Source organism: Sminthopsis crassicaudata, chromosome 6, assembly GCF_048593235.1.
Source record: "Sminthopsis crassicaudata isolate SCR6 chromosome 6, ASM4859323v1, whole genome shotgun sequence".
Taxonomy (NCBI): Eukaryota; Metazoa; Chordata; class Mammalia; order Dasyuromorphia; family Dasyuridae; genus Sminthopsis; species Sminthopsis crassicaudata.
In genome coordinates, this window is record NC_133622.1 from 185,630,846 (window position 1) to 185,775,024 (window position 144,179).

The following is a 144,179-nucleotide window of genomic DNA, read 5'->3' on the forward strand; positions in this document are numbered from 1 at the left end:
CTTTAAGATTAGTGAGTTTGCATGTTTCTTGCTTGAACCATTACAGGATCCTATAGCTGCCAAGATCCATTTCAAGGGGTTCCACCGAAGAAGCTTTACCATAATTCCCCTCAACAAAGCAAGACCTTTTGGGACTTTCTATGCAAACTGATAGGAGAATGAAGGCAAGAATCAAAGAAGCTGGCTAGATGAGGCTGTTGAAAGGGTAAATTACCTTGCCTCAAGTATTTTGTTCCAGATTTCTCCTTTTTACATGCAAGAGTGACTGAACCCTTTTCACCCCATCCCAACTTTGACCAAAATATAGTCCAAGGGGAAATTCTATCTATATTGTACCTTTATGTGTTCTCCCCCATTAGAATATAAACACCGACTTTGGAACTCAAGGAGTCTGATTTCAGATGCTGAGTCTATTGTCTTTCCAGATTCTGAGGTTCTCATCTCCTAAATGAAGAGTTTAGATGAGATTTCACTTAAGATCCCTTCTTAATCCAATATGTGGTTAGAGGATTCTTAGTGGGTTAGTGGAAGTGAGGAGAGGAAGCATACACAACCTAAAAATTGTCAAAAAAAAAAAAAAGATTTCATACTACAATGAGGAATGTAGCTCTGTTGTCTCAGCCCTAGGCATGAAACAGTTATAATCATTTAATGAAGCATTAAGATAGAGCAACTTGGAAGAAGAAGACCCACATTCAGGCTCCTTCTCAGTTTCTCACTAGCCTGTTGGCTATTTCTAAGCCTCGTTTCCTCATTTATGAAACAAAGATAATAATTCCTAACTTGGCAGCCATGCGGGGTTATTGTTTGGATCAAATGAGCTGATAGTTTTGGTGTGTGTGCATCTGTGTGTTGACTGATATGTGAAACCAACCAAATTAAAAGACCCTGAATTTTTCTCTCCTCTTATTGTTTTTTCCTAGCTTTCTTCAAGTCCCAGCTAAAATCCTATCTTTTATGAGAAGCCTTTTCTGATCCCAGCTTAATGCTAGTAACTTATCTTTGTTGATTAGTCCAATTTATCCATTATATTTTATTTGTATATAGTTTAGCCTACGAGCTCCTTGAAAGAAGGGCCTTTTTTGCCTTTGCATGTCAATATCAAATACAGTGCCTGTCACATAGTAGGTGCTTAATAAATTAATAAATTCATTCTTAATAAAAAGTGGTTTGACCTGAATACAAATCAGTGATTGATTCATTCAATAAGCATTAACTGAGAAGATATAATGAAGGTTGAGAGATATGTAGTCTACTCTTTTTGGCTACCCTTTTTAATTGGAACTCAAAGACTGTGTCCCAGTTCTCAAAAAAAGTTCTCTGTCTATACTACTACCAAAATTATTATTCATGTCTTCTCAAAAGTTTATTTATCTTTGCACACCTAAAATTAACTCAAAGCAAATGTTTTTGTTGAGATAACATTATAGGAACAATTATCAACAAAATATTGCATCCTCACTAACAGGATTGGGAAAACTCTCTCACAGCTACACAAATCATGGGTGGGAAGAATGGGCACAGAGAGAATACACTGGACAAAAATGCACACAGAGAAAGCATATAGTGCAGGCATCTTATATCTCTAGCGTCAGGTCTCCAATGTTTTGTCTTCTCTCCTATTACTCTCATGTTCTCTCCAAGAAGATGGAGAATCTTTGCTAGGCAAGTCTCTGCTGGACTCTCTGGGCTTATTCCTCTTTGCAACTCAAGCTCACATACCTCTCTTCTTCACTCACTTATTGAGCTGTTTCTCAACTTGATTGTTGAACCTGCACCAGGCTCAGTATAAAATTATCTCTTCCACATTTCTGAACATTAGGGGTGTAGTGCCCTCTCACAACCTAGAAAATCCAAGTAAATTATTTTGGTTCTCCCTTCATATCAGAGAGGAAGTTGATTTAATGATTTCATTTTCTTGGGTCATAGACCTTAAAGCCACCCCGGCTTTCTCCTATGTTGGACAATGAACATTTCAATAGTTTCAGTTTCTGCTCCATCTGACTTTTGGCAAGAGGAGGAAAGCACAAAATCGTTCCCATCTGGATGCTTTCTATTCTCTTCACTTTGCAGATGAAGAAATGGAAGCCCAAAGAGATAAAGTGATTTGTCCGTGGTATAAACGCAATAAATTATATGTAAGATTTGAAGTCAGACGCTCTGGTTCCAAAGTTCTTGCCACTGCACTATGATAATTATGGCTAGCATTTATAGAGCACTTTAAGGTTTACAAAGTATTACTTCATTTGATCAGAACATCCATTCTAAGAGGTAGGTGTTATCATCTCCATTTTACAGATGAAGAAACTGAAGCAAATAGGTTAAGTGACAGCCAGAATCACATAGCTAGTGTTTGTGTCAATGTTTTAGTTCAAATATTTCTGACTCTAGGTATAGTGTTCTATAGACTGTGTTAACTGTGGTAAGAGGAAGTATGACCAGAAAAGAGGATTTAAGAAATGGCAGATTATTTTCAGAGACAACTAAGGGTACAGTAAGTAGAGTTCCAGGCCAGGAATTAGAAAGACTTAAGTTCAAACCCAGCCTCAGACATTTACTAGCTCTGTGACCCTGGGCATATCACTAATCTTATTTGCTTTTGTTTCCTCAAAAAACTTTAATATGATCCAGAGAAGAAAATGGCAAATCCCTCTTATATCTCTGCTAAGAAAACTCCAAATGCAGTCATGGAGAGTCAGACATGACTGAAAAATTACTAAACAACAACAAGATTATTTTCATCTAATGGCAAATAGAGTGATACAGGGAAGACTTTATGAAGGAGGGGATTTCTCTCTCTTTTTTATTTCAACATTAATCATTTTGTGAAAGAGAAATCAGAACAAAAGGGAAAAGCTACAAAAAATAAAAAGCAAGCAAACAAACAAAAAAAGGTGAAAATACCATGTTTTTATCCTCATTCAGTCTCTGTAGTTCTCTCTTTGGATGCAGATGACATTTTCCATCCCAAGTCTATTGGAATTGTCTTGGATCCCTGTATTGCTGAGAAAAGCTAAGTCTGTCACAGTTGATCATCATATAATCTTGCTGCTACTGTGTACGGTATTTTGGTTCTGCTCACTTCACTCGGCATCAATTCCTGTAAGTCTTCCCAGGCTTTTCTGAAATCAGCCTGCTTATCATTTCTTATAGAAGATAATATTTTGTTACATTTATCTACCATAACTTATTCAGCCATTCTCCAATTGATGAGCATCCATTCAATTTCCATTTCCTTGGCACTCCAAAAAGGACTGCTATGGAGTTTTTAAACATATAGATCCTTTTCCCTTTTTTATAATCTCTTTCGAATACAGACCCAGTAATGATACTGTTGGATCAGAAGGGATAGATATAGTGAGGGACTTTTTAAGCTGGGAATTGAAAAAAAGGGGAAGACTTCAATATTCAAGACTAGAGAGAAAGTAAAGGATTTCCATTCCAGGCAACTCAGGGAATGTGGTTAGCAATAAGAAGATAGATTTAGTTTTTCATTCTTTTAAAGACTCTGAAAGGGTCAGGAAGAGTAGTAAGATTCTGTGGAGAGAAAATAAAGACAACTTAGATATTGGCTCCAAAAATTAATTTCCATCTTACCTGTTACACCAAATGAGTTAATAACATCTGCTCTGCTTGGAAATCTTCCATCTTCCTATCAACAGAAGAGAATTAGAGCTCTGGACAATGTCATACCAATTGGGATGAAGAAGACTTGGCTTCTTACCCTTGGGCTGCCACCATGTGATTTGAGGGCATCACTTCTTTTTTTCTGGGACTTTATTTTGTCCTCTGTTGGATGAAAGGATCAGATAAGATAATTTCTCACATCTTCTCGAGCTCTAGCCCTCCTATTCAATGCTCCAAATTACCTCCTAGTTCCAACATTGTATGTTAGAAGTTCTTTGTTCCTTTCAATGTCTCTCATTGAGTGAATGACATTGAGTGAATGACAAGATCTATGTCACTTCAAATGCCAGGGGATTGGGTCCCCATTTTGTTTCCAGTGAGGAACTTGGGATAGTTGTAAAAGAAAAGATTTTCCCTGCTCCTAATAAAACACACAAAGTGTCCACTGTGATAAGAAGGGAGCTTGGAATTCTTTGGATACAGGTTTCACCAGGTTATGGGGTGGATGTAGGGATTATACAAGTGATTCAAACTTGAAAAAATAAAGAAACTTCACTTACAGATGGAATCCTGGGGAAACAAAATAGAAATAATAAATAGAAAGCAGTATAGAAAAATTATTTAGAGATGAAATTCATTTCAGGGGCTGTGGAGTCTCTTCCCTACCTTATTTGGCAGATGATGAAATGAAAGGTTAATTGCACAAAAAGAGTAAGTGATTTCCAGAGACTTACCCAGCTATTAAGGGCCTGAGGCAGAATTTGAAAGCAGGTCTTCTTGACTTCGGGTTTGAGCTCTCTCTAATATGGCATGGGATCACTCTGGTAAATAAACTTATCACCTTGGGAGTCCTCAGACATTTCTAAGGGGTTATTATACAGAGACAGGCAAGAGTAGTCTAGGTGATGCAGCATTTGCAAAGCCAAGAATCCTAATAGAATTCTAATGACGTTGGAATCTAGCTGAGACTGTATCATGTAGTCTGTCCTGAAAAAAAGGATCTTCATACTGACCAATGGCAAGGAATAATTGGTGATTTCCTTCTACCATCTCTCCACATCTTGATGGATGATTGACCTCTCCTCTTATGAGGAGATTTCTATCCCATCCCTTCAATTATAGAGGTTACCAGGGTCACTTCCGTTTGTATTTGGGGTAAAGGATGATTTTCCATTACTTGATTTAGTTTATTTTGTGTATCTTGTTTTTATGTTTTAATTAAGTGCTTTTACTATTGGATTTATGACTTTTAGGGCAAGTAGGTGGTCGAATGGATAGAGTGTTGAGCCTGGAATCAGAAAGACTTGAATTCAAACTTGACTTTAGACAATTACTAACTGTGTGAGCCTGAGCAAGTCCCTTAACTTTATTTGCCTCTCCTCAGAAAAGTGTAAAATGAGCTGGAGAAGGAAACGTAAACCACTCCAGAATCATTGCCAAGAAAATCCCAAATAACTTCACAAAGAGTTAGAGCCAACTGAAATGCCTAAATAACTATGACTTAACATGGTCTGGTAATAGAAATTCTTGTACTAAATGCAGATTCAAGTAATGATTTGTCTAACTGATTATCCAAAATAGCAGAATCAAACCTGAAAAAAAGTAATTAACTAGAACTAACTAGAAATGTCAGAGACTTTATGGATCTACTTGTTATACTATCAAACCCTTCCTTCTACCTCCACTCCCCACATGTTAACAATGACCATTTGGAGATGTATTTTCCAGGCTTTAAACTTGTGGTTTGTTCTATGTCTGTGTTCTTATTAGAAAAACAATCCCATATTAGATCTGCAATAAAGATACCGGCCCCACTTCCTTGGAGAGCAACCTCCTGAAATTTAAGTCCGTTGTGCTCAATGCCTGCCAAATTTGATTATAGTCACTATGGTTTAGGTAATGAGGTATCCAATTCTTAGATGTGGACTTTACCTTCATTTATTATGAGCAATATTGACTTTACCATTAAGGAGGGAGCCAGCTTCATTTTTAAACTCTACTTAAAGTATGGCAAAAAGTGTGTGTGCATGCGAGTGCGTGCATTTTTGGCAAGTTGTTCCATATATTATGACTATTAACTTAAGATAGATAGGACACAATAAAATGACTGTGGTTACATGTTCACTATTTGAGAATATGACTCTATTGAATGACTACTTTGGTTCTAAAGGACTTTTTCATTGCCAATCAATCAATAAATAACAAATATAAATAATAAATAAATAAACATTAGTCAATAAGCATTTATTAAACACCTACTCTTTGTCAGGCCCTGAGCTAAATGCTGGGGATACAGAAAATAGGCAAAAGATAATCTCTGCTCTTGAGGAGTTCAAAGATTAATTAAAAAGACAGCATGAAAACAGCTTCATCCAAATAAGCTCTATGCAGAATAAATTAGAGATAATTCACAGAGGGAAGGTGTTAGTATTAAAGGGAATTAGGCAGGATTTCTTGTAGAAGGTGAGACTTTTAGCTGGGACTTGAAGGAAGCCAGGGAAGCCAGGAGGGGGGAGAAAGAATTATAGGTATGGAGGGCAGCCAATGGAAATGCATGGAGTCTGGAAGATGAAGCACAGCTAGGAGAAAGACCAAGGATTTTGCTTTACATGGGCAGAGAGGACTGGGGATCAAGTGATCAGCTTTAATACTTATCACCTGTGTGCCTTTGGGCACTTCTGTAAGCCTCAGTCTTTTCATCTGTAAAATGGAGAGGATATGCAACATGGTACAGATTATAGAGAACCTGCCTCTGCTAAATACAAGCTGTGGGATCTTGACAAATTTCTTTCCCTTTGAGTGCCCCAGAGGAGAAAGTATTGTTCTTTATTGGTTGAAATGTCCATCACCCATCGAAGAAATCATATATTTGGTTCTCTTAGCCCGTCAAAAAAATGTTTCATACCTACTTTTTGGACATGTAGGTGGTACAAAAGATGGAGTACCAGACTTGGAGTCAGAAAGACTCATCTTCCTGGGTTCAAATCCATCTAAGACACTTATTATCTGTGTGATTCTGGGAAAGTCAATTAACCCTGTTTGCCGCAGTTTCCTCATCTGTAAAATGAGCTGGAGAAGAAAATGGCAAACTACTCTAGTATCTTTTCCAAGAAAACTCCAAATGGGGTCACAAAGAGACACAAAATGACTGAACAACAAATACTTAATTGGTGTTTTCATACATCTTTTTTTGTTTGGAACTCACAACAATCTTGTAAGATAAATAGTGCAAGCATTATCATTATCCCCTTTTGCAGAGAAGGAACATAAAGCTCAGCAAGATCCTTCAGACTTGTCCAAAGTCACGTGAGCTTCAGAGCTGAAAACAAAGTCCTTGTTCCAAAATTGTTACCCTTGGCAACCAAGAAGCTTAGAGCTGAAGGAGTCTTCTAAGATCCTCCATTCTAATGGTTTTCAACCACTTTGTTCTCTGGACCCTTTTATACAAAAAGAGCTTTAGTCTGTCAGACATATATATATATATATATATATATATATATATATATATATATATATATATATATATATACATATATATATATATATACATACACACATACATACATATATATATAATACAATATTATATATATGCATATAGATATTTATCATATTAGAAATTACATTTTTTGTGCTATTATGAAAATAGCTTTGACCTTCCAGACCCTCTGAAAGTAGAAGGGAAATGATTACCTGACTTGTGGTTGCACAATGAATTAGAGGATAAACTTAATCCTAATACAACGGTCTTCTGACTCCTTATCCCAGAGTTTTTTATTTCACACTTTGAAATAGATAAATAAAATGAGGGCCAAGGGAGACCTTAGAGGCCTTTAGGTCTAGCTCCCTCATTTTACAAAGAAACTGAGGCACAAAGAGGTTAAATGATTTTCTTAGCATCACACAACAAATAAGTGTCTGAGATGGGATTTTAAGTCAGTTTTATTCTGATAAAAAGTCAGACATCCTCTGCTCTATAATATATTGCTCTGTGACAACCTAAAAGAGCTTGCTTTTCTTTCCTTGTCTTCCCGGTTCTCTCTTTATCAGAAAAGGTCCCCAAATGTTGAAATGAAAGCATATCATTCATCATTGTTGCCAGGATAAAGTAGCAGTGAGGATAATAATTTTCAACTCTCTGATTCTTTAAGGCTCATAGAATGTTGCTTTTCTCTCAACAACCTTATGAAGTAAGCTGGGCAAACATTATCCCCATTTTACAGCTGAGGAAACTAAACCTCTGGGGGCTCCAAAATAGGCTGTTACTCTTGAAACAAAAAATAAATTTATTTTCAAGTGATTTTCTTGGGGACAGTGCAGGATCCTGACCACTTTTAGGGTCCAGGATATCTCAGCAATTTGGAACTACCTATGGACTTGATTTAGGCATTAGAATATAGACTTAGAATTTAGGCATTAGAATTGGACTAATGAACTACCCACTGAATCTAAATCTTCCTCTGTATGATACCCTCCCTGTTACCATTGTTACTAGTTTTGGCTCAGTGGGGCCAAGGAAACTCTTCCACATGGCAACCATTTAAATTTGTAAACAGCCCTACCCCCCATATAATAAATAGCCTTTTACTCTCATCCAATCCTCCCATTTTGCAGATAAGAAAATGGAGGCCCCAAAAAGATGAAATGACTTATGTAAAGTTGTACATAGATTTAGGCAGGAAATAGTAGAGCTGGGCTTCAAGCCTGGATCATCCAACCCCACATGCAATATTCTTTTCACTTGCTACAACAGGCTAATTTCCTTTTCTTACACTTTATTCCTAATTAGAGACTAAACATTAATTAGATTGAAAGTGGCAGAGCTAACAGTATCCCCTATGCCAGGTGTCAGGTGAATAACTGTAGTCTGGTTGGCTCTATTCAATTGACAATGTGGTACTTTTCACTCCTTTCTCTCCTATGACCCAGAGATGGATATGTCAGATCTGCAGAGGAAAAAGAAACTGGAAAATGACATAACAGTGAACTAGACCGTTGAGCTAGACCATTCAATGCATAACTCCACTCCTTAAAAGCAAGGATTGATTCTTTTGTCTGATTTTTCAGATGATGACTCCCATTTAGTTCAGTTCAGCAAAGTTATAAGCTTCTGCTACATGCAAGCCATGATGCTAAATCATGGGGATTATGAACTAGACCAGAACTGGCCTCTAATCTGTAAGTGGCCAGAGTTACACAAAACAGGCTGGAGACAGAAGAGTCAGGGCACAAAGAAAAATTTAATTAATTTTAGAGTGAGGAAAACAATAGTTGCAAATGGAAGTCCCCCCTTTCTGGAAAGGAGAGCATATCTCTCTGGGGAAAGGCAGAAATTATATACATAAAAAAATCAATCCATAAAAAGTGGGCTGGACCATGACATAGTCATTCTTAAGTCTTGACTAGCATTTCCCATGACAGGCTCATGTATGGACGATATAAGTAGTCCTGGTCCCGTGGGAACACTCTCCAAGTTGAGAGTCTCACAGCGGAGCACAGAATTAGCAAGAAAAGGAGTGCAGTACCTGGTTCAGTTCACTTGACAGTAGCAAGGAATAGGGATTGTGAGCTTGTCAAGAGAGGTAATGGATGGCTTTCAGCTGTAGCATGTTGGCTCTCAGGTCTCTGGAAAGTAGGGGGCATAAATCCCTTAGTGAACTACTAGTGGTGGTCAAAGCAACACATTTTGCTTGGAGGGTAAGAGCATCCAGAGCTTAAAGGATTGTTTTATTAAGTTCAGGGCATAGTATGCTTTCTGGGCCTTAGTTCTGGGAAGCAATGTTTTTCTAAAATATTTTCACATGAACAAAAGCAAAGAGAAAACAGTGTCTGAATTTGGAAAGTCCGGGTGAAATTGTCAGCAGAGGATCTCAGAATGTCAGTGCTAGAAGAGACAATAGAACATTAAATGTTAGAGGTCGGAAGTATATAATAACAACAAAAATGATTTTTAAACCCAGCATTTATATAAGGCTTTAATGTTTTTAAAGTTATTTTAATATATGTGTATATATATGTGTGTATATATACACACACATATATGCATGCTTGTATATATTTATGTATACACACAAATATCTCATTTGAGCCTCATAACATACCGTGGAAGTAGGTAGTATTTTTATTCTTTCTTTCCCCCACCTTTTTTTCTACAGATAAGGAAACTAAAGCTGAGAGAAATTTAATGACTGGTCCAGAGTCCCACAGCTAGTAAAGTGTCTGAGGCTGAATTTGAACTCAGTGATTCCTATTTACCCACTATACTAATAGAGAACATTAGATTTAGAGGTATATAATTGGAACAATAACATGGAATGTTGCACCTGGAAGACACGTCCACCCCAAGACAACAGAAAGCAATAAATATTAGGAGTGGACTCTACAATAGTAAAGCCAGAAAGGAACTTAGAACATAAATCATAGAACATCAGAGGTAAAATGCTCAAAGATAATAGAATATATAACATCTATTCCAACCCCTTCATTTGGAGAAGAATGAAGATCATCCCAGAGAAGGGATTTGTCCAAGGTCCTACAGTGAAGAATTTGAATGAACTGAGAGTCAACCAAGATTCCTAATCTCTGTGATAGTCCTATTTCCAGCATTCTCTATTGGATCAGTTCTCAAACTATGGTTTTTATGAAGTATCAGAAAAAAATATTGGGATAAAGTGAAGAATCTCTTTAGACTATGGAAGAGCTCTAAAATTATTTCTAGTTTCATACCCTTGCGGTTTTTAAGAGGAAGCTTGAAGGGAGGAATGGTGATAGCAATTTTCATACCTTTGATGGAGTGGAGATGTCCCCTGGTAGAGGAATTAGTCTTTTTTGCTTTGTTGCAGAGGGCAGGATGAGGAATAATAGTGGTGGGAGAGCCTGGAAAATATGCAAAATAGGGACAAATTTAATGTTTAAGAGTTGTCCAGTAATGAAATTGTCTGCCTTTGAGGTTGTAAGTTTCCTCTTGCTGAAGATCTGCAAGGGGAATCTAGGATAAAGGAGACAACATTCCAGTTCAAGAATGGGTTGAGGTCCCTTGGGACCTGATGTTCCATGTTTCTGTGATTCAGTTCTATATTGAGATATATTGGAAAGGTCTTTGGATGAAAATGTAAGAGACCTGTGAGAGGCAGTAGAGTTTGATAAAATCTTATACTCCTGAGTCAGAAGATTTGGATTCAAGTTCTTATCTTGTCATCTCGTTTTATTTTTCCCAAATGTCCATTTAATTGTCAATTTAGAATGCAAAGTATCTTTATAAATCTCCAACTTAAAACCAACATATACTAGATGAACTTAAGTGTTTTTTGGAACTGAGATTATTTACATGTAACACAAAAAGCAATTTAATAAAAACCCTTAATTGGTAACATCACTATTTTGATGAATTGTGATTAGATTAACTGATCAATCCCAGCTGCTAGGATCTCTTTTTTCTTGGGTAGGGTTTAAAAAAATTCTAAAATAGAACATGGGAACTAGTCTTATCCTGAAGATTTCTTACTAAATGTCTCCTAAGAACTACATACTATATTCACAATCTGTCTTCCTTTTTTTCAATTTCATCCACTTTGGAAATGAGTCAAAATATTCACCATGCCATGTCTTTCACCAATTGGGAAAAAGTCTGACTAGCATTGAGTTATGGGCATCTTCTTATTATTTTGATGACCTTTCTCATATTGACATGATGTGACATGAGAAATATAGTTTTGTCTAGAACTTTTGTGTTTTTCTATTATCACTGGCTTCTTGGTAGGATCTCCCATTTTCTACTTTTTGTTCAAAGAGGGTATTAGTGGAATGTCTTCTCTGAAGATACCACATGGGAAAAAGCCAAAATGGAGAAGGGAAGGGAGTCATTGCTCAGCAGAGGTTTGTTGAAGTTCCCCTCTGGCTACAACTGCAATAAAATGGCCCATATAATAATGTTTACACCATCTATATCAAAGGATTTTTATGAAAAAATGATTGGGATACTTTCATGTGCTATAGAAATAGGAGCCACTATGGGATATTATCCAAACAGCCCTATTTCCTTTGGTTACTCTAGTATTGCAGCATAATCACTGATTTTATCATACTGCCTTTGCTGAGGAGATAGCAATCTTTCCTCTTGTCTAGAAAATATCCTCTGAATTGCTAATCTTTGAATTCAAGATTTAAGTAACTACTCTCTGGGCCTCAGTTTCCCTATCTGTAAAATGAAGATGCCTGCTTTAAAAGTTATGAGCATGAAATAAGATGGTTTATGTAAAGTTCTTTATAACTTTAAAATGCTAGATATATAATAATTGTTCTTATTACCTACTGCTTCAATCTTCCCTGACTTGGTTCTGATTGAACATCTATTGGTCACTAAATGAGTTGCCATTTTCTGATTTTCTGATTGCTGATATCAATGTAATATCACTATAGATAATTGATAGCTCCCAGTTCTTTAAAGTTTTAAGGTTTACAAAATTCATTCTTCATAACATCCCTCTGGAATAAACAGAAAATATTATTTTAATCTTATAAGTGTTGAAATAGAGTTTCAGAGAAGAGAATAAGTTGCCCAAGTGCATATAGTTACTAAGTAACTCAGTGCTTTACTTGGCATTTTATTTTTCTACATGCATGTCATTCTCGTCAGTTGAATGGGAGCCCCTTGAAAGAATGGGCTATTTCATTTTTTTTCTGAGACAATTAGCATTAAGTGACTTGCCCAGATTCATAGAGCTAGGAAGTGTTAAGTGTCTGAGGGTAGATTTGAACTCAGATTCTCCAGACTTCAAGGCTGGTGCTCTATCCACTGCATCACCTAACTGTCCCTTCATTTTTACTTTAAATCAATGCCTGGCGCATAGTAGGAGATTCACTGCTCCTTGTGATTGCATGGAACAAGATCTGCCGAGTATCAGTTCAGCACTCATGCTTTATAAAATGAATGGCTCCCTTGCCAACACTGCTTTTGGGTAGACACAATCTCAGACAGTAATGGCCCCAGGAATAACTGGCTTGGATGGCTTGGAAAAGACAGACAGGCTGAACATGCAATATACTTCTTCATTTTATCCTTAAAGGAAATTTTAATAATGCAGATGAGACAAAGTGCTCATGTCAAACTTCAGCCGAGTGCTTTTCAGGGAAATTGTCTATTGATCAACTCCCCACTCATAGGGATGCCCTTTTGTTCTTGGAACAACAGAATTATTGGAGTTACACTGTTTTAGGATAGTGTTTTAGAAATGTTTGGAATGACTGTCCAGCAATCAGAAAAGAAGATTCATAATGATTCTTTCTTTCAGAAGAATGAAACACATAGTATAATTTCATAAAGGAGGAGACTTCTAAGTCAGGTGACAAGGTCTAGGATAGGTGGGGAATTAGATAAAATGTTGGACTTGGATTCTCTTAACCTCTCAGCCTCAGTTTCCTTTCTGTAAAAAGTGAATAATAATGGCACCCTACCTCAGTGATAATGATGGATGATCTTGAAAAAAGATGGATGGTTTATTTTCAAGTGGTACTCCTTCAATCAAGACATACTGTCTCCAACATAGTAGTTGGTATTTGGGGAAGTATGGAGAAATGATGCCGCTCAGTAGGTACACAGGATACATGAGACTTGAATTCTTATCTACAGCTTTGTCATTGACTTGAGGAAGTGCTATGTGCCTTTGACCAATTTACAAAGATTTGGGAAAAATTAAAGCATTGTAAACTTAGGCATCATGGAGAGTATAGATATCCTAAGTTCTGTTCAGTCCCCATCTAGACTTTTGATTTCAGTGCTAGGTGCTACATTTTAGGATGGAGGGTAACAAGATAGAGCCCACCAAAGAAGGGAAACCAGAAAGATGAGGAAACTATAAAACATTCTCTATGAATATTCGTCAAAAGAGTAGAGAATGTTTAGTCAGTTGAAGAGATGATTTACAAGAAACTTGACAGCTGTCTCAAAGATTTGAAAGACTGGTATGTGGAGGAGGAGTTAGGGTTGCGCTGTCTAGCTTCGGGAGGGAGAACTAGAAATAATAGGCAAGGGGAGGAGTTAGTTCTGATGAGTTACAGAGAAAGAAAGACAGACTCAGTATAAGGAAGACTTCCCTGACAATTAGAGCTATTTAGCAATGAAATGGGATGCCTTGGGAGAGCACGAATTTCCTGTCACTAAATGTCTTCAAGTAGACCCTGGATAATGGACCAAGAATGCTGTTTTATGTAGGAGGTTTCCTAAGTCATCTCTAAGCTGCCTTTTACTTCTAAGAGTCTATGAGCCATACTCTCTATATTCAATTCACTAATTCTCTAGAATTTTTTAAACTCTGGATTCTTAGATTCTAGGATTTTTTAATTCTATAAGATACTCTGTCAGTTGTACTTGGATTCCATGACTGATTCTATGATTCTCTTCCTTTCCATTCTTAGATTTCATGATGTATGGAATTAAAATGGCACTCTTCGCTGGTTTTGAATAGTGACTAATTAAAATGATGAGAAATTGTTAAATAAAATTAGTGTTGGACAATCCCCCCATCACTTCTGCTACCTTGAATTAATTCACCTTCATCCGCTTCATCAACACTAAATTTATTTCTGATAGAATGTTGAAATGGCTATGAAAATGATCTCCCTAGAGGCTACAGATGACCAGTAGCTGATAAGATCTGAAATAGTTCTTTTTATGAACTTAACAGTTCTCCAAAAAAAAAATGGGAGTAGGATTCAATCTGAACACTTCTCCATTTTGTGGTTTTACTTCATTTTCTTGAGCACCAGTTATAATCCTCTGCACTTGTAATTCACATTCTGCCCAATGATGCCCAGAGGTGCAAAAAATAGTTTATATTCCTATGAAAATTGAAAGATTAGAAGTCACTTTTTTACAATTACCATATAAGCAAAGCAATACAAGTGTGGGAATAAGCCTGTATGTAAAGAATTGCTTGAAAGGAGGCAGAACAGGCATCTCTACCACCTACTTCCCTCTACTCTTCTCCAAGGAAGACATTTAATTTCTACCAGAAAGGGAAGCAAGAAATTGAGGTTGATCATCTGTGTGTGTGTGGGGGGAGCAATGATACCAGGCTAGAATTATATCTGCTTCCTCAAATATTATTAATTCAGGGTATATGATCAGTCCAACTTCTAATCACTTTGTCTTTTTAGGAGGGAAGGGGAACTCCATGTTGTATAACCAAGATTTGACCCTTTTCTCACTTAATACCAATTCCACAATAGACATACATAGAAAATAGAAAAACAACAAAAAAATCTAACTTAATATTTATCCAAACTGTAACAAAACAGAAATCAGAGAAAATATACATAGGAGAATATTTACTAGATAATAGAAAGTGAAAAAGCTCTCCCACTGAGAGCAAGATAATTCAACTCAACCAAGAAAGAGAGAATCCTAGATCTCACACAGAGGAGAAATTCTCCAAAGGCTCTAGTGTAAAAAGGTGGGAATGGGAACAGGATAGAATCTGTTGGTTCCTCTTATGTCTCCTCAGAGCTTTCTTCCTCCAACAACTTGAAGTGGAATTGTCTTCCTCCATATTCTTTCTTGAAGCTGGTAACTCCACCCCACCTCTCACACTCCTCATGGAAAACAGGACATTCATCTCCATCATTAAGAAGTAAGTCTCACACAAATGGATTTTTGGATAGGGACTACACAGATTTTGCTTTCCCTAATTATTTTTGTTCTGGACCTGTGATCTTATCAGTAGGAAGAACTCTTGGTAGGAATAATCTTTCCACCAATGTAGATGGTCAACTGTTCTGTAACTTTCAGTCTTAAGAGTACTGCTTAGGGCCCTGAATGGTTAATAACTTGCCTATAGATAAACAATCAGTATGTGTCATGGAGAAACTTGAATCCAGGTTTTCTACTAACTAATTGTCTCAAATAGACAGAAAAGGAAATCAGGGTGCAGAGAAAGAAAGAAATATGCCCAAAGGTCAGAGACAAAGATTCAAATCCAAGTGTTCTGATTCAAGATTTAGTATTTTTTTCTGTCATATCAGTGGTCTCCTTTCTCAAACTACAGATCCTGAGAATATTTGAAAAAAGGAACATAGGCCTTTCATTTTTTACATCCTGCAGCCAGCCCTATGCCATTGAATAACATTGAATTTCTTGTCCAAGGCCTCTACCACTTATTCCACTTGTGACCTTGAACAAAGAACTTTCCTCTATTGAACTCAGTTTCATCAGTCAAATGAGGATTAAAATGATTTCTATTGTCTTTTTGGACCCTATATACTCTGATACCAATATACTGATATACAATATACTTTCTCTAAGTCAGCTTCCTCTACTATAAAATGGGACTAAGAATCATAAGTTCAGAGATAGAGATGTGGAAGGGACCTTACAACTCAATTAATCCAAATCATTCATTTTACAGGCTGGGAAACTAAGTTCTAGCAAGATAACATGGCTTATCCAAGTACAGAGAATCAAAGCCAAAATTTAACACATGATCCTTTCCTTACAAATCTTATATTCCCCTACTCATAGAAATCTTTATGTCAGCAAAAGCATTATAAACATGAACCACTATAAAATCAATCAATCAATAAACATTTATTAAGCACTGAATATGTACTAGGCATTGTGCCAAATGCTAGAGATATGAAAAGAGGTGACAGTCCCTGACCTCAAGGACTTTACAATCTAATGAGAGAGACAACATGCAAAAATAAAAATATTAAAAACAAGCTTTATTCAGGGTAAATAGGAAATAACAGAGGGAAGCACTAGAATTAAGAGGGGTTGGGGAAAGCTTCTTGAAGAGGTGGGATTTTAGTTGGGACTTAAAGTAAGCCAGGGAGGTCAGTATTCAGAACAGAAAAGGACAAGCATTTCAAGCATGAGGAACAGCCAGAGAAAATGCCCAGAACTGAGAGATGGAGTGTCTTATTTATGGATCAGCCAAGAAGATACTGCCACTGGCTCAAAGTATACATTTTGGGGAATAAGAATACAGGAAAGATAGAGGGGGGCTAGATTGTGAATGGTTTCGAATGCCAAACAGAATCTTGTATATAATTCTGGAGAAAATAGAAAGCCACTAGAATTTATTAAGTGAGGGGGGGGGAGGAGACATTGACAGGATCAGACATGCATCCTTGATTTTGATATGCTCATATTCTCATCTATTCTTTTTCTGTTCCTTCCCTTCCCTGATTTAGAAGGCTTTCCCTGAGTACCATTAGGAATTTCTCCTCACTTGCTCAGAATCCTTACCTTCCCTTACCATCTATGTACCTCATTAGGCCTCTTTATAATTTAAAAATGTGATTATAAGGCACAATAACAGTTGATGTAGCAGGTGGGTAAAAAGATACAAAAAGGTACCTTTATTTTTAAAATGGAAGGGAACAAAAGATTCCACATCTTCTGACAGTCTCAAGATTATTCTTAGAGACTATTTAAAAACCAAAATGCCTTTTTACACTTATATGAATAGTACCTGTAGATTTCATTTTATTGCAACAAAAGCTTAGAATGATGGGATGTGCTATCGTCCAATTTCTAGGAAAGAGAATAGTAATTAAGTGCCTAACTTAGATATTATTTCGATTACATTAGGAAAATCCATGTACCATCCCCCACTTTCCCATGAGGAAACAAATAATTTATTTTAATTCCCTAGAACCAGAGCACATAATAGTGAGAACAGTCCCTAATAGACAATAATAAATCCCAGGCTGACACCTACCTCCTTCTAGCAATGATTCCTTCAAGAGGTGAGACAAATCTTGTCCTTCTGATTTGGAAAAACTCAGGTGGTTGTTCATGTGTCGGGGATATTTTGGTAGTAATTAAGTCAAATTACATTTGACATTATATTGGCCAATTATATTTTGAACATTTATAATTAACCAATTATTTTTTGAACAAATAATCATTGGTATGATCAAGCTTTTACTGCAGAGCTACATGATTTCCACAATCTAGTGTCCCTGGTTTTATCATCTCAGACTAATCCCTCTCTATACTCCATCCTAATTGGTCTAATCCCTTCCCAATGAACTTGTTCTCCTTACACACATATCTCTTTCTTTGTTTTTGTTCTGTTTTATCAGTGAGGTACAATGGGAAGAGTCCTAAAATCATAGTTACCAGATCTGAATTTGAGTCCCTATTTTATAAATTTCAATTTTGCTATTTGTGATGAGCCCTATGATCTTGAGGAAAGTAGTTAACCACTGTGACTCTCAATTTCCTCCTTTGTAAAATGGTTGGGGTGAGGAACTGGTTGGTCTCCAAGGTCCCTTCCAGTATAAGACCTTCCCTCCCTCTTTTGATTCTTTACCTATCATTTAGGTTTCAAATTCAATGTTATCAAATTTGGGAAGCCTCCCTAAGTGGTTATGACTTTCATTCTCTCTGATACTTCAGGTGACATATTGCTGTAGTTGTCCAAGATGATTATTTTCAAAAAAATAACCAGAGTGATCTAATCAGGGATATTTCCCAAGGGTTCCAAAATTTAGAAGGTGTGGGCAGTTTTGTCCCAAACATATTTCTGTGCATCATGGTTACTCTCCCCTAGCCCTTTCTTTCTCATCAGCACCATAGAAACTTTGTGGTGTTATAGACCTACATTCTCCCTTAAAGTCATACTACATGTCACACCTCCCTTGCCCTACCACACTCCTCCCATTCTTGTCTCTCCTTTGCATAAAAATTACTGGTAGAATTATCTGTGCTTACATGGCATTTCCCTACTAAACAATAAGTTCCATGTGGGTAGATACATATCTAATCTAAAAATTTTCCTGGCAAATAGTATGAATTTGAGTTTTAAAAAAATATGTTTTTATTTATCTCATTAAATATTTTCCAATTATATGTAAAAAAAAAATTAACAGTCATTAAAAAAAATTTTAATTCTAAATTTTCTCCCTCCCTCTCACCCCTTCTCCTTTCTTGAGAAGGCAAGCAAATACAAAACTGATGAAAAAATAAAGTGGTCACACAAAACATATTTCCATATTAGCTATGTTGCAAAAGAAAATTCTCTTCTCTCTGTCTCTCTAATATGCATGTGCACACACATACATATCCCCCCATACCCACACCTACACACATACACCTCAAGAAAAATAAAGGTTAAAAAAGTATTCTGCAGTCTGCACTCAGAATTCACCGTTTTTTTTTCTTTGAAGGTAGTAATTTTCATCAAGAATCTGTTGGAATTGCTTTGGATCATTGCCCTGAATGGTGTAGCCGATGTTTTTCATAGTCGATCACAATGTTGCTGTTACTATTTACAGCATTCTCCTGGTTCTGCTCACTTCACTTTGCAACAGTCTATTTAAGTCTTACCAAATTTTTTCAGAAATCATACTACTTGCCAGCCATTTTTTATAGCACAATGCTATTCTATCACAATAACATAGTACAATTTGTTCAGACATTTCCCAATTGATAGTCAACCCTTCAGTTTCCAATTCTTTACCATCACAAAAAGAGTTGTTAAGAGTGTTTTTGTACATATGGATTTTTCCCTTTTCTTTGATATCTTGGGTTACAGACTTTGTATGCTTGGTCAAAGAGTATGCATAGTTTGATAGCTCTTTGGACATAGTTTCAAATTGTTCTCCAGAATGGTTGGACTAGTTTACAATTCCACCAACAATGCCGCAATTTTTCTTCATCCTCTCCAACATTTATAATTTTTCTTTCATTTTAACCAATCTGAAAAGTATGAGGTAATATCTCAGAGTTGTGATTTTCATTTCTCTAATTATTAGTGATTTGGATAATGTTATATGAGTATTGATAGTTTTATTTCTTCTTCTGAAACCTGCATTTTTATATCCTTTGACCACTTATCATTTGGCCTCATATTTTTGTAAGTTGGGCCAATTCCCTATATATTTGAGATGTTCATCAAAAAAAAAAAAAACCAACCAAAACAACAACAAAAAAAACTTACTGTAATTTCCCCCAGTTTCCTGTTTTCCTTCTAATATTTGCTGCATTAGTTTTGTTTGCACAAAATCTTTTTTTTTCCTTTAATTTCAGGTAACCAAAGTTATCTAGTTTAATTCCCATGATCCTCTGTAAATTTTTGCAAACCTTAAAGCCTATGTCAATATTAGCTATTATTTTATTTAATTCCCACAATATAGGAAAACTAATTGAGTGGTTGTTCATTTCTTCTGCCAGTTCTAGGAGCTTTGCCTCCTAGGCTGAAGATGGGCAAGGCAGCTTGACTCTTCAGGAAGAGCCTTGTATCAGTTTGTTTTCTTAAATGTTCCATCCTTGAAGTCCATGTTTGACTTGGCTGTTTTCCTGCCCCATCCTTTTACTCATTTCTGGCTTTTATTTCCATTTTCTCCCATCTGGCTTGGTTGGCTTTTCTCACTATCAGTCTTAGGGTGACTCAGTTTGGACTCTTATATCTGAATATACTCAGAACCTTAGAATAATGAATCATAGGATGATAGAATGGAAGGAAGAGATGAAAGGAACCGAGACCAATGAAAATAGAATAGATCCTTAGCATTTAGAATGGATCTTGGATATGGAAAGGGTCCTGGAACTTAGAACATAGAAAGTTAGAAATTGAGGCATCTTTGAGATCACCTAGTCCAAACTTTTCATTTTATAGATAAGAAAAGTGATACCCAGAGAGGTAATGTGGTTTGCTCAAAATTACACATAAAGCAGGAAAAAACAGCACTGACAATAGTTGGACAAAAGTTCCCAAAGGCACTTGAGGAAAGCTTCACAAAAAATCAACATTAATAACTATCATAGACTACCTCTTAAAAATAAGTTCAAATGACTAAGATGTGAAAAAATCAGAATCCCCTTAATAAAAGGCACATCTGTTTTGTAGGAGGTCTGAGGAACTTGGATGTTCACCTATGATGCGGAAACCAGGGGGGAAAGCCTAATAATAATGAGGATGCTTAAAGCTTTTTAATGTTTGAAATGCCTTTACACATATTGCCTTATTTCATCTATAAAACAATATTACAGAATAAACATTATAGATATTCTCATTTTACAGGTGAGAAAATTGAGACTGAGAACTTTTAAGAGACTTGCCCAGCATCACAGAGCTTATATCCAAGACAAGATTATGAAATCATGCTTTCCTAACTCTAAGTCCAATACTTCATTCTTTATGCTACAGAGTTGCCCTTAACAGCTTAATATTTTAGCTAATTATTCTTGCTAAGTGCTATCCTCAGTGACTTTTATTTGCTGTAGTAATATAAACTCTGTCAGCACCCTTGAGATTTTGGTACCCTGGGGAAAAGTTCCAGTTATCTCACCTTTGTAATGACCTTGACTCACAGAAACTGGAACCCAGGTATTCTGCCTCTTAGTTCAAGGTTCTTAGCCGATGCCTCTCATGGGTCTTTCTCACACAACTAATACCACTCAGATTCACTCACAAGGTAAAGTAGACAGGCTATTAACCAGAGATGATGATCTCTCCCCTGTACACCTGAGATATAGGCAATAGTTGCTATAATTTCCATGGATTTGCAAATGCTCCTAGCCCTGAGAATATACCCAGAGCTCTCCCAATCTTATTCTCATTTTTTCAAGCCCATTTGCATTTTGAGGAAATTTTAATCTCCATTATCACTGACTCATGCTACTTAAATCAACATATTGTGCTCATGAGTGAGATGGCTCTTCCTAAGCCTGCCAAACCTTTTATATCTCTAAATGAAGAGGCCGCATTTTCCTCAGGAAATAAATAAAGAAATGAACCAACAGACACTGAAAGGACCAGTTAAACCAAACAGAAAAATAGGCAAAGCACTGAAAACCAGGGATGAATCATGCTCATTCCTTCCATTCCTATGATGCTTTACAGTTGGCAAAGCACCATCCTCCTAGACAAGGATCAGTACTACCATTTTACAGATGAAGAAACTAAGGTCAGATCTACTTCATGTAATCAATTATAGATCCAAGATTTCCTCCTCATTTTTTCTGATGGGATATCAACTCCTAAGTTCCTACAGTAAATAAAGCTGTTTTTATAAGAAGATTCACCATAACATTTATTTTGAAGGCTGACATTCTATCCTTTGAGCTGGATTTTTTTTTTTTTTGGTAAGACAATTAAGGTTAAATGACTTACCTAGTGTCACACAGCTAGTAAGTGTTAAGTTTCTGAGGTCAAATTTGAACTCAGACATTCCTGCTTTCAGGGCTGGTTCTTTAAACTGAATTTTAATCCCCATTTGCTAAACTGAATGCCAGAAAGGCAGGAAACAACCTCCTTGGGAGGATAGTCTCTAGACCAAACAAGTCATTTAGGATTTCTCATTGATATTGATGAAGACAGACAGATTCCTGAGATATATTGAAACCATGTCTTTACAAACCAAGTACTGAAGAATGTGTGAACAATTTGGGGTCACATCTCCTCAAGGATTTTTGGGGTCTAGGAATTCTCTCCACCAATACTCTTATCTGCAGATTGATGTTTGTCCTTTCTTCTCAAAGAGGACCATGGCATTCGGAAGAGGATGCTATGACATGCAAGTAAATTGAGGGAGGGTTGTGCAAGGGCATCTGCTTCACTTTCGCTTCCAAAGAATTTATTGGTCAAGTAGATAAATCCCAGAAAATTGTCTGCATTCATATATATATATATATATACACATACACACACACACACATACACACACACACACACACACACACACACACACACACACACACATATATATAGTCTTCCCAAATTCATATCCAGTGTTCTGTGCATTATACTACATTGTCTTTATTACATAAATCATGTAAAACAGAGAAATAGCTCCTCTGCATCCCTTCTTTGGCCTTTGGTGGCAGGCCAAAATAAGATGCCTTTATTAATGTCTTCTTCCAATGTCCTATCACAGCCTAGAGGTGACCCTGGCCACTTAAAAGCTAAAACCTCAAGTAGGTCTTGTCAAGATGGACAAAAACAAACCAATGCTGGACTGTGTATCTGTCGTCCTGAGACTGGACCATAGAATGGCATTGTGGAAAAAACTTTGGATTTAGGGTCAAGGGTCTGAGTTCTAGTTTTGTTACTTAGCTACCTACTTAATTTAAAGCAGGTGACACAATCTCTATCCTTCAGATTAATCTTCTGCCACCATTAACATCCCGTTCAAATCTAAATTCCATGATTCTAGAAGATGTTCTCTGCCAGAAGATTGCCAGATGATGGTGATGTTTTGGGGGCTTAACAATTGATGGAGCTGTGTCCTGAGGCACTGAGGAGCTATACTTTGTATCCATGGGAAGGGAAAGTCTACTAAGGAAATCAAAGACTTTGAATCAGTAATTCAGCATTTATTATGTGTCAGTCATTGTGATAAGTGATAGAGATTCAAAAAGAGGCAAAAGATAGTCCCTGCTCTCAAGAAACAAACAATCCAGTGGAGGAAACAGCAAACAAACAAGTATATGCAAACAAGTTAAGTATAAAATAAATACAAAACAATAGAGAGAGGGAACTAGAAAGAAGCATGATGAGGCAAGGTTTCTTATAGAAGATGGGACTTAAAGAATACTCAGTAGATGATGAGGAGGGAAAGAAGTCATGGGGAAGAGACAATGAGAATGATAGAATATTTTATTTGTGAAATATCCAAGATGCCAATGACATGGGGTCAAAGAGTACAAGGTGGGAAAAAAGTATAAGAAGACTGGAAAAGTAGGAGAGGACTGGGTTCTAAAAGGCTTTAAATGCCAATCAGACAATTTTGTATTTGAACTTGAAGACAATAGAGAGTCACTAGAGGTTATGGAGTAGAGGCCTGATATGATCAGATCTGTATTTGAGGAAAATTATCTTGATGACTGAAGAGAGGATGGACTAGAGTGAGGATTCAGCAACCTAGTAAGGTAATTGCTGCAGAAGTGGTCCCACTCCCTATTTCACGGGACTGAGAAGCACAAAGGATGTTTGCCATCATTCTAATCAAAACCATTTCATTTCTCAGAAAAAGAACTTGCAACTATAGCTTAGAGAGCTTCAACTGTCTACCTCAGGATGGCATTGCTGGTAATGATAGAGGAAAGACCTGGTCTTGGGTCTTCTGCCTCCAGATTCTTTTTGTATCCGAGGGCCCCATCTTTTAATCTTCATCATTGTTAAGGGCACCACAGTCCTTCCAGTCACCAAAGCTGTTCTCATTGATTCATCACTCTCACTCTCCTCATCTAGATGGCATAAATTAGAGATGGTTATGTTTTTTCAGTCCCTTTTTGTCATCCATTCAAAGGGTATTATTATTTTTGAGCTTTTGTAGCCTTTTAGTAGTGGTGGTGGTAGTATTTGTAGTTTTATAAAGCTATAATAAATTAGTTGCATCATCTACCTTCCTAATATCTCTCCTATCTATCTCCATCTCACTATTCACACAGCATCATCCCAGTTCTGGTTTGCATCAGTTCTTTCTTGGACTTTTACAATAGCCTCCTAATTGATCTCTCTTCCTTAAACATCTTTTCTCTCTAATCCATTTCCTACACAATTGCCAAAATGACTTTTCTTAAAAATAGGTTTGTCTATATCATCTTCTTCTGTTAACTATATTAGTTTTGTATTGCTTTTAAGATCTCCCCCTCTTAAGTTGATTTTTTTTTTGAGTACAAAAGGTCATTTTTTGCCTCAGTTCTTACCTGGCCTTAATCATTGAATGGGTGTCTTCAAGACAGACTAAGACCTGGGAAATACCTTAATTCAAAAATGCCAAGGAGTTTCACTGTATCTGGAGCATCTCCAGTTGTTCTGATCTATGTCTTCCCACTGGACCCAAATGCTCCCATAAAGACAGTAAGACAGCTATGCCTTACTTAAATTCAATTCACTTGTAAGTCAAGACATCACCTTCCTGATATCCTTGGCATTCTTCTACAGCAAAGGGACTATAAGCATGAGTGGATGGATAACATAAAAATTAATAGGGCAGCTTCTTGCAAAGACCTAGGTTCAAAGCCTTTGTTAGCACTACTAGTCATGGGATCTGGGCAAGTCATTTCACCCTAAACTTCAGTTTCTTTTTAAGAAGACTCATCTTCATGAGTTCAACTCTAGCATCAATAATTTATTAACCTGGGGCAAGTCACTTAACTCTGTTTGCCTCAGTTTCCTCATCTATAATGTGATGTGGGGAAAGAAACGGCAAACCACTGCAGTATCTTTGCCAAGAAAATCCAAATGGAAAGTGACCCACATGTAAAAATTTTTTTGTAGCAGCCCTTTTTATAGTGGCAAGGAACTGGAAACTAAGTGGATGCCCATCAATTGGGGAATGGCTGAATAAGTTATAGTATGTGAAGGTTATGAAATATTTGGTTCTGTAAGAAATGATGAGCAGGATGATTTCCCAAATGGCCTGAAGAGACTTATAGGAACTGAGACTAAGTCAAGTGATTAGAACCATGAGAACATTGCACACAGCCGCAAGATTATGTGATGATCAACTGTGATGAATTTGGCTCTTTTCAACAATGAGGTGATTCAAGGCAATTCCAATAGACTTCTCTCCATAGAGAGAATTATGGAAACTGAATGTAAATCACTTAAGTGTGGTCCTCAACATCAAATCATAGTATTTCCACCTTTTTAGAGTGTTGTTTTTATTTGCTTCTTTTTTTCTTTCTTGTGTTTTTTCCCCTTTGATTTGAATTTTCCTGTGCAGCATGATGAATATGGAAATATGTTTAGAAGAATTGCATGCATTTAAACTATAGTGGATTACTTGCTGTTTTGGGGAAAGGAAAGAAGGGAGGGAGAAAAATTGGAACATAAGGTTTTACAAAAATGAATGTTGAGAACTATCTTTGTATATATTTGGGGGGGGAATAAAAAAGTATTACAATTTTTAAAAAAGGAAAAGAAAAAGCATACCAAATGGGGTCCTGGAGAGTTGAACATGCCTGAAAATAATTAAACAGCAATAAAAATGTAAAATGAAGGTATTTGGTTAGGTGATAAAATCTAAGGCCTGCCCTTCCCCTTTTTATCCTATAATTCTAAATATTGAAGGGATTGAAATATCAAAGTAAGAGGTCAAAATAACCCCATTCTCCATTTCACTTATCTAGTAGAGTTCTAGCTCTATTACAACTAGTGGTAAAATTGAATAGAACATTAAGCTAGAGTCAGAAAGGTTTGGGTTCAGATTCAGTGTCTGAAGCTTCCTAACTGCATGACTTGGGCTAGTCACTTAACCTCTGTCTCAATTTTTTCTCTTATAAAACGAGAAGCATAATAGTGCCTTCCTCTCAGAGTTGTTCCTAGAATCAAATGAGATAATATTTGAAAATCACTTATCATAGGGACTGACATATAGTAGATGCTTAATAAAAACTTATTTTCTTCTCTTTATGTGTGCTTCTCCTTGATATTTTCAAGGTTTAGAAGAGAGAGTTCAAGCTCTGGAAACTTTTTCATGTATTTGTGCTTAACAAATATGATAGAATGTCCTGACTTGGAAGTTCAGACTGTAGCCAGTTTCCTTGTTCTCCTACCTTAAGGCAATAGGATCTGATTATGGACTTTAGTAAGATATGCTGTGGCAGATAGGATTAGTTTTACCTTTAGCCTGGAGGTAAAATAAATATTGTTAAAAATGAACTATCTCCCCAGCACTCTCCATAACCTTAGTGATTTGGGTGTCTGGATTGCTTTTTTTTTTTTTTTTTTTTTTCCTTTCAAAGTATCTTTAAGAATTACCAGAATAATATTCCCCACTCCTTCCCAAAGAGATGGTAAGAAGTACATAGGGGGAAAAATATTACCCCAAAAAGGAAAATGATTCTGAATTAACATCAATGGAAAGTAAGCCCAGGAGAGATTATCTTGAGTTTTAGGGAGTACCATCAATTATTCCAAACCTGATCACTAATCATAAAGTGAACAGGTTCAAGGTATATAACTGTATCATGCTGGATTTTAGAGTTGGAGAACCTGAGTTTAAATCTCAGCTTTACCCAAGGAAGTTGACCTCAGAGGTCTATGGTGCTGACTTGTACAGTACTACATAGCTAGTAAGTATTCAAGGTCAGATTTGAACTCTTGAAGAAAAATCTTGATTCCCAGCCCAGTGTTCTATCCACTGTGCCTTCTAGCTGTCCAATCAGGTCCCTTAAATAGATTTATGGTGCTAAGATCCTATGATTTTGATTCAAATACTGGCTCTGCCACATATGACCTGAATGATTGGGTCTCATTTCTTCTCTAGAAAATTAAGAGATCAGGTTAGATGATTTTTAAGCTCCCTGCTAGCTCTAAATTCTAGATCCAAATGAAGGGTTTTTCATCCTTTTGGTATTATATTTCTTTTCCTTTGCATTCTGGAGTTTGACTTTGCAAACAATAAGTCTTCCAGAATAGGGAATAGAACAATATTAGTCCTATCTCTACCACTTATTATTGTGTGCCTTTGGGTAAATTAATTAATTCTTTTGAGCCTCAGTTTCCTCATTTGTAAAATAAAGTTCTGGACTAGGTCAATTTTAAGGTTTCTTCTTACTCTAACATTCTCTTTACTAAAGTCCCATAAAGCTCTATCACTCTATGACCCCACGGATGCTAATTCAGAATCATTTGCCTTTTGTGGGTAATGTTTTTTCCTTACCATCCGAAGGGCATATGACACTAAAAATTCAGGGGTTCTCAAATTACGGCGCGTGGGCCAGATGCGGCCCGCTGAGGACATTTATGCGGCCCATTTGGTTATGACAAATGGGCTGAGGGGAGGAGACAGAGTGTGAGTTTTTGTTTTTACTATAGTCCGGCCCTCCAACAGTCTGAGGGACAGTGAACTGGCCCCCTATTTAAAAAAGTTTGAGGACCACTGCTCTAAAGTTCTTTCCACTTTTGGCTATTTTCTTGTCTTTTTTTTTAGCTTTGATATTCTAAGTATCTAAGAATCTTTCCACTAAGGTCAAATCTAATCCTTTTTGACTTCAAATGTTCCATTCTGACTCAAAAGACTTAGAGGACATGGTCTCATATCTAGGCTATGTAATTTGGGGTCCAAACCCCTTCACATTTGTAGACCTTTGTTTCTTCTCATGTAAAAGAAAAGGATTGGACTAAATAATCACTGAGACCTCTTACAGTGGTGATATTTTTTATTCTAAGGCCACTTCCACCTCTATCTAACATTCTTTCCAGTTCTCTGGTTCTATGGTTGGTACATACAGTTCTTAATTGTCATTTTAATTTAATTTCAATTTCTTTCTGCTAAAGAAAATTCTCTGGTGGAAAAATCTTTCCAAACAACTGACCTGAATAACTCCCCATCTACTGAGTTGGCTCCCCTGCATTATTCTAAATAAAAACAATATATGGGGTGACATGTTAATTGAAAGGATTAGGGGGCTTCCACTTCACTGGTCTGACAAGCATTCCCAGACTATATCATTGATTAAAGGACATATCTTCAGGCTTCTTTGCTCAGCTCAATAGAGCATTCAATTGATAGCAAAGCCATTGACTGTTGCCCTTATACTGTAGCTCAGGCACTTAGACCAGAGCACTTGGAGCCTTTCCTCTTGGTTCCTTGAGGGAGATGACATAAGATGGAAGCATTGCAAAATTTGCCAGAAACCTTAGATCTGAAGGGCTGAATGATGTTGCTTGAGATGGAAGGTCTCATCTCCCTTCCACCCCCATTCCACATCCCCACCTCAGTTTTTTCTACTACTACAACCCATATGAAAAAAAAAAAATCCTTATGCTGTCAAGACTGGAAGAAAACTTGGAAATAGTCTAGTCCAAGGTCTTCATTTTTCAAATGGGGAAATTGAGACCCAGGAATGCTGAAGGTCAAGGAAGTATTAGATAGCAGAGGCAAGTTCAGAACCTAGCTCTTCTGACTATGAATTCAATGCCCTTTTCACTCTACTTTTTTGATAAGTGGCAGTGCTGGAACTTAAATCTAGGACTTTTAATGCCATGTCTAATACTTGTTCTATGGGATTACATTCTCAGTGAACCTGTCCAGACCTCACTAGTCCCTGGAGCTCAGAATTCTATTCTATCTCTGGTAGAGGAATGGGTTGTGGAAGGGATTTTTTTTGGGTAGTCCACTTTACTTCACCTGAGTTGCAAGTAGTGAGACAGATAGACAGAGTATAGGAGCAGAATGGAGAATGATCCTACTTTGTTTTTGTTTGAGGAGGGGTCAACTAAACAGTGATCCTGAAATGGATATTTCTGAGCTTCATAGCTATGTCATTATTGCAAGAGTTTAGGAGTTTCTAGAACCAAATATTAGTTTTTCATCAAGAGGTGATCTCAAGAATTTCTCCAAAGAGAAGACCTTAAATGAGTTGCTCTGACAGTATGAAACAATAAGCTATCTTTTCAGAAGTACCACATAGTTTCTCATGTTCTGAGTGTCAACTACTATAGAGAGCAAATTAGGAGTGATGGGTTATAGCTTCTTGTTGAAGTTCTTCATCAGTGTGTGCTTATAGCTTTTTTTGTTTGTTTTTGTTTGTTTGTTTGTTTGTTTGTTTGTTTTAAACATGTAGTCTTCGTGAGAAGACAAACAGCTGTCCCATACATAATCTGTTTTTGCACTTTTGAATATCTTTCTGGAAGGTACCTTATACATATTCCTATGTTTTACCTTAGATTGTCCCCAAAGACTTACCTCTAGGGAAGGGTCATAATAAGCTACAATAAAGTAATACCAGACACTTCCAGAACTAAATCTGTTTTATCAGGCCAGAACTGAAGTCCCTTAATGGAGTGAAGGCCCTGTTTCACTCAGCATTGTCTTTAAGCCTTATGTTTATGTTGTGTTTATTTTTTAAATATTTTATTTTCAATCTAAGACATGCTCTGGGAAGGCAGGGACTAGTTTTCATTGTGCTTTTGTATTCTCAGTTCTTCTATACTACTTTGAACATATTAGGTTGCACAAGAAAGGTTTGTTGAATTTAAATTATGCAATTCAATTCAACAGATTTTACTGGCAAATATGCCTGACAAACCCTGAACTTAATGCAGAGAGAAACACAGGAATAAATAAGGTACAGTGACTACTCTGAATAGCAAATGGTAGGGAAGACAAGACCACTTCAAGCTTGATAGTCATACCAAATGCCTCATGAAAGCTTTCAGGTGGTACAAATGCAGATTATTATTGTTCAGCCATTTTAATTATGGTCCAACTTTTCATGATGCCATTGGGATTTTTTTTTGGCAAAGACACTGGAATGGCTTGCCATTTCTTTCTCCAACTCATTTTACAAATGAGGAAACTGAGGAAGAGTTAAGTGACTTGCCCAGAGTAACACTGCTAACAAGTAAGTCCCTGAGATCAGATTTGAATTTAGGAAAATGAATTTTTCAGATTACATGTCAGAGCTCTAGTCTAACCCATATTGGAATAGAAATCCTCTTCAAATTACTCTTGACAAATAATATCATTTTTATATCTAATAATATTATCTAATATAATATTTATCTGAGAAAGTATGTGGGTGTAAGTATTTAACAATCATCTCTATATAAAAAAGTACATATGACACCTTTTTAAGTTTAATCTTCATTACTAACACTTTCACTATCACTTTCTTAAGATCAATCAACAAGAAAATAAACCAAGTCCAAATCCAAAGCATATGTAGATTTCCAGTGTATAAATGTTCATACTACAAACTGAACAATGATCTCTCCAAAGACAATACCAGCTATCTATAACATATCATTGTCCCCAAATTTTCATCTAATTTCATATTGGTATATTGATTCTACCAGCCTAAAATACACTTTTATCTTTTCATCTCATCCTCAGGAGTAGCCTAAGAAACTTTGTCAAATGCTAAAACAATTGTGAACCAGGACCACAGAATTCTATGGAATTATTTTCCTGATGCCCATTTAGAATAACAGATTGAACCCTCTAAATATGATTCATCACCCTCAGGATACTGGGGATAGCCTTGAGGGGTTGAGGTTTCTATAATACTCTGTCAATCAGGAATACTGTCTAAAATACTAGTCTGGCATGTTCATGACAAAGCTGTCCTGACTCTTTGTGATCACTCTTTTTCCTTTTCTAATTGTCCATAAGCCATTCATGTATCTATAGATAGATTGTAGAAGATTGTTGCTTTCCTCAAAATGTCAGGATACATTTGTTTCTATAGAGCTGAAAGCAGGAACGTTATCTAAAGATTTCCTTTCCTCCAGAGCTGAACATGGGGCTCTGTCCACAGCAGGTGCTTGATAATATTTGTTGAATTTTAGTTGAAAATCTATTCACTTCCACTTGATGATCATACAGCTTTAGTCATCAACAGCTCTGTTCTTTTCTAAAGAAATGTGTTACTGATTACATAGCCCATTAGTCTTTACTGCATGGTACAAAAATGAAGACCTTTGACAAGATGTCACATCAGCCTGACAAAGTGGAAAGAATGTTGGCTCTTGGCAAAGAGTAGGTGGCTCAGATTGAAATCTTAGTTCTGACACTTGCTTAACTGTGTGATTATGGGTGAATCCCTTCCCCTTTCTGGGTTCTTTAAAATAGAGATAGTAATGCCTTTCTCACATTGGCATGAAGAAAGTGCTTTGTAACTATCACTATTGTTTAGTGGGGCAAGTGGCCAATACAGATTATACCTTTGGAAGCTATAAAATGTCATGGCTGTTGCATATTCACAAGGAAACTTAGTGACGCTGCTTCTAGGAGGAAGAGGAAGGGTCATACAGCTAAGAAATGTCTGAGAATAGATTTGAACTCAAGTCTTCTTGGACCCACTATGCTTGTAGGTACCTCAGAAATATCCTTATCCATCTTGATTAAGAAGATGAGGACGTATTCTGTGACAGTTTCCTGTTGAGTTGTTCATGTTATGAAAAGTCTGGTTGTTGGGTCAGAAGTAAGCATGCATCTAAAAGGCTCAAACAAATGGAAGCACTATCTCTAGTGGTTTTCAAATGATGAGGAAAAAAAAAAAAAACTGGCAGCTACAATATCCAGTCCCTATTGAGCCACGAATACATGGAATTCCTCTTTCCTGTCTTTGTCGGGTTTAGTTCTTTTCCATTCTCAGATGATGAATATCAGAACTAGAATGAATCAGGTTACAATCATGTGAGCTTTGAAAGGATTGGAAGGACCACCAGAGGTCCCGCATTTGGAATCCATCATAGTTTGATCATAACCACGGCAAAAGAAGTCAATAAGGAAGCAACCCTGAGAAATAACTTTCTTGACCCAGCCTCAAAGTAAATTAATCTATAGCAAAGGCAGCAGGGTATACAAGCAAGAGAGATGCATGTTTATAGTCTCTGCTATACACAGAAGTCAACTTAGTTTGGCAGTCGATTCTTTAAGCTTGAGTCCACTTTCCCCACAGATCAAGTCACTCTATAGAGACAACCATATGATAGTTAAAGGGATGGGTGGGTGTAAGTGTGTGTTTGGTGGAATGGAAGGGGAATGACAGAGAAGACAAAGACTCTTGTCCTTGCTATACTTTCTCATAAATATTCCTTTGTCAAAGCTAATTGATTAATTGATATTAGAAAGATATCAGTTAGTAGACAAAAAATGAGAAATATTAATTAACTTGTGATTGATAACCCATTGGTAAAGCTTCTGATTGATACAGCATAATAGAAACCCTCAGCCCCTCAAGGTTATCCCTAATACCCTGAGGAGAAAAAATGGTGACCACACTACTCAATCTTCTATCCCAAGTGGTCATTAGGAAAATAAACTCTGAAGCCCCGATGTTACACTAGGGTTCCATTGTCTCTGGATATTGTGGATTACACAAGTTAGAGATCTGAGGAGAAGAAAATTATTAGATCTCCTTTATTTCCACATAGCATCTGGTCAAAACCACTGCAAAAGGATTACTCCTGGAATTTTCCTTAAACATTTTCAGAAACAGAGATTTCCCAGTCTCCCTTTGAAATGCTTTCTGGTGTCTCATAACTCAAAGAGGTGGGAATTTCTTACTGGTGACTCATGAAATAGTATGAACTACTAATAGCTCAAATTAATACAGTCCTTTAATTTTTTCATAGCATATTACGTACATTATCTCATGGGCTCCTCACATGGGAGGTAAGTGCTATTATTATTTTTATTATTATTATTATCATCATCCATATTTTACAGATAAAAAAGGTAATAGATTAAATGGCTTACCCATCTGGTAATTGTTTTATGGCAGAATCCAAACTCAGGTCTTCTTGTCTCTGAGTCCAACCCTATTTCCACTGTGTCACCCATTCCCGTTAGTATTTTAAATCCTTTCTTATCATCTGCACTTAGAGGCCACTAGAGACTAACTTGTGTCTCACTGTCTTCCTTTAACTAATTATGGGGAACTTGACATACAGTTTATTAGACAAAATGTTTATTTGGAGCCCCAGAATCTAGATTTATATTCTGGTACTACTAATTAATACCTAAATAACATTGGGCAACTAGGTAACACAGTGCATAGAGAGCTAGGCCAGGAGTCAAGAAGATTCTTCATCTTCCTGAGTTCAAATCTGACATCAGATACTTACTAGACGTATGACCCTGGGCCACCTAACCATGTTTGCTTCAGTTTATTCATCTGTAAAGTTAGCTGGAGAAGGAAATAGCCAATTATTCCAATATCTTTACCAAGAAAACTACAAATGGGGTCACAATGACTTGGACACAACTGAAAAATGACTGAACAACAAAAATGACATTAGAAAAGGCATTTCTCTTTTTTGGCCTAAAATGATTATGTTAGACTAGATTGGTGATATAGAATGATGGCCATCAAACCACACATAAGGATTCCTGCAGGGTACATATTTCCTTGGATAAGCCCATGTTAATATTATCTATGATTCATTATAGTTTTATTTATTTTGTTAAATATTTTCCAATTCCATTTTAATTTGGTTTGTACCACACTTAAGAATGTTGTGAGTCTCATGCAACCAGGGGAATATATGCTTGACAATGCTATCTGTGGTCCTTTCTAGCTTTTTTTTTTTTTTTTTAAGGGTAAACCTTTATTCACTGTTCATTTCTAAGTGACCTGTGAAGTAGGGAAAAGATGGCTATTTGAAAAGAACAACAGGTAAAAAGGATCGATGCTTTGATAATTTGTGGGTGAGGTAGATTTAAAAGCCAAATTGGCCACTCTCCAGCAGATAGCATGATGATATGAATCTGAACAGAACAGTAATTCTCTCATCAAACATGGAAAATGGAATTTGGGCACCAGCATTGGCTATGGATAAACCTCTGGCTAAAGGAAACATATTGATCACTCTCCCAAATAGAAAAAATAATAAATAGAATAATATTCTATTAATAATTAAAATAATTGAATTAACAAATTAATTCTAAAAATAATAGAATAATAAACATGGCACCCCTTTGTGTTACTCCCCACTTCTTACATTCCTGCTACCATATTGGATCTCCAAAGAATAACCAGGTCCTAAAGGTAGCCCTATGGGTCAACATTTGCACTTACCTTCCTCCCATTGAGTGCTTCCAGTTAACAAAGTGGGCAGGTTAACTCAAAGTGAGGGCATTTACTAGACTGATATAGTAAAAGCAATACTTATCAGTTAGATCTGGAATGTATTCTTTCCTAAAGACACCAGCATCTGTGAGAGATAGGTACAAACTTTGAGCATAATGATAATGAGGTACACGTGTTTGGAACATATATTGCTAGGATGACTCGCAGTTTTGGATATTCAAGGTTTCTAAAAGTCTTTCCTGGGAGGTCTTCCTAAAGTTTCCCTTTAGACATTTGATTTACAGTCTGCTCATCTCAGTTTCCAGCATCTTCTCTTATCTGTGGCTCAAATCTGGATTGCCAACTAGCTGTCTCTTGAGTCCATAGTCAGCTCTCTTTTCTGCTGCCAGTAATACCATTTTTCAAATTTACTTCTGTCATCAAGTAACTGATTGCTTTTCTGAATCTATCTCTGTTTGGATCTGAGTGTGGGGAATTCAGTTGCTTCAACCATTTTTTAAATTCTCTTCAAATTCTAGATGAGATGTCACTTGCTCTAAGATTAGATATCATCATTCCTTCTTCTCTTATTCCCTTTCTTGAGAGTGTCTCTTTCACAAAGCATACCTAAAGTCCCTTCCAATTCTAATATCTTATGTTCTATATTGTAGAACATATAATTTAAGCCCTGAAATTTTATATTCAGTGATCTAAGTGTTACAAAAACTCTTTTCATGAGGGTTGGCTGGGAAAGAAGATTTGATTTTTCATCTTCTTACCTGTGGTCTAATGGTGAGTGTTGTAGTATGTAGAATGAGCACCATATGGCATGAATATTGAAAAGATGCTATGACCAATTCTAAAACACCAGTCAGAATACAGTGTCCTATTCTAAGCCCTGACATTTCAGGAATACTGTTGATGGGTTTCTTTATTTTTGAATACCATCCTACTGGTCCAAGATTTTATCTAACAGTTGTTTTCTATTTATTTATTTCTGTTATTGTTGGTATTTTTAAACTTCCCATTTCTTTCCTAGAAATCTTGCTCAAAAATAATCATTTAAGTTCTGTTTGATTGATATAATCAAGTACTTTTATAGGAATGTGATACTGGAAAATTTGAAGTTTCATTTTTTCCCTCTAGCAAATTTCCACAACTTACTCCTCCACTTTTTTATTCAGCAGTTTCCATTATCTAGCCTGCTATGCCTATCCAAACCCACTTGCTTTAATTCTCCTTCCCCTATATTGGATACCAATGAGATGCCAACATTACATCCTATTCTTTTTTCATTCCCACATCTTTACTCATATTTTTCCTTGTTGTCTTCTTTCTTTTGGTATTCTTTAGTCTCAATTGCCATCCATCTAAATTCTAAGCAACCTTCAAAATAAAGTCCATATCTCCACTTCTCTGTGAAATCTTCCCTGAGAATTAGATTTCAAGAGTGCAGAGGGAAGGTACCATACTTATAATCAGAAGACCAAGGCTTTTGTCTTAGCCTTGTGGACTGTTAACATGGCATTTTGTAGCTGTGTGACCATCAATCACTTTGCCTTTCTTTAAATTAAAAATTCTCTTTCTGCAAAATGACAATTGCAAGACTTGCCCCACTTACCTCAAATGCTGTTATGAGGAAAGTACTTTGTAAACCACAAAGTGATATCAAAATATGAGATGGAATTATTACATGGAGCATTTTTGAAGCCTTTGAACTTGAATCTTAGTCTACTATCTTTTTGGTTCTGGCTCCAAAGCTTACTAAGGTATAAAGACTTCTTTTTAATTAATGAAATTATTATTAATTAATGAAATCTATTCATTGATTAAATTAAAATTAAATAAATTTTAAATTAAAATAAAATATATTAAATAAAATTTAAAAAAACTTAAAATTACTAATTTCATTATTAAGCTTTTAAATTTAGAACATAAGGTAAAAGTCAAGGACTCTTACCCTTTTTCTGATTATATATATATATATATATTAGATAGATAGATGGATGGATGGATAGATAGATAGATAGATAGATAGATAGATAGATAGATAGATGGATAGATGGATAGATGGATCTAAACTAGCACAATGGGCTAGAAGGGTGAAGAAAAAAGCTTAAGACTTCTTCATTCAATCTTTGCTCTCAAAAAAGTTTTATCTGTGCCTTTTGTTTTTACCTAATTGCTACATATAGCCTTCCCCATCTCCTTACCTTCTGTCCCAAGTGGGGCTTATTTTGTAATAAGGAAGAAAAATTATATCCATTTATTAGCCTTTGTTATTAACAATTTTTTTCCCTGATAATAAAAGAGGATCTTGGAAATGTAGTGGGCTTCATAGCACCAGATACTAACCAACTTCTATGTTATTATTGTTTTGTTTTGATTTGCTTTGGGAGGGGGACTTTGGAGTTTATAAGCACAGTATCCCACAAAAAAAAACTAAATGGAATTTATAAGTAATTTCTAACCAAAAATCAGATAATTTTTGGAACTGGAGATTTCAAATTAGTCCCAGACCTAGAAAATCAAAAAAATAGACTTAATTTTGTACCTATGAACTCTGTTTGGGTTAGTTTGGCTGCTTTTTTAGATTGGTGTGGTAGTTTATAATTTCAGTTATGGATTCAGACCCTTCAGCCTGCCTTTGGCTGTGAAAAGAAAAGTTCTTCTAGTGACTGAATCCTAATAGGTAGGAGCTGAGTTAGTAGATTATTCTAAAGAATTGAAGCCCAAACTCAGTACCAGAGAGAAACTTGGATTTTGTGACTCTATCAAGTTCCTCTAGAAGAAATAACAAAAGATCTTTCAGAGAACATAGATGCAAAACCCAGCAGAGGAAAGGAGCATGATGGCATTACCCCATAAGGGAAGAAATGTGATTTGTCCTTGTCACCCAAGTGCTTCCCTCTCCTCTCCCTCCAATAATTTTTACTTTTGATCTATGTTGTATATACTTATATCTATATGCATCCCCCTCACCTCCCAAACTCAAATATAAATTTCCAGGTTATAGAGATAATTGAATTTTGTCTTTGTATCCTCAGTGCATATAATACATGGTACTAAGTGCTTGTTGACTGCATTAGCTATAAACATATTTCTTACATTCATTTCCATCTTGCACATTCTCTGGTTAAGCACATTCTCTTTGTGTATATTTTTTCCACATTGGTAGTGTGGTGACCTATGGGAGAGCATACCCCAAGTGTTCCTGGGAAATAGTGATAGATCTTTACTTGTCATTTTATTTGCTATGGATGGGTAGAAATCAAGGCTGTGATTTTTTATGGGAGTGACAGATCTTGAACCTGAGGTAGCTTTTTAAGGACCACTAGCTGAGAGAAGTGCCGCAGATGTTACTTGGGACAAGTTACTTCATCTCTCTATAATTAATCTGGGTCCAAATATTCAAAGTGTTTCTTTTCAGAACCATAGAAGCATGCTGTTATTATCCTTTGTTGACAGAACAACCAGAAACCTTATGCTTCAAAAAAGGGCAACAAGGAAAATGGAATCCCAGTTCTAGGCACCCGTATAGGGTGCTTATTACTTCTCCCCTCTTCTGAACAGCATCATGATTGTTCTGAACCTGAGCTTCTGAAGAACCTCAGTGAAGGATAAATAATAAAACTTTTACAGCCAGATTCACAGAATTGTTGCTAAGAAAATGCTTTATAAAAAGTAAAGCACTGTAGATATGAGTGCTGTTATTATTCTAGCTATATTGATCTCTCCATGTTCTTTTCTGAAATTCTTTGTTGCTAGCATTTACCACACAATTTAGTACATAATAACATGCTTCCTTCTTGTCAGTCAATCAACAAGCAAAGTTGTTAAACCAGACACTTTGCTAAGTATTAGAGATAAAAAGAAATGGCAAAAACCAATCCCTGCCCTAAAAGAGCTTACATTCTAATAAGGGAGACAATGTATAAATAACTAAGTATTTATTTGCCAGCTGTCTACAGAGTAAAAGGAAAGGGAGATGAGGTGAGAAGCTACTAGCAGTTGTGAAGACAAGTAAATCCTCCTGCAGAAGATGGAATTTGAGGGGAGTCTTAAAGAGAGACAAAGAAAGTAAGAAATGGGAGTGAAGGGGCAGAGCATTCAGACATGAAAGTGAACCAGTAGAAAGACAGGAAGATAGAAGACAGAGTGTCATGTTTGAAGGACTACAAGTAGGCCAACAATCCTGATTCACAGAGTGCATTGAAGGGAGCAAAATGTAAAAAATAACAGAAAGGTAGGCAGAAGCTTTGACTTTTAAAGAGAACATTGTATTTGGTCCCAATTTGGTAATTGGGAACCTCCAAAGCTTATTGAACAAGGAGTGACATGGTCACAATTATGCTCTTAAAAAAATCATATTTTCAGCTTAGTGAAGGATAGATTAGAATAAGAATAAGAAAAAGAGAGGAAGATATATAAGGAAAGGAGATCATTTAGAATGTTATTGCAATTGCACAGATTAGAAATAATGAGAATTTGAATTAAGAGTGAAGATTTCACTTTTGGAAAGAAGTGGTCACATACGTGAGATGGGAAAGTAGATATAACAAAATGGACAACAGATTAGATATATAAAGTGAGTATCAATCATGAGTCAAGTATGATACTGAGGTTGTATATCTAGGTACCTAGAAGGATAACAATAATAGGGAAATTTGAAAGAAGGCTAATTTGAGAGGAACGATAACGAATTCTATTTGGGACACAATGAGATGCTTTCAGGATACTATTTGGAGATATCCAAAGAGCATTGTGACTCAAGGAAGATACTACGGCTGGATATTAGGGCTGGATATCTACATCTGTGATGTTTTTGTTCAGTTGTTTAGTCATATCTGACTCATGACCTTATATGGGATTTTTCTTATTAAAGATGCTGGAGTGGTTCACTAGTTCCTTCTTTAGTGGAAAAGAGAAATTAAAGGACTTGTTAAGACCACACAGCTAGTGAGTGTCTGAGGCCATATTTGAACTTAGGAATTCCTGACTCCGGGCCCAGGATTCTATCCACTGAACCATCTAGTGGGCTCATACATATGGATAGCTGTATCTGTGTTTATATCTATGAATAAGGCACAATTGACCTTGATATTTTATTGATATTGGCATATCTGGGAATCATTTAGATTGAGATAATAAAACTCATGCTGAGATCACTGACAAACAGAGATAGGATAGGCAAAAGTAGAAGCAGGTCCAGGACATAACCTTTTGGGGACTCTCTTCACTCTACAAATATGGTTATAATGTGTTCGAGGGCAGGCATTTTTCATATGTATACTTTCCACAATATTGTACAACAAGTCCTACTCAAAAGGAAGTGTTCAAAAACATTTTATTGAGTCCCTGGCTTTTCCTGTCCTACGAAAAATAGTCATCTGTCATTTTCAACAATAAAATCATTGAAGAGGTCTAATAAATACTGTCCAAATCTTGTTCTGTTTCCCCTCAAGTGATCCACTTTTACTAAATACTAAGTTACTGTGAGGGGGAAGAAAGTCAACAAAATAAGAAATAGTTTTTGAAGCTAGTGGCCACTGGGAGCCTTTGAGTCCATCACTGTCATTGTGCATAGCAGGTAGTGGCAGGCAAGACACTGAATATCTTGTTCCCTCAATTTTCTTGTTGGATGAAATTGGGTAATGCTGGCTTGTCAAGCATTTGGGGATTCCCTGATGGGCACTAAGTACAGGGTGTGTGGACAATAGACATTTAGTTCTGCATCCTTCAGCAGGGGATTGAAAGTAACTATTTTCAAGGAGCAGGTAAATCATAAATTTAATAAGGTTTCACTGGGACTTGGAAAGGTTTTAACATAGGTTCCAGGACTTGCTGGAGGGAGCAGAGAATGATAAAAAACCCACTGAATTTGTGATGTGAAATCTGAGATCAAGTCTTATCTATGTCATTTATTGTAAATAATTTGGCAACTCTGTGTCTCTAGTTGAGAGAGAACTAAACCTGAAGGCAAGAAGACCTAAGTTCAAATGCAGCTTCAGATATTAGCTTCCTAAACCTGAGCAAGTCACATAATGTTTCCTGCCTCAATTTCCCTATATGTAAAATTAGGGTAGTTATAGCGTTATCTCCCAGGAGTGTTGTGAAGATCAAATCAGATAATGCTTGTAAAATATTTCACAAACCTGTAAGCACTTTAATAATAATAATCTTCTCTAAACTTTAATTTCTTCATTTAGAAAATAGGAAATTGTATCTGATGATTCTTAATGAGTCTTCCAGTTTAGTAGCCCAGTGAAATAAGAGTTCCAGAATCAGAGGAGCCAGGTTCAAATTCACAAAGCAGTTTGATTTGAATGAAATGATGAGATTTTTTTCCCTTGAAAGCAAGTTTTGTATTTTGGAAAAGGCTAGGGAGGGAAAGACCAATTCAACAGGGACAAAGAAAGAGACAGAAATCAGGAGAGACATAAACACAGAAAAAGGGGGAATCAGACACAGAAACTGAGCCAGAGAGAATCCCACAAGATTGAGAAGAGAGCCTGAATTTGCTGACCCCTTCTCTCTTCCATCACTGAAATATCTAGTTTGTTGTCTGGCTTTCCATGTATCACTTGTTTCCTTGAGTCACAGTGACACGTGGTCAACTGCTCTTTGGACATCTCTAGCTGGTAGCCTGAAGGCATCTCAAATTCAATGTGTCCCAAATAGAATTCATTATCATTCCTCTCAAACTATCCTTCTTTCAAATTTCTCTGTTACTGTTATCCTCCTATATCCTTTGGACTTCTTAAGGATACAAAGGAAATATCTGAGAAATAACTGTAGTTCAGTTATCATCCCACATTCTCATCATATATGGGACAGAAGGAAATACTGGCTGGTTTTTGTTGGCCCATCTACCCTGGACTCACACTGTCTTTGTCTCCTTCTCTTTGTGTGATGAGACCCAAGTTCTAGTCAAAGCCACTACAGTGACTGGGGGGAAAGATGAAAATATCCTCCAGAGTTACCCCTACCCATCCAAGCTCTTCTTGTATATACAAGGAATTGGATAATTCATTCATTCAAAATGGAAGAAGTAAATTTTCTATTGTAGGGAAAGCAGGGATTTTGTCACTTATCAGGGAAATAGAAGGAAAGTTAACTGAGCCTTAAGGTCTTGCTTGGAGTGGGACAAAGAATTAGCATGGACTATAACTGCTCTGTTGGGAATAGAAATGAGTTAAAAAAGAATTTTTTCACTTATGCTAAATAAGTGACTTGGACTCACCCAGTGGTGGTTCGGATAAACTCAAGGAAATTCAAAAGAGATTTAACCTAAACTTAAGGTATTCTGTGGACTAGTGGGCTGGCTGTGGCTGAGATTTAATTACAAAAGCATAAAATAGCCAGCCCCTGGAGCTAAGTATGAAAGAGCTTAAAATGCCTTCCTGATGGGAGAAGAAAAGGCCATATAATTCAGTGAAAGGCAGAATTAGAAAATAGCAGAGGACCCACACTGAGAAGCTCAGCTATGGAAGATGAGCAGATAGCTAAGCAAGAGACAGTCTAATGATACAACCTAGCAGCTCAGGACACCAGACCACAGATCTTGCCAACACCAGGCCTCCTAGATGATAACAATGGCTCTATTAAGGGATTAAGAGTCAATATCAGAAGCAAAGGAGGGTTTCAAGTGGAATGCTACCCCAGGAGAGTTACTTTGGCTATTTGTGTTTATATGAATACATGTGCCTTTCTTCATTCATCCTTCCTTTCTCTTCATTTATAGGGTGAATTATAGGGCAATGATGCATTGTAAATATGTAGGCAAGACTTATTCTCTGCTTTGTAATATTATTTAATTAAATGTCTAAGTCTGTAGTAGTAAGGTAAAATTTTTCCTTAAAAAATAATAATAGCTTTTTATTTTTTCAAAATACATGCAAAGATAGTTTTCAACATTCACTCTTGAAAAATCCTGTGTTCCAAATTTTTCTCCCTCCCTTACCCCTCTCCTAGACACCAAGTAATCCATACAGGTTAAACATTCTTCTAAACATATTTCCACATTTATCATGCTTCACAAAAAAAAAATAGATCCAAAGGGGGGAAAACATGATAAAGAAAAACAAACAAACAAAAAACAAGCAAACAACAAATGTGAAAATACTATGCTTTAATCCATATTCAATCTCCATAGTTCTCTCTATAGATCTGGATGACTCCTTCTGATGAGGTTAGTGGCAGTGCAGAGAATTGTGGAAATCTCCTTTTGGTCGAAGGCCCAGGTTCTTTGTGAAAGAATTCATGAACCTGAAGAGTTTTAGGTGGCAAAATGGAAGTTTATTGTTGGATGAGAAGTCAGCTTTGCTAAGAGACTGATTTCTATAGTGGCAAAGTCCTATTAGGGAAATGGAGACTGGCACTGAGAAGAGCATATCTTCTCAGCAGGCAGGGTTCTTTCTGGCAGCTATATCAAGGGACAAGGCACAGTCCTGCTTTGGACATTCTGCAAAGAAAAGAGTAAATAGAAACCTATTATACGAGCAGATCTTGGGGAGGCTGGGGGCAGCCTGAGCTGATCAGACCCAGGATCTCCTAAATGAAATTGCTTTGAAGGCTTCCTCACCCTGAATTTGCTCTAGAAATGGTCCAGTTGGATGATGACATCACTTAACTTGTCTGGGAAGATGTGCCTCCCAGGAGGACCTGAGATTCGAATCTCCCTTCTTTACAAATCAAAGGGCACACAGTTTTAGAGTGTTAATTTTACAGATTAAAGGAAACACAATTTCACACCTCCATCACTTCTGTCACAAGTCCATTGGAATTGCCTTGAATCACCTCATTGATAAAATGAGCCAAGTTAAGGTAAAACATTTTTTAAAGCTTTTTATTTTCAAAACATATGTACAGATAATTTTTCAATATTGGCCCTTGCATAGCCTTGTGTTCCAGATTTTCCCCTTTTTTCCCTCACTCCCTCCCCTAGATGGCAAGCAAGCCAATATATGTTATACATGTTAAAATATATGGTAATTCCAATATGTGTAAACATACACAATTCTGTTATTGCACAAGAAAAATCAGATCAAAAAGGAAAGAAAATGAGTAAGAAGAGAAAATGCAAGTGAGCAACAACAAAAAGAGTGAGAATGCTATCTTCTGATCCACAGTCTGTTCCCACAGTCCTCTCTTTCTGGGTACAGATGGCTCTCTTCATCACAAGATCATTGGAATTGGCCTGAATTGTCTCATTGTTGGAAAAAGTCTCTTCTATCAGAATTGATTGTTGCCATGTACAATGATCTCCTGGTTCTGCTCACTTCACTCAGACTCAGCTCATGTAAGTCTCTCTAGGCTTCTTTGAAATCATCCTGCTTTTCATTTCTTATAGAACAATAATATTCTATAACATTCATATATATGATAAACTTTTTCCAAGAAGTAACTGCATTGTTTTTGTTTGCTCCATCTTTATATTCTCAGGGATTGTCACATTGCCTTTCACATAGTCTGAACTTAATAAATGCCTTTTCGAATTGATTTTCATTGATTTTTTTATTCCCCCCCCAGAAAGATACTGTTGAAATGTCACTCTGCCTGCTGTCCCTCCTCCACATCTTCCCAAGCAGGAGAAACCATGAGACAGAAGTAAGACACATGGAGGGATGGAAGTAAACCATTTCTCAGTATTGCTATGGACCAATCTTTCCTCCAGCACTAAAACAAATTTAACTAAGCTCTTGGCCAAACTCCCCCATACAGTCTATCTCTCCCTCCAGGTGGAGACCTCCTCATTTTGTTTCACACCAGCCTTCTCTCCCCAAATCTCTTTCCAGCCAAAGCAGCACAAATCCTTTCTTGTTTCAGGCCCACCTACTGTGGACTGTTTTGCCCAAATCCTCTCTGGCATCATCACAACACTCAGAAATGAGCTGAACTGACTCTTAAGGCCGGGAGAACAGAGTTTTTGGCTCTCTAAGTCTGATTGGATTTCTATCTCTCTCTGTTTCACCAACCACAACCTGGCTGGAGTTGAGAGGCAAGTTTGGCTCAGCTCTGATTTGTATTCCAGGCTACCACCTCAGGCTCCACATCCCCATCATCCAGTTTATCTCAGTACATCAACCTCCACAATACACTGGTGAAAATGCCTCCTCAATTTCTTTAGACTCAAGGAATCATGAGGACAATATTTTCTGCCTGTGAACTAACTCTATAGCCTTAGGCCAATGAGTTTCCTTCTCTGGTTCCCAGTTTTTGCCTTAATGGAAATAGCCAAATTTGGAATTAGAAACTTAATGTTCTGTTCTGGCTCTGCCATCATCACTAGGTGAAACTCTGTCACAAACTATGTCACCTCTCTGGCTTTCAGTTTCCTCATATATGAGACAAAGGGTTGGACTGTTCATGGTATCTTAATTTTTTGAACATATGACTATGGCTGTGCTCGTAGAGGATCAAAATGACGTCATGACATTGGGATCAAGGTACAGTGTATCTGATTAACTGTTCGGACCAGCCTAAGCTCAGAAGTCTCCACCACAATAATCCATAATCCATAAGCACAATTGAGGAGAAACTCTCTGACTAGATTAGGTCTTTTTTGCTCTATATTTTGAGGTTCCCAGGTAGGACAGAGGATAGACCTTGAGACTGGAATCAGGAGGACTCATCTCTGTGAATTCAGATATGGTCTCAGACACAAGCTGTGTGACCCTGGGCAAGTCACTTAGCCTTGTTCTCTTTCCTTCATTTCTTTATCTGAAAAAATGAGCTGGAGAAGGAAATGACAAACCACATTACTATTTTTGCCAAGAGAACCCCAAATGGAGTCACAAAGAGTTGGAGATGATTGAACAGCAATTCTCTATTTCTCAATTTATGTGTTTTGAATGGGAATGGTGAGAATCTATTATTCCCAACATAACTTTGTTCAGTTTCTATTAATGGCTAAAATTGTCAGAAATGATCTAGTGATGAGAAGTTTACTACTTTATAATATCAGTGACTCTGTAATTTAAAAAAAAAAACACATTACTTTCTTCCTCCCCTCCCCTTCTCTTCCCCTTCTCTTCCCTTCCTTTCCCTTATTTTCCCTCCCCTTCCTTTCCCTTCCCTCCCCTTTCTTTCCTTTCCATTTCCATTCTCTTTTCCTTTCCTTCCCCTTCTCTTCTATTTTCCTTTTTTGTAATTTTTGAAATGCCTTCTAAAGGCAAAAGAAAGAAAATGTTTCACCATATTCTGTCACTCTCCTCTTAGCCCCTCTCCCTAATTCATAGCATCATATTAATTTTTCATTAAATTTTTCCTGTACTCTCTAGCTTCAGGATTCATGTTCTCACCACACAAAGACTATTGCAAAAATCTCTTAATTGGTGTTCTTACCTCCAGGCTCCCTTTTCAAATCATTCTCCACATAGCCCCCCAAACCATTTTCCTAAGGCACACATATAACCATATCACTTCCCTGCCAAAAAGCCTTCAATGGTTTCCAGTTGCCTATAAAGGCTAAAACATACTCCTCAGTGGTTGCTATTTCAATCCCTCCATAACCTGGCTCCAAGTCACCTTTCTCATCTGATTTCTTATTGCTCCACTTCACACATTTTAAGTTCCAGTCAAATCAGAGATATTCTCCAAACTTGACATTTCCTTCTCTTGCCTTTCTGCATTTGCACAAGTCTCCACCAATTCTTGAAATGTACTTAGTACTCTTTGAAGGTGTGGAAGGCTCAGCTCAGGTGTTAATTCCTTTGGGCAGCCTTCCCTTTCCTTACCTATCCCACCCCCATCTAGTAGGCATCTCTACTCCATTAAATTGCCTGATTTTTATTTAATTCCCTTAGTTGATTAGTGCCTTCAGGACAGACATTATCTTGTTTTCATTTTTATTTCCCCAGAACCAAATACAGTGCCTTGCACATTTTATAAACTCAAAACATATTTTCTAACAATACTCATGATTTTTCACTGGGGAAACTGAGATGCAGAGAAAGCAAGTAAGAGATCATCTAATCTAGCCATAATCCTGGGATCCTGAGATCTTGTATGAATCCCAGGAAGCCTCTCTAAAACATCTCTGCTGATTGGTCATTGTGGGTCTTTAATATATGTTCAAATCCAGATAGTTGTCATTGCTTTCTTCTCTTCATTTTCCTTTCCTAGGTTCTCCTCCCCTTCACTCCCTTCCTTCCTTCCTTCCTTCCTTCCTTCCTTCCTTCCTTCCTTCCTTCCTTCCGTCTCCTTCCTTCCTTCCTTCCTTCCTTCCTTCCTTCCTTCCTTCCTTCCTTCCTTCCTTCCTTCCTTCCTTCCTTCTGTCTCCTTCCTTCCTTCCTTCCTTCCTTCCTTCCTTCCTTCCTTCCTTCCTTCCTTCCTTCCTTCCTTCCTTCCTTCCTTCCTTCCTTCTCCTTCCTTCCTTCCTTCTCCTTCCTTCCTTCCTTCCTTCCTTCCTTCCTTCCTTCCTTCCTTCCTTCCTTCCTTCCTTCCTTCCTTCCTTCCTTCCTTCTTCCCTCCCTACCTCTCTTCCTTTCTCCCTCTCTCCCTCTCTTCCTTCCTCCCTTTCTTTCTCTCTTTCTCTTTTTCTCTTTCTTTCTTCTTTCTTTTCTTTCTTTCTTCCTCCCCTCTTCTCTCCTCCCTCCTTCCCTCCTTTCCTCCCCTCTTTCCCTGTTCTCAGAGACTTGATCTTTTGGTAGTAGACAGTGCAGTTGTCCAATTGGCTTAGATTTGCTGCAGCTCAGAACACTCAGTCTCAATTAATCCCTTAGCTTCATCACCTCCCCCAATTAGCAGAAATTATAGACTTGTACTATCACTCTATTTTTCAAAAATAAACATCCTGATTATTTTGTTCTAAGGTCCTTCCCTGATGATATGCCATATTCCAAGGTTCCTTCTATGTTCCAAAGTCTTTCCAGCTCTGATTTGCCATGTTCCAAGGTCTTCTTCAGCTCTGACATTCTGAGTTCTCAGGTCTCTTCTATCTCTATTATTTCATATTCTAAGGACTCTCCAAGTTCCAACAATCTGTGTTTCAAGGTCCCACCAACATACAACAGTCTATATTCTATATTCTATGTTAAGTTAAAGTCTGCCTGTCTTTCTTCACTGGTAAGTCTGCAGAAAGGAGAAAAATAATGACCTTGGTTATTCAGACGAGGTTGTGCAGACTGTTTAAAGTGATTATCAGCATGATGCTACGACAGCATTTTTCAGTGCAGTGTGCCCCAAATATCTGTTTCCCTGTGCCAGTACAGTGAAGATAACTTCCCTTTGACACTAATGAGTGTGAGCTCCATCTAAAATCCCACACCCCTTTTCAATTAACAGGAACAGTTTGCATCCTCTCTGAGACTTCCACCTCTTTCACTGAGGTTTTCAAAGTATCTCTGCCCTTGCCAGCCTGGAAGGGATAAATTGTTTCCTCATCCTGCTTTAGAGAAAGGGAAGAAGAAAAAACCCTTACCATTCAATCCATTGATGTATGCAAAGTACAGGACTAAGTTTCCTTGGAAACAGTGGCTGCTCTTCTTCTGGCCTGGGAAACATATTCCCTCCTTTTTTGGCCTGAAGTCTTTCAAAGAAAACATTGTTAGTGTTTATTTTTCCCTTATTTTCCTTCTCCCCCCCCCCATCTCAGGTTATTGCTCCGTTTGCTCCCTGGACTAGCCTTTGCAGATTGCCACTTATTGGAAAGGATCTGATGGAAACACTCTGTCTGAAGCTTGGCAGCTCCATGCAGGCAGAAGTGTGTGTGTGTGTGTGTGTGTGTGTGTGTGTGTGTGTGTTAATGCTGAAATACATTGAGAAGAAGCTTTTGGCTTCCTCTTACTGATAAGGAATCCAGAACTGCCATGGTATAAAAGCAACAATAACAACAACAACAATATATATAAACATACATATATTACATACATATAGTATACTAGATTGAGCAAGTGGGACAGTGATCATGATATTATTATAATGATAACTCATAGAACTACATTTGGGAAGGACCTCAGAGACCAACTAATTCAACCACCAAGAGGGAACAACTGAGATCATAAGGACACTTGACTTTTTCACAAATACTCCCAAGGTCAAACAATCCATTTATCAAGTCCCTATTATGTGCTAGATGCTGAAGTGGGGTTAATTTTTTCTCTGACTCAATGAGTTTATAGTGGGGAGAGAGAGTGAAGCAATAATTCCATTTGTTTCAATCTTCCCTCCACATCCTCTCACTCTTTAGGAAGTAGTCTTTATAAAAAAATCATCTAGCACTGTGGTCCATCTCTAATGTTCTTATCAAACAATGTTATATATTAGAATTTTTCATGTGTGTTTTTTATATCCTTATTAGGCTGCAAGCATCACAAGGTCAGGGATGGTCTAATCTAAACTTTTAATCTTTCCTGGCTCTAAGACAGACAGGATATCATCATCATCATCATCATCATCATCATCATCATCATCATCATCATCATCATCATCATCAACAACAACAACATCATAACCATCGTGACTATATATATATATATATATATATATACATATATATATATGTATATACATATATATATATGGCTGTGTGCCAGGCACTATGCTAAGCACTTTGTAATTATCTCATTTTGTCCTCACAATTCAAACCCATTTTGTTTTTTCCCATTTAACAGATAAGAAAATGAGACTTAGGTTATAAATCCACCTGGATAGGAAGTGGCAAAAGATAAATTGATACCAAATCTTCCATCCTCAGTTCCAACAACTTTATAATGACGTGTCTGCTGGGTCCATGGGAAAGCCACTTTTGTTTTGTTTGCTCAGAAAATATCTGGCTTAATAAACATAGACTGATAAGTATAATGGATTCTTATTGTGATGAACAGATAGTCCCAAAAGAATGCAAACTCTCTGAGGACAGGGACTATTATAATTTTTTTGTTTTTTATACCTTTCTCCTCCTAGACATCATCTTCTCTCTGGATTTTCATATGCTGCTCTCCTACTGCCTGTCTCATAAAGTCTCCTTTGCTACCGTGTTTCCCCGATAAGACACTGTCTTATTATTTTTTTGGGACTAAAAAACACCAGAGGGCTTATTTTCAGGGGAGGGCTTATTTTATCCTCCATCATGCCCCTTTTATCCTCCATCATGCCCATTTTAGCCTCCATCATGCCCCTTTTAGCCTCCATCATGCCCCCTGAGTGCTTATTTTATTCTCCATCGCTTACTGAACTTACCGAGTTTTTAGATGGTCCTGTCTCAGCTCTACTCCGCGGCGCTGCTCTCAGTAGCGCCAGCAAGCAAATCACCAGGGAAGAAGAGGATGACGCGCTCACTGCTGCAGCTCTGATTGGATGCAGCTCGGAGCGCGACGTGCGTTTCACCCGGGAGGGGAGGGCGGCGCTGCTTACTGAAGGTACCGCTACGCAGCATATAGCGCAGGGGATCACCATGATGACCGTTTTCATAGTAAGTTCGATAGGGCTTATTTTCGGGGGAGGGCTTATTTTAGCGGAATATTAAAGAGTATGTGGGTGTCTTATTTTCAGGATAGGTCTTATTATCGGGGAAACACGGTAGTTCATCTTCCAAATCGCATCCTATTAGCTGTGGATTTCCCAAGTATATAATCTCAGCCCTATCTCTCTACATTCTCTCATATCGTGGTCTCATTAGTTCTCATGATTTTGATTTTTATCTCTTTGCAAATGACTTTGATTCTCCATCTTTAACCCTAGTCACTGTCTTGAGCTCCAATTGCATGGCTACATTCCATCTGTTCCTTCTATACCTTGATTTTTAACTGTTCCCATTATTAGAATACACTGTCATCTCACCTCTACCTCTTAAAATTCATTATTTACTTCAAAACTCTAGTTTTATGACACCTATTTTATATGACTCTTTCTAAACATTCTACCCCAGCTACTGGTGCTGTGCTCAAACATTTACCTTGTATTTCTTTTGTGTATACTCATTTATGTTTTGTCTACAGATTTAGGATGTGAGTCCCTTGATTGAAGGGACTATTTCACTGATGCATTTATATATCCATGGCCTGGAACATTATAAAGACTTAATAAATATTTGTTGATTGGTTAGCTGGTAGATAATGAGTTGCCCATTCAACTGCATATAATAATCTGTACAACATGAATTCTTCATCCCCTTTATTTGATTTAGTCTATATTTGATTTAGTTACTATCTTGGGAATGATATTGTCAATAATAACAAATCAGAAATTCCTTTAATTATTAATTTTAAGTTATGATAGTATTCTTGGATCCAAAGGACTTGGATCGAAAATCCAGGATTTTTAATTACTGCTTTATGAGAAAGTCATTTTCACTCCTGTGGTTTTCACTTTTCTCATCTGTAAAATGAGAGAATTATAATAGATTATCTATATGATCCTTTATGTGTCTGAAATTTTGAATTTGTGCCAAATCAGGTTCAGAGAAGGGTCTCCTGATGAGCTGGAGAAGAGGCAAATGCCAATCTCACCATCAAGGCTTCCACAATATGTTTAGTCTTTATAAAAGTCTTCCTAAAGCTTACTTGAATGTTGTGCATAAGACTGTAGCTAATTACACACAGCTGCCAGACTATTGCAACCACCTATTTCAGCACCTGAATAGCAGCTTATGAATTTGGACCATGGACAGCACCTACTTACCATTAAATGATACATTACACAGATACACACACAGACACACGCAGAAACACACATACACACACACCCTTCATTCCATGTCTGTGAACAGTGGAGTAGAAAAATTTTAAGTTCATTTTTAAGGCACCTGCTTTGACCTTCTTAGCCTTTCATAACAATCTCAATTGGACTCCCTATTTCCATTCTCTCCTTCCCTCTTCCAATCCATTGCACCATCTAGAATCATTCATTTGACTTCAATTTTTCTTTATTTCCTAATTTTGTAGAGCTCCCTTCTATCACTCTATAATCCTGCCTAACTGGACTACTTGGTGTATTCCCTGGTATTTTCCTCAGGCCTCTGTGTAGTCACATATGTTTCCCTTTTGTTTAAGCAAGCAGCAACTAGATAGCACAGTAGATAGAGCATTAGATACCCCCCTACCCTGAACTGGGTTCAGAAAGACCTGAATTTAGATATGACCTTACATACTTACTAACTGTGTGACCGGGGCACATCACTCAATCTTATCTATCTCAGTTTCTCCATCTGTAAAATGAGCTGGGAAAGAAAATGGCAAATCACTCTAGTATCTCTGGCAAGAAAACTCCAAGAAGCATCATGAAGAATCAGACACAATTTAAACAACTGAACAATAACAATGTTTAGAACAGATTTTCCTCCCATCTTTCACTGCTGAAAAAGACCTTTTTAGTTAGAATCAGCTCAGTATTCACTTTCTCTATGAAGTTTCCCTTGAACCCCCAGCTAAAGGAAGCTCGCCTCCCTTAAACCTACTTTAACATTTTATCTCTTTCTGTTTAATCTCTCTTAAGCACATTGCCACATTATACTTTATATTCAAATCAGCAGGCATTTGTTAAGTATTCACTATGTGGTAGCACTATCCTAAGCACTAGAGATACAAATAAAAGCAAAAAGAAAATAAATTCTGTTCTTGAGGAGCTTACATTCCAATGAAGGAAATACAATACCCAGAAGTAAGTTGAAAAGTGTGTGTAGGGGGTGTTAGTAATCAGCATGAGGGCATGGTGGAGGAAGAAGTTCAGATACAGAAGAGAAGGGCCCAGAAAGGAATGAAGAAGTAAACATTAGTGTCCTAGAGTCCTTTGGGTTCAGGGAGGAAACTACCAATCAGAGGTAGGGACTGAGGCATGAGAATGCTGAAGGGACATGGTGGAAGAAGAAGTCTGGAGAGTCATGAGGGAGATCTAGAGAGAAACAAAGGCCTAAGCATAGCTGCCATGAGGGCACTTTCTTAAAATAAAGGATTCATTAATTATAGGATTTTGCATATAGTCTTCAATGATCTGTTAGGATATTAAAATATTCAGTAAGTACTTTATCAGAGAAGTTTGGGGAACAGAGATGAGAGAGGAAGAGAGACAGCCAGACAAGATAGAGACAGAAAGAGAGAATATCCCTTTCCTGAAAGGGAAAAAAGATATATGGGAAAGCAGTGGCCAATTAGGAGAGCTTAGTCTGGAAAGCCACAGGGATGATAATTTGATCCATAGGGCAGTCAATTACATGCATTTTCCAGTAGCAATAGTACTATTGATTTGATTACTGTTCCAAGAACAAGAAGAGGAAAGCTGTGAAAAGGGGATGAGGAGATGAGTGAAAGTAGGATACATATACACTGGCAAACAGATACCAAGATGGCCTCAGTAGACAAATGGCTGCATGAATATGAAAGCAAAGAGTGGTTTAGGATAGCTACGCTGGACTGTTTGTGCTAGTTTTCACTCTTTACCATTGTCTGAGGGAGCTTCTTACCTTTGATCCTCTTCTCTGTGCCTTAGAATATAGTCTTTAGGTGTTGCTGTGGTCAAAAGAGCTATATCTGAAGTCCAACCCAAATGACCCACAATCCACCTAAGGTCTTGTACTCAAGACTTTTCCATTTGATAGCACCTGGCAAAGCTTGTGCTCCACAGATGGAGCTTTGAAGAATCTAGTATCAGGGACAGCTAGGTGGTGCAGTGGGTAGTGCACTACCCCTGAAATCAGGAGGACCTGAGTTCCAATCTGACCTCAGACACTTAATACTTTCTAGCTAGGGCAAGTCACTTAACCCCAATTGCCTCAGCCAAAAAAAAAAAAAAAAAAAAAGAATCCAATTCTTTTCTATCCCACTATGAAGGATAAGAGAACTTTTTCCTAAAAGAGCAATAATAATGGAACACTTTAAAGTTTATAAAATCATAAATTCAAAGCTGGAAGGGACCAGCTAATAAAACATCCCAGTTTGACAAATGAAGAAACTGAGTTCCAGAAAAATTAAATAGCTTCACCCGGTCACTTGTCCAAAGTAAATTCCAGATTGGAACTCAGGTATCCAGTCTTCAGAATCTGTATCTTGTTTACAAAGCATTGTACTACAGACCTGTGCAAGCTATTGAGTTTAGGGGCTCCCTTTTACATTGTTGAGTTCTCAGTGTTTGTGAATTTAAATTGTATCAAGAATATGCTTTCCTTTCCCTGGAATGAGACACTCTAGACTTCTAGTTAATATCTGAAAACCTGAAAAGATTGGGCTACAGAAATTCCCATGGTGACAAATTCATGCTTTCAGGGCTTGGATGTTCTTGAATTAATTTAAATAATCAGTTTAGCTTCATTATTCATTAGCATTACTTTTTATTTCATCCTTAGGTGAAATTGTTTTTCTTTCCTTTCTTCTTGAGATCATTGTGTAAAATCCAGTGTTAAAGTTTGCCTTACAAATGGGCTTTTCAAATGAAGTGATGGTGAGGGTTTCTAGTAATGGTCTCATACTCTAGTGCTCACCTTTACCATCCAAATACAGGTCCCTTAAAAATCTAACAAGATCTAATCTAAAATTAAACCATTAGAAATTTATCCCTTTAGTTTTTTATGTCTTTATGTCATCACAGACTTATAGGAATTAAGACTTTAAAGGAATCTTAAAATCCATCTCTTTTTACCCCTTCATTTTACAGAATATGAAATTAAGGTCAAAAGAGTTCAAGTGACCAAAACAATACAACCAATTATTGGCAAAGCTGGGGCATACAAATCCAGTGGTTCTGATTCTAAATTAAGGTATCTTCCCAGTACAACATGATTCATCAAGTCTCTATGGAAAGGTTGATCAAATTCTAGGTCCCTTGAAGAATAGATCTAGAGGCTTTGCTAGCAAATGTCCCGATTATATCTTCCTCAGTCTGAGGTGCTACAAAACAGGTCAGAAATTCCTTTATAAAGACCCCACTATTTACAATACTAATAAATGACATTTCTTAATGTTTGCAACATGCTCTCCTCACAAAGATTCTAGGAAGTAAGACAGGGAATATAAGTATCTCCATGGACAAGTGGTGGATCCAAGATGAAGTGACCCTCCAAGATGTTAATCAAACCCAAATCTCCTGATTGCAAGTCCCAAGAACTCTTGAATAAATATACCTTCTGCTTCTTACTCAAGCATAAAATCCTTTGAATCCCAGCTCTTTTCAGTCTGCACATCCATTATAGAGACACGATGGCTCCATGTTAAAGGCACACAGAGTTGGTCTCAGGGTAAGGAAGACCTGGGTTTGAGTCTTGACTTTCCTGCTAATTTCTTATTTAACTGTGAATGAGCCACTTTCTCCCTCTGAACAATAGTCACATCATCTGCCATAGCAGAGAAGAAAAATAGGAATGAACATTAATATAGCATCTATTGCATGCCAGGCACTATGTTAAATGTTATTTTTATATAGATTTATAAATAGATATTTTATAATCTTTATTTTATATTATTATTAATATTTTATGAATATTATCTCATTTGATCTGCACAACAACCCTTCAAGGGAGATACTATTAATATCCCTATTTTACAGATGAGGAAATTGAGGCAAACAGAGTTTAAGAGACTTGTACAAAGTTCCACAGCAGGATTCAAATAACTCAAGTATTCTTCATTCTATACCCTACAAAACCTACATAACATTTGCTGATTTCCCCAAAGTCACACAACCAGTAAATATGGGAACCTGCACTTGAGCCCAGATATTCAAACATTCCTTTCACTATATTGTAGTCTGTGCCCTCAAAGCATGACATTGTAGAAGAGGAAATCGGTGTATCATGAAAGCATGGAAAAGTAAACAATGGCACAATACTAGACAATGGGTCTTGGACTCAGTAAGACCTCATATTTCCTCTATTAAAGCACCTATATGGGCAAGTCACTTGACCTCTCAGTATCCCAGATACATCTCCAAGGCTTTAAGTTATAGAAAAAGTTTCCATTGGAACTGATTGAGGAAGTTTCCTTCTGGGAAGGGAATTGAATAAAACACACAAAATAAATAAATAAGCCTAAAAGAATACCAGAATCATCAAGTCAACACATGATTTGATGCTAAATGAGGAGGATAAAACAGACCTGTCTTCAATTGATTCAGACCAGTGCATGCATCAACAAACTTATTCAAACATACCCATCTGTTAATTCATTGCATGTGTTAACCCTGAGACTACATTGTGAATAGAGTAGGAACATGTGTTCCAAAAGGCTCAGATAGGACATGTCCTTCACTTAACGTTGTCACAAGATGTCCCCCTTCAGCTTTCATCTCTTCAACACTTCTCACTCCTATCTATGGTCACAGTCAATAAATTCGGTGTTCTACACAATCTATTTGGGACTTAATTTGGTTTTATATTTACCTAGCATTATATTGGTACATTAACAAGCATTTATTAAGTGCTTACTATGTACCAGGACTTATGATAAATGTTTGGGATAAAAATTAAAAGAGGAAACAGTTTCTAACTGCAGGAAACTTACACTCTATTGGGAAAGATGATATATAAATGAAAAAGCATAAAATTAATATTTATGTGGATAAGTTGAAGGTAACCTTAGAGGTGAAGACACATAATTAATCATTCTTTACTGCTTCAAAAGATCTTTGATTTCATCCATATTCCACCCATCACTTCTTGCCAACAAAATCATAGTCCCTCCTTACTTAGTAAGGATGGGTAAATTGACAATCCTTAAATACCCTAAAGTTTGCTAACTAATGAGTTGTTGAGTCAAAGTCCAATTTATGGCTAATAAAATAAAGGGTTTGGATCAGATCAGCAGTTCTTAAACTTTTTCCATTAACAACCTTTTTTTGCCCATAAAATTTTTATACAATCTTGAGTCTATACATACTTAAAATAGGTATATAAATAAAATGTTTACAGATAATAAATCATAATTTCACAACCCTTGCATTCAATTATATGAAGTCATGGATGACAGTTTAAGTGGCTTTGGATTAGATGACCCCTATAACCTCTTTTCAGCTATGGGATCATATGTGGGATGCATGATTAAAATTATGGCATGCTAAGACCTCTGATTTCAAATCTAATATTCTTTCCATCAGGACATGACATAGCACATTAGTACTGGGTATTCATAAGGATAGATCTGGATCTGAATCTGATTGATGTTATTACTGGATAAAAATATAAACTCTATGAGGGCAGAAACTATGTCTTAATTATCTTTATATCTCTCTCATGGCCATAATTCACTGGCAATACTGAACAAATGAATGATGAATGAATGGACTTCATCTTGAAAATTTAGCTGAGATGTCTCGATCAGAAAACTATCTTTGTCTTTTTCTTGATCTTGGTCAAGCAATAAGATTCTTTTCTGTTTATTGTTGAGTCATTTTCAATTATGCCCAACTCTTTGTGATCCCATTTAGAGTTTTCTTGCAAAAATATTGGAGTGGTTTACCATTTCCTTCTCAAAAGGAAATTAAGGTAAACTGGGTTAAGTGACTTACCTAAGGTCATACAATTAATATCTGAGATCAGATTTTAACTCATAAAGATGAGTCTTCCTGACTCCAGTTCCAGTACTCTATCCACAATCAACTTAGCTATCCCCACAAGATTCCTAGTCTTATATATAACCTTAGACAAGTCACTTTCTTTGAAAGTACTGAACTAGATGATCAGCAAAGCCCCTTTCAGCTCTGATCGGCTTCTTCTAATATTCATCCAATTAAATAAACAGACATGTATCAACAAAGACAAGAGCAACAACAATTCTTTCTGTAAAGAATTGGCTGGGGGATATGATAAAAAATGTAAGTAGTTCTATCATATCATATCCTTTGTACAGAATTGTTTGAAGAAGTTGGAGGAAATATTAATAACTACTGGAGGGGATCTGTCAGGAAAGACTCCTTATAAGTAGTGGCAACTGGGAAGAGCCTGAAGCAAGAATGTACCAAAGCATACAAGTGGGAGATGGCACTTTGAGTGTGGGAAACAGCAAGTCTGATTGTCTGGAATGGGGAAAGGGGGAGGAATAGAAAAGAAGCCTGGGAAAGTAGGCTGGAATGAGACTGTAAAGGGCTTTAAATGTCAAGGTGGGGAGTTTGTATTTTATGCTGTTAGTGCTAACATTTTATGTTTTGTTCTGAAGTTCTACTATTCGATGCTTTATATCCTAAAGGTCTCTTCTACCTCTGTTATGCTCCTGTTTCAAAGGATCATGGATATAGAGTTAAAAAGGGTTCTCAGTGGCCTACTTTTCAATCCACTTTCCTCCCCCCATTTTACATGAGGAAACTGAGATCAAGAAAATTAAGTGGTTTGTCTAAAGATTTGAACCTGTATCTTCTGATACTTTTCCACTGTACTAAGTTTTCATGCAACTCTAATTAACAGTTAACTCCAGGAACTTCCCCGAAGTCATTTTTTGTAGTCTCTTTTCCCCCAACTTGGTATGACACCAGAGGAAATTAGACTTGAATGAATGAGCATCTCCTTATGCCATCTCCAAGAGAGCTAAGATTTGGGGGAGATACTTGCAAATTGGAAATAGTGATGGAGAGCTCCCGGCCTCTGTTTTGACAACTGGATTTGAAACAAAGAAATTTTGTGTCTCCTGATGTCCGGTCGGCCCCCGCTGCCTTCAAGAATTCAATACAAGTTCCTCAGACTGATCATTAAGGCTTTCCACAGTCAGCTCCGACTTGCCTTTCTAGTCTATTTCTCACTATTCTCTTTCAAATACCTTATTCCCAGCCCTCTCAATCTGGACTATTAGTGATTGTACCAACTGATCTGCTGTCCCCTATCTTGACTCTTCTGATGGATTGCTCCTTCTGGGTCATATTTATTGAAGGCCTTCTTTTCCTTAAAAGTTTCACTCAGGTGTTGCCTTTCCCCCACATCACTCCACCCCAACATCCACCCCTATGAGTTTCAAATCACTTTGCCTTCTAAATACTTCATGCACTAGTTTTTTTGAATGTCTCCTTGTCTCCTATCATGCTTTGCTTTGCTTTGTCATCTCAGTGATTTCTGTGTCTGTCTGTATTCTCCTTATTAGATCATAAACTCTTTGAAGGCAGGGCTTGTGTCAGTTTTAAAACCCCAGCGCCTACTCAGCACAGGTCTTAAATAAATGATTATGCAATTGAATCTGCCAAATATAAATAATATATTTTCCCTACTTTCTAACCTAACATAGATTTAGAACTGGAAGGTTTCTCTGAGGTCACCTTTTCCAGCCCTCTCATTCTACAGATGAGAAAACTTGAGGCACAAGGAAATTTAAGTGACTTGCCCAAAGTTATGCAGAGTAAGCATCGGAGGTAAAAAGAATTATTCCAAGTGTTGACTGAGCAGCTGATCATTTCCATTAAAAGTTTGCAAAGTACTTTCATCACAACCATGTTAGGAAGGGTGAAGATTTATACTTCAGTTTACAGATGAAGAAACTGTGGACCAGGGAGATTATTTGGCTATGTCCCCACAAACTCTTTCACCCATTTCCTGACTCTAACAATAGCAACAACTTACTTGGCTGTAGCATTCTAAGATTTACAAATGACTTTCTTCCCAACAACTCAGTGATATATAAGTAGTACAAGATTGAATTATTATCATTTCAGAGGAGAAGAAGGAGAAGGAGAAGAAGAAGGAGGAGGAGGAGAAGGAGGAGGAGAAGAAAGAAAGGAATAAAAAAGAAAGAAAAGGAGAAGAAAAAAGAAAAAGAAGAAAGATAAAGGGAAGAAGATAAGGAAGAGAAAAAAGGAGGAAGAAAGGAAGAAGGATAAAGAGGAGAAGAAGAAAAAGGAGGAGGAAAACAAAGAGGAGGGAAATAGGAGGAGAAAGAGAAAGGGGAGGAGGAGGAAGAGGAGGAAGAGAAAGAAATGAATTTTAAAAAAGAAGAAAGAAAAGGAGAAGAAAAAGAAGAAAGAAGAAAGAGAAGGGGAAAAGATAAGGAAGAGGAGAAAAGAAGGAGGAAGAAAAGGAGAAGAAGAAAAAGGAGGAGGAAAACAAAGAAGAGGAGGGAAAATAGGAGGAGAAGAGAAGAAAGAAATAAGAAGGAAAGAAGAGAAGAAAAAAGAGAAAGAAAAGGAATAAAACAAAGTGAAAAAGAAGAAGAAAGAAAGGAAAGAAGAAGGGCAAGAAAAAAAAGGAGAAATTGAAGAAGGAAAAGGAGGAGGAGGAGCAACATTGAAGTCTAGAGAAAAATGCCCAAGAATATACTGGGAATGAGGCTCCTCATTCCAAATCTGCTAGACTACACTCTGGTCCTGGTCCTAAGAAAAGACTGAACAGGAAGTTAATTCTGCCCTTGGGGAATTAATAGAAGGAAGTGGTAAAGCTTTGATTAGCCATGATTATGCATTTTGGTCCTTGGGCTTTCCCACCTCCTTTTTCTAAGGGAGAGTACCCTTTCCTTATGTTTAGGGAGAGGCACTTTTCAATGCATAGGTTCTTCCCATGCCATTTCCTTTGAGTTTTACAGAAACCCATGAAAGAATTGTGCAAGTTTGATTATTCTTACTTCATTTCTGTGTGTTCCCAGGGAAACTTCAGAAGAGATACTTTTGCAATATAATAATTGAGTTTTACACTTTCGATAAAGAAATAAATCCTGGAATATGTTCGCTTAACATGTTTGAAGTGGAAAAAAACTCAGGGGAGATGCATTTCCAGGGGTGCCAACACTCACTTACCTTGCCAGCTTCCTGCAGGGATGGAAGAGTTTGCCTGATGCTGTGGGAAAGTATATTTTGCTTTTTCTTTATGTGCCCAGTGCTTAGCAGTGCCCAATAGATACTTACTGATTGTTTGCTATTGATTAATTGATTTAAGAAGCCTGGATTCTAGGTCCAGTTCTTTGGACCACCATCAGTCCCTCTATTTCTCTGGACTACAGTCTCTTTGTCTACAAAATGAAAACATTGGACCAATTGTCTCTAAAGTTCCTTTGAATTCTGACATTCTAGGTTCTATATTTTAAAGTCTCTCTCAGCCATAGCCATTCTATGTTCTAAGACCTCTTTCAGCTGTGATAGTCTCTTCCATTCCTAACATTATATGTTCTGAGATCTCTCCAAGAAGTTATAGTTTATGTTCTAACATTCCTTCCAGCCCAACTATATTTCGTTTGATCCTCATAACATTTTTTGAGGCAGTTTAGCAATATAACCTTATTTCACAGAAGCAAAAACTGAGGCTGAGAAAGGTTAACCAACCTCTCTCCAGCACCCCGGAGCTGGGAAGTGTCTAAAACTGTATGTAAACCACATTTTTTTCTGACTTCTTGTTTAGCTCTATATGATACTTATTCACATGTGAGTAATAGAATTCATTAAAGGCAACTGTTTACTGAAGCATGGTGGAATAGATCTCCCTAATGATCCTTTTTACTTGTGAATTAGCACATTTCATAACAGAAAGAACATTGGACTTGTAAACAGAGGCTCTGGGTTCAAGTCACAGCTTTGCCACTTAGAAATTGCTTGATCTTGGGCAAACTTCTTTTTTTCTGGGTTTCAGAATATGTAAAATGAGAAGTTTAAATTAGATGATATCTAAGTTCTTTCAACTAGGAGGCACAGTGGATAGAGAGCCAGCCCTGGAGTTAGGAAGATTCATTCATCTTTGTGACTTTAAATCTTCCCTCAGACCTTTAGTAGCTATGTAACCCTGGTGAAATCACTTAACCCTTGTTTGCTTCTATTTTCTCATCTATAAAATGATCAAGGAAATAACTACTTCCATATCTTTACCAAGAAAACCCAAATGGTGTCGCAGAGTCAGCACAATTGAAACAATTAAATAGTGTTTTGCTTTTTTTTTTCAAAGGACAACTCAGTTTTGAATCAAGAGAGTCCTGCCTATTAACAACAGAAAACCACCTTCTCAATCTAGTCCTGTGATTCATATTGAAGTCTACTTATTCTGAGTGCAAATAAGTGGAGGAGGGATAAATCATTATATCCCCATTTGCAACAGCTAAAAGATAATGGAAGTGAATGAAATATCAAGAGAGAAAGAAGAAGGTCCAGAGATATTCTCAGGAAGTGGGCACAAGGAAGGAGACCATATAATGCTGGTCATATGGTAGGTATTATACAACAGCAACCTAGAGAAAGCCATATAGAAGCAGGAAATCATTGCTGAACAGGCCCCTTTCTTGGGCCACGTAGCTGGATGACATTAGGCCCCAGAAGATGCCTTAGAGACCATCCAGTCCTGTAATTGGCCAGACCAGGCTAAGTAGAGAGGTTATAACTTGTAGGGACACAGCTGGGAGCCACAAACCTAAGAGTGCTTATTAAAGCTGTTTATTCTGACTTTCTCCCTACTACTGGGGTGGGAATCCTACATTTCACAGACAGGAGAGGCTTTCAAAGACACACAGTAGGTAATAAAAACTCTGATAACTGGTACTGCCACAGGAATTCTACTCTGTTCTCTGCCAAATTTCTCTCCAGTGATTTCAGCTTTCCCAGCCTCCTGCTTATACCACACTTGCCTGTTGCCTTTTCTATACACAGACAAAGAAACAAAGGCAATAATACTAATAAGTACTTTAGGGAAAAAAAAAAAAGGTTTATGACCAATTGATTGTTGAAGTATACCGATAGTTTCCTAAGAAACCAAATCTCTTTTTGTTTTATGTTTGGCTAGTTTTTTTCCATTAACCCTGGACTTGTGGTCAGCACAGCAGAATCGGGTTCAAGTTTAGTTTCTGTTATTCATTAGATATAAAATCTTTGTTCCAGTGAGTGGTTAGAGCACTGGGCCCAGAGTCAGGAATACTCATCTTCATGAGTTCAAATGCAACCTCAAATAGTTCTTAGCTGTATGATCCTGAGCAAGTCATATAATTCTGTTTACTTCAGTTTCCTCATCTATAAAACAAGTTGGAGAAGGAACTGGCCCATTCCACTATCTTTGCCAAGAAAACCTTGAAAGAATCAAACATGACTGAAATAAATAAGCAAAAAAATGATCTTGGGCAAATGGATCCCCTCCTCACACCTCAGATTTCTTGTATTTTCCTAACTCCTTCAGGGATCCATGGTTTTCCACTGACATGATTACAGATATCTGTAGCTTAGTAGATAGTTCTCTATATTTAATAAAGTTGTGGTAATAATAATAATAATAATAATTTCCACACCCACACTCCCATTCTCCACAACCACCAGTCCTCTGTTGTTGAGTTTCCTCACTTTGTTAGCCATTACACAGTACACCTGGGCTATCCCTGGATTCAAGTGCTAAGCCTTTCTGGTTTAGTTGTTATTGGTATTCAGCCACTTCAGGTATGTATGATTATTTGTGATCCCATTTGAAGTTTTCTTGTCCAAAATTCTGGCATGGTTTCTCATTTCCCTCTCCAGCTCATTATATTCATGAAGAAACTAAGTAAAATAGGATTAAGGGACTTGCCCAGGATCACACAGCTAGTAGTGTCTGAGGCCAGATTTGAACTCATGAAGATGAGTCTTCTTGATTCCAGGCCCAGTGCTCTATCCCCTGAACAACCCAGGTTCACTTCTTTAGGCTAGTGGAGCATCAAAGTGAGACTTTAATGAAGAATATAAAGTAGGGACAACCCTACTGGTCTTATGGACCTCCCAGGGTTTGGTTGCTGCCTATAGGGTGTGCTTTGTTAACTCTAAATTATAATACATGTGTAATTATTATAATTATTACTAGTATCACAGGATCGAAGGGGTTTTAGGTGGCAATCTAGTAGATTGAAGAGATCTAGTTCTTCTTTATATGTGTGTCATGGATCACTCTAGCTATCTGGTAAACCCTCTGGACCCTTTCTCTAAGTAATATTTATAAAATAAAATAATAAGAGTGCAAAATGAACCAGTTACATCCAAGCATAGTTACCAAAATATCAATAAGACAAAAAGTTCATGAAGGTAGCCTAAGACAGGTCCCCTCATTTCCTGCTTTCCATTTTAAATTAGCAAAGAAGAGTATTTCAATTAGTAAGAAAGGCTAAATGAAGTCCCCAAGATCATAAGCAGTAGGATGGGGATGCAATCTCAGGTCCTCTGACCTCCTCACCCACCAGCTACTTTTCTATCACTTCGAGTTACTTGAGAACAATGGCACCAGTGGGGCTGGATTTATGCTGCTCTGAATCAAGTGGAGGATGGCTTCTTAATTATTCCTTGTATTCACTCAGCTTTTCTTGCCCAATTATTTGCCTTTCTTATTATGCTTTGCACAGGTCAGTGTTAGGATGGATGGCTCATTTCATTAATGGTAGGAGCTGTCCATGAGTAAAAGGTACCAATCCTGAAGTCTCCCAATGGAAGGAGGTCCAGAAGGAGATCCAGTGAGTATCCTTCCTTTAACTTAGACTATTTCCAGAGAGAAGTATGGGTATGTGGATGTAATGGGAAGTCATAGGCTTGTAGCAACTAGAGTCAAGAGAAGACCTTTGATCTTTACCAACTTGGTGATCATGAGTAAGCCACTGATCCTTCTAAACTCAGTTTCTCATCTATAAAGGGATTATAAAGGGCCTACCTCACAGGATTGTGATAGGATCAAATGAGGCAAAGACTGTACATTGTTACACAAATATCAGCTGTTATTATTTTCATCTTTTCTTTAGGGCATGGTTCTCTGAGACTCCTCATTCATTTGAAGGTAAGGCTCAACAAATATAATACATAATTTTCATATTTTTGACCAAAAATGTCTGTGGACTTTCCTGTGGATTTGGTCCTCCTGGAGAGATACATAAACTAAGGAGTCAGAAGACTTGAGTTATAGGATGGCTTTCACTCAATCAATCAGTAAAGTTTCCTTTACTGAGCCTTAGTTTCCAAATCTGTAAAATGGGAATAAGAATATCTTCCATCCTTTACCTCAGAGAGACATTGTGAGGAATCATAATGATGATTATGAGCATATGCCAAAAACACTGAAAATAATAGCCAAATACTCAACAATGCCATTGTATTAATTAACAATGCCATTATTTAATGTAGTGACATAGATAGAAGCTGGCCCAGGAGTTTAAGTCTGAATCCATCAACTTTAGCGTGAAACTTGAATTCTGCTTTGCCTTTGAAAAATGAGGGGATTGAACTAATCAATATCTGAGGTCCCTTTCCGTAGGTAAAATAAATGATCCTATGAATTTTGGCTCTGATATTTTCTCTATGATTGTGGACCAATCACTTGGGATGAGAGAACCCTAAATCAAGGGATTATAGAACTCTATTTTATAGCATCCATATGATCTGAGCTATTTTCCTTTTTAGTAAAATGAGTGGGTTGAGACTAGCTGACCCTTAAGGTTCATTGTCGCTCCAGATCCCACATTCAGTTTTCTCATCTGTACGATGGGGTTAATAATGCATGCACTACCTACCTCACCCAGAACTGTTTTCAGTAAAAGTATCTTTTAAACCTTGAAGCAAGGAATGAGTTTTTACAGTGCTTAATAATACCTTTCTGTTCCCCTCTCTTAACCAGCCACCATTAAAGGCAGGCAGGGGTATCATTCTGAGCTGTATCCTTCCTAGTCAATCCCACCTGCTCTTCATTTCTCCAAGCACCAGAGAAGGTACCCACTCAAAGCTCTCCACAGACCTACACAAAAGGCAGTGGTTTCCATAGCAACAGGACACTTCCATCACAGCATTTCTCCCTCACTGAACATCCCCCCCCCAAGCCAACCTGTTTCATTCCCTGAAAATTCCTCTTTCCCCCATTGTAAAAAAAGTGCCAGGACTTACCCAACAAAAGCAATGTTTTCCCATGCCAAGCCAGAGGGAAAACAGGGCTCAAGCTGTTCTGGAAATTCCATATTTCTGGACTTAGGCAGAGGCCCCTGATTCTAATCCTACCTCTTTCTGTCTATATAATGTTGGGATTGTCACTTAAGTTAAGAGAAGGGGGTTTATAGATTGTCAGTACTGGAAGGACCTTAATCATGGAATGGAAACATTAGAAAAAACTTAGAAATAGCTCACCTAAGGTTACATAACAGTATTTAGAAGAGCCAGAATCTGAGGCCAGATCTCACAATCGCATATCCTGACATCTCAGGTGATCCGTAAACTCTGAGAATAAGACAACAGATCCTATGTAACCTTCTCCTGGACTGGAAATAGCACATGTGATTGGGTCTGGAGAACAAACTTAGTCTGGAGGATAACTTGGTGAATTTCAGGAGCTGAAGAATTCTGAATTGTGGTAGGCCTAAATTTGTTTAAGTGGCTGCATCAAGTCCAGCAACTGTCCGGAGTATCCTCAAGAGTGGGAAGCTACCCAGGCTGCCTAAGGGAGGGTGAACCAGAAATGGAGCAGGTCAAGGCTTCCATGCTAATCAATGGTAAAATTGGGCTCATGAATTGTGCCAGTGCACATCATTATCATCATCATCACTACCACCACCATACCATCTCCTCCTCCTCCTCCTCCTCCTCCTCCTCCTCCTCCTCCTCCTCCTCCTCCTCCTCCTCCTCCTCCTCCCCTCCTCCTCCTCCTCCTCCTTCTCCTCCTCCTCCTCCTAATGGATTTCTCCTAGTTTCCATTATCACCTCCATATTGTTAACTCTCAAATCTACATATTTAATCCTCTCTGACTCTCCCCAGAGCTTCAGCCACAATTTTCCAAATGTTTGCTAGAAATTTCTACATGGCTGGAATGTCTTAACTCCAATATCCCAAATCCAATGTTTCCTTTACAAGAATAATTATTTTCCCAGAAAACCTGCTCTCCAATTCAATTTCATGTTTATGATGATTCTGGTACCATCTTAATCACTCAGATTTGGATCTTTAAAATTATCAGTGGCTCTTTCCTTTCCCCCAGCTCCTCAAATCCAATCAATTTTCAGTCAGTCAGTCCATTGGATCTATTTTCACAATCCTCAATCCCTTCTGTAGATACCTATGTCCAGAACTTCACCCTTTCTAGGTATCTAGATAGTACCATGGATAGAGAGCTTGCTTTTGAGTTAGAAAACTCAAGTTTGAATTCTGCCTTAGACACTTACAAGATATGTTACCCTAGGTAAATCTCTTAATTTCTTTCAGCCTTGATTTCCTCATCTGTAAAATGTGGACAACAATAATATCTGTCTTGTAGAATTGTTGTGAGGACCTAATGGAGTGAATTAATATATGTAAAGTGTTTTGTAAACTTTAAATCACTGTGTAAACTTTGGGTATTATTGTTGTCATTTTTATGGTCTTCACTATAATAATGCTGTGTTAAATGGCCTTTCTGACTCTAGTCTCTACCATCTGTCTTACTGAAGTGAGTGTTTTTCATCTTTCTAATTCACCACTTGAATCGTACTACTTTTTTACTCAAAAAATCTCTTCTGGCTGCCTATTACCTAATGAATTGAGATTAAACTCTTATTTGTATTTAAGACCCTGCAACTTTAGAGTATTTTTCTAGCCTTATCTTACATTACTCCATTATATAAATCTCTCCAATTTAACCAGAGGGGAGCTATTTCTCATTTCCCATTCTTTCCTTGTTCTCTCCTACCTCTTCATCTTTTCTTGAGCTGCCCTGCATATCTGGAATGGATTTCTTCATATCTCCCACCCCCTATCTCCATGAACATCTGTCGACATCACTCTGTTCCTCCAAGATGCAACTTAGACAGCATAGTCTCCAAGCAGCCAGCAATTTCCTTTCACTCCTTCAACACCCAGCTGAAAATGAGCTCTCCCTTCTAACATTCCTCAGAACACATTTCCTGGACAGCTCCTCCACCCTGACTTCACCCTTCCCTGTATTCCTTAACTTTGGCTATGTCTTTCTCTCATTTCATTGTAAGTTCCTTGAGAGTGAGACCTGTGTTTTATCTAACTTTTTTGTATTCCTAGTACTTGTGTACCAAGACTTGTACCTAATAGGTGCTTAAGGCATGTTTGCTGACTGATCAAATGTGAATTATTAAAATGTGCACAATGTACACTGTAGCCACAATGTGCTACCAAAGTGTCAGCTGTAATCATTACAACTCTCCTCATTGGAGGGTGTGGGTGGAATTTCAAAAGCCGAGAATTATTCTTAAAAAGCATAATTTCAGTTTTGTTAAGCATCTAAAGATAATTTTAGGCAGGTGTTCACATATCATAGGCCCATTAGGAGCCTTGAAACCTGAGTTGGCATTTTTTTATGGGAAAAGGCGTTTCTTCCACAGTTTCAGAAAATACTTTGGAGGCTTAGATGAATGATACAATGAAAAGAACTCTGGTTCTAGAGCCAAAAGTATAGAATTCAGCTTTTAATGCTTTACTTACTAGTTAAATAAGTTACTCACTTCTGTCAACCTCAGTTTTCTCATCTCTAAAATGAGAATGGAAAGAGCTCTGGTTCTAGAGTTCAGCTTCTAACTCTTTACTTGCTAATGAATAAATTATTCACTTCTGTCAACCTCAGTTTTCTCATCTCTAAAATGAGAATGGAAAGAGCTCTGGTTCTAGAACCAGCAATACAAGTTCAGCTTCTATCTCTTTACTTGTTAGTGAGTAAATTACTCCTGTCAACCACAGTTTTCTCATCTCTAAAACAATAACAATAGTTATACTATATTATAGACTTGTAGTCTGGAAGGACAAAATTAGAATCATATCTTTGTCATTTGCCAGTTAAATGACTCTGGATAAGTCTTTTAAGCTCTCTGACCTTAAAATGGAGTCAACAAAAACTGTGTTATGTGAGAAGCATTATGGGATACCTGGAAAGAGCACAGTGCTTGAAATTAGAAAGATTTGCATTCTAATCTGGCTTTTGACACTGGCAGTGATTCTGTGAGCCTCTCTGAGAGTCAGTTTTCTTTTTGGGAAAATAAAGATAAATATTAAGTATTATTTATAATAATAATGAGTTTTATTTATCAAGACACTGTGGTATATTGGGAAAGCTCTGGGCTTGAACTGGGTTTAAGTTAAAACTCCAGCACTTTGTAATTGTTTCACCTAAGGCATATCATTCCCTTTTCTGAGTTAATCTGCCTTTTGGTTGAACAAGCATAATATTATGTGGATTTTTGTGAGGATAATAACATAGGGTTATTGTGAGATTCAAATGAGATCAGGTATGGCAAGGGCCATCTAAATGGCAGTTAGTATCATTACTTGCTTCCTACTGTGTTTGTGAGGGAGGCACTTTGTAAACCTCAAAACCCCATAGAACATAAGCAATTGTTACCATGTGAAACCTGTCCCTGTATTGCTAATGTGCTCTCCCTGTTGGTGCTGAGAAAACAGGAAAAAACTTATAAACCTTATCAGAAGTCAAGTTTTCCTTTAAGAAAATGATTTTGTCAGCAAAAATGGTATGTGAGGTGATGCTACTGTTTACCCATCTGGGAGCTAAGAAATGCTTAGTTGTTCCATTTTCTCTCTTGTATATTCCAGGTCTCTGTGGAGTAGCTTAAAAAAAAGCAGTAAGAGGCTGAATCAGCTTCAAAGAAATGTCAAGGAAGGGGCTATCTCTCCTGCATGGATACTGAGTAGTAAGCCTGGGTTCATAGGATCATGGATTCAGAGCTGCCAGGTTGGGACGTCAGAGGCCATTTCATCCACTACCATCTTCTTTTTACAGATGAGGAAACTGAGGTCCATCAAAATTAAGTAGCTTATCCAAGGCATTTCATTTTACAGATGAGATTACTGAGCCAAAAGAGAGGTGAAGTTGATTATAACAGGGCTTATTATTGTTGTCCCGTTTGTGTCTGACTCTGTGACCCCATTTGGAATTTTCTTAGCAAAGACACTGGAGTGGTTTGCCATTCTTTCTCAAGTCTACTTGACAGATGGGAAAACTGAGATAAACAGAGTTACGGGACTTGCCCAGGGTCACACAGCTGGGAAGTGTTTGAAGGCCAGATTTGAACTCAGGTGCTTCAGATGTGGTTATTGAAGCACAGAGAGAAATAAAGGGATTTGCCCAAATAATAAATGATGGAACCAGTAGTGGTTAAAGAGACAGGATAAGACACTTTATAAGTCAGAAAAAGAAGAAATCAAATTCTACCTCAGATATTTAGCAAGTCACCTAATCTGTTAGCTTGTTTCCTCATTTCTAAAATGGGAATAACAATAGTTCCCATCCCATAGGATAGTTGTGGGGATCAAATGAATCAGTAGGGATAAAGCATCTTGCAAAACTTTAGCCACTATTGAAATGCAGATTGTCATTTGAACCTATGTCCTCTGACTTCAAATCCAGCAAAATTTACAATTTACAATTGTACTATGTAGGTTTCCTGTGAGTTACCTTTGACGGTTCCTCCTTCCTCATCACTCAGATCTAGTCATTTGCTCAGTCCTTTCAATTCTACCTCCGCAATCACTGTTATTTATCTTTTCTTCTACCAGACCATCTTAGTTTTAGCTCTTATCACCTCTTGCCTACCCTCTTGTAATAATCTCTTTCTGGGTCTCCTGACCTCTAGTCTTTCCCTTCTGAAATCCATCCTTCACACAGAAACCAAATATCATCTTTTTAAAGATATAAATCCAATCTTGTCATTCCCCTGCTCAAAAATTCTCTGTAACTCACTGGTGCATTTAGGAAAAAAGACAAATTCTTTAGCCAAGTATTTGAATCTTTCTTTTCCCTGACCTCAATGGCTTAATCTGCTGCAATTTGTTTTTTTTCAGGAGGGAAGGAAAGAAGAAAAAAAGGGAAATAAGAAGGAAGGAAGGAAAAAAGAAAAGGCTCAAACCTTATTTTTCAGGTTATTTATGCTCCTTTAAGAATGACAAATTTCAGTAAATTTAGACTATGAGTTTTTCTCTAAATGCAACCTAATTTGTCTCCTCCCTCCAAGCATTCCAATTGACTGTTCCTCAAGTTTGAAATATATACTGTTTTCATTTCATGTCAAAGGCTATGTTTTCCTTTAAGACTTAGCAAAGCTGTTACCTGTCCTAGGGAAATTTTCCCAGATTTTATTTTGGAGGCATATAGAGTCACTGAAAGTATTTTTGTTTTGTTCTTGTTTAGGGGCAATGGTATGTGCCCTAAAGAAAATTATGTTATCCACTGTGGGGAGCATGGATCATGAGAGGAGAAAGAAAAAACTGGAAGACCAATTAGAAGGTTACTAAAATATTCTGGGTGTGAGATTATATGTGTGAGATAATGAAGATCTGAACAAAGGTTGTCCCATGAACAGAATAAATAATAACATAACACAACTAATAATAATAATTCACATTTATATAGTGTTTACTATGTGCCAGCCACTGTACTTAGTGCTTTGATGATTATGATTTCATTTGATCTTCACAGAAATACTGAGAGATAGGTTCTATTATTATCCTAATTTTACTGTTGAAGAAATTGAGACAAATTGAGTTAAGTGACTTGCTTAAGGTCACACATTCAATAAATGTCTGAGGCCAGATTTTGTCTCAGATCTTCCTGACTTCAGCCCTGATGCTCTATCTATTGCTCCACTTCATTGCTTCAAAAGAGGAAAAAGGGTGAAAATGTTTTAAATGTATAGTCAGCAAGACTTGACAATTCAATATTGGGGGTGAAGGAAGGGTAAAGTCTGAGGTTATAACCCTTGCTGATTAAAAGTTTAATGATGCTCTTAACAAAAATAGACAAGTTTGGAGGAGGTACAAAGTTTTTTGTTTCTGTTTTGTTACATTAATAAAAAAAGTTTGAGATTCCTTCCTTCCCTTCTTTCCCTCCCTTCTTTCTGTCTCTTCCTTCTTTCCCTCCCTTCCTTCTCTCCCTTCTTCCCTCCCTCCTTCCTTCCTTCTTTCTTCCCTTCCTTCCTTCCTTTCCTCCTTTCCTTCCTTCCTTTTCTCTTTTCCTTCCTTCCTTCCTTCCCTCCTTCCTTCCTTCCTTCCTTCCTTCCTTCCTTCCTTCCTTCCTTCCTTCCTTCCTTCCTTCCTTCCTTCCTTCCTTCCTTCCTTCCTTCCTTCCTTCCTTCCTTCCTTCCTTCCTTCCTCCCTTCCTTCCTCCCTTCCTTCCTCCCTTCCTTCCTCCCTTCCTTCCTCCCTTCCTTCCTTCCTACTATAATATGTGCTCTTGAGCAAATAACATTACTGCTTTGGGAACCTCTGCCTCATAGAATTCAGGGATGATGATTATGTGATCTCTAAATTAGAATATTTATTAAAATTATAGAACCTGCCTGCTCTTTGAGGTCCTGATGTTTAATGGCAACAACTAAAAGATGCAATAAGCAAATGTCTCAATCCTTCCACCTTCCAAACAACTGGGAAGCTGTCTGCACACACCAGCAAGCATTCTGCCACAAGTCACTTGTCACTGCAGCCATTGCTACAGATGGAATATCCTCACAGTAAGTGGCCCCCATTTGGGATTCATACTCAATATACAATTTATGCTCCCCAACTCTAATTGTAAATTATGTGAACTCACTCTGCTACAAGCTTTGTCTTAGAGTGAAACTTTCTGGCTGCCAGTGTTTTGATGAAGAAAAATGAACTGTTTACCTCACAAGAAGCAATACTCAGATCCCTATCAAAGAAAATTGTTTATCTGCCATCTTGAACATCAGAAAAATCATAGAATCTCAGGGATGAAAGAACAGAGAATACAGACTGTTAGAGTTGAAAAGCAGTTTAGATTGCTAGAGTTGACAGAATCCATTGAACGTGGAACATCAAAGCTGGGAGGAAACCTAGAACAAAAGACACTATAGCCTGGAAAAGACATTAGGACACAGAATTTAGAACTTCAAGAGAGATTAAAACATAGACATAGAATGCTAGAGCTGTAACTAAACTTAGACTATACACATTAAATTGGCAAAGCTAAAAAAGATCTTAGAATGTTGTAGCTGAAATGGCACTTAGAACATAGACTACTAGAGTTAGGGTCTCTTTATGACATGTAATATCAAAACTGAGGCATCCTAGATCAATAGGTGTCAGAATTGGAAGTGAGTTTAGAACATAGCATACCTGAGCTGGAAAAGAACTTAGAACATAGAACATAGAGACTCAAAGTTAAAAGGAGCCTTAGTTTATAGACTATTGTAGCTGTGACCTTAGATAATAGAATATCAAAGATATAGGAGCCTGATAGATTATGTAGGACACGTTTCTCATTCATTTGACCGAACAGAAGACTAAGATCTAGTCAGAAAGTCTGACTTACCCAGGATTCAAAACCTTATAAGCAACAGAATAGAAATTCTAACTCAGGTCTCCTAAGTCACATCTATTCACTAAACTACATGGCCTTCCCATATTTCTATAAAGGACACATAGAGTTAAGCATAGTCAAAAGGAGTAGCTGGGAGGGAATGGGGCTTGATCTGTTAAGTTTTAGACACTTGAAGGTTGAATTGACATTGTTGTGTTCAAAGACTTCTAAATATTAAAGATATATGCAGAGCTGTTGGAGTTTCCTAATATGTAAAATCCCTTGTCACACAAATTCTATGCTCCTTAGCATCTCAAAGTCCTCCAGGTCTCTTTCTTTCCCCTTGCTACCCATAGGGAATAATTTGACTATTCCCATTAATTGTCATACTCACCTGGTCTTTTGTAATAGCCTCCTAGCTGGTTTTCTTATTTCCAGTCACTAATTCTTTTTTTTTTCCAGATTCCCCCCTCCCCCCGCCCTGAAGCTGGGGTTAAGTGACTTGCCCAGGGTCACACAGCTAGGAAGTGTTAAGTGTCTGAGACCACATTTGAACTCGGATCCTCCTGAATTCAAGGCTGGTGCTCTAATCACTGTACCACCTAGCTGCCCCTCCAGTCACTAATTCTTCCAGTCTTAACATCACTTCTGAAATAATCTTCCTAAAATACAGATTTAACTATGTGACTCTTTGTGCATGGCTCCCCATGACTTCCAGGATAAAGTATGGATGGAAAGATGGATCTTTCAGACCTTATCTTATATAGTCCACCCCCTCATTCATTCTGCATTTCAGCCAAACATGAATATTCTCCATTCCTGCAACTTATCTTACCCATTTCTACTGTTCTGCCTTTGTGCACATTGTCTGGAATGGACTCCTCATCACATGCTGGAATCCATTTCTTCCTTCAAGACCCAGGACAGGTACCATTTCCCCTATGGATAATCATAGTGAAAATGTTGAGATTTCAGTCATATCTGACTCGGCATGACCCCATTGGAGGTTTTCTTGACAAAGATACTGGAGTGGTTTGCTATTTCCTCCTCCAGTTCATTTTACAGATGAGGAAACTGAGGCAAACAGGGTGAAGTGACTTGCCCAAGATCAGATATCTAGGAAATGTCTGAGGCCAGATTCAAATTCAGATCTTACTTAAAAGTACAAATGTTCCTCATCCCATCTCCCAAATTTCACTTTCTCTCCCCTCTCATCCCAGTTAGGAATTACATCTCTATTTGTCTTCACAGCTCCTAGAATCACAAAGCTGTCTTCAGGGAACCATTCAAGCAGTTTTGGGGTCTATATATGATCTATTTAACTTTGATATTCTGGATTTTGTATTCTAGGATCCCCTTCACTTCTAATAATCTATATCCCTTTTAGCTCTGACGTTAATATTGTATATTCTAACCTTCTCTCAATTTTAATATTCTTTGTTTTAAGTTCACTTCTAGTCTAACATTTAATGCTCTCTAATTTAAGATTTATGTTCTAAGGCCCCTTCCAGCTTTTGATTATATGTTCAATAATCCAAGGTCTCTTCTAGATCCAGCATGAAATATATACAAATATATTCTGTGTATATACTAGGTAACCCTAATATTCTATGTTTTAAGAACCCATCCAGCCCTAACATTCTATATTCTATAATCCAAGGACTCGTCCAGCTTTGACATGTTCTAAAGTCCCATCCAGCCCTGAGGTAGTAGTTTTTATAATCTAATCTAAAGTTCCTGACATTTGTACAGCCCCTCACAACTTTAATATTTTATTTTCTAACATCTATGTACTTATGGCATTCTATGAATATGTGCAGTTAGAATATATACCCAGGGAGAAAAAGAAGTCAAAACAGGACAAAAATGATACTAAAAAGCAGGGTTTCAGGAGGCCTCCAAAGACAACAGTATTCTCTCTTGATTTAAGACTCTGGCCTTTGAGATTTATAAAACCCACATTTTATCAGTCTGTCTGGCTTTTTTTTTTTCTAATCTTATGGTAAAGCAGCAGCAATGAAACCACAGGGGAGAGCTCATCTCTCTTGCAAAGGAACACACTAAACACATTAAAGAGGAATTAGAAAGGGCCTGGAGTTTGCTTTCTGTTTGCTTAATGGACATCGGTTGCCTGTTAACCTAACCTCCACCAGCTATTGATGTGTTTCATAAAATATCCTTGGCCTTGTGTACCTGCACATAGCAGGAACCTTGTAATCAGGCTGCTTTAAAAAAATAGCCCTGCCTTTGCTTTCAGCATTTCCTTACACAAACAAAGGCTACAAAAATGTTTACAACACATTCAGAGACCCAGTCTAAATGCAGCTTAATTCTGAGGGCCACAACCTAGCAAGATGGCTCATTAAGTGTGGACTTTGGCAGCAACTATGGAATCGTAGCCTATGGGAATAGTTGAATATTGGGTCCATGAGTAGAATTATGGAGTTCAGGGCTGGCTATCATGCCAAATCACCTAATCCTTTTAAGGAACTACCTTTAAAATATTACCAAGAAAAGCTCCCGTTTAAATACTTGCTCCATTAAAGGGAATCTCCCTTTCTACCAAGGCATTTTATTCCATTAATTCTTATTCAATATAATGTACATTTATTAATGTCTTGAGTATACTGCATAGATAGTTTAGACATACCTGATTATCTAAAAAACTTATTTTTATATCGATTTTTCTTTATGTCTGCCTCTTGTGAGTATTTTTAAAAATGTTGGTCCTAATTCTGTTGACTAGAGTGACAGAAAATAAGACCAAAGCGAGCTTCAAGATTTTCCCTCCTCAATTGTATTTTGTTTTTCTAAATATATGTAAAAGATAATTTTAATATTGATTTTTGTAAGATTTTGAGTTCCCTTTTTTCTTTCTCCCTTCCTTCCCTCCCTCCTTCCCAGTTCAGCAAGCAATCTTATAGAGGTTATATACGTACAATCATTTTAAGCATATTTCCATTTTAGTACTATTGGGAAAGAAAAATCAGAACAAGAGGGGGTAAAAAGAAAAAGTAAACAAACAAGAAAAATGTGAAAATGATATATTTTGATATGCATTTAGGCTCCATAGTTCTCTCTCTAGTTGCATATGACATTTTCCATCCTAAGTCTAGAAGAATTGTCTTGGACCACTGTATTTCTGAGAAAAGCCAAGTCTGTCATAGTTGATCATCACACAACCTTGCTATTACTATGTACTAGGTTCTGCTGGTTGTGCTCACTTTACCCAGCAACGGTTTATGTAAGTCTTTTCAGGATTTTCTGAAATCAACCTGCTCATCATTTCTTAAAGAACAATAATATTCTATTCCATTCGTATACCATAACTTATTCAGTCATTCCCCAACTGATGGGCAGCCCCTCATTTTCCAATTCTTTGCCACCACAAAAAAAGCTGCTACAAACATTTTTGCACATGTGGATCCTTTTCCTTCTTTTATGATCTCTTTGGGATTCAAACCTTGTTGTGCCACTGATGGATCAAAGGGTATGCACAATTTTATAGCCTTTGGGCATAGTTCCAAATTTCTCTTCAGAATAAGCTTTCAGTTTTTTAAATATATTTTCTTCTTCTCTCCATTCTATAGCTGTTGGTTGAACCAATCATATGGTAGTCTTTAGTTCTCTTCCTAATCCTCCTCTGGACTCACTCCAATTTGTTAATGTCCTCCTACAGGATTGTGCTCAGAATTAAATCTGGGACACTAGACGTTTTCATATCTCCTCAATATTCATTTTCTTCATAAATTTAATAATTGATGAATCATCCTTTTTTCTTTTGTTCTCTTATTCTATTCTTTTTCTTTTTTTCTTTAAAATCCATTCATTATTTACCAGTGGAGGTCCTTTCTCCACTAATACAGATCACAAACCCCTCCATGACTTAGGAGACAGTTTCATAAGATGCCATATGCAAGGATAAAAAGGTAATGATCAGTTGATTGATGATGAACTTCTCTATGGTTAGTTAGTTAGGCAATTCTGTAGGTATGGATACAATCCATACTTAGGACCATCCACAGAGCTTTTCCATCTCAGAAGGACCTACAAAATCATACTCTCCATTAGAAGAGCACAACAATGGTGGGCATAAAGAATGGAGGCAAATATTTTGACATACTTTAGGGGATATTCCCACTGGTCACTAATGGAAAGAGGACCAACAGGAATGCTCCTCCAAACTGGTCAGGAACAAAGTGGGTAGAATGCCAGGACATTAAATCAGAAAGACCTACATTTACATCTTCCCTCAAATACTATTTAGTTATATAATCCTTAAAAAGTCACTTAACTATTTTCAGTTTCTATTTCTTCATCTGTAACTTGGAGGCCAAAAAGCTTCTACTTCACAGGTTTACTGTGAGGACTGAACAAGATAAAGCCTAGTATTTGTTTTCAAAACTTAGAGGACCATGTTATAGAAATATAATAGAAGATGTTGCTGTCTTATTAAAACTGAGGTTAACCTCAGAGAATTGTAAAGACCAATCTATCTCTGAGGATCTATAATTCTATGGAATTTTATCTCCTCACACATCTAATCAAAGGCTGGCTTCTCCATATTTAGAAAAATGAGTAGCTTTACTATTAGCAGTGGTCTTATGCTAGCTATAACACCTAGAGAAATTATGGCTTTTCAATGCTCTGTGTCCTACATGCTCAGAATAATCAGGTTAATGCACACCTGGGAAGTTGGAATATTTGATCTATTTTTGCCTCCTCTACAGTCTTCATGACTGCAAGTCTTGTAATCCCAAAGGTTATATGGAACTGGCCAAAGAGTGATTTCATCCACTCTGCTGCATGGTTATTGATCAGGTTCTGATAACTTCTCTAGAAATTTGAGGTTACTGAGTCTATCTCTCTGGAGATAATTTTTGCCACTTGAATGATGATAAAAAGTCATTATTAATGGATATGATGAAGTAATTCATCCTGAATGCTGTCATAATTGGAAATGAAATTTATGGGTAGATGCTTGCCAAGTATTTTCCAATGTCAAAGGAATATTTGATTAAAAATCTGGGTCAGTCTTCTTAAAAAAACATTAGTTAGAATTTTCTTGAGCCATATATTATAGAATCAAAAAGAAGTTACAGTTAGATGAGAACTTAGAACATAGAACTTAGAAGAAACATTGAAGGTGAGAGATGCAAAAAAAAAAAAACAAAACAAAACCATAAAATAGAAAATGTTGCTAAAAGGAGAACTTTTAATGTTAGGATATTGACTATGAAATAAAGAAGTAGCTTCCCCAAAACTACTTGGAGAACTTTGTGTTTACTTTTTTTTTTTTTTTTCATCTCCCTGTTGAATTGTAAAGACTACAAGGCTGCAGATCAATAGACCTGATTTCTACTCACAGATCTCTCACTTTCTATCTATGTGACTTTGAAAAGGTCATTTCCTTCTCTTCACATCTATTACCCCATTTGTAAAATGACCAAGTTGGATTAGATGGTGTCTAATATCTCCTTTAGCTCTAAATAACTCTATGTGATAGATTAATATGTCTCCAAGCAAAAGAACAATATACAACTTTGTAAAATCAGAACCAAATTGTATTTTATAGTTAGTATAATCAAAGAAGAGAAAGCTGAGGAAGAATAGAATAGTCAGGGAAAACTCCCTGCACCCAAGAGATATTATCAAAAATGTAAGTAAACACTTTTTAAAACAAAGAAATTCAAACCAAGAGTAAGTTTCAAATTTATGGTAACAAAAGAAACATAAATTAACACTGCTATTTTATTATACTTAGAAAAAATGAGGGAAAATGAGAAAATGCAGTACCAGTGCTGGAGAGGCTGAGGAAAACACCCTAACACATAATCTGGGAAGGTCAAATTGATCCAATCATTCTGAAAAACAAATTGATATGGAGCAAGTGGCTAAATTGTTCATATTATTTAATCTGGGATTCCAATGCTGGGAATCTTGAAGAGATCAAAGGTAGAAAGAAAGACTTCACATACAACATAATATTCAAAGCAGCACTCTGTGTGACTATTAAAAATTAGAAGGAAATTAAAAGATTGATCATTTGTGACAGATAAAGGCAATAAAATATCACTGCATCATAAAAATGATGAATATAAAGAATTCAGAGAATCTTGGGAAATTTTTTAAAACTGATTCAGAGTAAAATAAATTGAATCAAGAGAGTACATGACCATATATATATATATATATATATATATATATATATATATATATATATATATATATATACACATACATGTGATCACATAAAAGAAAATAGCAGCAAAAGCTATAAGAATTCAGATCAAAGCAATGACTGATGCACCCCACTTTTCTTGGTGGTAAAATGGTGAACCATATTTGGATTTAGAAAAAGGCATAAATTATGAACACAGTCTAAGTGTCAGATTCTTTACTTCCCAAGCCCATTAATTGTGCTATGTTTTGAGGAAAGATTCCGTTAAGGGAATGATGGTTATTGGGAGGTGACAGTGATATTTTATTTTGTTGTGTTCTTTTTAAACCAACCTGAAAACATCAATAAACATAAAAAAGCTTCATAGAAAAAGTGGGATATGAACTGGATTTTGAATTATATATATCAGATATGCTGATTTATTTGTTTTAAGTTTAAAATTAAAGATGCTCACAGAATTAAAACAATGGAATTATCAAGCACTGACATTGTCCATATTTAACTTTAATTTCAACAAAAATTTAATACAATAAACTAATCTTCCCTAAAGGGTTCATAAAGAGTCATATATGACTGAAAACCACTAAAAATCAATGACATAGAAAGCTTATAATCTAAGGATATATTATATTCACAACTATAATATAAAATAATGAGTAACATTTTAAAAATCACTAAGCACTTGCTATGTGTCAGGAATTGTGCCAAACCCTGGATATTCACTTACAAGAACAATTCAGTCTTTCCCCCTCCCAAGAAACTTATATTCTAGTAGAAGAGTATAGGAGTGGTAGCTAGGGAAGAAATGATGAGTTGATCCATAGGGTAATAATTAATGTGCTTTCTTCAGAAAGAATGGTTATATAAGTCGAATTGATTTGATTTATGGAATTGAAAATAAGATGTGAAAGAATGAGGAAGAGAAAGAGTAGAGGGTAGATAATAAAATGCAAAGGACATGATAATTCCCTTAAGAAAAGGACAAACCAAGTGCTATTCAAGGTTTAAAAACAAAGATCAATACTGACTCAGATCTGGAGAGCAATTTGGAGTTATGCCCAAAGGGCTATAAAACTGTGCTTGCATTTTTGATCCAACCACTACTGTGTTTATGTCTCAAAGAGATCATAAATATGGGAAAAGGACTCACACATGCAAAAATGTTTGTAGCAACTCTTTTTTTATGGTGGCATAGAAGTGGAAATTAAATGGATGCTCATCAATTGGGGAATGGCTGAATAAGTTATGATATATGAACATGATGTTCTATAAGAAATAATGAGCAGGTTGATTTCAGAAAAGCCTGGAAAGACTTATATGAACCGATGTTGAGCGAAGTGAGCAGAACCAGGAGAACATTGTGTACAGTAGCAGCAAGATTGTGTGATAATCAACTATGACAGACTTTTCTCAACAATACAGTGATCCAAGACAATTCCAATAGACTTAGGATAGAAAATGCCATCTGTATTTAGAGGGAAAACAATGGAGACTGAATGCAAATAAAAGCATACTTTTTTTTTTTGTTTGCTTTATTTTTCTATCTCATGGTTTTTCTCCCTTTTGTTCTGATTTTTCTTTTTCAACATGACTAATATGGAAATGTGTTTTAAATGAATGTACATGTATAACCTATATAAGATTGGGAAGGAGGGAGAGAAGAGAGAAAAAAAATTGAAGCTCAAGATCTTTTAAAAAAATTTTATTTATTAAATTAAGGCTTTTTATTTACAAAACATATGCATGGTTAATTTTTCAACATTGACCCTTGCAAAGCCTTCTGTTCCAAATTGTCCCCTCCTTCCCCCCCTCCCCTAGCTGGCAGGTAGTCCAATACTTGTTAACTATGTTAAAATATATATTAAGTACAATACATACATACATACATACATACATATATATATATACATATGTGTATATGTATATAGTTATCTTGCTACACAAGAAAAACAGGATCAAGAAAGAAAAAAGAAAACCTGAGAAAGAAAACAAAATGCAAGCAAACCATAGAAAGAGTGAGAATGCTAAATTGTGTTCCACACTCTATTCCCATGGTTCTCTCTCTAGATGTAGATGGCTCTCTTCATCACTGAACAAGTGGAACCGGTTTGAATCCTCTCATGGTTGAAGAGAGCCATGTCTGTCAGAATTGATCACTATATAGGCTTGCTATTGCCATGTACAATGATCTCCTGATTCTGCTCATTTCACTTAGCATAAGTTCATGTAAGTCTCTCCAGGCTTCTCTGAAATCATCCTGCTGGTCATTTCTACAGAATAATAATATTCCATAACATTCATATACCATAATTTACCCAACCAATCTCCAACTGATGGGCAGCTACTCAGTTCCCAGTTTCTGGCCACTACAAAGAGGGCTGCCAAAAACATTCTTGCACATACAGGTCCCTTTCTCTCCTTTAAGATCTTTTTGGTAATTAGGCCCAGTAGAAACACTAGGGTCTTTGGGTTTGTCAAAACTAGTTTGCTATAGTAATTGACAATTTTGGAACTCAAAATCTTACAAAAGTGAATGTTGAAAACTATTTTTACATATAATTGGAAAAAATAGTGATATAAAAAATGCTCAAAATCACTATTGATTAGAGAAATGTAAATTAAGACAACTGAGATATCACTTCACATCTCTCACATTGGCTAAGATGAAAGGAAAAGATAATAAATGCTGAAAGGAATGTGGAAAAACAGGAACACTGATGCATTTTATGGAGTTATGAAATGATACAACCACTTTGGAGAGCAATTTGAAACTATGCCCAAAGGACTATCAAACTAAGTATACCCTCTGATCCAACAGTGTCTCTACTGGGTCTATATCCATCCCAAAGAAATTATAAACTTGTGCAAAAAATATTTATGGCAGCCCTTTTTGTAGTAACAATGAATTGGAAATTGACTGAATGACCATCAGTTGGAGAGTGGCTGAATAAGTTATAGTATATGAATGTAATAGAATATTATTATTCATAAGAAATGATGAGCAGGCTGATTTCAGAAAGATTTAACATGAACTGATGCTAAGTGAAGTGATCAAAGAACCAAGATAACATTGTGTATAGCAAAAAGATTATATGGTGATTAACAGTGATGGACTTAACTCTTCAACAGTGAGGTGATCCAAGGCAATTCCAATAGACCAACAAATGAAAAGTGCCATCTATACCTAGAGAGAAAACTATGGAAGACTGAATGTGAATCAGAGCATAGTATTTTCACCTCTTTTTTCAGTTACTATTGTTTGTTTTTTCTTTCTTATGTTTTTTCTCTTTTGATCTGATTTTTCTCTCCCAACATGATGAATATGGAAATATGTTTTAAATGATTGTACACATTTAATGTATATCAGATTGATTGCTGTCTTTGGGACGGGAAAGGGAGGAAGAAAAAGTTGGAACAGAAAGTTTTGCAAAGGTGAATGTTGAAAACTATCTTTACATGTATTTAGAAAACTAAAATATTATTGGAAGGGGAAAAATTAGAAGTATCTCTTATTTGTGAAATGACAAAAAACCCACTATGATATTAGTAGTATGAATATTGATGGTGGTGGTGGTGGTGGTCCCTTCTCAGCTTCATTCTCTCTTCTAGAGAATACCAGTATTAGGTCAAAAGTGAAGATAACTGGCCTGACATGCTATGGATGGATATTATACTCATTTTATAGGTGATAAAACTGAAGTCCAAAAAGGACACAGAGATCATCCAAGATCACAGAGCTAATAAGTGGTAGAATTAGGGATTCATGTGCTATACCACATAATTTCTATGATGCTGATATTCTTCTCACAGAAGATACTAGTTTACAGCCTTCTTATCACCAAGAATAGAATAGAACAATGAAGCAATAAAAGCCAGGAAAGACAGGGTTCAGATCTTTCCCCAGACAAGTCCTTTAGCATCTCTCAGGTTGTTCCTCATCTATAACAAAGCTTCCTAAACTGTGGGTTGTAACTCCATATGGAGTCATGTAACTGATTGAGGAGTCATGAAATTATCATTTATTATCAGTAAATGTTTTATTTATATAACCATTTTATACAGCAATATACCCAAAGTTGCGTAAAAATTTCTCTGGCAAAAAAAGGGATTAAGAGTGGAAAACGTTTAAGAAGTCCTGATCTATAAGATAAGGATAATAATAATTCTTAACTCATAGAATGCTTATAAGGATCAAATGAGATAATATATGAAATATTTTGCAAACTTTCAAGTTCATCTAAATGTCAGTTATTATTACTGTTGCTCCCTTCTCATCTATGAGAGCTCATTGTTTTCACACATCACAAGTTCTAATATAGAAATGTCCTGTGCAGAATGAAATAGTCTTGCTGTAAATAAATTTGCTTGTAAATTCCATCAAGATTGTTTCTATCATATCTCATCACTTCTACCCAAAGTATACTCCCAAACTTGACTGGTCTCTGGCCATTTCACATAATTTAGTTTTCTGGTTTCCTTGCTTTCACTCAGCCAGTTCCCTGGGTCTGGAATACTTGTACATCATCCCTTTCCATTTCTGACCATTAGACTTCTACTCTTCCTTTAGGATTTGGTGAATACCAACAACAAAAACCACAAGCATTTTAAAGCACCTATCACATTCCTGGCACTGTGTTAGGCACAGAGACAAGATAAAAAATAATTTATATTCTTGGGGAAGGAGAAAGTAGGGGAGATAAATACAAAATATGTATAAAATGGTTTCCAGGGGAAGATGTTAACTATAAGGTGAAGGAGAGTTTTCCAATAGTAAAACAGGGGTTCTCAAGGACACAACAAGAACAATAGGATGAATGAGATAAGGACCTCTGTAGAATGGAGTTGACATGAATGGAACTACAAGGTAATTTCCATAAAATCTTTCCTGCTTCCCTCACCACACACAATTAGAAGTGACCTTTCTCTCCTAAGAATTCTAATGACACATAGCTTCTTTGTCTGTAGACTTATTTCAGATTATCTTAGATTGTAGGCATTTGTCCCATGTCTCATCTTCCTTTTAAGGCTGTGTCTTCCTTAAGAGTCCCTTTCTTATTTCCATCATTGTCCCACTTGGCATATGTCACATATGCATGATGGGGAGGGGTGGTCATTAACAGTATATTGAATGAGGGAGCAAATCGAATACCTTCCTTAACTCAAATTATCTTTATTGAAAGTTTTTTTAAATGTTCAAAACTTTATGATGACCTTGTATTCTACCCCAGGATACTTATGTTCGAAACATGAGCTCTTAACTCACAAATAACCATTAGCAAATTGTGAGTCATAAAGGCAGAGATGGAAGTGACCTCAGTGATCATAGAGTCCAGTCCCTGGCTAGGCTACAACTCCCTCTCTTACATCCTTGACAAGAGGTCATCCAATCTGGATTGTTAACTAAACTTGTCTTCAGTGCCCCTAAGCACTTCCTTTCTCAATCTTCTTCTTTTCTCTCCTTCCTCTTTCTTCTCTCCCATTGAGTGTTCTCACCTCACTCCCCTTCCAAAACTGCTTTCTTTCAAAGTTAGGGGCCAGGTCCCAGGTCTCCTTCCCAAAGGCTCATTCTCAGTGTGAGCTCTCCTCTGGGTAGGAAAAACCTTATCTCCTGATAAAGAGATTCCAGGCTTCCTGCTCTCTCTAGTCTTTTCTTACCCCTTGCCCTTGGATAAATCTTGGCTACTCCTTGGCTTCTTTGCCCATGGCTCTTGGGAAAGGAATTTTTTAGCATTTAGAAAATGGTAGGAGATTGTATTGGAGAAAGGAACACATCATCCTTCCGGAGTTATTCTTTGTTTTTCCTTCCCAATCACTCCTGAAGGCTGCTTCCTACTAACTTTATTGGCCCACAGAACAAAGGAAGAATTTAAGTAAAGCCAGTTTTAAACTTTAGTTTTTGTTTTTAAGTATCTGTGAGGGACTTTTTTTTTTCTATTCTCAGAAAGAGACATTCTCTGCCCCAGGACTGGCATGAAAGGTCCCTGCTGCATAGTTAGTCAGCATTCCTTCCTTTGGAAGAACACAATTGAAGTTTAGTTCTTGAAATATCTTTTTAAAATCAATTTTATTAATGATTTACATATCATCTAGCTTCAGGAGCTATCCCTACATAAAGGAAGGTCAATATGTGATGCAAAGACCAGACTAGGAATCTGGAGAATTGGATTAGAGTCTTGGAACTTTGGTTATCTTTCTAGGTGACCTTAGGCAAAGAACTTTCCCACTAGAAGCCTCAGTTTTCTCCCCTATTAAATGAGTTGGGCTGAATAAGGATTCTTCTGATTCCTTCCAGCTCTAACATTGTGGAATGACAAAGTAAACAAATAAAAATGTATATGTGCACTTAAATATTTGTGTAATTGAACTAAATTCAGCCCATATCATACTGCAGTGAAACAAATTCATTGATGTACAATGTGGTTTAGTGCAAAAACTACTGGATATGTAATCAGGATAACCTGGAAACAAATCCAAGATCTATCAATCACTTCTCACCTTGGCAAGCCATTTAAATTCTCTATACCTAGTTTCCTTATGTGTAAAATGAATGCTTTGATTTGATATTGAAGATCCTGTCCTACTTTGAACTCTATTACCCCAAGGAAAATGTCTTATATGTACAAAAATATTTATAGCATCTCTTTTTGAAGTGCCAAAGAATTGGAAATTAAGGGGATGTTTATCAATTGGGAAAAGACTGAACAAATTATGCTATCTGGTTGTGATAGAATACTATTATGTTATAAGGAATGAGAAAATGTTTCAGGAAAACTGGGAAAGATTTATATGAACTGATACAAAGTGAAAAAAGCAAAACCAGGAGATCATTGTACATAGTAACAAGAATGTTGTAACAATGATCAATTGTAAAAGACTTGTCTCTATTGATCAAGACAATGATCCCAGACAATTTCAAAAGATTCGTGATGATGAAATTCTATTCACCACCAAATAGAAAACTAATAAACTCTGAGAGCAAATTGAGATAATTTTCTCACTTGCTTTATTTTTCTTGGTGTGTGTGTGTGGGAGGGTTGAGGGTATGTGACATGGCTAATATGAACATATGTTTTGCAGGATTGAATGATTGCTATAATGCTTGCCTTCTTTGTGGTTGGGTGGATTGTAGTTTTGTATTCAGGTATTTAAGAGGACCATGACATTAGGAAGGTATTGCCATGACATGCTAGTGAATTGGATTTAATTGAGAGAGTGCTAAGTTACCAGACTCACTTTCTCCTTTAGAATCATCTGGGTCTAGTTGCAAAAGATAGATGAGGATGACCAGAGATGGCCTTGGATTCTCTGAGAGACCTTGACTTTTTTAAACTAAGGTCTTTTCAAGAGCTCAGTTTAATTGAAGCAATAGCTAACCAGAGATTAAGGCTAGGTTAGAAATGAGGCAGAGAGTGGCCTCTTTTGCCTAATCAAAAGCCATATCAAAATAAAAATTATTCTGAGTTCAAGTCTGGATGGGTGGGTGGGGTCTGGAGAGAGGTAGAGAATTTGGAAGTCAAAAGTAAAAAGAAAAAAAGATGTTCAAAATAAATAATAATTAAAAAAACATTTCAAAATAAATAATAATTAAAAAAAAAACATTTCAATAGGGAAAAACATTAAATAAAGTCTGTCACCCTATGCTTTAGTCAGATCCCTTCCTTAATGGGGGTCTCCTGTTTTCCTACCTCTATGCCTTCCTTAATAGCATTTCCTTTGCCTAAAAAGCTTTCCTTTTGGCCTATTGAAATTTCATTCCTGTCTCTTCCAAAAAGCATTTTGTGACTATTCCAACCTTTTTTTCCTCCCCTCTCTCTAGGATTTGGCCTTCTACCAGGTATCTAACAGAAAGGACTTAATGATGGACTGTCTTATATTGTGCCTTTGTTTCTTGGGTATAAGTTCTACTCCCTGATCATACGGTGATCCCTTTGAGACCAGGGCATAGAGTGAAATAATGGAATTAAACTAGTGGAGACTTTAAATGTGACCCAGTCAAGTCAAATCCTCCTATTTGACAGATGATGATGATTACTGTTGCTAATACATGGAATAGTGAGAACTGGGGAATCTTAAGTTTCTAGAAGCAGAGGGAAATCTTGGAAAAGACTCTGCAAAGTGGCTTCCAGAAACTTCACTGCCTTAATGAGCCAAATAGAGTAGTGCTTTTTATTTAGATCACACTGAGGTATGCCTAGAGGGCAGGTATTGCAATTACTATCTGGCTAAGCAAGTGTTGTATATAGTTCCAATGGGTGGACGGAGAAACAGATGACAGAGAGACACAGAGAAATAGAGAAACAGAGAAAGCTAGAGACAGACTAAGAGACAGTGAGAGAGAAAGAGAGAGAGAGAGAGAGAGAGAGAGAGAGAGAGAGAGAGAGAGAGAGAGAGAGAGAGAAAGAGAGAGAGAGAGAGAAGGAGAAAGCTAGAAACACAGAGAGGATATAGAAAGGGAGAAAGAAGGTAGAGACAAAAACAGACAGAAACAGACAAGGCAGATAAAGACAGAAATATAAAGAGGAAGCAGAAAGACAGAGATAAAAAGAATGAAAAGTAAGCAGACAAGGGAAGAGTGATAAAACTCCAAAAACTGAAGCATGTGAGGGGATAAAAATCAGACAACAAAATTAAAGAGGCAGCAAAAATTAGGCAATGAATGGACAGTATCCAAAGACAGCCTGGAAATGTTAAGTCATCTACCTCCCCAAGATCCTTAGTGGCTGATTCCTTCTCTATGACTTTTACCATGAAATGCTAGAGCTTAGAACTTTAGATCTAGAAAGTAGAGTGTCCAATATGGAAAGGGGCCTAGAACTCTTCCTGTCCAGTCACTTCATTTTAAATTTAATTTTACTTTATATTTTTAGCTTTTTATTTTCAAATCATATGCAAAGATAGTTTTCAACATTCACCCTTGTATGAATTTTTGTGTTCCAAATTTTTTCTCCCTCCCTTCCCCCACCCCCTCCTTTAGATGGCAAGTAATCCAATATATGTTAAACACATGCAATGTTTCCACACATATTTCCAAAATTATCATACTGCACAAGAAAAGTCAGATTAGAAAAAAAGGAAAAAATGAGAAAGGAAACAAAAAGCAAGCAAGCAACAACAAAAAAGATGAAAATACTATGTTGTCATCCACACTCAATCCCCACGGTCCTCTCCCTGGATGAGATGGCTCTCTCTATCACAAGACCATTAGAACTGGCCTGAATCATCTCATTGTTGAAAAGAACCACTTCCATCAGAATTGATCATTGGATAATCTTGTTGCCATATACAATGATCTCCTGGTTCTGCTCACTTCACTCAGCATCAGTGCATGTAAGTCTCTCCAGGCCTTTCTGAAATCATCCTGAGGGGTGTTTCGTACAGAACAATAATATTCCATAACATTTATATACCATAGCTTATTCAGCCATTCTCCACAGTCACCTCTTTTTACAGGTGTAGCACCTATAGCCTCCCAGTACATGACCTCATTTGCTCTGGGTCACACAGCAAACTAATGACAGAGCCAAAAATGAGAACCTAGGTCTCTAGACTCTAGATATCTGCTCACTGTCTTGGCCTCCAGTTGAGATGTTGCTCTAAAGATGCACCAAGGAACTTGGCTCCTGGGCCAGAGGAACTTTGTACCAGAACATTAATTCACTGGGCCAGCTTCACATACTGTTCTTGTTTGTCTCTGAACCTCAAAAAAAAAAAAAAAAAAAAAAAAAGAACAATTCCCATTCCTGCCTGGAACACCATATGGAAATGCTACTTTCCTCACTGGGTGGGCTATTCCTTGGCTTTCACACATGGACAGCAGCTCTTTATTTTCCTGTTCTTTTGATTTCTCATTTACTCACAAGAAGAGGAGAATTCAGAGCCTGGAGCACAAAGTCATGGTGGATTGTGGAAGCAAATGTTGTAGCATATTGTAAGCAGGAGCCAGAGGGGGAAAAGAGCCCTGCTTGTATCTGTCTGGTAGAACTAGTGCCGTGCCGAATAGCCCTTGGCCTGGCTCCTCCCTGTACCCCCCAATCCAAACTGAACACAATTAAATACTGGTCAATTCCTAAGTCTGTTGGGTTGGGGAGGGGAGTGGTAGGAGTGAAGGTAGAGGCTGGCCACTTTAAGAACTTCTTCTGGTCAATTGAACGACCAGCATTTATTACATCTCCTCTAGATGCTAGGTACTGGGGGTGTTGTTGTTGTTTAGTCAGGTTTTCTTAGTCTCTGACTTCTCCTGACCTCATTTAGGGTTTTCTTGTCAAAGACACTGGAGTGGTGTGCCATTTTCTTTTGCAGCAAATTTTCCAGATGGGGAAATTGAGATTAACAGGGTTAAGTAACTTGGCCAGAGTCACACAGCTGAGGAAAGATTTGAATTCAGGAAGATGAGTTTGCCCTGACTCCAAGCCCAGAGCTCTATCCACTTTGCCACCCAGACTGTGAGGATATAAAAACAAAAATGAAACAATTTTTCTTCCCCTACTCTCCCCTTTCCTTTCTCTTCCCTTCCCATTCTCTTTCCCTCCCTTCCCCTCTTATTCCCTTCCTTTTCTTTCCTTTCCCTTTCCTTTTCCCTTCCTTTTCTTTCCCCATTCTCTTTTCTTCCCTTTCCCTTCCCTTCCCCTTCCCTTTCCAGCCCTTCCTTTTTTTGCCCTGCTTTTCTCTGCCCTTCCTTGCCCTGCTCTGTTCTGCCCATCTTTTCCCTGCCTTTCCCTTTCCTCTCCTTTTCTTTCCTTTCTTTTTCTCTCCTTTTTTGAGAATAGGTACTCTTCATTTTGTTGTTTTGTTTTTGCTTTTCTCTGTATCCCTAATGCTTAGCATAGTACCTAACATATATTTTAGTCCTTAATGGATCTTTATTGACTGAAAAAATGAAACAACCCTCAAGGTGTGCTCAGTTTATTGGGAGAGATATAGACATATTTACATATTTTAAAAGTAGAATGACAGAAATTGGATTTGTGATTTCATTGCTATAAGGATCCCTCAGTGGAGGTACCTACCTTTTCCAGCACAAATTAACATCTTACCTAGAGCACTAGAGAGTTTCGAACCTATAAGCCGTATGTGTCAGAGATGAGACTGGAAGCAAGGTCTACCCAGCTCTAAAGACAATCACTACACCAATTGCCTCTCACTCAAAACATACACACATAATGAGCATGAGGAAATTTCAAAAGGGAGGGCCCTAGCAGCTCATGGGTATCAGGAAAACTTCATGTAGAAGGTAGCTCTTGACCTGTGGCTGTCAGGAAACAAAGAATTCCCCCATGCATTTCCTATGCATCTCAGGCAAGGGAAACAGCTAAGTTTTAATGAGGAGGTGGTCCTGATATTGGTCCTTGAAGGAATATAAGGATTCTAAGCCATGTAGGGGAAGAGAGAACATACTTGTGATTTGGGGAAGAGCCTATACTGAACGACAGAGGCAGGGGATGGAAGGCTGATTCCAGTTACAGCACATAGACCAGTTTGGCTAAGAGTCCGTGAAAAGAAGTCTCCTAGGGTCATATCATCTTGGAAGAACTGAAAACTTACAGGTCCCTTGAAATATATTTAAAAATACCTTCACAAAATCCCTGAAACTAGGTGCAGTGTACCCTCAACCCTGGAAGCAGAGCCATTATTTAAATAAAGAATGAAAAGCCTATAAATAGGCCAAGAAAATAGAAAAAAAGAATGATGCAAGAAAATCATGAAAAATGAGTGAACATCTTGGAAAAGAGGCATAAAAATACTGAAGGAAACAGCACCTTAAAAAACAGACCAGGCCAAATGATAAGAGATACAAAAAAACCAAGGAGGTGAAGAATGATTTGAAAAGCAGAATTGGTTAAATAGAGGAGAAAGGGCACAAAAATTCATTGAAGGTCTATATCCCAAAAGAGATTTAATGAAGGAAAAGGACCTATATGTATAGGAGTTCTTTTCTGGTGCCAAAGAACTAGAAATTAAAGGAACACTTATTAGTTGGGGAATGGCTGAATAAATTGTTCTGTGTAATTAGGATGGAGAACTATAAGATTATTAAGAAATGATAAACAGAATGACCTCAGTAAAACCTGAGAAAACTTACATAAAGTGATGCAAAATGAAATGTACTGTGTACAAAGCAAGAGCAATAGCATAATGATCAACTGTGAATGATTTAGCTATTCTCAGAAAAACAAAGATCCAAGACAACTCTGAAGAAATTATGACAAAAAATACGATCCATTCCCAGAGAAAGGATAGATGGTATCTGAATACAGATGGAAGCATCCTTTTTTTAACCTTCTTTATATTTCTTGATGATTTTTTTAGTCTATATTTTCTTTCACAACATGACAAATTTGGAAATGTTTTGCATGATTACACATGTATAACATATCAAATTGCTTATCTTTTCAATGGGAGGGGGAATGGGAAAGGAGGAAGGAAGACAATTTGGAATTCAATGTTTAAAAAACGACTATTAAAATTGTTTTTACATGTAACTAGAAGAAAATCAAATAGAAAAGAAATTAAAATAAGCAAACTAAAGGACCAGGAGTAAAAGTGATTTGTTTACCATCATACAGATGGGAAAGTATCTGAGCCAGAGCTACCATCTAGGTCATCCATGGTTTTTCTGCTATCCTACATATTTTTTATTATAGTCTTTTATTTACAAAACATATGCATGGGTAATTTTTCATCATTAACCCTTGTGAAACTTTCTGTTCTGACTTTTCCTCTCTTTCCTCCCACTCTCTCCCCTAGATGGCAGGCAGTCTAAAACATGTTAAATATGTGGTATACTATATATTTAGGAAGATCAAATGCACATCTCCATTTTCCCATTCTATCTGGATGTTTGATCTATGTAGATTATAGTGATAGCTCCTTGTAGATCATAACTATAACTCCCATTTCATCATGGTTTGTGTGAAATGGAGAGAGCATAGCTGCAATTCTAAGCTCTATTTAACATCTTAAGAAACTGAGGCTCACAAAAGTAACATGATGAACATGATGCCTATGGTTATACAGTGTCTCAGATGCTCCATATTTCAATGTCTTCTTGGAAATCTTAATCTTTCAAAGGGTTTTTTTCCCCTTATATCTCTTGCTCTGCTTTTCACCAGTCTCCAGAATTATAAACCCAAGTACAGCTGCCAAGGAAATGAAGCTGTGCCATGAAAAGAAATTTAAGAAGGGGCATCATATTTCTCAAATCTGCAGTCTCTTTTCTGCCCTTCATCTACCATTCCTTTGCTATAAAAGTAGCTGGTTTTATTCTTTTTATCTAATAAAATTGCATTAGCTTGCATTATTAGTCTTGTTTAAGGAATGAGCTGACCTTAGAACATAGAACATAGAATGTCAGAGCTAGAGAGGTTCTTAAAACACAAAGCATAAAAAAGTCAGAAGGACAAAATATGAAGAACTAAAAAACACAGAAAATCAAGTCAAAAATAACCTTATAATACAGATTGTCAAAGCTGGAAGAGCCATCATACAATGTTAATCCTGGAAGAGCTGGCAGAGGCCACAGACTATGAAACATAAAATGTTAGTGACAGAAAGGATGTTGGAGTATAAAATGGCAGAGCAGAGTCATGGAAACACATAAAGACAAGCCTGGAAGGGACCTTCAAGGTTAATCTAGTCTGTTACAAATAAGAGTACCAAGCCCTTATGAAGGTAACAGGATCTGCTCCAAGTCAAACATTAAAACAGTGTCAGAGCCAGAACTAAATCTTGGGTCTTCATACCTAGTGACTGGTGACAATATTGACAAATCATCAGCATGAAAACATTTACCATTCGGCTATTAATGGATATGTTGGCAAAATGCCATTGGGGGGGCGTGGCTGGAAAGTGCAAGTGTCACTGGTGATCTTGTCAAACCCTGACCTGTGCTACAGGACAAAGATGCTTATATGGCCCAAGTCTTGAAAGGAAAATAGTTCTTAAAATCTACCTTTCAATTTTTTTTTCTTTTGAGAGAAAATAAAACTGATAATTTAAAAAAGGAAAAATTTAAAAATTACTGGTATTAGAATCTCAGGAACTAGATTCAAATTTTGAGTATGAACTGAGTCCCCAGATAATCTCTTAAGATTGTAGAATTATAGTTCTGGCTAGAAGGGACTCTAATTGGATCTTATTATAAAGATGAGAAACTGAGGCCCAGGGGTTAAGTTATTTGTCCAGGATTACATAGGTCCTCAGCCATCAGGGACAGGTAGATGGGGCCATAGTGCCATATCCGGAGTCAAGAAGACATCTCCTTGAATTCAAATCTGGGAACAAGTACTAGCTTTACATTTAACCCTGTTTGCCTCAGTTTCCTCATCTGTAAAATGAGCTGGAGAAGGAACTGGCCAATCCTCCAGTATCTTTCCCAAGAAAATCCTCAATGGGGTTACAAAGAGTTGGACACAATTGAAAAACCAGAGCCAATTCTCTAACTACTAGGCTATCTCTCTCATCTTTAAGCCAGGGCCAGTAACAGTGGCTGAAAATGATGCTCCTTGTTCAGATACCAGCCTGCCTCCTGGGAGCCAGGAGACAGATCCAAGCCTTGTCTCTGCCATTTATAAATTGGATGACCTTCAACAAAACACTTCTGCTTTCTATGTTCTGTCTTCTTCGTCTGTAAAGGCACATTAAGTAGACTTACATTTGCTTCCTCCTAGGGTGTTGCGAGGAACGGGAGTTGTAAACTTTAAAGCACTGTTCAAATTGGAGCTTGATTGGGGAGGAAACCTAATGCTGGCTTTCCTCTCCATCCTCCATACCCTACCCTGGCAGAAGAGAGCTTACAAATGCACACCAAACACTACAGATTGCTTCAGTGTCTTGACATTCTCTGAATAAGTCCAATAATAGATATTTTATTCTGGAAGATGAAAATTACCTCTCTGTGAGGCTTATTGCTCTGAGAAAGCCAGGATTGAGATACAAGATTATTTAGTGAATGCTGCTCCAAGTTTGATTGGATGCCCGGTCGAAAGTCATTTGTTTGCTTGGAAGTGGGGCATTAGCTGCTGCATGCGTGGGTTTCCTGTCAGCCAGGTTAGCTGCTCTGTTCCATCTCTGTCCCTGAACTATTCCCTGATTGAAATGAGAGGCTTCAGTGTGCTACATTTTCTCTTCTGTGTATAATAACTTCTGAAAATTCAGGGATGCCTTCTCCTTTGAGGATGCAAAATCCAATTCCATCCAAACAGTGGCAGGTATGGTGAAAAGTGACATTTTGGACCCTTAGTCATGAGGTTACTGATTGTTCATTAAACATTATGTCCTCAAACCCTAGCATAGTGGAAAGAATTCTGACTCTGGAGCCAGAAGTTGAGGGTTCAAATCTTGACTGATGTCTACTACCTCTGTGACTTCAGACAAGTCATTTTCCTTCCCTGAGACTTAATCTTCTCATTTGTGAAATGAGAGTATTAGATTAGATTACCTCAGAACTACATTCCTAAAACCTTCCTTCCTTCCTTCCTTCCTTCCTTCCTTCCTTCCTTCCTTCCTTCCTTCCTTCCTTCCTTCCTTCCTTCCTTCCTTCCTTCCTTCCTCCCTCCCTCCCTCCCTCCCTCATTCCCTCTTTCTTTCTTTCTTTCTTTCTTTCTTTCTTTCTTTCTTTCTTTCTTTCTTTCTTTCTTTCTTTCTTTCTTTCTTTCTTTCTTTCTTTCTTTCTTTCTTTCTTTCTTTCTTTCTTTCTTTCTTTCTGTTTCTTTCTTTCTTTCTGTTTCTTTCTTTCTTTCTTTCTTTCTTTCTTCCTTTTTCTTTCTTTCTTTTTCTTTCTTTCTTTCTTTTCCTTCTAACATGAAAATGTGTTTATATGGTTGCATACATATAACCTATATTATTATACATACTATATTTAACATGTAATATTATACATTAGATTGCTTGCCATCTCAGAAAGGGGAGGGAAGAAGGAGGGAAAGATAGAATCTGGAGGTCAAAACTTAAAAACAAAGAACATTAAAATTGATTTTGCATGCAATTGGGGGAAAATAGAATATTATTTTTAAAATATTGAAGAACAAAATATAAGCATCCAGAGTGGGATTTGAATCCAACTCTCCCTTATTCCAAGTCATCTATCTTCTATGCCAGGTTGCCAACTTCTATTAGAGAGTGTGCATTGAGTAGGGTGTTTTTAATAAAAAATGTGTATTGGAGCTTTCTTTTCATAATTAGAGTACATTGCCTTTTCTCCTTGGCCTAATTCCAAATTACTCTCTACATGGATCAACTTTTTTCTTGGAAATTTTTCTATATATCATATGTACCCTGCATTCTATTCTAAGTTTCTTTCTCTTTCTAGAATTCTCTGAAGGATGCACTTAACTGCTGAAGAAGACATTAGATGAGTGTTACAAGCCAGACTTCAAGTTCAGGGAAACAGGGTTGGAATAATTCCCACAGAGGGAGGATATGAGAGTGGGTGTTTTGGGAAGTCCCACAGGGGAAACACATTAAAAGTTCTAGGATTCCCAACTATCCCTGATTCTCAGATCATTTAAAACTATGAAGTGATGCTATTATTATACTAAGTAAATGATACAAGATATAATTAATATCCCAGAGTTTCAATACTTATAAACCATCACTAGTCACAAAACCACAGAGCCCACAAGGTGGGTGCTTATTTCAAAATATAATATTTGCTATTTCTATGTGTAAAGAAGAAGGGATGAAAAGAAAAAAAAAATCCAGGCCAGATCCTTTTTGTTATAATTACAGCAACTATTGGGGTTGTTTATATTATAGTCTACTTTTTTTCTTTGCTCTTTGAGCCTCAGTTTACTCATCTGCAAAATGGAATTGAGAATATTTTCACATCTTTATTAAACCCCTACCTTCTGAGGCCTTGTGTGTATTTGGGAAAGTTTATTTGCTTTTCCCCTCCAGGCATGATTTGTGATGTTGTCCCAAGCTCCCAAAGTCCTAGGTGTGAATGTAACTATTTATTAAATTTCTGTCATCAAGAGATAATTTTCTATCTTGTGTAGTACCTGGTTAACCATCTCTAAAGACTATAATCTGATGATAAAATAATTGATAATTAAAATACTGAAGGACTATTTTGACTTGCTTCCTTCACAGAACTTTTGTGAAGATATGCAAATGAAATTGTAAAGGTACCCATTGTAAAGTGTACTATGATTTATAAAAAATTTAATATATTTTTACAAAACAGAAAGCATCTTACCTCCATTTATGATGTTATCTAATTATTCTGAAGCAAGGTTCATAATAGGACATGGCTGGGCAGTATCAACAATAGCCTAAACAGGAAGGTCCTGAACAATGGTACTAGACTAAGACCTAGAATCAAAGAGGAAATAAAAGTAGGTTAACTATGGTTCAGAGATGCAATCAAGGACTGTATAATGAGACATAACCAAATTTTATTCCATGTTGTCCAGTATTGTTGCTTACTTTAATTCAGGAAATATTTATATAGGTTCTCTCTCTCTCTCTCTCTCTCTCTCTCTCTCTCTCTCTCTCTCTCTCTCTCTCTCTCTCTCTCTCTTTCTCTCTCTCTCTCTCTCTCTCTCTCTTTCTCTCTCTCTCTCTCTCTCTCTCTCTTTCTCTCTCTCTCTCTCTCTCTCTCTCTCTCTCTCTCTCTCTCTCTCTCTTTCTCTTTTTCTCCTCTATCTTTCTCCTTTCTTCCTCTCTCCTCCCTGCTATCTCCTTTCCTCTCTTTTCCTCCCTCCACTCCTTTTCTCTCTGTGCATATAGATAAATGTAGATATGTGTATATATGCACTGATACACATATATAGATATATGTATGTATGACTGTCACATAGATCTCCATCCATATAAAATGCTTATGAAAATAATCTATACCCACAATGAGGATCACTAAATTGAGATTATTAGTATAAAGCAGGAACTATTGCATGAGACCACATCTTTACCATCAAACAATAAACTGAAAAAAGTCCACCATACAAGTTCCAGCTGTTCCAGTTGTTTATTGACTATAAAACATTATTTGACTTGATAATGCAAAAGCCAATTTAAAGACTGGCCAGCCTGTCTTTATCTATAGAATTTTAAATATACTTGACAATTGTTTATATTCCAAAGTCTTTTTTTTTAACCAAAGAGAGGTTTATGGGAAGAATTTTCTCTTGGGCTACCTTCTTTTATTTCTTTAACTGTAAGTTCTATAGATGTCTTCAATGGCTGGCAGTGGAAAAAGGAGATGATTTTCTGACAGGCTTTTTTAATACATGGCCTGAGACCATCTTAGAGATAGTTAGGTGGCACATTGCCTGGAATCAGAAAGACCTGCCTTCAGATCTGATCTCAGAAAACCTTGGTCAAGGCATTTTACTTACCTTACTCTCCTCATCTTATAAAACAAAGAGAGTACCTATTTCCCAGGGTTTTTGTGCATATCAAATTGAATAATAATTATAAAGTACTTAGCATAATGAATAGCACATGGAAAATACTATATATATTTATTACTATTATTATTATTATTATTATTATTATTATTATTATTATTATTATTATTATTATCTTTACCTGTGGGGATGCCTCAGAGATCTCATCAATGACTGATTGCAGTCTGAATCTACATGCTGAACCTGTGGAAGGGAGGAGAGAGAAACTAGCAAGTTGCCAAGTAGATCTCATGCTCCTGCTTCTCTCCACAGCTCCACAGCTTTTTTGATCCCATACTCATTGGCCCTACCCATCCTAATTCATCTCTCTCTTGTAGCCTTTATCCCCTCCATTGCAGGTCTCAGGTCCTAATCTGTGGTGCTGCCATCAGTAATGGCCCATGGCTCTTTCCCCTTCCTCAACATGTGTTCCCAATGCCATAATTTCCCAGTCCTGGGAGGGAAATGAGAAAAGAGAGACACTTTGGAAGTCTATCTTCCATTCTGATGTCCTTTTTAGAATAGCCTTTACCAGAAAATCAGAATCCTGGGAGTGAAGAGACTTCAGGAAATTACAAAGCTCTTTTATTGATGCCGGAGTTCTTCTGGAACCAGTGGTACCTCTTTTTAATAATACAAATATGAAACAACATTGTTTTATGTCCATAAGTCTGCTATGGCCAAAGCAAATAAATGAAGATTCACTCAGGGGTCAACAAGAGGTACCTACCGGGTGTGAGGAGATTGCATGGAAAAATAAATATGGAACTCTGTAGGGGAACTGGGGTCAAGAGTGACACTGAAGAAACATCATCAAAAAAAATGGACTGGTCATGTGTTGAGACTGAGAGCTCAGTCAAAGCTCAGTGAATTGAATTGACAGGTGCAAATATTTTATAGACAAATATTTTAGCCATTCCTTCAGGCAGAGAAACATTTACATAGACACATACACATGCATACACATACAAAAATACAATATATTTTATCTATTGTATCAACATGCTATATCAAACCTTCATTTCTCTTACCTTTGAAATCCAGTGTGTAATTCAAGAGAGACAAGACCCATTTGTTTCCTATTTACAAACCTTTATGCGTTGTCCAAAAGGGCTTTGGGCCATTTTATTAAACCTTTAAAGTTTCTTTTTTGTTTTTTCTCATAAGCAGGAAATGACTTTGTGCCAAGTCTAAGTGAACTGGAACCTCTGAGGTTCATGCTTAGTTCAAAGCCACCAAACCATGAATTCAAGGTAGGCTGAAAACTTTGCAGAGTCCACTTTCTTCTTACCAAATTTACACAGTCAGCACGAAATCAACTAATTACTCTCAAAAACGTTTATTAATGTTTCTCCGCACACATTCTTCCTCGCCCCTCCTCCTTTCTAACAAAGAAGGAAAGTTAGCAAAATGAATCAGCACATTGTGCATGCTTTAAAATGTGTGCCTCATTCCATACCTAGAATCCACCATTCCTAGAGATCACATGATCTTCAGTACAGCAACGGAATCAGGGAACTTGGGTTCAAGTTGAACCTCTGATACCTATTGCCTATAATTTGAAAAAGTAATTAACCTTCCTGGATCTTAATTTCCTTATGTACAAAATGAAAGATTTAGCCTTGGTGATCCTTTTTAGATCCAGATCTATGATGCTATCACCCTTTGAATATACCACAATTTGCCCAACTTTCCCCAACTGAGATTCATCCAGCTTCCTACAAAAAAACACTGCTATAATATTTTTGTGTGTACGGAATAATTTCTTCTGTCTTTGAGTTCTTTGGCATCTATAGTTGGTATTAGTATTGCTGGGTCAAAGGCTATGAACAGCTTATTGATTTTTCAAATTATTTTCCACAATAGTTGAAGCAATTTTCAGCTCTACCGACAATCTATTAGTACAGCTGTCTTCCCACGGCACTTCCAGCAATACCACTTTCATTTTTAGTCATTTTTGAAAATATAGGCACTTTGAAAATCAACTGATTATCAATTATTCTGAGGCTCAGCTTTTATATATTTAAAATGGGGATGATAATCCTTCGACTATCTAGCTCACAGGGTTGTAAAGTATTTAGTGTGCCTTAATGTATTATAGGAATTTAATAAAAGTGCCTTTATTAAATACCTATTATGTGTAAAAATGTGTGCTCAGTACTGAGGAAATAAAAATAAAATTATATATAGAGCTTGTTCTCTGGGAATTTTGATTCTAAGAATGATATCATTTCCCTGGTGAGGAATTCTTGACTGTTATTAAGGATGTAATAATAACTGTGATAGAGCCTTAAGGGTTAACAATAGGCAAGTGGCCTAGTAGATAGAGTGTTTGACCTGGATTCAAAGAAGGGAATACTTGAGTTCAAATCCAGTCTCAGAAACTTTGAGTAGGACACTTAATCTTTGTTTGCCTCAGGTTCTTTATCTGTAAAATGGGTGTAATAATAATACCTGCCTCCCAGGTTTGTTATAAGGATCAAATATTTGTAAAGTCTTAATGCACCATTTAAACAGTCACTATTATTATGTGTAATAGTGGAGAAAAGAAAGTCCAGGACATGGACACAAAGATGACAAATCCCAGGTAGAATGTGATAACCATCAAAGAGGTCTAGGAGAAGTTGAGGAGGGAGAAGATGTATTTGCTTGGGGGATTCTGGTAAGGATGCATGGGACTGATGGTTCCTAAGATAAAGTCAGAGATGAGGAAAGAGTGCATTCCATGAATGAGGAAAAATCAATGTCATTGCATCAAGACAGGAATCAGCATGGGGATTTTGGGAAGCAGCTAGAAGTCTGCTTTACAATCAGTTGGATGAAGAGGAGAATACAAATTAAAGCTAGAAAGGGAAGCTGAGTCCAGGCTTGAGGGAGGAGGAATATTAGGCTAGGGAAGTGGCATTTTGTCAAAGAGGAAATAGTAACTATGGAAGAATTTAGAGCAGGGAGATGACATGACCCAAAATGCCTGATAGTATTCAGCCTGAGGCTGGGTCATTCACTAGGAAAGCAGTAGAAAAGATTCCTTTTTGAGCCTAAGTTTTGATTGGATGACCTCTAAGGGTCTTTCTAGCACTGAATCTTTATTTTTATGACTGGGGTATGAGCCAAGCTCTGCAGTCCTGTCCCCACTTAATTATATCCCCTGAGATTACCTTTAGACCAACAATAATAGCTCTCTGGAAAAGTCTCAGCAGTCTTTAGTCAATGTTGGCCCTTGGTTGTATTGTGAAATAAAGGCAACTTGTCTTTGGAACCTATCCACCTCTTCTTTCTTTGTACCTATCTCTGCTCTTGTCATCAAAATAATTGCTAACATTTATATGGTGCTTTTAGTTTCCAAAGCACTTTCCCTATCGTTTCTCCTTCCGTTCTCACAATAACCCTGTGAAGGAGATACCATTATTAAAAATGGTTTACATATTTAATTTATATGTAATAAAATTTACATATTATATGGCTTACATATAAGGAAACTGAGGCTTACAAGGGAAATTTACTCACTCCTGGTTAGAGAGCAAATTATTTATTATATGGGTTAATATTTGAACTCTCTCTTCTTGGGTACATATCCAGAGTTCTGTCCATTGTGCTATTTATCTGCCTCTATAACAGTAACTACTTTAATATAACCATTTACTGTATGGGATTGCCTGTCATCTAGGAGAGGGAGTAGAGGGAGGGAGGGGAAAATTTGGAAAAATGAATACAAGGGATAATGTTATTTTTTATCATTATCCATTTCTCTTCCCTTTCTTTTTTTTATTTTGTTTTTTTATTAATTTTATAATTATAACATTTTCTTTGACAGTAAATATGCATAGGTAAATTTTTTTTTACAACATTATCCCTTGTACTTCCTTCTGTTCTGAGTTTTCCCCCTCCTTCCCTCCACCCCCTCCTAGATGGCAGGCATTCCCATACATATTAAATGTAGTATATCCTAGGTACAATATATATGTGCAGAACCGAATTTTGTTGTTGTTGTTGTTGCAAAGGAAGGATTGTATTCGCAAGGTCAAAATAATCTGGGAAGAGAAACAAAACAAAACAAAACAATGCTCACAGTTTACACTCATTTCCCAGTGTTCCTTCTCTGGTTGTAGCTGATTCTGTCCATCATTGATCAATTGGAATTGGATTAGCTCTTCTCTATGTTGAAGATATCCACTTCCATCAGAATACATCCTCGTACAGTATCATTGTTGAAGTGTATAATGATCTCCTGGTTCTACTCATTTCACTCAGCATCAGTTGATGTAAGTCTCTCCAAGCCTCTCTGTATTCCTCCTGCTGGTCATTTCTTACAGAACAATAATATTCCATAACCTTCATATACCACAATTTACCCAACCATTCTCCAATTGATGGGCTTCCATTCAATTTCCAGTTTCTAGCTACAACAAAAAGAGCTGCCACAAACATTTTGGCACATACAGGTCCCTTTCCCTTCTTTAGTGTTTCCTTGGGATATAAGCCCAATAGCAGCAATGCTGGGTCAAAGGGTATGCATAGTTTGATAACTTTTTGGGCATAATTCCAGATTGCTCTCCAGAATGGTTGGATTCTTTCACAACTCCACCAACAATGCATCAGTGTCCCAATTTTAAGGGATAATGTTATTTAAAAAATTATCCATGCATATATACTGCCAAAATGTATAATTATAAAATTAAAAAAATAATAAAATAAAATATATATAACCATTTACAGTTTGCAAAACATCTCATTTACATGAACTCATCTGGTCTGAAAGATAGATACTATCATCTCAATTTTATAGATAAGGAAACTGAGGCTAAGAGATGTTAATTGGCTTACCTAGCTAGGTTCACACTTCTAGTGAGTATCTAGTAAGTCAGGATTTGACTGTACATCTTGACACTAAGCCTGGGACAGTCTTTACTATGCCAGATTGCTTCTTTCTGCAAATCATAGCTTAACAAAAACATTTTGATGATTCTAAAGGTTTCCTTTGTCTCAGATGCCTTATTACGGAGTAGAGGCAAGTCTGGATGCTCAAAGTCCATGCCCATAGATGACAAGGTCTGGATGATTCTACTCCCCTGAGGAAGACTTAATATAAAACCTAAGAGATGATCTTTTGGGTCTACCATCTAGGGATCCACTGGATCAGCAGGTCAATCCTTGGGCATGAATGCTTTCAGCTACCAGAACTTGTGAAGACTTTCCACTTCATTCCTCTCCTGATCCTATTCCTGACTTTTTCTGTACTTCAAAATCATGTTTTTATTGTTGGCTTGGGCTTCCTCATCTTGGAAGATCCCACTATGGTATTTTAAGCTAATATAAAGTCCTTTCATCACAACAATCTGAGATTGGAAGTAGAAGTAATGATCCTCACCACTTGACAGATCAACTGGTGAAGATCCTTACTTATACTTCCAATCTCCCCCTAACTATTGTTAAGGGGAGACTTATTTAAGATCACACAATCTGTTATATTAGTCCTTACAGGGCTGCTTCAGAGACCAAAGGAGAAGATAAACATAAAATCTTCGGGACTCATACACATATAAATATGCATGCACATATATGTACATTCATATGTGTGAACATATATACATATAATCATGTGCATGCTTATATGTGTATATGTATGTACTGTATACTAGTGTATGTGTGTAACACGTGTATGTATATGCACATGCATACATATATATGCAACTCACAGATACATGTATGCAAATGAATGGATGCCTCTCCTAGGGCAGTGTGGGCATCCATTCATTTATAGCAGAACAGTCAATGAGTCAGGTCACTGATGCTTTATGCTAAACACTATGGAAATAAAGCAAAGCAAAAAATGGTCTCTACACACAGAACTCAAAGTCTATTGACAGAGACCACATGAAAATAGCTCTGCACAAACAAGATATACACAGAATAAATTGAAGTTCATAGAGAGAAAGCACAAGCATTGAGGAGGATCAGTAAAGAATTTTCTTACAAAAGAGGAGACTTTAGTTTGGACTTACAGGAAGTTAGATGAAGAGGGAGAATACTTCTTCATGTCTCCATGGGATAGCACCAATGGAAATGCCCAGTCTGAAGATTCCATTTGTTCTAGGATTGTTCTAGGACCAGTGAGGAAGCCGATAACATTGAATTACTGTGTATGCAGGAGAGAGAAAGACCCGGAAAGGAAAGAGGAAACTAAGGAGGGAAGGGTTTTGAATGCTAAACCGAGGCTTTTACATTTGATCCTGGAGGTGATAAGGAACCACCAAAGTTTATTGAAAAAAGAGTGTGATTTGGTCTTGTACTTTTGGAAGGTGAACTTGATAGCTGAGTGGATGAGGAAGTGTAATGGAGAAATATCTCAGAGAAAGAGATCAACTAAAGCTTTTACTTTTGCAACCAGGAAACTAGAATTGTGAAAGATCTTGCAGACCAAGCCAAGGAACTTGAACCTTATATAATTGATACTCAATAGGTATCAATGAAAGATGTTTGAGCCAGGAGGTGATATGATTGGAAATGTGCAATAAGATGGTGTGTTTGAAAGCATATGGAGAAGGAATCTAGAGGGGGCAACCTTAGAGGAGGCTATTACCCGAATCCCTTTGTAAGATGCCCATTGCCATAAAACTGCAAAGAATGAATCTGAGAGAAAATGTAAAGAAAGTATAATAAAAAGAGGGCTGGATTTGAACCCAAAGATCTGGGTGAGAATTCTGCCTCTGCTATTTAATCCAATTGTCTATCTCTGGCTGAGCTTCTTGCTCCTATATAAAATGAGGGAATTAGACTAAATAGCTCCAAGATTCCTTCCAATCTTGAGCTATTATCTTTTCTTTCCTTTTTTTTTTTTTTTTTTTTTCATGAGGCAATTGGGGTTAAGTGACTTGCCCAGAGTTACAGAGCTAGGAAATGTTAAGTGTCTGAGACCAGATTGGAACTCAGGTTGTCCTGACTTCAGGGCTGGTGCTCTAGCCACTGCATCACCTTGCTGCCCCTTTAAGCTATTATCTTTAATGAGAATCCATGTATAGATAGATGGATGTAGGGAATGGAGAAAAGCAGCAAAGGCAAAGGTCTCGATGCTTTTGCAACCTAATTTGAAGGAATGCGGGAGGTCTGCCTGAGACACCTCTGGGAAGGACTCCAAAGGATTGTCAGAGTATTTTGAAATCCTAAGAACTGAGTGGGTAGGCGCCTTTGGAGGGGTGCTTATAAATAGGATCAGAGGCTGACACCGAGGACAATAGTGCCCAAGCAGGAACCCTTGGAGGAAGGGAGGGGAGGGCTGGCTGATATGTGCTCCTCCCGCATTCTGCTGAAGGTGCACTGGCCTGTTTGAGGGGCAAGGAGAAGAAGCAGGAGCAAATGCAACCCCAAGCTTAGCCCGAAGAAGAGAAGGCTGAGGGACTGGCAAGTGGTCAAGACTGGTGTTTTAAAACAGCTGAAGGTCATTCTATATGACAGATTACTTTTGCTCTGCTTGGTCCCAGAGGCCAAAGTAGGAAGTTATAAGGAGTTTGTTTTTCATCAACTTCTATAGTTAAGCACCAGGTTTTGCAATAAGTAAACATTTAATAAATGCTTGTTGCATTTTTTTGAGTTGAATAGAATTTCTATTCTTAAGAGCCATCCAACAATGGATGAATTATAAGTGCTCTTGAGGAAGTGAATTTCCATCCCTGGAGATGTTTAATCAGGGACGGGATAAAAAGGGAAAAAAAAATTATATTATTGACAGGTTTTTAGCCTTTGAAGGAAGTTTTGATTTTGAGAATGGTGAAAAAGGAATTTGAAATTAAGTTGGGGAATAAGGTGATTAAGTGGCAAATTAATGTATTGGAGATACATGTCTCAGTTAGAATGGGAGATTTGGGTTGACATCCCAGCCATGGGCAAATGCCTTAGTTTTTAGGAACCTTGGGACAATAGCAATCGTGCTATTTCCTTCACAGAACTGTGTTAAGGCATTTTTTAAAGATGCTGTCTTAAAATGGTCTCCCTATTTCACCTACACTAGAAGTGTAAAATTCACAGACCTTATCCCATAACTGATTGGCACGGGAACTTTGACCTGTTCTGTGTCTAACCTGTACCAGTTTACCCTCCTTAGGCAAACTGATAAGTATTCCCTCTTATAAGGGCTCACAACATTAATGATGATCTTAATATGGCTACTCAACTGGCATAGCCCATTGTGCCATAGAGTTTCCAAGCTCAAGAGATTTGCCAGCCTCAACATCTTCCTGAAAATGGGATTATAACTGTTAGCTGCCATGCCTGGGCAGGAGAATACTTTGTAAATCAATATATGTGTGAATTTATCTATTTGCTTATCTATCTTTCTACCATCTGTTATTAAGATATTGAAGAAATAATTCCTTAAAGTGGTAAACCTGAATTTTTTTTAAATTAATTTTATAATTATAATTTTTGACAGTATATATGCATGAGTATCTTTTTTTTTTTTATAACATTATCCCTTGTATTCATTTTTCCAAATTTTCCCCTCCCTCCCTCTACTCCCTCCCCTAGGTGAGAGGCAATCCCATACATTTTACATGTATTACAATATAACCTAGATACAATATATGAGTGTAAAACCAAATTTCTTGTTTCACGGTAAGAATTGGATTCCGAAGGTATAAGTAACCTGGGTAGAAAGACAATAGTGCAAACATAAATCTGAATTCTTAAAGGGAATGACACGAATAGATAAACTCTGATAAACCAATTGGAAAAGCTTTAAACATGTGTTTGACATTTACTTTCTTAATGGGGGCTAGGAATAAGGAAAATGGAGAGAATCTGGAACTCAAAGTTTTAAAAACAAATGTAAAAATGTTTTAGATGTAATTGAGACAAAATAAAAATATTTTTCAAAAAATAAATATGTGTCTGAGGAGAACCAGGCTGGTTAAATTAAAGAAGCTAATCACCAGGTAGGATACAAAGATGGATCTTTTTAATTATATTATTTATAAGACTATCATTATGGACATTTTTATATTATTTAAATAATATATTTTATTTAAATTTTATAATTTAAATTTAATTTAATTATATTTAATTTAAATAATTTAAATTATTATATTTAATTTTAGTATCTGTTTAATATAATCTGATAAGGAGGCTCTATGGCATAATGGGAACAGAACTTGCGATAGAGAGGCTATCTGCACCCAGAAAGGATTATGGGAACTAAAAATGGATCACAACATAGTATTTTCGCCTCTTTTTGTTGTTGTTTGCTTGCTTGGTTTTTTTTTTTTCTCTCATTTTTTTCCTTTTTGATTTGATTTTTCTTTTGCAGCATTATAAAAGTGGAAATATGTTTAGAAGAATTGCACATGTTTAACATTGGATTACTTGCTGTCTAGGGATGGAGGAAGTAGGAAGGAAAGGAAAAATGTGGAATACAAGGTTTTGCAAGGATGAATGTCAAAAATTATCTTTGCAAGTATTTTGAAAAATAAAAAGCTATTATTAAAAAAGAAAATAAACATCAAGGCATAAGTAACAAAAATGGGGGGGGGATCATAACTCTATGAAGAACTGGAGAATTAATGATATCTTCTATTCACATTTGGACCATGGTAAATCTTTGGCTCCTGTTCAGTTCACAATCAGTCCACTCATCAGACCAAGTTCAGAATTTTGTCTTCTCTATTGTGATTCCCTTTAATTTTTCTCCCATCTAATCTATATAATAGTATCTCCCAGTACTCACATATAATCTTAGCTCTGGCTTGGTAGTTCTCTTTATTTCATTCTAAGCACACTGTATAAATTTCCCCACTCTGTGATTTTGCTCATCAGCGCTCCCTAATTTCTGATGTGTTCCTTGTGATGAAGCTTCCTTATTTTAAATTGTATGCACTGAGACTCATTGGTTCCAAATATGTGGTACTTATAAAAATATAGTATCTTTACCCAGCCCTTTTAAAGTAATTATTTCTAGAGCTAATGCCCTGAATATTATTTCTCTAGGCAGATTGAAGCCACTTGGAAGGCAGAGACTATGTCTTATTCCCTGCATCTTTACAGCATTGAAAAATGGGCCCATAATGATAACAGAAAAGATCTATTTCCATAGCTCTTTAAAGTTTGTATAACACTTTGCCTCCAAGTGACCAATGTCACCCACAGTTACAGATTATGAAACTGAGAGGATGTGATTTGTCCAGGGTCACATAGCTAGGTAAGTGTCTAGTCAGGGGGAGAAACTAAAGTCTCTCAACTCCAGACTTATCTCATTGTTCTTTCCTTGAATGCATCATGCTATTTTGCTGTTCATAACAGTAAGAACCTCCCCCTTTGCCAATTAAATGTCATAAAAATTGGTAAGATGAAAGGTATTGATTTCCCAGACCAAATGCTCTCCTGACATTCATTTTTCTAGTTCTTTTCTCTAAATGTCAGAAACGTCTCAGAAGTATGTCCCTTGTCTAAACACATGAGCATTGTGAATATTTCCAAAGACTTCTAGAAAAGTAGGAATCCAATCTTTCTCTAAGTTTCTGAGACAGTACAACCTTTAACTTTATAAGCTGTCAAAAAGTACTCCTTATTTGAAATCACTCACCCAAGCTTGTTTTATTTAAAAGTATGGTTTATTTTTTGTAGCATTGTAAGGTTTACAAAGTACCTTCCTCAAACAGCTAGCTTTTAGAAGAAAGTAAATTCTGGAAATGGTGGGATCTGCACAGCTGGACCCTTACAACTCAACTCAATAATTGCCTCCTGCAGAGCATCTTCCCTGCTTCGCCAACAACTCTCCTCACACCTCAAACAGCTAATGGGGTCCTTCCCTTCTGTGAACGCTCAGCCCTCTGATTTATTTTCATCTTTTACTTTGTGTGATTGTTTGGGATGGCCAGCATAATAAGAAGTATACTTATTTTAAAGATAAGGAAACTGAAGCACAGGGAAGGGAGATAATTTACTTATAGCACAGAGCCTGTAATGTAATGATTAACAACGAAAGCTACAGGACATTTAGGACTTCAAACCCTTTGTAACTCCAATCTAGGCCTGCCCATTTGCAGTCCACAATAAGTTGATCCAATGGATGGGTTGAGAGACTTTCTCTTATCATTATCTAGAAATCCTATGGCAATAGTTACTTCTCAATCTCCCAAACATGAATCCGTCTCCTTAGGAATGTTTTTTCCTCATTATCTCACGATAAGATTGATCTATCTCCTTTTCTGCTTATTTATGTATTTGATGCTGTTCTCTCCATGATTTCTACAAAATTATTTCTTAGGAATGTGTACTGTCTAATTCACACCCCCCATAGAGCATAGGATCATTGATAAGAGAACCAGGAAGAAACTAAAAAGTCATCATGTTCAGCCCCTTCGTTTTACAGATGAAAATGGGAAATTAAGTGACTTGATCAGTCACAGAGTTTCTAAATGTCAGAGGAGCATTTGAATTCAGATCTTCCTAAGGCTAGCAATCTATCTACCATTCCAATCTTCACATACTTTGCAGAAATTCTCAATGAAGCTTGCTTCTCATATGTATCTAAACATACAAATATAGTGGATGTGAACTAAGTACCTACTGCACACAGAGATCTAAAGTTTAGATTGGACAATGTTCCTGTCCATTTGATGAAGCTCTTCCAACTATATTCTGATAATTCTCAAATAAGAATAAAAGAAAAATGTTTATCAGGAGGTGGAGGTCTTCTTGTCCCATAGCAGTATCTGAATCCCTACTGAGCATTTACCTCTAATCTTACACACACTATAATTGCTGGTCAATTCTGGGCCTTCATTGGGAGAATTGCCAACAACCTTCTCCAATAGTTTTACCTTTTTCAGACATAAAATCCCACAGAATTGAGATTTATTCCCAGCATCCTCTTTTAAAATGCAAGTGTCAGTTGCAAGAAAAGCATCCAAGATGAGAGGCAGTTGAATATGATACACCAAGCCACAAAGACAGTTTTCATCAGAAAAAAAAAAGGCATTGGAATTAGGGACTTAAAATCTTGAGTGCCTATTTGATATACTTGTTGCTGAGGAATGTTACTCTAGGAAAGTCACTAGGCCAGGGGATTTCCATTTTCCTGCAAGTTGTATGATTCCTTTGTGGATGTTGGTTAGTCATTTTAGCCCTGTCTCACTCTTTGTGACCCAATTTGGAGTTTTCTTGGCTAAGACACTGAAGTTGTTTGTCATTTCTTTCTCCAGCTCATTTTACAGATGAGGAAACTGAGGCAAATAGCATTAAATGACTTGCCCAGGATCACCTAGTTAATATGTGTCAGAAGCCAGATTTGAACTTAAAAGATGAGTCTACAAAATATGTACTCTCTCCATTGAGTCACCTAGCTGCCCCTTTTCTTCTCTGGGCTAAATGCTATTATCAGCTTCTATTCATCTTTAAAAATTTCTTTACTCTTGAACTAAAACAAATGAAGGACAAAGACTTCTCTTTAGGTTTTTCCCCCAATGTTTCATCTGCTGTGGAAGGGACCTGGGTTCTTAAAGGCTATTCCACTGGAAGTCAGCTTCTCCTAAGTCCTACTTAGTATGAAGGATGAGCCTCAGGATGGACTGAATGTACATCTTCCCCTTCTTAAACAAGGAACTAGAGAAAGGGCTTAGAGAGAGTTTTTTAGAGAAGGAGACTGAGGTTTAGAGAGACATTAAGTGTCACAAGTGGGAATCTAAACATAGATTTTCCTGACAGTATCCACTATGTCACAGTACCACTTGATCAGGTTAGGGCTATTGCTAAACTCAGAGAATTTATTAACAGAGGGTTAGGCCATGGAAGATGATTTTTTCCAGTCCCATCAGTTCATAAAGCTTATCTTCTAAAGCAAAAGGGACTGCAATCCACATTGGCAAAGGGAGCCCCACACTGAAAAAAAAATGGAGTTATTGAAATACTCTTTCTTGCAAACAAATCAGCAGCAAGTCCCCATGACTAACTCGCTCTTGCTCTAAAAAAAAGCATGCATCCCAGAATACCACTTTAGAAATGTTTTGAAAAGTTCAGACATAAAATTAAATGAAATCACTCATGCAAAGGCAAGACTAAGTGCTTTATAACAAAAATACTACTAAGCAGTAATAGAAAAACCTAATTTGCAGGCATCTTCCTTTTCCTGCATCTCTAGATAATGTGTTAACCAAAAAGAAAGGATCTCCCAGGATGGGATTTCATGCCCTCTAAACCAAAGCTTCTTAAACTGTGGGTGATGATCCTTTATAGTGTTGTGGGTTGCAAAAATATGATTTACTATCAGTAAATATTTGGTTTGTATACCTACATTATATCCTACATGCCCAGTGTTACATAAAAATTTCTTGGGCAAAAAGGAGTCACGAGTGGGAAAAGTTTAAGAAGCCCTGCTCTAAACAGAGTTATTACCAATCCTATAACTGGCAGGGCCAGCCTTTACCTAGAACTATGATTTGGGATGCTAGGCAAACTATCATGTGGGACCAGATGAAATAATATTCCCTCCAGGAAGCCCTCTTTGATTCATGAACCTTCCAACTCCAGTGCCAACCAATTCTTTGCTCTTATGAATTTTGACACTCTGCCTTATACTATAAGGGATCATTTTTCTAGAGCAGAGGCCCCACGAACACAGGGACCATGTCTTGTTCTTGCCATAAGTAACAGTTGTGGTATAATAGATACTAGTTCTAGAGTTAGAAGACTTGGAGATATTACTGTAACTGCTTCCTTGCTAAGCAGGAGACATAGCATTTTTAGACCCCTTCCCCTTCATCTGTAAAATGGGGATAATAACATCTTACCTGGGACTATAATTCAAGTCTAGTCCAGTGCTTTTCCATCATGCTTCTTGACAATCTCTAGTTTCCTCATCTTTAAAAGGAGTACAAGATGTTGCCCTGCTGACTTCACAGAGTCACTGGCAAATAAACTAGAAACTGGAAAGCCCTATATAAAAGTAAATTATTTCTCCTCTTCCTACTTTTCCCTTTTTCTCTTCTTTCTCTTCCTCTTCATTTCCTTTTCCTTTCTCTTCTTCTCTTCCTCTTTCTTGTCCTCATTCTTTTACTCTTCTTCCTCCTTCTCTTTCTCCTCCTCCTTTTTTCCCTTTTCTTCCTCCTCTTCTTCCTTCATCTTTTTCATCCTTTTTCTCTTCTTCTTCCTTTTCTTTCCACTTCCCCTGTATATATATATATATATATATATATATATATATATATATATATATGTATGTATATATACACATACATATATGTGTATATATATATGTATGTATATATATATATATAGTGTGTATATATATATATATATATATATATATATATTTTTTTTTACCATATCCTTTTAATTGCGCCAAGAGAAACATATTGAAATACAACAAACTGGGATTTCAACTCTGTTAAATTTTCTCATTTTTCTTCCCCTCCCTCCACTCTGTGTTCCAAATCCAGTCTCCCTAGGGAGAACTCTGCAGTGGAAATCCCTGTCATGAAGGCAAAGCTGGAAGGATTCTAAAGCCTGATACTCTCAGCCTGACTAAGCATTATCTCTGGGATTCTGTCTCTCTTTGACCCAGCTCTAGAGCCAGGGGAGAGAGAGAAGAGCCTGAACTGACATCTGATGTTCCCTTTCATCGTCTAGTCATTGAAGCAAACCCAGGTTAATCCCACAATCCCTCTCCAGCAGACCTTACCTATTCATGGACCCCCTCTCTGGGCATAGCGACCCCCTAATTGCAAAGAAGAGAGCCAGGGAGAAATCGCCCCTTCAACAAGGCAGCATTCTGAGGGTAAAATTGGACCATGGTTGCCTTTCATGAGAAACTAATCTATGCATAAATAATATTAAATAGTAGAAAGAATACAATACTGGGCCAGTTAATAACAAGCAGTTAATAAATACTTACCATGAGTCAGAAACCATGCTAATCATTGATGATGAAAGGAAAGACAAAAACATAGTCCCTGCTCTCAAGAAGCTCACATTCTATTGCATGTGTATAACCTATATTGGATTATTTGCTGTCTAGGGGAGAGAGGAGACAGAGAAAAATTTGGAACACAAGGTTTTGCAGGAGTGGATGTTAAAAATGATTTTTGCATGTATTTTGAAAAATAAAAATCTATTATTATTTTTAAAAAAGAAGAAGCTCACATTCTAGTGGGGAAGATGAAAGAATTTGCCACTTGGTGGTTATGTAGCCTCAGGGAAGTTACCTTCCTTCTTTATATATGTTTCCTTTTCTCTATGGTACCCCCTATAGGACCTCCTCTTAATTTGTTGGGAATCATTGTGGGCCATCACTATCCTTTGAAACACAAAGATAAAGGATCAGTGATTCTGTGGGTTAAGAGTTCCTTAGAAGCTGGATATAGAGATATCAGGCCCAACATACCCAGGGACATAGTAGACAGGTGTGTGAGAGTCCTTGAAAGTCTCCTTCTCAAAGAGATTTCCTGTCACAGTCTGTAAAATTCCAGTGTTATTACATTCCTTTGGGTTAAATCATCAAAAGCTACCTTGGAGGGGAACCTCAGCAAGCCTTAGTTCTTCATTTAATCTCTACTATGGTAAATGGAAAAATAAGGTCTGTAAGAATCATTCCAGGTGTATTTTTTTAAAGGTTTGTGGTTAAATCGACCAGATTATCTAATTGTCCTAGGAGAAGAGACTATGACCCAGACATAGGAGATAAAAGTTTTTATGGGAAGATCTTAAAAAGAATAGGATAAAAAAGTTTTGATGGGGAGATATGAAAAGGTTTAGGACTAGAAAGTTGTTATTGGGAGATCTGAAAAGGGGATAAGATGGGAATGTTCTGATGGAAAGAACTGAAAAAAGAATAGGACAGGAAAATTGTGATGGGGAAGTTTGCAAAGGGACTTGAGAAAGGCCTAGGTTGGTGACCATAAGAAAATGAGAAAGTGCCCAATTCTGTAGTCCCACAATACCAAAATGTCTCTGTTAAAGGAGATCTTAGAATATACAATGATAGGCCTAGAAGGAGCATAAATATAAAATAATGATATTTATTCCATACCCTTTTGTTCAATATTTATTTTACAGAAAGTATTAAGACAGATATCGTGGCAAAACAGGTTTAGATAAGAGAAGGTCTTTTCCCTTTAAGAGCGTATAAACTAATCAAAATACAAAACCAGATAATAAATATAATATGTCATATTACATAAGGATATTAGAAAGATTTAAAATGCTATTGTACAGGATAAGGAAACAGTCTCCTACTGATCAGGGACATCAAGGAAGGCTTTCTGGAGGAAGTGACATTGAAGTTATACTTTAAAGGAATTCACTAGCTAAGGAGGAAGATTCTGAATATTTTTAGATATACTCGGCAGAACATGCAAAGACTTAGGGGATGGAAAGTACAGGATGGGTTTAAGAGAAGAGTCCTAGTTTGGCTAGAATATAATGTATAGTAGAGTAATTTAAGAAGAGAATAAAAAAGAAAAATGGTGCCAGATTATGCTGAATAAGGGAGTCTGAATTTCACTCAATAAAGAATAGAATGACACTAAAAGTTTTTCAAGAAAAGGGATGACATGACCATATAAATGCATCAGGAAGATTACTCTTCCAACTCTTTAAAGCATAGATAGGAGGAAGAGAGAATTGATATGAGAAAATTTGTACTAAGCTAGAAAAAGGGTGATGAGAGCAAGGCTAGAAGAGAATGGTGTAGATAAGAGAATGATTAGAATCAATAGTATTTGATTGGATATGACAAGGAAGGGAAAGAGCCAAAAAATAACCTAAGCTTTTGACCTTGAAAGATCCAGTGAATGGTCATAAACTTGATAGGCATAGTAAGATTAGAAGGATTTGACTTGGGATAAAAATACCAATTTCTGTTTGGCACATGCGAAATTGGAAATAACATCATTATAATATAGATTCAAGAATGTCAGACTTTGGAAAATAGAATGTCAGAGATTGAAGGTGGTATTAGAATGTATTATTATAATTTTCTTTTAAAATAATTTTAAAATTAAAAAATATTTTAAAATTTTAAATTAAAAAATGTTGGGATTTTTCTGTTTTGATAGTTTTAGAATTTCTAATTCATTGCTCTCACTTTTGTAGTGCTTTCTGATAAGTCTCCCTTGCAATGAAGAAGTATAGTTAGATAAGACAAATCAATATCTTCTACATATTTGCTGAGGCATGGTCACATTCATAGCTCTCCATTGCTTCTGAAGTTTTTATTGGTCTCTGTATTAATCAGTCCTGCTTCAAACACTTATTAGCTGTGTGACTCTGGACAAGTCATTTCACCCTGCCTGCTTCATCTACAAAATGATCTGGAGAAGGAAGAGGTAAACCATTCCAGTATCTTTTCCAAGAAAATCCCAAATGGGCTTACAAAGAGTTGGACACAACTAAAAATGACTGAACTGAAGTAATTTAATGATTTTTCTCCTGGTTCAGTTTACTTTGCTCTACATCCTCAGAGGATTGTGTGTGTGTGTGTGTGTGTGTGTGTGTGTGTGTGTGTGTGTGAGACAATCAGGTTTATGTGATTTGCCCAGCTAGTAAATGTCAAATGTTAGATTTGAACTCAAGACTTCCCAATTCCAGATTCAGTGCTCTCTCCATTGTATCACCTAGGCTCTAGAACATTCAACTTGTAGTCAAGTAATCTATTGTTAATTCCTTAGGAGCAATTACTATGGCATTTAAATCTTTGATCTGCAGGGTCTAGCATGATGCTTTGAAGCAATAGCAATAAAAGCTAACATTTATATTGTACATTATAAATATTATCTCATTTGTTTCTTACAATCATCTTGGAAAATAGGTACTTTTATGACACCCATTTTACAGTTGAGGAAAATGAAGTAAGCAACATTTAAGTAACTTGCCCAGTGTCATAGAGCTAGGAAATGTCCCTGATGGGATTTGAATTCAGGGCTTCCTGATTCTAGACCAAGTTTTCAACCTACTGTACTAGCCAATATAGTCTGCACTAAATTTATATTAGATGAGTGGGTAAATAATGAAATAAAATAAAAATAAATAGGAGTAATAAATAAATAAAAACCAACAGAGTTAAAAAGGATTTTTAAAATTCTCCTTTCTGCCCTTCCTTTTCAAATTATCCAAATGAGAAAATCAAGGCCCAAAGAGAGGCATCCCCATGTCATGCAGGGAATGAGTTTTGAAGGATAAATAGCTGATTTCTCATGTCCCATCCAATGTGATCTTCCTTCCTCAACACTTGTGTCATAAGTTCAGCCTTGGACCTCAGAGCTCAGAGAGCTGTTCACAACTTGCTGGATCCATTGGTCTTCTGGGCTGCTAGCCCCCATCTCCTCCCTGTGGGGTGCTCACACACACACACACACACACACACACACACACACACACCAGGATTTCTGAATAGACTGTCTTCTCAGTCTTTTTTTCCCCTTTAAATTTGATGGATTTCAGGCTAGACACGACAGGCTTGACCGGAAGCGTGCAGTTGCCATGGCATTCCAGAGGTCTCCTGGGGAACCATGTGGAAACCAACTATTAACACTGGCAGATGCCAAAGGGATGAAAGAAAAACACCTCTATAAGAGATGAATGATGAGAAATGCAGTGGCCAGATAATTAAAATGGAAAAAATTTGATTTTTAATTGGAGTTTTGAGAATTGTTAAACTTCATCTATTTTATGAACTTTTATCCAGATCTTCATTTTTGGCTCATGATTTCACCTCTAACTAGCTGAGGAGAGGATGTAAAGAAAAAACTATCTTTCCCATGTTATGGAATAATCTTATACTCCTACAGAAAAAAAAAAAACACAAACAACTTATTTATGACTTGTTAGCAATGGAACTTCCAACCCTCAATTTTTTTAAGCAAATGAATGCTTGATAATATATAAAATCATGCAGTCAATTCAATTTAGTAAGTATTTTCCTTACTAAATTTCTGATCTCTCTTCACTTTTCCTAAATTTCTCCCACTGTCCCTCCCAGAAAGCCATTCTATAGAATAAAGATTATTTTAAAAGATATATTTAAAAGAGAAATACACAAAACCAATACATCATAAAATCTGAAAAATATATTCAATATTCCACACCTTTATACCTCCCATCTCTAAAGAGGAATGGAGGGAAGTCTTTTTTTATAATAGCTTTTTATTTTCAAAATACATGCAAAGATAGTTTTTAACATTCACCCTTTCAAAAACCTTTTATTTCAAATGTTTTTCCCTCTCTTCCTCTTCCCTAGAGAGTAATCCAATATAGGTTAAACATGTACAATTCTTCTAAATATTTACACATTTATCATGTTGCATTAAAAAAAAATCGGATCAAAAAAGGGAAAAAATGAGAAAGAAAAAAGCAAGCAAGCAAACAACAAAAAAGCCCACATTCAGTTTCCATGGTCCTCTCTCTGAGTGCAGATGGCTCTCCATAACTAGCCTGAATCATTTCATTGTTGAGAAGAGCCATGTCTATCAGAATTGATAATCATATAATCTTCTTGTTACCATTTACAATGATCTTCTTGTTCTGCTCACTTCACTCAGCATTAGTTCATGTAAGTCTCTCCAGGCCTCTCTGAAATCATTCTCCTGATAATTTCTTAAAAAACAATAATTTTCCATAGCATTCATATACTATAACTTATTCAGCCATTCTTCAATTGATGGGTATCCACTCAGTTTCTAATTCCTTGCCACTACAAAAGAGCTGTTACAAACAAGAGGGAAGTCTTAAATTTCTTTTTGGAGGTAATGTCAACAATCACCTATTAAGTGTCTACTTTGTGCCAGGTGCTCAGATAAGAAGAAGGAAGAGGAAGAAAATAGCTAGCATTTATGTAGTAGACTAAGCAAAGCAATTTAAATGTATATTAACTCATTTGATCCTAACTATAACTATGTAAGATAGCATTATTATTAATGACCAGGATTATTATAAATTATTAATTTAATAAAATTTGATTTCACAAATGAAGAAATTCAGGCAAACAGAGATGAAGTGACTTATCTGGATACACTTCACCCAGCCCCATCCAGTAAGCATCTGAAGTAGGATTTGAACTCAGGTATTCCAGATCCTGACCTCCTGCCACTGTTCCATCTAGCTGCCTAAACCAAAACCCAAATAGTGCCTGTCCTCAGGGAGCTTACATGGAAGAACCTTTGGTTATAGTGAGTTAGGATTAGTGTATTTAAGATACAAAGCATTTCTGGGTGATGGCGGGAAGAATACTCATATTCTGAGTTGGACAGTAGTTCATAACTCAGTAGATAAAAGAATTTCACAAAACCAACTGGTCCTACCCTCTCATTTCACAGTTGAAGATATTCATGTATATAGTAATCATCTGGTAGAATTTGAACTCACATCCTTTGATTAAGAAAAATGAATCTAATATAGAGGTGACACCTGAGCTAGCCCATTAAGGAAAATAGGACACTTTTCGCAGATGACATGATGGTATACTTAGAGAACCCCAAAGACTCTGCTAAAAAGCTATTAGAAATAATTCAGAATTTTAGCAAAGTCGCAGGATACAAAATAAATCCACATAAATCCTCAGGATTTTTATACATTACCAACACAATCCAACAGCAAGAGATACAAAGAGAAATTCCATTCAAAATAACAGTCGATAGTATAAAATATTTGGGAATCCATCTACCAAAGAAAAGTCAGGAATTATATGAGCAAAATTACGAAACACTTGCCACAAAAATAAAGTCAGATTTAAATAATTGGAAAGACATTCAGTGTTCTTGGATAGGCCGAGCGAATATAATAAAGATGACAATACTCCCCAAACTAATCTATTTATTTAGTGCTATACCAATCAGACTCCCAAGAAACTATTTTAATGACCTAGAAAAAATAACAACAAAATTCATATGGAAGAATAAAAGGTCGAGAATTGCAAGGGAAGTAATGAAAAAAAAGTCAGAGGAAGGTGGTCTAAGTGTACCTGATTTAAAGCTATATTATAAAGCAACAGTCACCAAAACCATTTGGTATTGGCTAAGAAATAGACTAGTTGATCAGTGGCATAGGTTAGGTTCACAGGGCAAGATAGTGAATAAAAATAGCAATCTAATCTTTGACAAACCCAAAGATCCCAAATTTTGGGATAAGAATTCATTATTTGACAAAAACTGCTGGGAAAACTGGAAATTAATATGGCAGAAACTAGGTATGGACCCACATTTAACACCACATACTAAGATTAGATCAAAATGGGTCCAAGATTTAGGCATAAAGAACGAAATCATAAATAAATTGGAGGAACATGGGATGGTTTACCTCTCAGACTTGTGGAGGAGGAAGGAGTTTGTGTCCAAGGGAGAACTAGAGACCATTATTGATCACAAAATAGAACATTTTGATTACACCAAATTAAAAAGTTTCTGCACAAACAAAACTAATGCAAACAAGATTAGAAGGGAAGTAACAAATTGGGAAAAAATTTTTACAGTTAAAGGTTCTGATAAAGGCCTCATCTCCAAAATATACAGAGAATTGACTTTAATTTATAAGAAATCAAGCCATTCTCCAATTGATAAATGGTCAAAGGATATGAACAGACAATTTTCAGATGATGAAATTAAAACTGTTTCCACTCATATGAAAGAGTGTTCCAAATCACTATTGATCAGAGAAATGCAAATTAAGACAACTCTGAGGTATCATTACACACCTGTCAGATTGGCTAAGATGACAGGAACAAATAATGATGAATGTTGGAGGGGCTGTGGGAAAACTGGGACACTGATGCATTGTTGGTGGAGTTGTGAAAGAATCCAACCATTCTGGAGAGCAATCTGGAATTATGCCCAAAAAGTTATCAAAATGTGCATACCCTTTGACCCAGCCATACTACTACTGGGCTTATACCCCAAGGAACTACTAGAGAAGGGAAAGGGTCCTGTATGTGCCAAAATGTTTGTGGCAGCCCTTTTCATAGTGGCTAGAAGCTGGAAGATGAATGGATGTCCATCAATTGGAGAATGGTTGGGTAAACTATGGTATATGAATGTTATGGAATATTATTGTTCTATAAGAAATGACCAACAGGAGAAATACAGAGAGGCTTGGAGAGACTTACATCAACTGATGCTGAGTGAAACGAGCAGAACCAGAAGATCATTATACACTTCAACAATGATACTGTGTGAGGATGTACGCTGATGGAAGTGGATTTCTTCAACATAGAGAAGAGCTAATCCAATTCCAATTGATTAATGATGGACAGAACCAGCTACATCCAGAAAAGGAACACTGGGAAATGAATGTAAACTGTTATTTTTACCTTCTGAATCCAATTCTTCCTGTGCCACAAAAAATTCGGTTCTACACACATATATTGTATCTAGAATATACTGTAATATATTTAACATATATAAGACTGCTTGCCATCTGGGGGAGGAAGGGAAAAAATCTGAATAGAAGTAAGTGCAAGGGATAATGTTGTAAAAAAATTACCCATGCATATGTACTGTCAAAAAAATGTTATAATTATAAAATAAAATAAAAATTTAAAAAAAAAAAAAAAAAAAGGAAAATAGGAAAACCAAAAGATGGAGATGAAAACTGAGAATATCCCAGGCATAGGAATTAATTTGGGTAAAGGCCCATTTCCCCAAAGTGGGAGATAGAATACATACAGTATATTAAGCATGCTAAGAAGTCCATTTGGGTCTGTTATGAAATCAGTTTGAAAATAGGAAATCAGAGGAAAGAAGCCCCTATAGTAATAGAATCTAGCACTTTAAAAAATGAAAGTCTTAATTCTAGGGTTTAAAATAAAACAACATATCTTCCTAAATAACAACTTGGAAGCAATAGAGCAAGGCAGGGAAATGGGCTCAGAGATTAAAATCAGTCTCTCACCAATGAGTATTACAAGGGGATAAACATAATTACTTTTCCATTTTTGTTTATTTGAGCCCCCCCCCCAAAAAAGAAAAAAATGGAGGCAAAGAAATTCATATGCAAATTTTCCAAGATGTGGAATTTTTTTAAATAAAAAATTTACTGATTTATTTTCTGTTTTAAAATCATTCTCATTTTCAAATATGTCCCTTTCCTCCCTTATCCAACAAATCACCTTTTCTAAAAAAAAAAAAAGAAAACAACAACAAATAATAATAATAATAATAGTAATAATAATGAAGGGAGGAGAAGTAAGGTTGAGTGGATAAACTCAACTAATAAAACATCTGAGTCTAACAGCACTCCATACCCAGAATCCCCCACCTTTAGCTCGGGGACTCATAAGAGTTGGTATACTCTCTCCCCAGGCAGACACGGATTCTACTCTCTCTACATCTTATCAGGCTTAATGAGTTGTTGGAACCAAAAACATATGCTCATTGGTGACCATCTCTTCAGCGACAAGCTTCTCCCAACAGAGTTTGGCCAGACCTGGCATGACAAGCAAATATTTCACTCTTAAAGGATTTTCAGCATTCTGGGACTTGGTATGATTTGAGTTCTGCTAGCAGAATAATTGAGAATTCAAAAGCAATTTCTTGACATGATCAGGCAGGCAGGCAAGAAGGGAGGAAGAATAAGAAAAAGAGGAAGGAAGGAAGGAAGGAAGGAAGGAAGGAAGGAAGGAAGGAAGGAAGGAAGGAAGGAAGGAAGGAAGGAAGGAAGGAAGGAAGGAAGGAAGGAAGGAAGGAAGGAAGGAAAGGAAAGAGAAAAGGATGGAGGGAGGAAAGAAGATAAGATGGAAAGATTGGAAGAAAAAGAAGGAAAGGAAAGGGAAGAGAAAGGAAAATGAAGGGAAAGGGAAGGGAAAAAAGGAAGGCACAAAGGATTTTCATTTGATCCTCACAATAGTCTTGTCAGTTAGGGAGAGCAAAATCAGTAGAACATAAACTTTTTATGTTGTATACCCACATAAAAAGCTTCTAATATTTATTTATTGAATTGAATTATTATTCATTTGACAGAAGAAAAAAACTGATTTTCAGAGAAGGAAAATGATCCCACAGAACTTAGTGTCAGGGGTAGGAAGCTGAACTTAGACCCACTGCTAAGTTAGAGATTTATTTCTCATTCAGGATTTTCTGGGGCAGGATCAGACAGGTTTACAAAAAGGAAAAGTGGGTTATACAAAGTTATCATTGCTAATAAGTTGCAGATCTGGGATTCAAATTCAGCTCTCCTATCTCCTACTCAGTATTCTTCATTTAAATTAAATAAAACTAACAGAAAAATTCGGGTCTTGTTAGAAGCTGATTGAGAGCCCTCCTTGCTTTGTCTTTTGGAAGGGAGATTCTCCCATTCCTATTTTAAATTTCATTCCACACAAGCAGCTATGTATACATGTATATACAAGTAGAGGCTCCTTACACGGACCAAGAACTTTTCAAATGAGAAAAGGGGCTTATTGTCACCAAAGAAGAAAAGTAAACCAAACACCAATGTTATTTCCTGATAAGAGATTAGAAATAAAGATCTGACTCCTTATCAGAAAAACACATTTTTCTACTTTTCCATAGCTGATGGTATTGGAGTCCCAGAATCCCATATGTTTGACCTCCCTCTGATGTCCCCATGATTTCTCACAGAGTTCAGTCTTTCCTCTATTTCACATCTCCAAAAAGCTGAGGGAAAGACCAATAAAATTCTGTCACTTCCTTTGGCCAAGGTAAGCTAGCTTTTCTCTTTGGGAAGGAGCAGAGGGCACCTAGTTTTGCTCTTTTTGAGGCAGCTAAGTGGCAAAGTGAGTAGCAAGCCAGTCCTTGACTAAGAAAAACCTGAGTTGAAATCCCACCCTAAGAACTTCTTGGGTAAGTCAATTTTCAATTTCCTTAGTTTCCTCCACTTTCAGATGGGTAAAATAGCACCTACATTGCAGAGTAATTGTGAGGATCATTAAAGTGCTTGGCACACAGGAGGTGCTATATAAATACTTATTCCCTTCCCTTCTTTACCTTTTGACTTTCCATAAAACAGAAAAGGTCAGAACTAGAAGGAAGTTTAGGACACAGAACATAGGTTGTTAGACCTCAGAGAGATAGAACATAGAAAGGGATTGCTACACCTGGAAGGGAGCTTAGAGCTCAGATATAAACTCTGAAGTAGATAGCACCCTGAAGCCTTGGGTTCAAATCTACTTCTTTAGCTCTAAAATGAAGGCTTTTATCCTTGGCAACTTCATAGTGTTTTATTCCTCCTTTCATAGATGAGGAAGGTAAGGCCCTGAGAAGAAAAATGACTTATCCAAGTTATATATCAATGGCCAAGTGAATAAACTGTGGTTGAGTAAATGCTGTCCTCTCCCTAAGTGATTTTTTATAAAGTCACTTCTCCCCAGACTGTAGTTAATTGATCTGTGAAATTAGGGAATTAGACCAGCTTTGAAGACATGTAAGATGATATGTTTAGTCTCTGATAATTTGTTATAATCATTTTGCTATTTAAAGTTTTCAATATTGTCATACTGCCAAAAGCGGAGACAGCTGATGAGATGGTAAGTAAACTCTCTCCTGAATTGTATGGAAAATCATATCTACAACCTGCTAGGCCATTTACTGTAGTATATGCCCCCTTTTAAGGAATGTAGGTCCTGTCAATGTATCAGCAAATATGAATAATACCTCCATTCCTTTGGAGAAAATCATTTCAGATGATTGAATTCCCACAGATGATCCCTGTCTCCATAAGCCTTGCTTTCTTGTACCAAGCATCACTAGCTTCTCATAAACAATCCAAGCACTAAAGCAATTTCCTGACAATTTTCCCAGCATGTCTGAAATCTGACACAGTTTGAACATATTTCCCCAAACACGCATGCACATGTCATGCATGCTTATGGTTCCTCCATTATAATCCCACCCCATACATCACAACACCTGTACTTCAGAGAAGCTCAATTCTCCTAGTAAGATTCTTTCTGAAAAAAGTTCTGTGATCCTGAAACTAGATAGTTCTTTCCTCATGCTCCACACTGTGCTTTGTACCATGCTGAGTACACAAGAGCATCACTCCTTGGCTTCCTTTTACCAGGTGGCTGGAACACCTCCCCAAGTCCTATTCTAAAGCTAGACCTCCATTCCAGGAATTTTAACCATCATGGAGCCACATAAGCTTCATGATGTGATTGTGTCCCTTCTTGTGTTGAGCATAGTGATATGCATACAGTAGGGGCTTAATAAATATCTATTGAATGAATTTATGTATAGGGGGTTTCTTTGCTCTTTCTTCCCTGATGCACAGAACTATATTTTGTATTTTGGTATAGAGCAAGTACTCAACAGGCAATGAGATGTAGTTGTAAGAGACAGATGCTGCAGTCCACACCAAGGAGTCTAAGGCTAAATAGAAGTGGGACACTATTTTCTGTTGGGTCAATTCTTGTCAGTAACACTGCTTTAAGTAACGTTGAATCTACAAGATCCTAGGTTTGTATTCTATGCTAGGTGAGGAATCATATTTTATATTCCAAGTTCCTTCATCTTCATCTGAAGACTGGCTCTGATGGATCTTTTAGTAGATGAGTAGAATATCAGTTGTGAAGTGTATTTTATTGACTTCACAACAGATGTGCCTGTGGGTCATAAGGTAGTTGGGTGGAGGAAATGCAGTAAAGCAAACTAAACTGTGTGTTTCCTAGAAATCCTTATATTATACAGAAACTAATATGTTTAGAAAAGGCTACAGACGTTAGATACAGAGTTTTGTGTTGTTGTTTTTATAGATTGTTGTATTAATTTAATACAAATTTAATTAATTAATACAAAATTAATTAAATACAAATATAATACAAAGATAAAGCTCTGTATACAGTTCTCTGTATTTGTTCTCTTTCTGTGGGGAAATGACCCAACTATACCAAAGTCTTCCTAGTTAGGAATGATTGAAATATGTCAAACTCAGGAAGTGGGATACAGTTTCCAGGAGGATGAACAGGATGAAAAATTGGGAGATCAGAGATGATTCTGATTGGAAAAAATCTAAACTAAATGATATGAGTATCCCTACCCTACATAGGAAGTTGTTCTAGACATCAGAAAGAGAGTGCTTGAATTAGAGGGTTGGTAATTTCCTAAAATCATAGTGGGCTTGGTGCTTACCAGAATTTTACATACTGTGAATAAACAACTACCAGGTTAGCTACCATGGAACTGGTCCACATGCTAATCCTGCCTCTTGCATAGGAATCAGGTTGCTGTCAGGGAGGGAACCTAGTATTTCAAAAAAGCACATTAATATTATCTTCCCTCTTCTCTTTCCTTGTTCTGTATTATTTATCTCACTCCCAGTCTCCCTCTGTAGGATACTATCATGTTCAAACTTAAAAGTAATACTCCTAAACTAAGCCTAGCTGTGATAAATAAGCAGTAAGGCATAAAAGGAGTCTGGAATAAGTTATCTCTAAAGTCCCTTCCATTTCTTATGATCATGAAAGTATAAAAATGTATGTGACTAAAGGAGAAAAACTTTCTGCAGGAATTCAAACAACCCCAATGCAGCAAGCATGGCTCTATCTCTGATTAGATTAGGAATAAGGAGACCAAGGCTTTAGTCCCAGCCATGCCATCTACTGCTTTTGTCATTTTTCTAAGCCCCAGTTTTCTTATCTACAAAGTAAGGAAGATAATACCTGCTCTACCTTCTTCACAAGGCTTTCTTGTGCAGGTTAAATGGAATGTTGAACATAAAGGTGTTTTGAAAAGAATAAAGTATGACACAGATTATTAGTACATGGTTGTTCAGTCATTTTAGGGTTGTCCAATTCTCCAAAACTCCAAATACAAAAATTTGAGTTTCCTTAACAGAGATACCAAAATGGCTTGCCATTTCCTTGTCCATCTTGTTTTGCAAATGAGAAAACTGGACAAATAGGATTAAATGATTTGCTCAGGGTCACACAGCTAGTAAGTGCCTGAGACAGGATTTGAACTCATAAAAGATGGGTCTTCTTCACTTGTGAGACCAGCACTCTATCCACTGTACCTCTAGCTGCCCTATTATACTGTACAGAGTAAATATATATATATATATATATATATATATATATATATATATATATATATATATATATATATATATATATATATATATATATATATATACACACACACATATATATATATACACATACATATATGTATATATATGTATGTGTATATATGTATATATAGTGTAGTATGTACTATAGTATAGTATAATAGTATAGGAATTCTTAATCTGAGGTTTATAAACTTGGGTTTTCATATATATTTTGATGACTTTAATATATATTTATATATATGTATATATATATATGATTGTTTTATTTTGATATAATTTACTTCCTTTGTCATCCCATGTATTTTATTTTATGCATTAAAAATTACTATGAGATAGGATTATGAGTTTCATCAGTTGGTCAAAAGGTTCCATGACATAAAGAAGGTGAAGAAAAAGGAAATATAATAGGAAAGATACTGTCTTTGGACTGAAAACAGAAATCTTGGTTTTGAATCCTGACTATTCATTACCAAGTTGTAAATTTGGACTTCTCTTTTCCCTGCTCTGGACCTAAGTTTCCTCTCCTGTAATAGAGAGGGAATAATTTTTATATCAGCTACTTTAAAAGGCTTGTATGAGGAAAAACATTTTGTAAAAGTTGAAGTTTTAAGAAAATGAGAGCTATGATTAGTCTAAAGCCTCCCGAGGCTATCTATTACATTGCAAGACAGCATTTATTGTTAGGGAATGGGAGATATTTTATCCTTCATCTTCAAATTTGTCAGAAGATGTTACTGGGGCTGTTCGCTCCATGGGGGTGGATCCATTGTCTGATAATTTATCTGTGGGATCCAGGAACTGCTACCAGAGATAGTTCCAGCATATGCTGTTCTGGAAAAAGGTAAAGTCATGAACTCCAAACCAGTAGACAAAGCCAGTCTTATCATAGCCTAATTAAGTGGTCACCTAACTGGCATGATTTCAGGGACATCAAGAATGTGTCTCTCATATAGGAGCTTATCCAGAGACTTGGGAAAATGAAAACAGAGATTTGTAACCTCATAACATTATTATTGGTTAGATGGGCTGAGGCATTTAGGTGAGACAGTAGATAGGGCACTGGACCTGGAGTTAAGAAGACATGAAATCAAATATTGCCTCAGAATCTTATTAGCTGTGTAACTTTGGCTAAGGACACTTAAACCTATTTAACTCAGTTTACTCATCTGTAAAATGGCAAGCCACTCCAATATTTTTGCAAAGAAAACCCCAAATAGGGTCATGAAAAATAAGACGTGACTGCAGTAACTGAACAAGAACAACAAAAATGGCTGGGAACATTTCTGGTGGAGAAAAGGTTTGGGAAAAATAGTATTTATCATTAGATATCAGAAAATTTTTCACCTGAAAAACCTCTTTTAGATCAATCATAGGTCCTATGTTCTAAAACCTTTTCCAGACATGGCATTCGATGTTCTAGATTTCAAGGGTCTTCTGTATATTGTATATTCTAAAGTCTTTCTCTAATATTGTGTGAGCATTCTATTGTTTTTATAGTTCATAACATCAATAAATCTATTTTTCTCCCTCAATACTCTGTTCAGTACTCTGTAATGGATATTCAAAAGTGTTCACTGACAGACTGAAGCCCAGGGGAAAATTTGGCTTTCATTCCTGGTATGCAAATCATGTTTTCCATTAGCACAGCAAATGTTGCCTTATGTAATTGCCATTATCATTGATACTCTAATTGGGAAGAATCACTCACTTTAGGAATTTAGCATTTAGCACTAAGCTGAACACATAGTAGGCACTTAAAATTTTTTTGACTATGTTTATCTTCCTTGTGGAAAAAAAAAAAAAAAACAAGTATAGTATATTCACATATTTCTCGTTCAGAAGTAATTTTCCAGTAGGTCATCTATTTAGAAGATTTCTGAATTAGGAAGGAAGGAGGAGAAGCCTCTCTGCAGGCAGGATTTGGAGGCATAATGTCTACACATTAACATTCATGTTCTTTATATAAGCCCAAATTCACAGCCTATTGATTCTTAATTTATACACACTTCTAACAGACCTGGGTACCTGGTTTTTCAGACCAAACATCAAATTGAAAAAGAAATGTTAAAATATGCCAATGACTAGAGCCAGAAAGACTATAACAAATTGAAAGTCTGATAGTGAGGCAGGGAGACAGGAAACCTAAAAAGCAGAGACAAGAACTATAAAAGCCTGCGGCCATTCTGTATAAAGGCAAACAGCCAGAACCACTTCAATAGTCCTAAGAGCTTCAATGTCTCACAGCCCAGTGGAATAACTGATCTTTATAATTATGACCATGAGTCAATAAGAAAAGGTTAAATGATGCTCTTTGGGCTCTGTCTAAGGAGGGGTGCAGAGAGGAAATGTGTGATGCATTTCAGAAAAATTTCCATCCTGAGCAGATAAAGTGAAAAAGATTTTGGTGTTTAAAGAAGCAAGTTTCAGTTACTCAGGAGCAGGAATGTGTCTTATGTAAACTCTATCTTCTGAACTCCAAGCATGAGTAGGTTTATTAATAAACATTTGTTGAAAGAATAAATGAATGAATGAATGCATGAATGAATAAGCACTCTCTATGATAAATTCTAGGGAAATGAGGGATCTCTGTACTGAAACAAAGACAAATGAATTACATGGTATGGAAGTTTCATATTTAATCATGCGATTTGAGGGGGTAATTGCTGATGATTAGGAAAAGACTTAAAATATTTGGACAGACAAGTAACCACTTGAACTACAGGTGGAATTATTTTATCTTCATAATTATTCCACCTGAAGAGAAAGGAAGATGTTTTGAATAGTTTTAGTGATTGTAGTCTTGCCTTAAAAATGTTTTGGGCAGAATCAATGGACAATGATCCAGTTTCATGTAATTAGGAGTTCAGTTTTATTTTTGGAAGGATGGAAGGCACCATGCTCAGTAGTTCTACTGAACTAAACCTCCTGTATGATTATATTTCATTTATTTTTGTGGCCTCCACAGCTCCAAAGCTCTGTAGAAGATCTAGAAAGAGGAAATCATAATGGGTTGGAATGGTAAGGAAAGATTTTTTATAAGAAGGGGAATTTGAGCTAAACTTGGAAAGATAGAAAAGATCTGAACAGGAGGAAAAGAGAGGAAAAAAACTTAATTTGGTTTAAATGCTTTCCTAGGGTTCTTTATTGGTTATTCTAAAATGTCTGTGTGGTATGGATTTTATTGACCATGAAAAGATACCTGGGCTATCTTCAAACTCTTTATTGATTTTTTTATTCTATTGACAAGTGTTTATACTGAGAAAATCATTGATATTTTGAAAAATAATAATTAGTAAGGTATATAGACTCCAAAGGAGCTTACATAATAGTAGAGGAGACAAAATAGAAGGAATTGAGGATACTAGCAGAACATAGAGTAGAACTGATCTCAAAAGGGATTAGTAAAGGAGAGATTTGCCTCTTTCTTCTCTGATAGGAGGTCAAAACCAGGAGCTGGAAGTTACAAAGACCTGAATTTTGTCTAAATGTTAAAAAAAAATAAAACAACTCCCTAATAATTAATTAGAACAGTCCCAAAGCAGGAAGGCCTGAACAGTAAGGTACTAGATTCTTTATCAGTGAAGATCATGCAATATAGACTGGGTAACCATATATCTAGAGTGCTATAGAAGGGTTTCCTGTACCCTGTATATTCTATGAGTCAGGTCAAAGAATCTCAGCGGGTTCAAGGACCTTCTAACTATGTTACTTGTTGACCAGAAGATACCACCTTGGAGCAGGCTAAATTCCAGTTAGCCTTATTGTATCCCACTGTGATATCCCTTGACATCATTGTCTTCATCCTCAATATTTTCATCAACAACAATACAAGTAAAGTGAATTTTTCACTTTATACTTGTATAGAATCATAGAATTTCAAAGGTAGAATCCTAGCACTTGTCAGCTAATGGCTGGCATATTGTAGGTGCTTAATGAATGCTTGTTGGTCGATTAGTAGAAAGGTTCTTAAAGGAAATCCAGTTTTATTACCCTTAATTGAATACTTCCAGTGATTAGTTAGTCATACCATGACAGGTTTTCCACTTGATGGGACCTACCAGAGCTTGTACTTCATCATGAGAATTTAGCAAACTCAGGGGCATCTCCATAAAACAATGAGAAAAAAAGACACCAGTGGAGAATCTATTCCTTATAAATATAATTAGCAAAATATTAGTATTATATTCCTCAGCCTCAGTAGTGTTAGTATAGTATTAGTATCATATTCCTAAGATTTAGTATTAGAGTAGTGTTACTATCATATTTCTCAGATTTAATATTAGAATAGCATTAGTATCATTTTCTTCAGTCTTAGTATTAGAATAGTCTTAGTATCATGTTACTCAGTCTTAGTATTAATATCACATTCCTCAGTCTTAGTATTATTAGTATAGTAGTATTCATATTCCTCAAATTTAGTATTAGAATAGTATTAGTACCACATTCCCCAGTCTTAGAATTAGAATTATATTTCTCAGTTTTACTATTAGTATGGTATTAGCATCACATTACTCAGTATTAGTATTATTAGCATCATATTACTCAGTATTAGTATTAGAAGAGTATTAATATCATGATACTCAGTATTATAGTAATTTTAATTACAATGTAATTGTAATTACAAATATTAGTAGTGTTAATATTTTATTAGAATTACAACTATTCATTAAGGCAATTTAGATGACACAGTGGACAAAGAACTGGACTTGGGTCAGGAAGAACTAAGTTCAAATCCTGCCTCAGCTATATACTTAACTGGGTGACCTTGGACAAGCCACTTTATCTCTTTCTGACTCAGTTTTCTCATTTATAAAATGGGAGGAATATGATATTAACACTATTCTAATATTAAGTCTAAGGAATATGATACTTACCTACAAGGTAAGTCTGAGAGTCAAATGACTTAAATCATTTTTTTTACTTTCAAGTGTTTTATGGAAGCTAATGATTATTATCATAGTTTACCAAGGTTTTATTTTTCCACATGCACTATTTAATTTGGTTCTTCCAAGAACGCTGTGAGGGACACTTAGCAGAAATGATTATTCCAAATTTTAGGAAGGAAGGAAGAAAACAAGTATTTATTAAGTGTCTATATGCGCACTCTGCCTCATTTGAGCCTCACAAGAACCCTAGTAGGTAGATGTTACTATGAACCCCATTTTACATTTGAGAAAACTGAGGCAGACAGAAGTTAGATAACTTGAAGATTAAATGAATTTTATAGATTAGAAAGTAAAGGCTGAAAGAGGATCAATAACTCTAAATCATATGCAATAAGTGGTAAGCGATGTAGACAGGATTCTGATCCAGATCTCCTGGCTCACATCCTATGAGACAACTTGAACAATTTGTGTGTCTTTGATAAAAAGTCCAACATTTTAATTGGGGTGGGGGAGGTGAGGCATAGAAGTTTGGGGAATGTAGTGATGGTGATCGCAGCTTTGAAGGAACATATGGTTCTGCAGGGCTATTTTTAGGGAAACTTTCCCCCTGGAAATGTCAGAGAGTTGGACACGTTAATAACTTCCATTGGATTCACCAGCGTGTGGTTTAAACTGATCTTGTTTGAGCTGCAGGAAGTAAAATGATTATTTCTTACTAAACCTCAAGTATGTGGTACAAAGGTACAATGCTTTTTTAAGCAGAAGGTCATGAAGGAGTTAGTGTGGTATAGTGGATAGAGTGATGGGCACAAAGTCAACACAATCTGCATTTACAACCTGCTTCAGATACTGCAATATGATTTTGGGCAGGTCACTTAAACTCCGTGTGTGTCAGTCATCTCCCAAGACTTGTGGATAATAATGAGCCTGGATTCACATATTTGTCTTACTTCATAAGTACATGGAATCTTCACATGTAACCCTAAACAGAAAGAAGATCTCTGCATAAAGAGGAAACACCATCCAGGGGCAAAGCTGCTATGGCTTTATTTCTGCTGTGAGTTCACTTTTGTCAGGTTTTATTTCATCAGATGTCATTATTTAGCAGAACCATAAGCTATAGAAATGTGGGATGGCAGGCCTTAGTTGTAAAATGATAGAGCCACTGACTATCAGATCTAGAAGATAGCCTCAAGTGGCACCTAATCTGACCCCTTCTTGAATAAGTATTTCCATTATGATGTAATTTAGGTTCAGGCATTTCCTGGTTCCAAATGCTATATTTGGGACTTAGCACCAAATGCTGAGATTGTATGCACTAAATGTTGGGGATCAGTCAGGAGAATTTACAATGGCCACTCTCTTTGGCAAAAGGAAGATTTATTTAGGAGAAGTCACAGATAAAATGAGGAGGTACAGTAGACAAAGGAGTGGTAGATATGAAATAGAGTTATAGTTAGCAAGGAAAGGGGGGTTAACAATTAATGATGTAAAAGACAAGTTTTCTAGTGTAATTCACAATTAACCAGGAGAAGAAAGATCCCATGAAGTTTAGCATCCTTAAAGAATCACTTAGCTGTGAGGAGAATGAATAGAGACATGGTAGAGGATGAGAGGAGAGATACCATGTGGCATGGGGGAAGGGACAGAGAAAGGACTACATGAGGTGGATCGATACAAAAACAAAGATGGCATGAGCCATGGACAGATTTGAACATATTTATGGGAGAAATTTAGCCTCAGAGGTTTGTTATAACTTGGACTTCTGACTGGACATAGCAAGGTGGGGTTACCCATGATCTCCACTGAGGGTGAAGCTAAGGGGCTAAAATGATTCCTAACAGTACCCTTCCCTGCCTACCCCAGGGAGCAATTCCTTCAATACTCTAATCCATCTCTGCCAACTAAACTCAATTACTCAGGACCTCATCTCTAAGGCATCCTCCAAAATGATCAGCCAGTTTCTACTCGAATCACCCTCTAATCACCCGTCTCCAGTGATATTGGTAACTCATTATCTCTCTAGATGATACATTTTATTCTTAGATAGCTCAAATTGTTAGTTTTTTCTTCCTTGGAGTTGAATCTTTGCAACTCTATAACTTTAGCTACTACTCTTTTTTTGCCTTTTAGGTCCAAAAAGGATGAGTATGATCTTTGTTATGATGTCTTTTTAAAGATTTGAAGACAGTTATCTTGTCAATCATCCTTAACCTTCTCTTCTCCAGGATAAACACATCTAATAATTCTTATATGTTGGATATTGCAATCCTTTCTTTGTATTGGTCAGTTTCTTCTGGACAGAACTTAACAAAATGTGGTGCTTAGAACTAAGTGTCAAACTCCAGGGGAGGTCTCATCAGGATACAAGAGACTAGGATAATTGTTTACCCTATGAATGAATGAATGAAATAGAGATGACGGATAATGGGAAGAAGACAGAACTGCTCAACTTAATGTTGCGTCTCTTTTCTCTATCAAAGATAATGATCTTCAAATGAGGAAGGAGAGAACAAAAAACATGAATGGAGAATTAAAATCTAAACTAAGTGAGAAGATGATAAGAGATTATCAACTGTCCTTCCTCAAAGAGTTTGACTTCATTGCACAAAGAACTGGGAGTATAATTGCTGAGCTGCTGCCAGTGATCTTTGAAAAATCATGGACAGTGGGAGAGTTTCCAAAGGATATTCTGATTTTCAAAAAGTGGAGGAGACTATATCATATTCTTGGTTGGTGAGAACAACTTTTCTTCCTTGGCAGGGGGAATTATTGTTATTGTTTAGAACTCTTCATGACTCACTTTGAAGATATTTTTGGGCATAGATACTAGAGTTGTTTGCCTTTTTTCCTCCAGCTCATTTTACAGATGAGGAAACTGAGGCAAACAGGCTTAAGTTATTTGCCCAGGATCACACAGCTAGTAAGTAGCTGAGGTCAGATTTCAACTCAGGTCTTCTTGATTCCAAGTCTAGCTCACTCTATCTGTTGAGCCACCTAGCTACCCCAAGGGAAAAAATTATCAATCATTCAAGTGGTGATTGTGAGCACTTAAAAAGAGAATGCTTCTTAGCAGAAATTGGATCACCATTTTTCAGGAGGTTATATTAGAAATTCCCATGCAAGTATAGATTGAACTAGATGTCCTGTGAAGTTCCTTCATCTCTGAGATCTATGTTTCTATGAATGCAACCTTATGTTTTTGATCTAGCTGATCCCTACTAAGAATATAATTCAATAAAGCACCTAGGTTATCCTTGTACAAATAGCTTTCAAATTTATTTAATTGATTTTTTTTAACCAATATCCAAGATTTTACATTTACTCCTATTGCATTTCATCTTAGATTGGACTGGTCAAGAGTAAGAAGAGTAAGAAAGCAAAAAGTCTTTGTTAGGTTGAATAAATTATCTGTTACACTCACACACAGAGACACACACGCCTATTTAAAGTAGCTGCTCCATAAAACCACCAATTCTCTATCAAGTTTGCTTAAAATAGATTTCATTTGTATTCTCAGCGATTTAAAACAAACAAAAAGTTTAGGACCATATGAGGCTCTGATTGTCTTTTATTAAGTTCCTTTTGCGTGGTGAATGCTTTGGAATTTTTAGGAATTGCCCAACGAAATTCTTGAGTCATCGAGTTTCAAAATACTACCAAGACATTTGGAAAAAGTAAAGGGGATTTCCCATTCTTGAGTTAGAACTATTTTTCCATATGTATTAAGCATAAATCAAGTCCTATGATAAGATTTTGGGGAGTACAAAAGAGATTATGAAGGAGCCCCTTCCCTCAAGGAGTTTATACTCAGAGAATAGAAGAAAGGAATTAGAAAGGTCAATGGCCTGCTTCAGAACCACTCTTGTACCCAGAACCCTAAGATAGCGTACCAGAAGGGAATGAGTCTGATGTTGGGATCTAGGAGACCAGACAACTAGTACTGGCTTGGCTACTCATTCACTGTTTGATATTTAGACAACTCGCTTCTCTTGAGCCTCAGATTTTTGCTCTGTCATATAGAGAAAGTAGTTCTTGCCATGCCAAAGGGAGCATTAGCAAAGACTGAGGAAGATATAAGAAGTGGAATTGCTAGTATTAGAACACGTTTCTTTCTTTTTATTAAAGCTTTTTTATTTTCAAAATATAAGCATGAATAATAGAACACAAGTTTCTTGACTCCAAATCCAGTTTTGTTTTGTTTTTATTTTCCTTCTATAATATCATCAATAGTCTCCCTATTTGTGCCCTCTGCTGATGGGCACAAATTTGTGATTTTAGGCAAGTCCTTCCTCTTTGGGTCTCAGCCTGACTATATACCATCTCTATGGCCTGATTATCTAAAAGTTTTATGATTCTAAGTTGGACAAGTCCATCCCTCTGAAACAGAAATATTGTACTAAAGGGAACCCAGAAAGAATCCAAGGGTTTTAAATAGGAGAATGAAGGACAAAGAGGAAATTTCAGGTGGGATATTTGGGATCTTCATATGGGTTAGTTGCTGTCCTTCATGTTTTGAATCATAATTACAGTCTAGAGTTTATATACTATTTCCAGATGCTCACATGTCTTTATTCATTATGATTTTATTAGTCTTCATGAATCAATGCAAAAAGAAAAATCCCAACAGTATTTTCCCCAGTATTCAAGTATATGATAAGAATTTGAGCTAATTTTGTTTACTTGAAAATCTGAAAATATAGGAAAATAATGGCCTTTTATAAACCAAAAACTCCATTTATAGGCGACAGTATCTCCTAATGTCATGTATCATTAAAACTGTCCAGTTCATAAAGACCAGAGGCAGTGTAATATAATGAAATGAGTGCTAAACTTTAAAATTGAAAATTTGAGTCTGAGTGCTGGCTTTACCCCTAGCTAACTAAACTTCAACATGTTACTTCACCTCTCTTAATTTCAATTTTCTGTAAAATGGGAGAATAATGTAACACTCTCTACTTGACACAGTTATTTGAAGGAGCAAATGATAATCACAGAATCTCAGAGTTGGCAGGGATATCAGTGGAGAGCCAGTCCAATCCACAACTGAACCAAGATCCCTCTACAACAGTTCAACAAGGTTTCATCCACACTTAAGGATTCTTGTGATGGAGATCTCATTGCTTTCTTCTTTTTTAATTTATACCCACAAATCTTTTATTCTGATGCTTAAGAATTTTTAATTACCACTGAGCACTTCATAATCTCAAACCATCTTGAACAAAGCCTAACCATATGAAATAAATGATGATGTTGCTAAGGTAAGCCAGGATATTAATGAATAAAAATAATAAAAAGTTTTGATTATGAAACATAAAAAAGTCTTGATTATGAAACATAACAAAATGTCTTGAGTGACCTCACTACTTTCTAAGGCATCCCATTCCACCTATGGAAAACTCTTAGGAATTTAATCTTGGCGTTGTGCCAAAATTTGTCACTCCCAATATTGCTTCTAATTCTCCCTCTGGGGACCAGCTGACAAAATCCCTTCTCTTACATAATTAAAGCAGTTCAAGTATTTGAAGAAAGATATCATGTTTCCTCTGAATCTTTTTCCCCCTGGGGTAAAACTTTCCAACTTATTCTATTAATGCTTGGCTGGCATATTCTCTAGACCTCTCAGTGAATACCTTCCTGACTTTCAGTATATAAACTTGTTCTTTCTTTGTTCAGAATATATTGATAACTATATCTCAATATTAGTGGTTTCTTTTATAATCCTTTGCATTTTATTTATGCATTTAAAAAGTGTTTTGAGAAGGGTCCAAAGGGGTCCAGAACACAAAAAGTTTAAGAATGCCTTTATAATTGTTACCCTTTCCAGACACATTTGCATTTGTCAGTGTCCTTCCTGAAAATGTGATTCACAGAATGAACGGAATAAAGTATATCATAAAAGGCTTCTCCAGGGTGAGAGATGCTTTTAATCCAACTGTATGACCTTCACATGTGTAGCTAATCGATTTCATCTTTGCAATGGGGAATTTATGGGAGAATACAAGCATGGGATTCTCAGGTTGAGAATAGATTTGACGAGTTGCAATCTGTCCCTGTGGAGGAAACATCAATGAGATTATACTTCAGAACTGAACTCTAGTGTTCATCTTATTAGATTTGGTCCATTTTTCTAGCCTTTCAAGGCATTTTTGGATCTTAAATTTGTCATCCAGGGCGTTAGTTATCCCCCCCAGCTTTGTCAGTTATACATTTGATACCTGTGCTCTTTACTTATTCATTCAAGTCTTCAGTAAAATTGTTCAATATCACAAGGCCTAAGATTAGTCCCTGGGGTGCTAGACTGGAGACTTTCCTCCAGGTTGAAATCGATCCATTAATGGGTATTTGTTGGGCCTAGCCATTCAACCATTTCTGAATCTACCTAATTATACTATTGTCTAGCCCACACCTTACTGCATTGTCTGGATTGATAGCATGAGACTTTAACAAATGCTTTACTGAAATATAAGTAGTATAAAATGTCTGTGACATTTTCCTGACCTATTTACCCATCAATCTTATAAAAAAGGGAAAAAAGGGGAAAAAAAGGTAGTTTGATTTGACCCATTCTGGATGAAGTTATAATGGTTCTAACAAATTTCTTTCTAAATGCAAAGCAATCATATATTAGGTAATGTGTTTCAGAATCCTGCCAAAAATTGAAGTCAAGTATACTGGCCTACAATTTGACTATCTGATCCTTTTCTCTTTTTCAAAAACTGGCATAATGTTTGTCTGTCTCTAGGTCTGCAATAACTCCTTTACTCTCACTTTTTCAAAGATCATTAGCCTCAAAAATCTGTCTTCCAATTTTTTTAGCATTATAAAATATAATTTGTCTGAACAAGATAACTTGAAACAATTGAGAGCAGCTCTCTTGACATCATCTCGTTTATCTTGGTTTTTAACTTCATGTTAAAAGTCACTTGCTCCACTCTTTAAAGTATTAAATTATCATTCATATAAATCAAGGATTTCTTTTGGGGTAGGATGAAAATTCTGGAAATTTTTAGATTAAGATGCTGGAGCTGGACTTAGGAAGATTTAATTCTACTTTTATAAACTTATTATGTGATCATGGGTGAGATTTGGGCAAACATGGCATATACCTCCCCGAGTGGCTTTGAGCATGAAGTGAGATAATGTTTGTAAAGCACAGCTTCTCATATAGTAGACACTATGTAAATGCAGGTTGTTTTTTAATAATAATTATTATAACTGTTTTCTTTAACAATTAAACTAGTGATTTTTAGATCAAGGTCCTTAAAAAAACACATATTTTGCTAATTGTATATATTCAACATAATTGGTTTCCTTTGCCAAGTAGAGATTCAATATTTATCAGTCTGCCAAAGGGGTCCAAGAAACATTCAATAAAATATTGAAAAACCCTATGCCAAGATTTTTCTTTTTTTCTTTTAATTCAGCCTCAATTCTCTCCTTCTACCTAGATACTCTGTAATACACTCCCACTAGAGTAGTAATTCTATTTCTCACACAATTGACTCTTCTTCAAAGGTTCTTTCCACCATATTTCACCCAAATGGGTCTGCATTTCCTTACACTATTATTATACAGTCTTCATATAGAATGGGAGGTCACTACTTTTTTTATTGACTTTCTTCCTCTTTAATAGATAAATCATTTCAAAGTCATATTATAATCATAAAGCATACCTCACCAAATCTCAATGATATCTAAAAAGTCAAATGTACCTTCCTGCATCAAGTTTACCTTATTACTCACATTTTGTGCATTTTTATAAATATAAATGTATTTCTATGTAAGTATATATATATATACATACATATGAATAGCTAGAGCAATTAAAAACAAAAATGACAATCAGACAAAATACTATGGGGATTTAAGGAGTAATAGATTATTTTCAGGAACAGCTGCATAAGTGGTACAGTGGATAGAGTACCAATCCAGGAATTGTGAGGACCTGAGTTCAACTATGGCTGCAGACACTTTCTACTTGTGTGAACCCAGGGCAAATCACTTAACTCTGTTTGCCTCAATTTCCTCATCTGTAAAATGAATTGGAGAAAGAAATGGCAAAGCACTCTAGTTTAATCTTTGCCAAGAAAATTCCAAATGAAGTCATGGAGAGTTGAATATGATTGAAATGGCTCAACAATAAAAACAAATGTATATATCCTTTGCTATAATTTTTAGTATTGACTCTCTTCTTTGATAAGATTTCTTATGAATTACTGATCAGTTCTAATGAAATGCTATGTTTCCCTGCTACCCCATTGTGGTGTCTGATTCAGTAAAGGTACTGGACAATATTCTTCTTCCCTCTTTATTTTCAATTTTAAATTATCTTGATTAGATTTTGAAAAGCCCTGCCATCTATTTATGAATGTTTATATGTAGAAATATGTATATATTATATATGCATTATACATGAGTGTTTATGTATTTTTGCTTGTGTGTAATAGAAATAGATATGGATCTATATTTTTTCTATAAACAGCAAGTCTCATTAAAAATATTCTGAATTGTAAAAAAGGAGACGACCTAGTTAAAGAGTATTCTCGATCTTGCTACTTTAGTTTCCAGTGTTTTAGTCTCCAGATTGTGTGTGTGTGTGTGTGTGTGTGTGTGTGTGTGCGTGCGCGCGCATGTACCTGCCTTATTAGGTGCATTTTTTCCTTAGCCAAGAGCCTATCAGGAATATATTTTAAATTTGAGGTCTCCAAACTCTTTTTACCTCATACATTCTTTTCAGTAATGTTTTTTTAAAGCCCATGTCCCTTATAAATGTGTTTATTTATAAATAGCATAATGTATCACTGTATTAAAATACTATATATATAACATATTACATACATTGCAAAATGTTCTGAAAAGAAACTTAGAAAATAATGAAAATAGACATAAAATGATTAAAATATTTTTATTAATAGTACAAAGGACCTACTGCTTTCACTAAAAAACCCTAATGTGTGTATCATTTTTTTAATTTGGTGAAAATAATACAATTGAGTAAGTATTATTATTTTCAACTGTATAGGATACAGTGATTTAAAGAACCAGTTCTAAGTTAAGTTTATTTCAGTATTGCTTTGAATCAGGCTGCCATGGCTGAAAAAGATCCTTCAGAAAGATATGTGGCCCCAAATGGCACAAGTTCCTCATTGGCTGTGCTTACTAAATCATAATACTTATTTTCAGTCCCTTCCCCCAGTTATATAATCCTAGAATTTCAGAGTTCAGGTGATGACTGAAATTCAGCTTGGAAATTTCCATGTTCCCTTGACTGAGGGTGGGGGAAATGAAATGGTCTCTGGAAGTTTGATCTCAAGTAGTGATAGTGACTTCCAGAAGGAGAGAGGGAGACAGTAGTAAGTCAGCAAGTTGCTCAAATGGACCCAAGTTTCTAGGTGTAGATCCTGGCTTTCTATTTTTATTTCCAATTTGTCTGGTAAATTTACAGAGCCTTTCTAATAGTAGGTCATTTTGGTGATGGAATTGCAGTGAGGAGATAATTCTATATTAAGCTGCTAGAAGCCCAAGTCCACTTGCAACATCAATGGCTAGAGCCTTATACCTCAGGCTGGCCATTGCTTCTTGCTACCAATGAAGTTCCTGAGCTTTACTTTCTGCAGCTCTTCATATGTACAGGAGATTTCCTTCTTCTTCTCCTCCGAGTGGGTAGAAGAACTGGGGAGGGTATCTAAGAATTGGTCCCTTCTTGCATGAAGAACAGAGAGCTAAAGTAAGTGTGAAGTATATCTTCCATAGAGATTAGGCTGGCCAGAGAATGATTGCCTATCTCCCTGCCCCATCACCTGGGGAAGGATACAAATAACAGCCTATCCTGGGCAGTAGCAGTTACAAAGAAAAGAGGAATGGTGGTTGGTGATAATAAAGCTGTGCTTCTCTCTTTCTTTCCAGTACTTTTCCCACTGTTCTTTGGATTATCTTCTCTTCTTGAGGTCACTTTGGAGATCATTCATTAAGCCAAAGTCCAGAAATTCAAATGCTATTCTTAATCAGTTCTTCAGTCCTTATCTTTCCCTTCTAAAGCCCTTGCTTTCAATTAGCAGTGGTGATAAAACTAGCTATGTCCCAAGTTCTTGTCTTTCCTCAAACTTCAACTACTCTAATGATGCTTTCTAGGTTCTTTCTGATAGGGTCATCTCTCCCCATGTGAATGTCAGGAATAAGTCAGGATCATCAAGTTCAGAAACTCTTGGAAAGTTCTGTTATATCTCTGACATCCTGGGAAGATAGCAGACCTCTCTATTGTTCACAACAGATAGACATATGGCTCCCTCATTACCCCTTAGCAGGGAATCGCCAACCTTTTTTCTTTCTTTGATCATTTCAGAATGACCTTTCTCCTGTTAGAATTACATTGTCATTTCTTAGAGCAAAACAGACTACTTCCTCCCCAGCAGGATCAGCTCTGTGGTCTATGAGAAAAGCCTCATACTAATTAACAAAGTTCCCGGATTCACTGGCCCTTCCAAATGGGTCTTTCTTCCTTTTTTCATCTGGAATGAATTCCTTCCTCATCTCTGCCTATTAGAATTCTTAGATTCCTTCAAAATCCAGTTCAAATACCCTCCATCTTCTCCATGGGATCTTTTTCTGATAACCCAGGCTGTAAGGGTGCTTTGTCCAAAAAATTGTCTAATATTTACTTTGTATCATTTTCTACATATATATATAGTTACATATGTATTTTATTTATATTTATGTATATGTATATATGTAGTAGTCTTCCTCTGACCAAATTTAAATTCCTTGAGAGTAAGGACACCATTTTGTCTTTGTATTTCTAATGCCTACAGGCATTACTTAGTGCTAATGGTACTTAGCGCGTAGTAGGAATTTGGAAAATGTTTGCTAGTTAAATGATTTTTCTATTCTCCAGTCTAACAGTACAGAAGAGAATTTTTTTCTGTCTCTTCTTTCTTTCCCCTTTTCTTATTTTTTTTCACATTTTCCACTTATAATTTCCTCTCTAAGATACTCCCCAACTGCTACTTGTATTAGTAGGTTGGGCCCTAGAGGCAACTCTATGGGTCTTTACTCTTAACATGATAGCCAATGAGCCCCCACTAGTGTTCTTCCCATTATCAATTAATATGTTCAGTTGTTCAGTTCTCTTGTTCATTTCATCATTCATGTTCAACTCTTCATGACTCCATGGACCATAATTTCCATGGGGTGTTCTTGGCAAAGACACTGAAATGATTTGCCATTCTTCCTTCACAGAGTCCATATGTAACTCTCTCTGAATACAGTGTCTATGCTTGGTGGGTCCCCAAGTTGTCTTCCAAGGTCTGCTCCTTTCTTGGATCCATAGTAGACTTTCCTCTCTGCTGCAAATGGTTATGCTCCTTGAAACTACTTCCTTCTCCAATCAACTCTCTCTGAATCTACTTCTCTGTATGGTTTTCCTCTAATTATAAAGATGTTATCTTCTATCAGCCCATTAGCATTGATGATATATTCTATATGGGGAAAGGGGCAGTCAGCGGAGATAGGAAATCCTTATTTGTCCTTTCTTCCCTCTGTTGAAGTTCCAAGGGAATTATTCTTCCATAAATACCTCTAATACTTAAATTTAAACACTTCGACTTTTGAACAGTTTCTTTCTTTTACATATAGGGTATGTAAAAGGTATGACAAATTCTCTCAACCAATCAACAGAATTGTTTCCATGTGGTCTCAGTTGCCTTTACCCAAGGGCCAAGACTTTATAATATTCTCAGACTGATGAAATATGATGAAGCTTCCATGATTTCCATAGGAAAACTCTTCAATGCCTCCTTTAAACTTTGTGATCACATTTTGCACTCTGTGTAAGATTAATGGAGATTACTTATATTGTATATGTTGCTTACTCTGTTATTATATTAACACAGAGAAGGAAACTCTTTCCATTCCAAATTCTTTAAAGAAAATTTCATTCTCTCCAATAACCTTGAGTTCTTCATTTGAGATTAGTTGTGTATTGATAGATTTCATGGATTCTATGAATTTGAATTAAAAAATATTTTTACTAACATTTATATAAAATTTGGCTTTTCTTTCTATTAGGATTTTATTTAAAAGAAATAAGAACAAAAACAACAACAACATTATTCTGGTCAGAGATCCATAGATTTAAATCCACTTCCAAAAGAGTTTATGATGCAAAAAGAAAGATGAACTTCTAGCCTACAGAGGGAAGAAGGATCTTTCAGTAGCTTTCTTTTCTTTTCCATGAACTAGACCAATTTATACTTTTTGAATAAATGGCTATTATGAATCACTAGTAGAAATTAATATTTTTTGTTGTTCTGTTGTTTTCAGTCATATCTGTCTCTTTGTGACCCTCTTTTGGGTTTTCTTGGCAAAGATACTAGAGTGGTTTGCCATTTCCTTCTACAATTTGAGGAAACTGAGGCAAACAGGGTTAAGTGATTTGCCCAGAGTCATACAACTAGTAATTGTGTGAGGCTAGATTTGAATTCAAGAAGAGGAGTTTTCCTGACTCTAGGCCCAACATTTGATCTCCTATGCCACCTATACCTATTTTTTTCTTTAAGTTACTGAAAAATTCCTTGAATCCTTAACTTGAAATGAAATCCTCAGTTTTCTCTTCTTATTAATATCTGTTGTGGTCAGAGCCTATAGATACTAAGTGTTGAAGTTGGACACTGACCTCAAGTCTTTGATTTTTAGTCCTTTGATCTTTCTACTGGAAGAGATTAAAAGACAACTTTCCAAGGGTTAGAAGAGATTCACACATTATATTAGAATTGGGAGGGTGCACTAAGTTCCTTCCAATTCTAAGATTCTCTGAATCTACAAATATTTTATACTTCCATGCAACATATGAGGACTTTTGACCCGAGAAATAAACTGTGATGTGTTCAGGTTCACACTGTGCACTAGCAACAGAACCAAGAATTGTACCCATGTCTTTTGACTCCTAGGTCAAGAATCTTTCACTGCTTTAGCCTTGATTTTGATTTGGTGGTTTATATGGCTCAAGCAGGGAAAAAGTGACCTATATTTGGAGTGAAAGGTCCTATAGACCTTAGAAAAGGAGGAGATTAGATTAGATTATCTATTTCTAGACCTTATGATAAAAACTCAGTGTTACTTTAAGGAAAACACTTTGTAAAAACTGCCAAGTATCAAGAAACAAACAATGAGGAGCACCTAGGTGACACAATAAATAGAGCACTAGTTCTGGAATCAGAAGCACCTGACTTCAAATACTCCGGACAAGTCACTTAGCCCCAATTGCCTTAAAAAAATCCCAAACTAAAATGTTTCAAGTACAATAGAAATAACTTGGCATGAAGATTATCATTTGTTTTCTCATTTTTATATGTGCAGGAAACATTTTGATGTTTCTAAAGGCATCAAGAGTTGCTAAGTATGGATGGTCCTCAAGATAGAGTCAAATGACATTCTACCTCTGAACAAAGCTGTGCCAGCAGCCACACTTTAAAGAGGAAACCGAGGAATACAAAGCAGATTATCCCTGATCTCAGGGAGCTTGCAAACTAATTGGAGGAAGAGGGGCAGATATGCACAAAAATAACAGTAATGCAAGATACTGGGGAAAACAACAAAAGAAGAATTATTGTGGAAGAAAAGATCATTTTTCCTGCTTACCAGGGAAGGCTACATATAGAAAATGCCCTAATTTGAGTTGATGTCTAGAGAATAGAAATGATCTGAATTCAAGCAGTTTTCTGACTTCAAATCTAGGTGGTTCAATAAAGTGCTGGACAAAGAGTGAGGAAAATGTGCATCCAAATTTAAAATTCCAAATGCTGTCAAGCAACATAGTGTTTATAACTCTTTCCTTCTTTCCTTCCTTCCTTCCTTCCTTCCTTCCTTCCTTCCTTCCTTCCTTCCTTCCTTCCTTCCTTCCCTTCTTTCCTTCCTTCTTTCCTTCCTTTCCTTCCTTCCTTCCTTTCCTTCCTTCCTTCCTTTCCTTCCTTCCTTCCTTCTTTCCTTCCTTCCTTTCCTTCTTTCCTTCCTTCCTTCCTTCCTTCCTTCCTTCCTTCCTTCCTTCCTTCCTTCCTTCCTTCCTTCCTTGCTTCCTTTTCTCTTTCTCTCTTCTTTCTTTTATTCCTTTTTCTTTCCTTCCTCTCTTCTTACTTTCTTCTTTCCTTCTTCCTTCTTTTCTACCCCATCATGAAAAACCTGTTTGTAAATTCACCTTTTTGTAGTCATGCATTGAGATGTATGTCTAATTAGTGTTTCCATCTCTTAGTCAGCATACATGACAGTAAATAGACTCTAAGCATACACTGTAAGCATTATAATATATAAAGCTGTCTAGCATAGAGATTATTAAAGAGATATACATGTTCATCATCACCAATATGCTTCCAAGATCTGTCTTTCATCAGTATGGGGATTTCCTTTATCCACAGGGTTACAATCCCTTCAGGCTTTAATAGATGTTCTCCATGAGAGTTGTTTGGACTGATCAAGACATCACTCTTTGAACATGTTGGTGAAAAACTCCAAATTTGCTAGGCTGGTTCTCAAATAGCAGCCTACCTCCAGGGTAATATTCAAAACTCAGTACCA

At 36.6% G+C, this 144,179-nt stretch overlaps 1 long non-coding RNA gene across 5 annotated transcripts; it reads right to left on the reverse strand.

The window, feature by feature from the left end:
• Positions 1-43,088: 43,088 nt before the first annotated feature.
• On the reverse strand, positions 43,089-97,885 carry LOC141546105 (uncharacterized). Of its 5 annotated transcripts, none has more exons than XR_012483233.1 (6): positions 97,761-97,885; positions 95,538-95,653; positions 72,998-73,101; positions 51,202-51,266; positions 47,529-47,636; positions 43,089-44,840 (listed from the first exon to the last, which is right to left on the reverse strand). It is a non-coding gene; the product is annotated as an uncharacterized LOC141546105 (long non-coding RNA). The 5 variants fall into 5 exon arrangements; XR_012483238.1 differs by having other exon boundaries at positions 51,198-51,266; XR_012483235.1 differs by having other exon boundaries at positions 51,194-51,266.
• Between the last annotated feature and the right edge of the window lie 46,294 nt (positions 97,886-144,179).